The 126,437-nt window shown below is 45.7% G+C and overlaps 2 protein-coding genes across 4 annotated transcripts; one reads left to right on the top strand and one right to left on the bottom strand.

Annotated features, from left to right (window-relative positions):
• The first annotated feature begins 37,073 nt into the window (after positions 1–37,073).
• On the top strand, positions 37,074–74,111 carry YBX3 (Y-box binding protein 3). 2 transcript variants are annotated; one of them, XM_084617299.1, is made up of 10 exons: positions 37,074–37,453; positions 43,465–43,528; positions 46,230–46,263; positions 55,977–56,066; positions 56,897–57,019; positions 65,027–65,227; positions 67,127–67,221; positions 70,286–70,457; positions 71,195–71,295; positions 73,540–74,111. In XM_084617299.1, exons 1-9 carry the CDS (start codon positions 37,231–37,233, stop codon positions 71,258–71,260), a joined length of 1,068 nt encoding a protein of 355 aa, XP_084473425.1. In that variant the 5' UTR covers positions 37,074–37,230; the 3' UTR covers positions 71,261–71,295; positions 73,540–74,111. The 2 variants fall into 2 exon arrangements, with proteins under 2 accessions (XP_084473425.1, XP_084473426.1); XM_084617300.1 differs by lacking the exon at positions 65,027–65,227 and having other exon boundaries at positions 37,076–37,453.
• Positions 74,112–109,443: 35,332 nt separating this feature from the next.
• On the bottom strand, positions 109,444–115,000 carry SYCE3 (synaptonemal complex central element protein 3). 2 transcript variants are annotated; one of them, XM_084616972.1, is made up of 3 exons: positions 114,914–115,000; positions 112,469–112,577; positions 109,444–109,738 (listed from the first exon to the last, which is right to left on the bottom strand). In XM_084616972.1, exons 2-3 carry the CDS (start codon positions 112,575–112,577, stop codon positions 109,569–109,571), a joined length of 279 nt encoding a protein of 92 aa, XP_084473098.1. In that variant the 5' UTR covers positions 114,914–115,000; the 3' UTR covers positions 109,444–109,568. The 2 variants fall into 2 exon arrangements, with proteins under 2 accessions (XP_084473098.1, XP_084473099.1); XM_084616973.1 differs by lacking the exon at positions 114,914–115,000 and adding an exon at positions 114,497–114,507.
• Between the last annotated feature and the right edge of the window lie 11,437 nt (positions 115,001–126,437).

Consider the following 126,437-nt stretch of genomic DNA (forward strand, 5'->3'; position numbering starts at 1 on the left):
TCAGCTGGGCTTTCGAATGAGAGGTTTCACACACTTTTGCCCACACCGTTCAATTGCACAGCACTTCAGGCTTCCTTTGCAGTCTGAATCTCCCCTACAGGGTGCCGCCAAGCAAGGATTCTGGTGACCCCAGCCCCTGCTTTCCTTCGAATCTGAGCCAGACTCACTGGATGAGTCATGATTTGGATGCCCACGTCGTGGGGATCCCCTGTGCCCACCAGGTCCCCGTATATTACCTCCATGGACACTAGGGCACAATCCAAGCTTCACTGTCACAGCAGAAAAACCTGTAGTAAAAGTGATCACAAGATAGATGACCATAATGGTCCCTTCTGGCCTTGGAATTTATGAAATGGAGAATGATACCAGTGCAGATAACCTGGAACAATCTGTTTCAATAATAACCTATTTCTACTTCATCCCAAATGATAACTATTACATTACTCTGTCTTCAGATTCACCATCTCCTCCAACCCCTTGCAACAAAGCTCCCTTACCCACTCTGAACAGCTGTTCCCTCCCTGCAAGAGACTTGACCTCCCTTCCAGGCCCTTACACTCCTACACTGCCCTCCCCCTGTAACAATAGCTGCTGGAGTTCATGGATGCTGACACATAGGTGAAGGGGCTGTACTCTTTTTAACCCTGACCCATGTCATGCTACATGGGCTAGAAAATAGTTTGCTTTTTTACTAGCACTCCTATACCTCAGAACTTTATTACATGATGAAAATGATTTAATGTTTTTCTTACTGTAGTACCCTGAGGTCCCAAGTGAGATCAGGACCTCATTGTGCTAGACAGTGTACAAACGCATAGCAAGACAGTCCTTGTCACAAACAGCTTGCAGTCAAGATACAGAGAAAGGGATGAAAGGTAAGAGCACAGCAATGACTGGCAAAAGTCTTGTTAGTTGCAAGAGGTTTGTATGTGGGGCCACCGTTTGGTTTTCCTTTTCCCATCCCCTGTTTTTATTTTTACTATATACTGGGAATCAGGGGGAGGTAAGAGAGAAAGGCAGGAGGATCTTTGGAAAAAAATATGGAGCAAATGAAGCCACCTGAAGGAAGCCTGGCAGAAAACTGAAAGGGGAGGCAGCATTGCTTCCAAAGTTCTTGGAAGCAATTTGCACTGCCCAGTAATTGGAGGGAAGAAACCTCCACATGCTACACTGGGCAGTTGCAGGAGCCCTGGAGATCTCAATACACTGCAAGGGGTGTGCAATGTGGATTGCAAACAGCTAGCCACAGCCGTTCGGAAATATCTAGTATAACGTGGACTGTGCAAGGGTGTCATTGGGAAGGGCATGTTTTCTTTTCAAGAAACTAGCTGCCAATTAAGACTATTGGTCATTAAATAACAGGCCTGTGTAATAAAGCAAAGTCATGTAAATTTGAAGAGTTAACAAATGGGCTAATTAGAGATGTGATATAATGGATAATTTGTGATATAATGGATAATGAGAACAAAGTGAAGTTATTCAGAAAAATGGACATGACTTTGCAGTGAACAGTGGTTATTTACAGGACTAGAGAAAAATGTCCTCCCCAAATGAAAGTGTTGATGAGAAGTTGGAGAACTGAAGGCATCTAATTCATAATGCATAGCAAGGCATAATGTCAGGATACAAGGGCAAACAAAAGCAGTGAGGTGCATTAGATTATAGAATACATTCTCACCATGGAAAGTGGCAGAAGGCTCAACCGTTGAGTCATTTTCATGTGGGGATGGAAATACCTAGAGAACTTGCTCTGGAGAAGTCATTTCCAAGGTTTTCACTTAATCAGATATCTTCTCCTTGACCCAATTCCCCTCCCAATATATCAGTCCCCCAGGCAACCACAGGAGAGGCTGCATGGGCAACTGGTGGTCCCCTGGCCACTGTTTGAGAATCACCATTCTAGGGAGCAATCCTGCTCCTGCTGAAGTCAGTGGGAGTTTTGCCATTGACTTCAAAGGGTACAGGAGAAGGCCTCTAAGGTAGAGTGCTGCAGTAGCTGAAGCAAGGAGGAAAAGATGTGGTCTCTCCCCACATCTAATGCCTATGATACTAGGCTGTTCCTCATAAGCTCCAAAAGTAGTTTTTAGAGACAAGGGAAATAAAGCAAACAATGACAACAGTAAATTTAAAGTGAAAAGGACTCACTTGTCAGTGCTATGGTGACTTGCTCAGAGAAAAGGTTACCGGCACCTAAGGAAACCAAGCATGAGTAATAATAAGAAAACCCTGTGATAACATCTGGTTTCAGTGAACTCATTCTAGCTGGTTGTGACACTGAGGAATATTGGGCCATGGAATAGATGCCCATGGTGAGTTGTGGAAGGTTCCAGCATTTGAGACATTTTAGAGTGGACAAAGCTCTGTAGGCAACAATCCTACACCAGAAAGCTGGGTAGAAGGAAGGTGGACAAGATGGGACCTAATAGGGTAGGTATACTGGAAACAGTGAGGAATTTTTGAAAAATCACTGCAAGCCGCTCCTGAAACTTGAAACATTGGGTCACCAGCAATCCATGTGTAAAACTGAACCTCCATATGAGCACAAAATCCAGGTGCATGGATTCCCAGGGACCCTGGTTATAGGACTTTTCATTTGCTTCAAGTTCTATGATGTTAGGCTGTGCCTCAAAGGTGCAAGAAAATGGCTGTGGTGAAAAGGTAAATAAACTGCACAATGAAAGAGTACATTTTAAGGAGAAACTAAAGTTATAGGGGACTCACCAGTGGGAGTGGCTAAAATGTCATCAGGGATATCTATGCCCTTTTAGGGTTGAGCTCATGTGAGATCCCTCAAGCTCAACAGGGACAAGCCTGGTCAGTGTTTAGATGGCAGACCTCCAAGAAGAATCCATGGTTCTTCAGGAAGTGATGCTAATGATGCAATTAGAAGGTGAGTCAGTATTGAACAGAATAGATCATGCAATGATTTTTTCCCCTGACAAATTTTTAATTTTTTTTTTTCATTCTTGTTGAATTTTTGCCAGGAACACTGCCCACCTCCGAAAATGGATTCCCCCATTCCCCCTCTCCCCGAGTTTGAAGAAAGGTGATATTTTTTTCCACACCAAAAACTCGATTTTTTTGAGAAGCCATTTTCCATCTAAAGAGAAAAAAAAATTAAGGGAATATTTTTCAAGCTATTTTTACTGTATGGAGTGCTGTGCTGCAGGGATTGCTGTGGGTGACTAAGCAGCGTGCACTCTTCCATTCCTCTACACACGACAGATGGTCATCATGTTCCTCGATGCACACCTGGTCTCTGACTTCCCCAGGTCAGCTGGGCTGGGAGTGCTGCAGTAACAGTGTGATCAGGTCTTGCTTTGGAGGAAGCTTATCATGTTGCTCTCAAGCAAACTCTAAAGCAGAGCAACCAAGGTTAAGGGACTAACTCCAAAGTAATCCAGCTTTCCAGCAAGGGAAGATTCTGGCGACAAGGTTGGGTAACGTGTGTGGGAGTTTTGCCAGTGGGGGCTCATGGGAGTGTTTTGGAAGCTGTGCATGTTGAGATGGGCCAGCAGTGTTTGAGCAGATGAGAAGCTTGTCCTAAGATGTGGAACGGTTTGGGAGCCAGCCAAGAGGTTCCACTTGGTGGCATCTTGCCAGAGTGGGTGATGGAAGTTTATTCCTTTCCTTCCAAATGCCTCACTACACCTGTAGTTGCTTTCTAGCTACCTCTCTTCAGCTCCAGAATCTGCTCAGTCTGAGGCGCTAAGGGCCTAGCTGCCTCAATGTGCAACACCAGGAGGTTAGCAGCATTGGGACCTAACACAAAGACATCTGAAACTGTTGCCAAGTGGAGGAAGAGGAGCACGGCGGCAGGAACAGGCAGGAGGTGAGGGGTAGAGAGAAGGTGGTCAGGCAGCTAGATGTTTATGTTGAAACTGGGACAAAACCTAGGATTGCCAGTTTTGGTTGGATGTATTCCTGGAGGTTTCATCACACGACATAATCTTTAATTTAAAATTAATCTTTAATTCCTGGAGACTCCAGGACAACCCTGGAGGACTGGCAACCCTAACAAAACCTGAGTTTCAGCATAATTTCTCATGACACCGACATTCCCTGAGCCATCTTGGTCCACTGGAATGTTGGTCACCCTGCTCTGGTGCAGTGCGGGGCGAGGAGTCCAGTGAGGAGGGAGAACAATAAAATCTTACAGGATAGTCAGTTGTTCCAGTCTTTAAAGCAGGCAAACTGACATATTTTCAAATGTGTGGAGCATCCACACTGGATAAGCACAGTAGTTGGCTGTTTCAGAGATGAACCTCAGCAGGGAAATAAATAATGACACTTAAAATTGCTATCACTATGCATCAGTCAAAACCCCAGAGAGGGCAGTAGAACTGTTCATGCCTCACTTGTGCTGTTGCTAGTTTCTCTGCAGGCTGAAGCAGACAGCACTTCCTTTGGTTCATAGTCAGAAGATTTCTTCTTAAATAGAAAGTCGAGCAAATACCATTGGGGGTGGGGGGGGTAAATTCTGTAGAAAACGCAGGGTCACCATAAATCCATGTGTAAAACTGAACCTAAAGTGGATGAGTGGAAAACCCAGGTGTATGAATTCTCAGGGCCCTTGGCTGTACAGCTCTTCCTTGGCTCCAAGTTCTATAATTTTAGGCTGTTCCTCATAGGTGCAAGAAAATGGCTGTTTATGGTGACAAGGTAAATAAATTGCACAATGAGAACAGTAAGTTTCAAGGAGACACACAAGTAATGGGGGACTCACCAGTGGGTGTTGCTAAAGTGTCATCAAGGATAGCAGATAGCTCCAGGGAATCAAGCAGAAGACATTAAATTAATGGCAGGTAGTTTTATATAATCTAAGACCTTTTAAGGTTGAGCTCAAGTAGGATCCCACAAGCTCAGCAACGAGAGTGTTTGTGTGGGAGACCTCCAAGAAGAATCCAGGGTTCTTCAGGAAGTGGTGCTAATGACTCATCTAGGGGTTCTTTTTCTTCTGTGTCAGTATTGATCATGGAATGATTTTTTTCCTGAGACATATTTAAATTATTATTTTTTCAATTTTGTTTGATTTTTTTTTTTTTAGTTTTTGCCAGGAACATATACCCCCCCCCCCCAAAAAAAACCCCATGCATTTTTCCCAGATTTTGAAGAAACCATTTTTTTTTAATTTCCATTTTATTGAAAAATCATTTTCCATTAAAAAATGCCAGGGGAATATTTTGAAGCTGTTCTTGTACTGAGGGGAATCCTCCAATTGAGTGCTGTGCTGCAGGGAATTCTGTGGGTGACTAAGCAGAGTGCACTTTTCCTGGTTAGCAGTTGCCAGGATCCGCAGCTCAAGGGTGATCCTTTTATGTATGAAGCGTAATCTGTGCTTTCAGGTTTCAAAGTAACAGCCGTGTTAGTCGGCATCATGCATCCGATGAAGTGAGCTGTAGCTCACGAAAGCTCATGCTCAAATAAATTGGTTAGTCTCTAAGGTGCCACAAGTCCTCCTTTTCTCTGTGCTTTCAGACACTTCAGTATGAAATGTTGTCTATTGAGATAAGCTAATAAAATGGAACTCACCACCTGGATCTGCCGTTGTTACCACAGCATCCAAAGACTGGAGATCTAGGCAAAAAGAGCATGAGAGCTGAGAAAAATAACCCTATGATAAATGCAGGAATGCGGTTTCACTGGACTATGTCAAACTAGCTGTGTGCAGTGTTGTTGTAGCCATGTTGGTCCCAGGATTTTAGAGAGACAATATTTTTTATTGGATCAACTTCTGTTGGAAAGAGAAAAGCTTTCGAGCTCCACTGAGCTCTTTTGAAGATATTACCTCGCCCACCTTGTCTCTCTATTTCAAACTAGTTTTAACAGTGATGTGCACAAGACAGTGGGAGAGTATCCTGAGTATCCCAGTATCTTTGCTGCCCTTTTCTCATTCCTCATTCTTTCCTGCCATCTTCTGGCCATTATAAAACATAGCCACTGTTTTCCTGCCTCTAACAGCGTGTGTGTGTGTGTGTATTCGGCTTCTTTAAAAGCTACAGATGTTTTCATAAACCTTTAACCCCCCACCTCCCATACTATGTAATGTTTTCTCTCTTTTTGGTTTTGTTTTATTGGTACCTCTTAGAGCACTGACACATCACACTGAGTCACTAAAAATGAGATTTTCCATCCTCAGCCCTTCAGGTCTCTTGCAAATACTCCAGTGCTCTGTCAGATGCTGATCTTACCTCTCTCTGGGTATGTGCTCACAGCCACCCACCTGCTTTCTGATACACTCCACACTGGATACCTTCTGGACTGGTGCTTCCTACACAACCCACCTCCATAATCCCTGTTGAGAGTTCCCAATCCAAAAATCAAATTAGGGACAGGAGCAAGTTTCCAAGTTGCTTGGAAGCTCACGTCCAGAGATCAAATCAAGAGTAGCAGCTGGGACGTAGGTTGTGTGGGGAGGTTGGGAGGGCTTCCAATGTCAAACAAGAGTTTAAAGAGCTCCTCTCCACTCCGGCTCCTCAGTGCTGCAGTCCATCCCAGAGCCTTGGCCTAGAGACCCCAACCTGACCCTCTTCCCACACCCTTACAATGGCTAGTTCTCAAGTATCCCTGAATATAAAATAATGCAGAAGACAGAGAAAAGAATGCAGGGTAGGAAAAAAATCCAACCCATAAGGGCACAGGAGATATATACGCTGGCTTTCTATGTATCATGACTCTACAGACAGAGGTTTCCTAAAAGATTTAAATAATTCTTCTTGGAATTTATTTCCTTTACTAGGATCTGCCTAGTCATCTACCTTATCTCTGCCAATATTCAATATTTATTGCTTGAGAGGAAAGTAAATTTCCACCCACACCTTTGTGCAGTGCCATACATGTCATGGTAGGGTGTGGGCTGGGATTTCTTTCTGATTGCGGTATATGTGATCAGTAGATATTCAGAACCATGAGATCTGACTTCCCGTAACTTAAAATCACAAACCACACCAAGTCAGGCGAAGTCAGAAAAACTGAGCTGCTGTAGTGATTCAATAAAAGGGGCTCTTTCCCCCATTGGCCCCTAAGCCCCGGTGTGGTGCTAGGAGTTGCTGTGCTTAAGGGAGTGGTGTGAGTGACTGAAATAACAGCCCCCCAACCTGAAGCAAATACTCACCAGCAACCACACACCACACAACAGAACTACTAACTCAGGAACCTATCCTTGCAACAAAGCCCGTTGCCAACTGTGCCCACATATCTATTCAGGGGACACCATCACAGGGCCTAATAACATCGGCCACACTATCAGAGGCTCGTTCACCTGCACATCCACCAATGTGATATATGCCATCATGTGCCAGCAATGCCCCTCTGCCATGTACATTGGTCAAACTGGACAGTCTCTACGTAAAAGAATAAATGGACACAAATCAGATGTCAAGAATTATAACATTCATAAACCAGTCGGAGAACACTTCAATCTCTCTGGTCACACAATCACAGACATGAAAGTTGCTATTTTACAACAAAAAAACTTCAAATCCAGACTCCAGCGAGAAACTGTTGAATTGGAATTCATTTGCAAATTGGATACAATTAACTTAGGCTTGAATAGAGACTGGGAGTGGCTAAGTCATTATGCAAGGTAACCGATTTCCCCTTGTTTTTTCCTCCCCCCCCCCCCCCTCAGACATTCTTGTTAAACCCTGGATTTGTGCTGGAAATGGCCCACCTTGATTATCATACGCATTGTAAGGAGAGTGATCACTTTAGATAAACTATTACCAGCAGGAGAGTGGGGTGGGAGGAGGTATTTTTTCATGCTTTGTGTGTATATAAAAACATCTTCTATATTTTCCACAGTATGCATCCGATGAAGTGAGCTGTAGCTCACGAAAGCTTATGCTCAAATAAATTGGTTAGTCTCTAAGGTGCCACAAGTACTCCTTTTCTTTTTGCGAATACAGACTAACACAGCTGTTACTCTGAAACCTGAAATAACAGGCTACTCCTCCCTCTGAGCCAGTACTGAACCAATAGCAAAGTGACACCATAATGTTTTCAGATGAGATGTAAAATTCAGGACTTATCCCAATGTGGTCATATAGGATTCAACAGCAATGTCATTCAGACATGGCATTCTTCTTCATTTTCTCTCTTCCAGTCATTGCAGTGCTCCCCGGAAGGGGCTACATTTTATCAGAGGGTGACTTCCTCCCTTATCTGCCTAAAATAGGGATGTCAGGAAGCTTGAGTGAATTCATGTTTGTAAAGTGCTGTGACATCTAGGGTATAAGGGGCTATAGAAGTGTAGATTAGTACTTTGGAGCCATATCCTATTCACACAAGCAGTCCCATTGATTTCATCAAGGTTACTTGTGTGAGAAAGGTGAGCAGAACTGTTATTATTAGCATGTGTAATTATAAATGTCATCATGATAAAATTATCCACCTCAGCACTTATGAAGAACTGTGATAAATTATAAGATGTGGCAAGTGTGCTGCAAACCACGAACTTTGACCATTTCATAGTGTTTTTGAATCATGCCTGCTATCTTTTATCTAACTATTTTCTGTTTGTGGTCTGTGTTCTGAATAAATCTTACAGTTGGCTTGTAACCCTCTATTACTTCCTGTCAGCACAGGATCAGGTTCTATAAGCCTTGAACATGTTGTCTGGGGAGTTTTAGAGGACACTGGTGTCTTAAAGGAATGCTTTGAAATTGGTGCTCAGAGGAACTTGCCCAATGTTATATGTCTGGTGCACAGCATGAGCTAATTTTAAAAGGAAGGGGATTTGCCCTTAGTGGTTGGGTTTGAGTCTACTCTCCTAGTGGTTTGACACTAATATAACTTCATTGACTTCAATGGAGCTACTCCTAATTTACTGGGGGTGGAAGTGAAAGATGAATCAGGGACATGGGACTAAGGTATTCTAAGCTGGCAGTGAGCAAGGTACAATTTATGGCACTGAGGAAGAACTTTTTCTGCTATAGTAGCTTGCAGGTCATCTTTCAGTATATTTCATTAGCTTAGGGCCTAATGCTATTTTCCCTAGTTATAGAACAGGTGTGTTTAGTTATAACTGCTGTTGTATAAGAACCTGGGGACTAGAATCCAGGTCTCCAGAGTCTGGAGTAGTTGATATGCCCACAGTGCTACCAGAAAGCACTCATAGTTAGGGTACCCATCTGGGAGGTTGAAGATCCAGGGTTCAGTCCCCCTGCTACAATCACTCTTAAGTATCTATACAGACTAACCACTGGGCTAAAGGCTAAAAGGTAGGCACCACCACCTCCTCTGGTCAGATTTTGAATGGGATTTGATGCAGTAGGCAGCCTCTGAGCATGCCTACTGGATTGGGCCCCCCAGGTGAGATAGATTCCTCCACCTGGTTGAAGGATCACTCTGGGGCTTAGGCAGGAGACGGGTCCAGACACCCAGAGTGAAGCAGCAGTATGCATGCCTAGAGGCAAGAACTTAGGCACCTAGGGAACTTTTACAATTCAAAGTTCAGGCACCTACAGAATTTGGCGGCAGTTGAGCAGAGGTTTTATGGATCACAGCAGAGCCTAAACTGGGACTTAGGTGCCTAAGTCCAGGGTTTAATGGCCTAAGTACCTTTGTGGACCTGGGCCTTAGCCTCTCTGTGCCTCAGAATCCCTACAAAACGTGAGTAATAGCACTTTCCTTCCACACAGGGGTGTTGTGAGAAGAGATATATTAAAGACGGTGAGGTGTTCTGACATTATGCTAATGGAGGACAGAAAAGAACCTTAAAAAGAGAGAGAGAGAGAAACACTGAACTCGGACAAATGAGAGCCAGAGCCAGGGGTAGTTATGCTTGAGTATGAGGGGTCAGACACAGAAGGGGCTGAAGTCTCCCTTCCCGAACAGTGCCACAGAAGGGCTGATGAGTATCATTGACATCATGCAGAGAGCTGAATGATTAATGGATGGTATGTCTACACTGCACACTGCTCATGGCAGCATGTGGAGTACATACACTGCATGCCCCCCCCCCCCAGCACGGGTATAAATAGCTGTGTAGACAGGGAGGCACTGCATAGGAGAGTAAAGACACACTTTAGGGTATGTACCCTACATGACTCTCTGTTAATCCAGCTGTAGGCTCCCCATGCATCTCTGCTACTGCACCAGATTCTGGACCCTTCTAATAAACACTTTTGTCTCTCCTGACCAGAAAGCGAAGGCCACAGCAGATTATGCTAATTGTATTTTAGTTTTGTAATGTGAACAAATTCATATTCACTTGTGGTCTAAGCAGAATGTGTTGGGGAATAACTGTGTGTGGTCTGTGTATTATATGTGGAAAGGGATGTGCGTGTTTGTGGTCTGCGATGTGCATATGTGGCTGTGGTGAGATTCCAGAGCCTTCAGTTCAGGTATAACCGGTCTTTTTTTTATATACCACTAACAGTAGCACAAATTTCACCTTGCAATCTCCTTTAAACGCACAGACCACTTGTTCCTTTGCCCTTTGACATTTCAGATAGGGCCAACAGCTGGCTCAGATCCAATCTTCTTAAATATTAAAAGAACAAAGATAATAATAGTGTGACATTTGGTGTGTTGGTGTAAATGTCACTACACAGTTTATAGCACTTTACCGAGCAGAGAGCCCTTATCTTGATAAGCTCCTTCCAGATACACCCCCAGTAAAATAATATCACCCATTGTACATTCAACTTGTATCCCATTAACCCTTAAGACACTGCCTGGGTTCCAGGAAGATTGATGATGATACATGGAAATTGGGAGTCTCTGGGGGACTGCATAGGGGGTTGAGTCCAGATCCTTCCAGCAGGTTTTGGCAGGTGAAGGGGGGCTGGACTGGGTGCTTGTTGGTGGGAGAGGGTTGTAGGAGGATTTCAGCAGCAGAGAGAGGAACTTGTTCAGATTATTCTTGTGGGAATTGCACAAGTGCTCAATAGCTGGGGGTGGGGGGAGAGTCAGGTGATTTTTTTGGAGGGAATTGCAAGTGGGCTGCAGTAGGTATAGGTTACCTGGGGTGAGTTGTTATGGAGTAAAGAGTGGATTTAATATTAACAGCTGCTTCAGTGTGTAGACACGAACATTCATCTGCAGATGAGTTATACTCAGCAAATTAGGTACATAGGAGGGTATTGTTCTGCAGGGAGTGGCATGGGTGACACAGTAGGGGGTGGTATTCCCCCTGAGTCAGCACTGACCCCAATGCCCCAGTGTGGTGCTGCGGGTGCTGTGCTGTAGGGAGTGACATGGGTGATTCATGTAGAACTCTACAAAGATCAAGCAAAGGACGAGCACTAGGGCCTTGGCTCATTTCCGACTATAGTAATTTCACTATATCTCCCAAGAAATAGTTTCCATAGGGAACTTATTCTTTATTTCCTCTCCTCTGGTTCTGCTGTATAGTGTCACAGACTCAGAATGGCTGCTGTGTTCCATCAAGTGGGATGTGTGGTTCAGACCTGGTTGAAGTAGTCCCTCTGCCATGTACATTGGTCAAACTGGACAGTCTCTATGTAAAAGAATAAATGGACACAAATCAGATGTCAAGAATTATAACATTCATAAACCAGTCGGAGAACACTTCAATCTCTCTGGTCACGCGATTACAGACATGAAAGTTGCGATATTACAACAAAAAAACTTCAAATCCAGACTCTAGCGAGAGACTGTTGAATTGGAATTCATTTGCAAATTGGATACAATTAACTTAGGCTTGAATAGAGACTGGGAGTGGCTAAGTCATTATGCAAGGTAACCTATTTCCCCTTGTTTTTTCCTAACCCCCCCCCCCCCAGACGTTCTTGTTAAACCCTGGATTTGTGCTAGAAATGGCCCACCTTGATTATCATACACATTGTAAGGAGAGTGGTCACTTTAGATAAGCTGTTACCAGCAGGAGAGACAAAGCCCTGGCTGGGATGATTTAAGTGGGGATTGATCCTACTTTGAGCAGGGGGTTGGACTAGATGACCTCCTGAGGTCCCTTCCAACCCTGATATTCTATGATTCTATGAAAGTGGGGTGGGGGGAGGTATTTTTTCATGCTTTGTGTGTATAAAAAGATCTTCTACACTTTCCACAGTATGCATCCGATGAAGTGAGCTGTAGCTCACGAAAGCTTATGCTCAAATAAATTGGTTAATCTCTAAGGTGCCACAAGTACTCCTTTTCTTTTCACAATCACTGAGTTTGTAAAGTGGTTTGGAAACGTCAAAATGAAAGTAATTGTAGGAATGTCATTTTTTTAATCAAAATATGCCTACTGTGGAGTCTACAACCCTTCTCAGTGAAATAATTTCACATATCCAGCTGCTTGTGAAATATCAAGAACCTCCTTGATATTTGTCAAAAATTAAAAATTGTGAAATTGAAAAAAACACTGCTGATGGCACAGAATGAGAATTTTTTAATTCAGAAGATTAAGAGCCTGATCCAATGGTAAATGAAGTCACTGGGAAAACTTCCATTGACTTCACTGGGCTCTGGATTAGGGCCTAAGTGTTTGGTTGGCACTAGGAAGAGCAGAGTTGATTGGTCTTAATATTTATATAAGACACAACAAACATCCTTTTGTAGGTAAATATCAGTGTTTTCGTTTTTCATTAAGAAAAGTGAGCAGGGGTTTTAAGAGATTTGCCTGAGTCAGTGTCAGATTATTCTGTATTATTTGTATTGCTGTATCATTGATGGGCTCCAGCCAGGATCAGGGTCCCATTATGCTAGGTGCTAGAGTTTACAATCTACATTCCTGATTAAAATCTATTAGTCCCTTCACTCTGCAAGCAGAGTTGGACGGGAACTGTATTTTCTGTTTCATGGTTGTCATAAATATAAAGGGAAGGGTAAACCCCTTTGAAATCCCTCCTGGCCAGGGGAAAGCTCCTCTCATCTGTAAAGGGTTAAGAAGCTAAAGGTAACCTCGCTGGCACCTGACCAAAATGACCAATGAGGAGACAAGATACTTTCAAAAGCTGGGAGGAAGGAGAGAAACAAAGGGTCTGTATCTGTCTGTATGCTGGGTCTTTGCCGGGGATAGACCAGGAATGGAGTCTTAGAACTTTTAGTAAGTAATCTAGCTAGTTATGTGTTAGATTATGATTTCTTTAAATGGCTGAGAAAAGAATTGTGCTGAATAGAATAACTATTTCTGTCTATCTTTTTTGTAATTTAAGGTTTTGCCTAGAGGGGTTCTCTATGTTTTTGAATCTAATTACCCTGTAAGATATCTACCATCCTGATTTTACAGGGGGGATTTCTTTATTTCTATTTACTTCTATTTTTATTAAAAGTCTTCTTGTAAAAAACTGAATGCTTTTTCATTGTTCTCAGACCCAAGGGTTTGGGTCTGTGGTCACCTATGCAAATTGGTGAGGCTTTTTATCCAACATTTCCCAGGAAAGGGGGGTGCAAGTGTTGGGAGGATTGTTCATTGTTCTTAAGATCCAAGGGTCTGGGTCTGTAGTCACCTAGGCAAATTGGTGAGGCTTTTTACCAAACCTTGTCCAGGAAGTGGGGTGCAAGGTTTTGGGAAGTATTTTGCGGGGAAGGACGCGTCCAAACAGCTCTTCCCCAGTAACCAGTATTAGTTTGGTGGTGGTAGCAGCCAGTCCAAGGACAACGGGTGGAATATTTTGTACCTTGGGGAAGTTTTGACCTAAGCTGGTAAAGATAAGCTTAGGAGGTTTTTCATGGAGGTCCCCACATCTGTACCCTAGAGTTCAGAGTGGGGGAGGAACCTTGACAATAGTAATTTCCACAATTTTGATTTTTTTTCCCATTCCAAAACTACACAAAATCAAAATATTTCAAAATGTCCCATAAAATGACATTGAAAAAAAAATTCTGCTGAAAAGTTTTGTTTTGATTTCAACTTTTTAAAAAAAACTTTGAAATGAAAAGTTATTTCAAAATGAAAAACCGAAATATTCTATTTTGATCCTATTAAAATGCTCTCTTCGCCCCCCCCCCCGAAATTAAATTTAGTCAAAATTGACACATTTCCACAAAACATTTTGCTTTTGATGAATTGGCATTTTCTGACAAAAAAAAGTTCTGTTGGAAGATTTCCAGCCAGCTCTATCTGCAACCTCTGCCTGACCCATTAACTAACAGTGCCTCCTCTTGGTATTTCTAAGTACTTCCCAGCTCCAAATCCTTTTCTTATCCATTAGACCAGGTGGCTTTTAGTGTCGCTGTTTTTTCTGAATTCATGTTTGAATTTTCAAACGAAAGTGGCTTTTCATGTTTTTGCCTGCTTAGTGGCTAATCATTTTCAGTCCCCTGAAATGTTATGAAAATCAACAGTTCAGTGTATGAAATCATGTAACAGATCTGAGAAAAAATTTGCATGGGTTTTTATGTTTGTGAGGACCAGAGACTTGTGAGTATAGCTGGTTGAATAACACAAAACACAATTTTGCAAATATTTTCACAAAGAAACTTGATGAGTTCATGTCAGTATGCTACACATTCAAGTATTGGAATGCCCAGTGTTCCTTTGTGAAAATGTGTGCAAATGCTAAAAGTTTTATTAGTTTTGGCATTAATAATCATTCATCCAAAAAGACATAATGAAAGGAAGCTATTTTTTATTCACTATTCAACATTTCCTTTCATCATTTTGCTGCTTAGAAGAGAGGGTTACTCACCTTGTGCAAAAACAATGAGGAGTACTTGTGGTACCTTAGCCCTGGTCTACACTAGGACTTTAGGTCGAATTTAGCAGCATTAAATCGATGTAAACCTGCACCCGTCCACATGATGAAGCCCTTTTTTTCGACTTAAAGGGCTCTTAAAATCGATTTCCTTACTCCACCCCCGACAAGTGGATTAGTGCTTAAATCGGCCTTGCCGGGTCAAATTTGGGGTACTGTAGACACAATTCAACGATATTGACCTCAGGGAGCTATCCCAGAGTGCTCCATTGTCACCGCTCTGGACAGCACTCTCAACTCAGATGCACTGGCCACGTAGACAGGAAAAGAACCGCGAACTTTTGAATCACATCTCCTGTTTGGTCAGCGTGGCAAGCTGCAGGTGACCATGCAGAGCTCATCAGCAGAGGTGACCATGAGGGAGTCCCAGAATCGCAAAAGAGCTCCAGCATGGACCGAACGGGAGGTACGGGGTCTGATCGCTGTATGGGGAGAGGAATCCATGCTATCAGAACTACGTTCCAGTTTTCAAAATGCCAAAACCTTTGACAAAATCTCCCAGGGCATGAAGGACAGAGGCCATAACAGGGACCTGAAGCAATGCCGCATGAAACTTAAGGAGCTGAGGCAAGCCTACCAGAAAACCAGAGAGGCAAACAGCCGCTCCGGGTCAGAGCCCCAAACATGCCGCTTCTATGATGAGCTGCATGCCATTTTAGGGAGTTCAGCCACCACTACCCCAGCCATGTTGTTTGACTCCTTCAATGGAGATGGAGGCAGCACAGAAGCAGGTTTTGGGGACGAAGAAGATGATGATGATGAGGTTGTAGATAGCTCACAGCAAGCAAGTGGAGAAACCGGTTTTCCCAACAGCCAGGAACTGTTTCTCACCCTGGACCTGGAGCCAGTACCCCCCGAACCCACCCAAGGCTGCCTCCTGGACCCAGCAGGTGGAGAAGGGACCTCCGGTGAGTGTACCTTTTAAAATACTATACATGGTTTAAAAGCAAGCATGTGAAAGGATTAATTTGCCCTGGCATTCGCGGCTCTCTTGGATGTACTCCCAAAGCCTTTGCAAAAGGTTTCTGGGGAGGGCAGCCTTATTGCATCCTCCATGGTAGGACACTTTACCACTCCAGGCCAGTAACACGTACTCGGGAATCATTGTACAACAAAGCATTGCAGTGTATGTTTGCTGGCATTCAGACAACATCTGTTCTTTATCTCTCTGTGTTATCCTCAGGAGAGTGAGATATCATTCATAGTCACCTGGTTGAAATAGGGTGCTTTTCTTTAGGGGACACTCAGAGGGGCCCGTTCCTGCTGGGCTGTTTGACTGTGGCTGAACAGAAATGTTCCCCGTTGTTAGCCACGGGGAGGGGGGAGGGTTGAGGGGGTAGGGTAGCCACGCGGTGGGGGGAGGCAAAATGCAACCTTGTAACGAAAGCACATGTGCTATGTAAGTAATGGTAACAGCAAGGTTTACCCTGAAAGAGTGTAGCCACTGTTTTATAAAATGTGTCTTTTTAAATACTGCTATCACTTTTTTTTTCCTCCACCAGCTGCATGTGTTTCAAGGATCACAGGATCTTCTCCTTCCCAGAGGCTAGTGAAGATTAGAAAGAAAAAAAAAACGCACTCGTGATGAAATGTTCTCTGAGCTCATGCTGTCCTCCCACACTGAGAGCACAGACGAATGCGTGGAGGCAAATAATGTCAGAGTGCAGGAAAGTACAAAATGACCGGGAGGAGAGGTGGCGGGCTGAAGAGAGTAAGTGGCGGGCTGAAGAGAGTAAGTGGTGGGCTGAAGACAGGGCTAAAGCTCAAATGTGGCGGCAGCATAATGAGAGGAGGCAGGATTCAATGCTGAGGCTGCTGGAGGATCAAACCAGTATGCTCCAGTGTATGGTTGAGCTGCAGCAAAGGCAGCTGGAGCACAGACTGCGACTACAGCCCCTGTGTAACCAACCGCCCTGCTCCCTAAGTTCCATAGCCTCCTCACCCAGACGCCCAAGAACGCGGTGGGGGGGCCTCCGGCCAACCAGCCACTCCACCACAGAGGGTTGCCCAAAAAACAGAAGGCTGGCATTCAATAATTTTTAAAGTTGTAAACTTTTAAAGTGCTGTGTGGCATTTTCCTTCCCTCCTCCACCACCCCTCCTGGGCTACCTTGGTAGTCATCCCCCTATTTGTGTGATGAATGAATAAAGAATGCATGAATGTGAAGCAACAATGACTTTATTGCCTCTGCAAGCGGTGATCGAAGGGAGGAGGGGAGGGTGGTTAGCTTACAGGGAAGTACAGTGAACCAAGGGGCAGGGGGTTTCATCAAGGAGAAACAAACAGAACTTTCACACTGTAGCCTGGCCAGTCATGAAACTGGTTTTCAAAGCTTCTCTGATGCGTACCGCGCCCTCCTGTGCTCTTCTAACCGCCCTTGTAACCAGCAGCCAGGTGATTTGCCTCAACCTCCCACCCCGCCACAAACGTCTTCCCCCTTACTCTCACAGATATTGTGGAGCGCACAGCAAGCAGTAATAACAGTGGGAATATTGGTTTTGCTGAGGTCTAAGCGAGTCAGTAAACTGCACCAGCGCGCTTTTAAATGTCCAAATGCACTTTCTGCCACCATTCTGCACTTGCTCAGCCTGTAGCTGAACAGCTCCTGACTACTGTCCAGGCTGCGTGTGTACGGCTTCATGAGCCATGGCATTAAGGGGTAGGCTGGGTCCCCAAGGAAAACTATAGGCATTTCAACATCCCCAACAGTTATTTTCTGGTCTGGGAATAAAGTCCCTTCCCGCAGCTTTTGAAACAGACCAGAGTTCCTGAAGATGCGAGCATCATGTACCTTTCCCGGCCATCCCACGTTGATGTTGGTGAAACGTCCCTTGTGATCCACCAGAGCTTGCAGCACTATTGAAAAGTACCCCTTGCAGTTTATGTACTCGCCGGCTTGGTGCTCCGGTGCCAAGATAGGGGTATGGGTTCCATCTATGGCCCCACCACAGTTAGGGAATCCCATTGCAGCAAAGCCATCCACTATGACCTGCACATTTCCCAGGATCACTACCCTTGATATCAGCAGATCTTTGATTGCGTGGGCTACTTGCATCACAGCAGCCCCCACAGTAGATTTGCCCACTCCAAATTGATTCCCAACTGACCGGTAGCTGTCTGGCGTTGCAAGCTTCCACAGGGCTATTGCCACTCACTTCTCAACTGTGAGGGCTGCTCTCATCTTGGTATTCATGCGCTTCAGGGCAGGGGAAAGCAAGTCACAAAGTTCCATGAAAGTGCCCTTACGCATGTGAAAGTTTCGCAGCCACTGGGAATCGTCCCAGACCTGCAACACTATGTGCTCCCTCCAGTCTGTGCTTGTTTCCCAAACCCAGAATCAGCGTTCCACAGCATGAACCTGCCCCATTAGCACCATGATGCATGCATTGGCAGGGCCCATGCTTTGAGAGAAATCTGTGTCCATGTCCTGATCACTCATGTGACCGCGCTGACGTCGCCTCCTCGCTCGGTATCGCTTTGCCAGGTTCTGGTGCTGCATATACTGCTGGATAATGCGTGTGGTGTTTAATGTGCTCCTAATTGCCAAAGTGAGCTGAGCGGCCTCCATGCTTGCCTTGGCATGGCGTCCACACAGAAAAAAGGTGCGGAACGATTGTCTGCCATTTCTGTGATGGAGGGAGGGGCGACTGACAACATGGCTTACAGGGTTGGCTTACAGGGAATTAAAATCAACGAAGGGGGTGGCTTTACATCAATGAATATTTCAGGCAGGACTTCACGGAGGGTTCCAATAAGAAATGGTGCACCTAAGTAATTGTTCTTATTGGAATAAGCAGGTTGGTCTGTCCTCTGATTGATACATGGCTAGATTTACCTCACTGCACCTTCTCTGTGAGTGACTGGAGTGTGACATAGAGGTATGAGTCCTCTAGATAGGGGAGGGGGGGAAGCAAATGAGTACAAAACAAATCTGGTCTATTTCTTGTTTTGATCCACTCCATCTATCTTTTACATCTTTGGCTGGCAGCAGACGGTGCAGAAGGACTGCTAGCCATCCTCATCTCTTGCCTGCCTGGCAGAAGATGGTACAGTAGGACTGCTAGCAATCTGTATTGCCTGCCTGCTCACCATAAGATGGTTCAATAGGACTGACTGCAGGACTAAAGAGAATGACCTGGTCAAGTCACTCCAAATTTAGTCCCTGCGCCCATGTCTGCCGAGGTGCTCCTGATAGACCTCACAGAGGCGACCAGGAGCACCTCAGACATGACGATGATGGCTACCAGTCCTACTGTACCATCTGCTGCCACAAAGCAATGGGTTACTGCTGCTGTGTAGCAATGCAGTACCACGTCTGCCAGCACCCAGGAGACATATGGTGACGGTTACCTTAGCGGGCTCCATGCTTGCCGTGGTATAGCGTCTGCACAGGTAACTCAAGAAAAAAGGTGCGAAACGATTGTCTGCTGCTGCTTTCATGGAGAGAGAGAGGGAACGAGAGCCTGACGATATGTACCCAGAACCACCTGCGACAATGTTTTAGCCCCATCAGGCATTGGGATCTCAACCCAGAATTCCAATGGGCAGTGGAGACTGCGGGAACTGTGGGATAGCTACCCACAGTGCAACATTCAGGAAGTCAACGCTTGCCTCGGTACTGTGGAAGCAGTCTGCCGAGTTAATGCACTTAATGCCCTTAGAGCATTTTCTGTGGGGACACACATGCTCGAATATATAAAAATGATTTCTAAAAAACCGACTTCTATAAATTCAACCTAATTTCATAGTGTAGACATACCCTTAGAGACTAACACATTTATCTGGGCATAAGCTTTTGTGGGCTAAAACCCACTTCATCAGATGCATGGAGTGGAAAATACAGTAGGCAGGTATATATATACAATCTATTAAAAGATTGGAGTTGCCTTACCAAGTGGGGGTCAGTGCTAACAAGACAATTTAATTAAAGTGGAAGTGGGCTATTCTCAACAGTAGAATACCAAGGGAGGAAAGATCACTTTTGTAGTGGTAATGAGGCCAATGTAATCAGGGTGGCCCATTTCAGACAGTTGACAAGAAGGTGTGAGTAACAGTATGGGGAAATTAGTTTTTGTAGTGACCCATCCACTCCCAGTCTTTATTCAGGCCTAATTTGATGGTGTCCTGTTTGAAAATTAATTCCAGTTCGGCAGTTTCTCATTGGAGTCTGTTTTTGAAGTTTTTTTGTTGAGGAATTGCCACTTTTAAGTCTGTTATTGAGTGTCCTAACAGACTTAAAAGTGGCAATTCTTCAACAGAGTGAAGCAGCAGGGTTGGCCTCGGGATGGAGCAGGGATGGGGCCATGGGAGGCATGGCAGAGCATGGGATGAGCTTCAGGGGGAGGGGCAGAGTGGGGGTGTGGCCACAGTCCAGGCACCGGTGGCCCCTCCACTTCTAGGGAGCTTCCGGTGATCCTGGGCATAGCATCCCCAAATGAAAGACTCACATGCCACCTATACACCCCCTCCAGGGGCCCTAGAACCAGAACCCTCATGTTCAAGGGGACCCGAGGCTACAGAGGATGACATACACCAAAGGGTCTGGGCTTACATCCCGACTCACAAACCAACAGCACCTCAGACCTGATGACAGGCGGAGAAACCAGACCCCCATCCAGTACAAGAGAGGAAGCCCATGAATGAGCTCAGCCAACATGATAAGAAAGGGGGAGCCTAGTTGTCCTGAGGGTGACCATGCCATTTCTGCCAAGACTGCCCCTTCATGGATTGTTTGTATGAGCAGGCATGGACAGCAGACACTTGGGCCAGGAAGAAAAGAGCCGTCAAGCTGACCATCCCGGTGTGGGTCAACGGGGTGGCCATGACAGTACTAGTAGACTCTGAGTGTAGCCAGACCATGGTCTGGAGGCAGCTGGTAGGTGAGGGAGGTGACGTGGATACTGTGTCCCTACGATGTGCTCATGGGGATGTGTGCCCGTACTGTATGAAGGCTATAGAACGCAAGATAGGGGATGCATCAGGATGGTACGGGTTGGGGACACACAGACCCTTGCATACCCAATGAATCTGGGACAGGACCTAGAAGTAAAGGCTTGGGGGTGACGAACCCTTTCAGAAAGGAGAAGGTCCCAGAGGGAGGACCCAGACCACCAGAGGTGAGGAACTTGGATCAGGTAGGGGGCAACGATGACCTTGGAGAAGCCATCAGAAGGGAAGCAGGAAGATTGCAAACCCCAAGACTGGGAGGAACTGACCACAGAGGTGGAATTTATTAGTGCCCAGAAGGAGGACCTGATGCTCAGCCAGGCTTAAAAACAACTTGCCAGCATGAATGGGGAGACAGTTTCCTGTTTGGAGAAGTTATGGCCCTATTTTGAGTTGCGGGAAGAAAGGTTGTATAGGATGACCCAAGATGTACAGATGGGTGAGACCTGAGCCCCACTACTGGTGCTAAAGGCTGGCCTGCTTGCCGGGGTGCACCAGGTTCCCAGCTGCCTAGCACGAAGGGGTCCGGCTGCCTGCCGCCCAGTGCAGCGGGGTCGGCAGCGGGGCTCCTGGCCCACCTTGCGTGGTAGGAGTCCAGAGTCAGGGCTGCTGGCTGGTTCCACGGGATCGGGGCAGCTGGCCCACCCCGTGAGCTCTGAGGTCCTGGGCAGCCGCCCGGCCCCACAAGCTCCGGGCAGCCACCTGGCCCTGTGAGCTCCGGAGTCCGGCGCAGCCACCCAGCCCCAGTCTGGGGCAGCCGCACGACAGGAGTCCAGCCCACCCCACATGGTGGGGGTTTGGGGTCGGGGCAACCAGCCTGCCCTGAGCGGCAGAGATCCAGGGTTGGGGCAGCTGCCCGGTCCCGTGAGCTCTGGGATCTGGGGCAGCCGCGCAGCAGGGGTTCGGCAGGCAGCTGGCTGGCCCTGCATGGCAGGGGTCCAGGGTTGGGGTCCATGCTGCCACTTCCCTGCCACCTGGCCCCTGCTGCCCAGGTAATACACTGTGGGCCAGATATACAGCCACAATGTGTAATAAGTTGAGAACCACTGACTTAGAGTGTCTTCATTAAAGCACCACAGCGGTGCAGCTGCGCCGATGCAGCATTTTGTGTAGATTTGCTCTTAGATTGCAGCTTTGGTTGTAAATTCTTTGTGGGCAGGGACTGTCTTTTGTTCTGTGTTTGTAAAGTGCCTAGCACAATGAGGTCCTGGGCCCTGACTGGGGTTCCTAGGCACTATGGTAATACAAATAAATGAAATCTAATAATGAAGAAGAAGGCATGATGACTATCTACAAGTGTCTGATGTGTGTAAAAGCCAAAGAAAGAGAGGAAAACTTTAGATGGGAGTGAGGGGGCTAATTAGGGGTAAACGGGATGAAATTGAACTCAGTTACACATCAGAGGACACTTCCTAATGGTTATATTTCTTAAACAGTGGAATAGTCTCTTTAAGGGACATAGTGAAACTCCAGTTTGAGATGTTTATAACTAAGACTGCTCAGTGTTAACATTACACACACAAAATAAATAAATAAATAAATAAAAGAAGCAAAGTTGAAAGAATATTATTTAGGTGGCAAACTCAAACTCTCAAAACTCAGTAAACCCTGGATTTACAGTTGCCTGTGAAACCTTAATCCTATCCCTGGTACATCCATCTTCTGCACTGGATAAATCAGGAGTCTTGTAAAAAAAAAAATACTATACTATGTGATCATGTAATTAGTCTGTATCATAATGTATAAAAGATGAGAGTTAAGGTTGCATGGGTGTCAGGCTGGGTGATCAGGTTCTAGGTGGTCAGGCCTGGTGATTGGAGCTGTGGTTGAAGCTGGACATAGGGTTGGAACAGGGCCCAGGCCAGCACTGAAACTGGGGTCCAGAGACAGGCTGTGGATCAGAATCGGGGTCAAAGTCTATAGAATCATACAATCATAGAATATCAGGGTTGGAAGGGACCTCAGGAGGGACCTAGTCCAACCCCCTGCTCAAAGCAGGACCAATCCCCAACTAAATCATCCCAGCCAGGGCTTTGTCAAGTCTGACCTTAAAAACTTCAAAGGAAGGAGATTCCACCACCTCCCTAGGTAATGCATTCCAGTGTTTCACCACCCTCCTAGTGAAAAAAGTTTTTCCTAATATCCAACCTAAACCTCCCCCACTGCAACTTGAGACCATTACTCCTCGTTCTGTCATCTGCTACCACTGAGAACAGTCTAGGTCCATCCTCTTTGGAACCCCCTTTCAGGTAGTTGAAAGCAGCTATCAAGTCCCCCCTCATTCTTCTCTTCCACAGACTAAACAAGCCCAGTTCCCTCAGCCTCTCCTCATAAGTCATGTGTTCCAGTCCCCTAATCATTTTCGTTGCCCTCTGCTGGACGTTTTCCCATTTTTCCACATCCTTCTTGTAGTGTGGGGCCCAAAACTGGACACAGTACTCCAGATGAGGCCTCACCAATGTCAAATAGAGGGGAATGATCACGTCCCTCCATCTCCTGGCAATGCCCCTACTTATACATCCCAAAATGCCATTGGCCTTCTTGGCAACAACGGAACACTGTTCACTCATATCCAGCTTCTTGTCCACTGTAACCCCTGGGTCCTTTTCTGCAGAACTGCTGCCTAGCCATTCAGTCCCTAGTCTGTAGCTGTGCACGGGATTCTTCTGTCCTAAGTGCAGGACTCTGCATTTGTCCTTGTTGAACCTCATCAGATTTCTTTCGGCTCAATCCTCCAATTTGTCTAGGTCCCTCTGTATCCTATCCCTACCCTCCAGCGTATCTACCTCTCCTCCCAGTTTAGTGTCATCTGCAAACTTGCTGAGGGTGCAATCCATGCCATCCTCCAGATCATTAATGAAGATATTGAACAAAACCGGCCCCAGGACCAACCCTTGGGGCATTCCACTAGATACCGGCTGCCAACTAGACATGGAGCCATTGATCAGTACCCGTTGAACCCGACAATCTAGCCAGCTTTCTATTCACCTTATCGTCCATTCATCCAGTCCATACTTCTTTAACTTGCTGGCAAGAATACTGTGGGAGACAGTGTCAAAAGTTTTGCTAAAGTCAAGGAACAACACATCCACTGCTTTCCCCTCATCCACAGAGCCAGTTATCTTGGCATAGAAGGCAATTAGATTAGTCAGGCATGACTTGCCCTTGGTGAATCCATGCTGATTGTTCCTGATCACTTTCCACTCCTCTAAGTGCTTCAGAATTGATTCCTTGAGGACCTGCTCCATGTTTTTTCCAGGGACTGAGGTGAGGCTGACTGGCCTGTAGTTCCCAGGATCCTCCTTCTTCCCTTTTTTAAAGATGGGCACTACATTAGCCTTTTTCCAGTCGTCCGGGACCTCCCCTAATCGCCATGAGTTTTCAAAGATAATGGCCAATGGCTCTGCAGTCAAATCCGCCAACTCCGTTAGCACTGTCAGATGCAGCATATCCGTCCCCATGGACTTGTGCTCATCCAGCTTTTCTAAATAGTCCCGAACCACTTCTTTCTTAACAGAGGGCTGGTCACCTCCTCCCCATGCTGTGCTGTCCAGTGCAGCAATCTGGGAGCTGACCTTGTTCGTGAAGACAGAGGCAAAAAAAGCATTGAATACATTAGCTTTTTCCACATCCTCTGTCATTAGGTTGCCTCCCTCATTCAGTAAGGGGCCCACACTTTCCTTGACTTTCTTCTTGTTGCTAACATACCTGAAGAAACCCTTCTTGTTACTCTTAACATCTCTTGCTAGCTGCATCTCCAGGTGTGATTTGGCCTTCCTGACAAGCCAAATCAGATTCATAGGCAGAGTCAAGAGGCAGGCCAAATGTCGAAACCTGGTTCAAGTCAGTCCAAGAGTTGGGAAGTCAGGATGTGGGTGCACTCCTTCAGCAGGTCAGGAAAAGGACTGGAGCAGGGTCGGGGTAGGGCAGGGACAAGGCTGAAGGGAGCTGGAACAAGATGCAGGCAAGGCTCAGGCAGGAACAGGCTTGAGGGCAGCCTGGAAGCCTAGGGGGTCCGTGACAGCGGAAGGCAGCAGGAAGGTTCCTGGCAGAATATTGCTGTTGTCCAGACTAAGGTGTGGTCTACACTAGGAAGTTAGGTTAGTTTAACTGCATCGGTCAAGAGTGTGAGAAATCCACACCCCGAGCAGTGTTGCTAAGCCGACTTAAGTCCCTGCATAGACAGCGCTAGGTTGATGGAAAACCTACCTGCCACCTCTTGGGGAAGTGGATTACCTACACAGAGGGGAGAATCCCTCCTTTTGGCATAGATAGTGTCTACACTGAAGCATTAGAGCAGTCTCTGGTTGGATCAGTGAAATATCTGTGATTGCGGGTCATCTTTTCCCTGACCTGGGCCCCACTCAGGGATAAGGCTGCTGCAGTGTGCCTGAGTGCTAAGTCATGACGGCTCTGTTGGAGGGTGAGTCACAGTAGCTGAGCGAGCAGCCTTGGTCTGGCTGCGGGTTTGCCTCACAATGGGTAACCAGAAAACTGGTATTTCCTAACATTTGAGTGCTTGACTTTGCAACCTAAATGACCTTCTTTGAACATGGGCTTTTTGTATGTAATTTCCTGGTTTTGTTCTTATTCAATGAAAAACAAATTATTTTATGTGCAGCTGTAACAACCACCCTACCCCAGTGCCTCATCAGCAGGGTTTGACCCCTGAACCTTCTAGACAACATGATCCCCAGACTTGTACCTGATGAACTAGAGGTCTAGATACATTAGCTGACAGCAGGAGAAGGCTGTTATCCAACAAAAAAGCAGAACTATTCAGTCCAGGGGGTGGTCAGCAGGTGGGCCCAACCTGACCCATCACTCCCTCTGGAGCTGCGGGAGTGCCATCCCCACTTGGTGCCCTCAGGGGGCAGCATGGACTACTAGGCCATATGCTAGGTCGGGGTGGCCAAGCTGAGCCTGAGAAGGAGCCAGAATTTACCAATGTACATTGCCAAAGAGCCACAGTAATACGTCAGCAGCCCCCCATCAGTTCCCCCTGCTCCCAGCGCTTCCCACTCACAGGCAGCCCCACCAATCAGCGCCTTCCCCTCCCTCCCCACACCTCCTGATCAGTTGTTTCGTGGTGTGCAGGAGGCTCGGGGGCGGGGTGGGAGGGAGAGGAGTGAGGGCATGGCAGGCTCAGGGGAGGGGGCGGGAAGGGGTGGAGTGGGGGCAGGGCCTGTGGCAGAGCCAGGGGCTGAGCAATGAGCACCCCTGGCCCACTGGAAAGTTGGCGCCTGTAGCTCCAGCCCCGGAGGTGGTGCCTGTCCAAGGAGCCGCGTGTTAACTTCTGAAGAGCCACATGTGGCTCCGGAGCCACAGGTTGGCCACCCCTGTGCTAGGTCCAGGGATCCCAGCTTTCTTTCTCCCTTGCTATAGCCACTCCAGCAGCTTACGGGGCATTGCAGTACTGTGTCAGGTTTCAGAGTAACAGCCGTGTTAGTCTGTATTCGCAAAAAGAAAAGGAGGACTTGTGGCACCTTAGAGACTAACCAATTTATTTGAGCATGAGCTTTCGTGAGCTACAGCTCACTTCATCGGATGCATGCCGTGGAAACTGCAGCAGACTTTATTTATACACAGAGAATATGAAAAAATACCTCCTCCCACCCCACTGTCCTGCTGGTAATAGCTTATCTAAAGTGATCATCAAGTTGGGCCATTTCCAGCACAAATCCAGGTTTTCTCACCCTCCACCCCCCCACACAAATTCACTCTCCTGCTGGTGATAGCCCATCCAAAGTGACAACTCTTTACACAATGTGCATGATAATAAAGTTGGGCCATTTCCTGCACAAATCCAGGTTCTCTCACCCCCTCACCCCCCTCCCAAAATCCACACACACAAACTTTGTGCTGGAAATGGCCCACCTGATGATCACTTTAGATAAGCTATTACCAGCAGGACAGTGGGGTGGGAGGAGGTATTTTTTCATATTCTCTGTGTATAAATAAAGTCTGCTGCAGTTTCCACGGCATGCATCTGATGAAGTGAGCTGTAGCTCACGAAAGCTCATGCTCAAGTAAATTGGTTAGTCGCTAAGGTGCCACAAGTACTCCTTTTCTTTTTGCAGTACTGTGTGTGAGGCTGCTGCTGCTGCCGTCGCTCTAATGGCAGCATGAACAGGCCTTAGAATATTTGCTGGTTTCATTACTGTTTTGACAGGCTGCCAAAATGTTCCCGAAGAATGCAAATAGAGAAAGGAAATAGTGACTTCTAACACTTTATATCTTGGGAAAAGCTGAACAGAATTTCATGGGGCAAAGAAAAGGCATTTCTGTAGCCTGAAGGAATTCCCCCAGCTGGATATCAGAGGTCTGCCACAAACAATGGAGGCATGAGAGCTTCTCAAAGAAAAGGTGGCAAGATTCCTTTGTAATGGAAAGTGTTAGACAACCTAAATGTAAGGGGATGCCTCCAGCTCCCTTTTATAATAGTATTTTTTAGAGTATGAGTTGTCCAGTTATTTCAAAGTGTTTCACGGTGGGGGAGGGTTAGGAATAATTGTCTCCATTTCAAAGATGGGGAATCTGAGGCACAGAGAAGTTCAGCAATTTGCCTAAATTCACACAAGTCAGTGACAGAGCTTAGAACCCAGTGTTCTGATTGCCCCACCTTTGAACTGACCTCCTAGACCACATTGCCGTACTGAAGCAGCAAATAACACATCTTCAGAATACATCTTTGGGGGAAAACCTGCATGACCCCCTCCCCCATTCTTGTCTTGTGTGGGGAATGAACAGCATTTGACCTAATTCACCTTCTCTGTCTCGAATTTCTGTAATACTATGAAGTACTACAATCCCAAAAATTAAATGAAGGGCTATAACTGTGTGTTATCAGACATGCCTGCACAGTGGCACCAGAACCCATGGCACACGAGAAACTACAGCAGTACTTCATACAAAGAACTGACACTGATTATTATTTATTTGAGGGTAGCACTGAAAGTCTCAGATCAGGATCAGGGCCCCACTGTACTTAGCGGTGTACAAACAGAGAGGTAGACATGGTCCCTACCCTGATGAGCTTAGATTGTAAAAAGAACTGATTAACTGGATTTCTCTTCATGATCGTTAGTTTCCCCTCAAACTTGGCAGTAGTATGTGGGACCTGGAGAGCTACTTTATTAGCAGAAAACTATCTAGATTTTTATGTCACAGTATTCCTAACCCAAAGATTTCAAAAATCATAGGCCTCAAAAAGTCATGAGATTGGTTTAAAATAATGAGATTTTAAAAATTAAATAAATTTGGGGTTCTTTTTCACTTCAAAGATTCATAGTGTTAAAGGCCAGTAGGGACCACTGGATAATCTGTATATCACAGACCCTTCAATTCCAGCAGTAATTCTCATATTCAGCCCAATAAAACTTGTGTTTGGCTAAAGCACATCTTCAAGAAAGGCATCCAATTTTTATCTGAAGACATCAAGAGATGCAGAATCCACCACTTCCCTTAGTAGTTTGTTCCAATAGTTAATCACCCTCACTGTACAAAATTTGTGCTTATTTCTGTTTTGAATTTGTCTGGCTTCCAAACACTAGCTCTTATTATGCCTGTCTTTGCTAGATTAAAGAGCCCCCTAGTACCCAGTATTTTCTCCTCAGGAAGGTACTTATACACTGCAATTAAGTCATCTCTCAATCTTCTTTCTGATCAGCTAAACAAATTTCCTAAGGCATTTTCTTGAGCCTCAAATAATTTGTATTGCTCTTCTCTGCATCCTCTCCAATTTTGCAACATCATATTTTTTTAAATGTGGACACCAGAACTGTCCACATTACATATTCCAGTATCAGTCTCATCAATGCTATATATAGAGTTAAAATCATTACTCACTACTCCATTCTTGATCATACATCCAAGGACTGCATTAGCCCTTTTTGCCATAGCATGGCACTGGGAGCTCATGCTGAGTAGCTTCTCTGCTATGACCCCTAATTGGCCCAATTTTAGTTTGCCTTTGGCTTTAAGAAAAACATCAAATGTAGAGACAGGTTTCAGATGTAGAGAGACTCACAATAAAATGGTGAGAGTTGGCCACACTGACACCAGCTCATCACCATGGTATTTGAAGGTCTGCTTGGCTCCTTTAGAAAGCAGGCTGTGTCTGTCCCCCAAATCTCTGCCTAAAGTGGGAGTGTCTCACGTTAGAGACCTAGCACTCAGTCCCCTCAAGCCTTCACTTCCCACCAGTTTGCTCTCCTCTGCTCCCTGCATAGCTGCCCCTGCAGAGTCTCCTTCATGTGGGGTGGACAACACAGCAATAGACTTTGATGTGAATTTGACCACCTTAGGTACCTTTCACTTACCTCCCTGTGTGGTAGGAACATGGGGGTGATGAGCTCTGAGGGCTGTGAAGTGAAAATAACTAAACCCAGTCCATTTCACAATGGAATCTGTTGTGGTGCTATAAACCTAGCACAAAACAGACTCTGTTGGAGCAGACTCTGTGAAAGGGAAAGCAACAGAAAAAGTAGAGAGGGAGGAGGTAAATGGGGGAGGGGAAGGGATAGCTGGGGGGGGGGCGTGTGCAATAGGTCAGGAAGAAGGGGGCACATGTGAGTCAGCAGAAAGAAGAAGCTGCTAAGAATATGATCTTTTTTTAAAAAAAAAAGAAGAAGAAAACAGAAGTATTTGCAGGCAGACAATAAACTAGAGCACTGCCAGCTAGCTCTACCTAATTAATACCCAGTGTTTGCTAGTAGGGAATGTCATGATTTGAGGCTGCTGTAGAAGGAGGAATTCCCTACTACTGTGGCCTGAAACCTGCTGCTTGAGATGAACCAGTGGTAGGAAGTTCAGAGTGTGTACGGCTTTGGGTTTTCACCCTTAGAAATTCATTAGATGTTTCAGGTTTGTCTGAAACTCTGTTCTGTTTGAACCTGGCAAATTTTGATGGTTTCATATACAAAAGTGAGAGTTTTGCTCCTCCAGTCCCTTCCTCTTTTCCCCAGCTTCACCTGCCTTCCTACTTACCTTTTTATGTCTCCTTGTAGTAGGGCCAACAGTCTTTCTATGTACGTCTGTCATTGTCTTTGGAATGGGCCGGCTAGCCTCCACCCAATGCTAGATTTTCAGGTGACCGCCCCACCTGTACTTTCCAAGAAGTTGGTAAACTCACCCCAAACACAGATACACCCACTGTCTTCTAGAGGTAGTTACGTTTCAGCTCCTCTCCTCCATTCTGAAGCAGAGTGTCTGAGAAATGGATTTCCAGCCCCACTGTACTGCTTCGTTCTGACCTCTTTACTTCAGTGTTGAGATATGTACAAATGCACATGCTAATAGGTAATCCCTTCCTGAAAAGATGGAGAGATGAACTGTATCCACTACTTACTGTTAGAGAGGAACTAACTGAGAATGTGAAAATACAAGGAAGCTTGGAATCAGTGTCCACAGTGTTCTTTCATTTAGCACAGGAAGGAAAGCAGCAGCGCAAGGTATTAGATTCCTTGAAAGCTAATTCTAGAGAATTAAGAAAACCACTGAGTAAACTGCAATGGGGAAGAAGCATCTGCCAGTGTAAAAGAAAGCTAGAAAGCATCTTAGACATTGGTCCAGATCATACACACGCCCAGAGAAGACCCCTTTTATGTGGCTCACTTCAGCCTAGATGGAACTGGGGGTCAGAAGCTTCCATGATGCTATCCCCCTGGTTTCTGTGGAGGAATGGAGAAGGGAGGGAGGGTTGGGGAATGTTTATAATCCCATCCATCAACCTGCAGAATCCACTGAACAGTTAATATTCCTTGAGAAGATTTCTTCAAGGAGACTGGAGGAGTATTTGACAGTGTCGCTCCAATGGAGCTGCACTGCCAGTAAGGGGAAAGGAGGTACCTTCCCTAGAACTGTTTTAGTGGCACTTAAATGCATTTAATTAGAAAAGGAAAAATCAACAAAACAACAGAGACAGTTAAAGCTCACAAAGATGGGTGCCAAAAATAAAATGGTTTGAACCTCTTAAGGTTTGAATGAATGTTAACCAAATAATTGAAGACAAATTAAAGTATGTATATTATTTGTAAGCCTTGTGGCCTGAAGCCCTAGAGAGCAGGGAGATCACTATTGACACCTGTTGGTTAACAGGGTGAAAAGTGGCCCAGAGCTGCTTGCGAACACCAGGTTGACCAAGCCTCTGCAGGGAAGAGAGTTCTCCGCTGCCATCTATTGGCAGGCAAGGGGAAATTACTGAATGGGCCAGGCCTTATTTGCATTTCTGTTATGTGGCAGTTTGGTCAAAATTCAGTTAAGTTCTGGGTTTGAGGGTAAAAAAACATTATTATCCCTGTCAGATAACGAAAGACAAGACAACCACACAAACTGTGCCTGGGGTGGAGGGGTCACCCTGACCAAAGCCACAGACTGGTATGTTTGGGCAGGAGAGCCTGGCCAAAGCTATAAATAAATCAAGAAAAAAAATTAATTGTTTTGTTACAATAGTGTATCCTAGATGGCAAGGATTCTGTTTGGGTCCTGAATACTGCTGATTCTTCTCTGAAGATTTTATAAAGGAAGGGTATAGAGATAGTTCTTTGCTAAAGCTAAAATAGAATCTAGTAGTATAACTGAAGAATTCCATTGAGAGCCCTTTTATGTAACAATCAATAACAGCTGTGATTACTACTATTGGATTAGGTAGTAGACTAGCATTTACCTTAGGGGCTGGAGACAGACCTATCCAAATTCTGGACTCCACAAACCTTGGACAACAAACAGTGAGTGAGGGGTGGAAAGTGGCTCTTGCAGGAATGTTTTACCTGTTGAATGCTTACAATCTGAATAGATACATACAGATATTGTTGATTAATTATTATTGGTTTTCCCAAGTTTTTTCTATGCCCCTTTTCCCCCAGTGAAATGTTCTTTGTTTGTACAACATACTCAGTGCTTGTGCAGGGGAAATATTGTCTATCAAGGATGTTTGGGGAGGGGAATAGGGGTGGAGAAGATATTTAATTTTCCCAGGTTTAGGGGCCAGGGCTCAAGCCAGTGTTGTTCATTAAGTTTTCAGACAGAACTACTTGATAATTGAACCCAGTCCTTTTTGCTGTTGACAACAGCTGGCAGAAGAGTTTTAATGTCATGATAAACAAACATACAAACAACATACAGAAAAAGAACATTGTGGTTACAAAATCAGGCACTGAAAACTTAGGAAATAACAGACATAAGGTTGCCCCTGCCCTAAACCTTAATTTCCCCCCTCCCCCGTTTGTATGCATTATGATACAGTCTTTAGTTACATGCTCACATATTATTTTCTCCACAGGACTCCTACTTTATTCATTGAACGGGGGGTTCAATTTTTTTTTATCCTTAGTCAATGTGTGTGATCTCAGGACTTAATTACCACATAATATTCAAACCTTCCACAATGCAAAATTATTGATTTCCTCCTGGATGTTGCTATTGTGTTCTCACCATAGTGTCTGAGCGCTCCACAAACATTCATCAGTTTAGCTTCACAACAGTCCTATGAGAATAGCTGGTGTTATTATCCCCATTTTACTGACCATGAACTGCAGCATTGAGGGCTTGATTCACAAAGGTGCTTTGGCATCTAACTGCCTCTTCAGGGGCCTCAGTACAAAGAGAGGAAGAGATTGACTTTATAGCCCAGTGGTTATGGCCCTCACCTGGAATGTGGGAGTCAGGTTCAAATTCCTGCTCCAACTAATATGTAATTATTTATTCAAAGTGCAACAGCTCAAACAGGAGAGATTGAGCGAACGCGCCCAAGAATAGCCAAGTTTCAGAGTAGCAGCCGTGTTAGTCTGTATTCGCAAAAAGAAAAGGAGGACTTGTGGCACCTTAGAGACTAACCAATTTATCTGAGCATGAGCTTTCGTGAGCTACAGCTCACTTCATCGAGCTGTAGCTCACGAAAGCTCATGCTCAAATAAATTGGTTAGTCTCTAGAGCATGAGCTTTCGTGAGCTACAGCTCGATGAAGTGAGCTGTAGCTCACGAAAGCTCATGCTCAGATAAATTGGTTAGTCTCTAAGGTGCCACAAGTCCTCCTTTTCTTTCTTCAAGAATAGCCAGTAACTCATTCACTCACCTGGGATGTAGGAGACCTGAGTTTAAGTCCCTCCTCAAATCAGGTAAAGCAAGAATTAAAATCTAGGTCTCTCACATCTCAAGTGAGTATCGTAACTACTGTGCTATTGGCTATAATGGGGTAGGAGTCTCTCTCTGTTTATTCATGAGAAGGGACTGACCTAGCTTAAGCACCTATCCCCAGGAGAGGGGTCCCAGCTGAGAATCCCAAGCAGAGATAGTAGTCTGCCTTATGCCTGTCAGTCAGGTGTCTAAGGCCCTGATTAGTGGGAATTAGGCACTGAAGGGCCTCTGTTGATCTGGGTCCTAAGCCCCATACTTTTCTTTTGCATTTCTTACTGGTTACATTAGGCAGCTCCACACTCAGCTTGCTGGCTTCTGAGAATCCCTTTCTTGAGAGTCTAACTCTCCCCATACATTGTATAGAAAGCCTGGGCACCTAAACTGAAGCTGAGAATTCTACTGGGTAGTAGGGCACCTAGAAGTTAGACTGAAGTCCCTTTGTGAATCTAGCCCAGAGAGATTAAGGCTAACTTGTTAAGTGTCCACTAATTTTGGATGCCCAATTTGAGACACCTAGTCTCTGATTTTCCAGAGTACTTAGCACCTTATGTTCAAAGCACAGCTCACATTGACTTCAGGTTTAGTTGTGAGCACTCAGCACTTTGCAAATCTCGCTCCAAGTGTCTCATGTTGGGCACTGACAAAATGACAAATAGACAATTAGTGGCCAACTGTGAACATTTTGGTTTAAGCAACCATTATTGCCAACCTCAAAGCGATCAAAATAATGAGTCAGAACTCCAGATTTTTAAATTTGGTTTTTGTTTTTATCTTTTGATTTTTGAACTCCACATGTCCATCCCTAGTGAGCTGTAGCTCACGAAAGCTCATGCTCAAATAAATTGGTTAGTCTCTAAGGTGCCACAAGTACTCCTTTTCTTTTTGCGAATACAGACTAACACGGCTGTTACTCTGAAACCCATCCCTAGTGTACGTGTGTGACAATAAGTGTTGCCCACTTTTCCAAATGTATAGGGTAAGATGATTTTGGCCACTGCTGAAAAACCTCTCACCCTCACAACTGGCCATCCCCTGCCTAGCAATTAATCCTGTCCCCCCAGTCGCACCTACCAGTTCTGTCCCCACCCCAGTCCTCCCCTCAGTCCAACCTCCCCAGCTCCCATCACTTCAGTCCTCCCCACAGTCCCTTTCAGCCCCCTACCCAGCCTCACCTCTGCTCCTCTTAAGGTTCTTCAATGCCCCCCCAGGCTGGTGGGGCAGCAGTTGTGTCCCCTCTCCCCCTTCCCAGGCTGCTGGGCTCTTTGCTAACTCCTCGTCCTCCCCTCCCTGCTCCCATGAGAATGGGGAGTGGAGGAAAGAGACTCTGCTGGCTTCTAGCAGGGCTGAACTTCATGAGGGGGCCGGAGCTCCTCACATCATCATGAGACAAGCCCCAGCCCTGTCTGAAAACCCATTACTTACAAAAAACCAAAAAAAACCCAAAAAAAAAAAAAAAACCAAAACCCAACAACGCTGTGAGAGTTGGCAGTACTGAGTGACCTGCCCAGCATCACCCAGGAACTCTGTGGCCGAGGCAGAACCCAGGATGGCATTCTATTGTCTTAACCATGAGACCATCCTTTCTCTTCCTCCAAATCCCTGCCTCATTCACCTTCCAACTTCTCCAAGAAATGAGTACATACAACAGCTTCATTCATTATACAACCCTGATTAAATCCCAGATTACTGTCCATCCTCTGCACTGAATGAGGGAAGAGTCCTGTAGAAAAGAAGTATGGGATCATGTAACTGACTGTGTCACAATACACATGTACAAGGGGGCAGAATTAAGGTTGCATGGACAGCCTTAAGTCTAGCATTTCCTAACTTTCCAGCACTCGACTTTGCAACCTTCACGTTCCTTTTAAAATAAGGGTTTTTATGTAATTTCATGAAACAAACCAAAACACAGAACACAAAGCTGGGAAACGGAAATCCATCACCTGGAATGATATTAACTCCCAAATGGGGTAATCAGCAGTGTTTGCATGTTTAGCCACAACACAGAGCTCTGCTACTTGAGGTAACTGGTAGCAGTAGTAGACTGTGTATGTGGATCAATACATCTTGCCAGTGGGTTTCACAGCTATTTACTGACAGCAGAGGAATGTAAATGCTCAGCACTCCTTGGGTTCAATTCCAGGTTCCAGAGGGGAGCATGCTGTAGTGGTAATATATTATTATTAATAATTATTATTATTTTGTATTTCTGTAGCATATAGGAGCCCCAGTCATAGACCAGGACCCCACTGTGCTAGTCAATGTACAGACGCAGAAGAAGAAGATGGTCTATGCGTCCCAAGGACTTAAAATTTACTCTTTACCCCTGACCTCCACCACCTTCCAAAACTGTCTCTGTTCCTTTCTCCTCCTACCCTCCCTACCTGCACCGCAAAGTGGCAGTATATTCACAGCCAAAGACAGAAACAGTGACAGTAGGAAGCTGAGACATGAGATGGGGCAGCAAAGGGTTAAGAAGAGGCAAAGAGAAGGCAGGCAGTGAGGAGGGGCAATGAGAGGGGAAGCAACAGTGAGATAAAAAGAGATATAAGGGCAGGGAATGGGATAGAGACACCTGACACAGGAGCAGCAAGGAGGAGGGGAAGGAGAGAAGGAAAAGTAGGCAGAACATAGAGGAGAAAAAGACCTACTTATTATTACATGACAAAAAACCCTCCTATCAACATTGCCCTGAGTGCTGTACAAACACACAGGGCTTTCCCTGAATAACTTAATACATTGGCCAAACCGGACAGTCTCTATGTAAAAGAATAAATGGACACAAATCAGATGTCAAGAATTATAACATTCAAAAACCAGTGAGAGAACACTTCAAACTCTCTGGTCACTTGATTACAGACCTAAAAGTCACAATTCTTCAACAAAAAAACTTCAAAAACAGACTCCAATGAGAGACTGCTGAATTGGAATTAATTTGTGAACTGGACACCATTAAATTAGGCTTGAATAAAGACTGGGAGTGGATGGGTCATTACACAAAGTAAAACTATTTCCCCATGTTTATTTCCCCCCCTACTGTTCCTCACACGTTCTTGTCAACTGCTGGAAATGGCCCATCCTGATTATCACTACAAAAAGTTTCCACCCCCACCCCCGTTTCCTGCTGGTAATAGCTCACCTTAACTGATCACTCTTGTTACAGTGTATATGGTAACACCCATTGTTTCATGTTCTCTGTGTATATAAAATCATCCTACTGTACTTTCCACTGCATGCATCTGATGAAGTGGGCTGTAGCTCACAAAAGCTTATGCTCAGATAAATTTGTTAGTCTCTAAGGTGCCACAAGTACTCCTGTTCTTTTTGCAGATACAGACTAACACGGCTGCTACTCTGAAATTAATCTAAACTATTTATTCTTATTTAGTGATTTCAGTCGATGCTACCACGAGCCTGTGAGAATGGTTAAAGGAGAGAACAGAAGTTGATTTTCTGAAGGACTGGGGCTCATGCAGTTCCTATTGTCCACATAGGGAGCAGCTGGGTTGACAGCATTTTTGAAAATCAGGCCACATAGTTAGGTGCATAAATGTGATCGCAGAAGTCTAACTTTATGCACCTATATTTTAAAAGCTTGGCTTTTGGGCACAGTCAGTTTCACTCTTTTCCCAGTGTAGTCAGTCAGTTTCCCCTGTTTGTGAAGGTTTTTTAAACAAACTTTTTTTTTTTTTTTAAACATAGGAAAATGGGGATGCAAATACCACAAAATTTGGCAGGACGACCCTCGGGCATGGGTAGGACATCAAAGTCCTTTTCTTCCCCCCCCCCCTTTTTTTTTAAAAAAAAACATTGATTAGATTTCAACTCGTCCTTGTTTTAAGATAGTGAAAGTTAATGTAAGTCACAGATGGTTTTTATGTTTTATCATATTCTTTTGGCAGAAAAAAATGGGCCTGGATCTGGTCTCCCACTGGTGCAAATCAGGAAAGAAGCCACTGAAATCAGTGGATTTACACTCGTGTAAAACTAGGCCCAAGTTGCCCCTGTGGTGTCAGTCAGGCAGGAGTGTGGGGGGGGTCCCTTTACCCCCAGAGGATTACAGTGGGTGTGGGGGGGGGAGGGGCCAGTACACGAGCGCAGAACCGGGCCCCAGGTGGGCCAATAGCTCTTGTCCTCGCGGGCCCTCGGGCTGGGTCAGTTCCGCTGAGGCGCCTGGCAGGGGGGCGCGCGCGGCTCGCGCACTACCCCCTCCGTAACTTTCCCTGCCCCGCGCGGAGCTGCCCCCACGGGAGGCGGGGCCCGGGCACTCCGGCGGCGCGGCCCCTTTAAATGCTAATGAGGCCGCCCCGGGCTCGGGGCTGGCCCTCGCTGACTGTATTAAAAACTTCGGCGGGGCCATTTTGGGGGCAGTAAGACCCAGCGCGGAGCCCGAGCGACCCAGCCCGAGCGCGAGACACCGACCCACCCGACGCGCCACGCGCCAGCACGCGGCCACCACCGACCGCCCCGGAGAGACGCAATGAGCGAGGCGGCGCAGACCAGCCCCGCGGCGGCCGCGGCAGCCCCCCCGCCTCCCACCGGCCCCCCCGCCGCCGCCGCCACGGCCTCCCCGGCCCAGGACGCCAAGCCCAAGAGCCCCGCTAGCCCAAGCGCCCCGGCGGGCAGCGCCAGCGGAGACGCGGCCCCCGCCGGTGACAGCAGCAGCGCGGCCCCCGCCGCGGACACGGAGAAGAAAGTTCTGGGTGAGGCGAGGCCCGGCCCGGCCCGGCCCGGGGGGCGCGCGCGCAGGGGAGCCCGGGGCGGGGGGGCCGCTGACAGCGACAGAGCGGCCCGGCCCGGTCCGGCCCCGCCCGAGCGCTCCGCCTGGGGTGGGCGCGACCCCCCCACCCCCCAGGGCGCGACCCTCCACCCGGGGCGCGGGGGTCCCTGCCCGGCCGGCCGACCCGGGGCGAGACCCGCGGCTGGGAGCTGCCCCCCCCCCCCCGGGGGTGAGCTGGGCCGGGCCGGGCCGGGCCGGGCCGCCCTGCGCACGTGTAGCGGGCCGGGGATCCCGCCTGGCCCCCGCGGCTGCTGTGGTGTCCGGGGCTGGAGCGCGTGTCCTGCGCCCCGGCTGCGGCGGGTTCGCTGAGCGGACGGGTCCGCTGCGCTGCGCTCCGCCCCTGGGACTCGCGGCCGCGACCTGCCCCGCTGCGCGGCCAGCCAGGCCCTGTCCTCTCCGCGGCGCGGCCGCGCTTCCCGGGCGGGGGCGCTCACGAGAGCGTCGGAGAAAGTCTCCGTGTAAACAGGGCGCGTCTGAGGCTGAGCTGCGCAGCGCGCGCCGGGCCCAGAGGCCAACGCTCCGCCAAGCTGTGGGAAGCGCAGTGCCCTTCCCGGGAGCCGGCTGCTGCGCCCGCGCTGCGCTGCGGGAAGCCTCATGCTGTCAGCAGGGACCGGAGTGAACGCCACGGGGGCGGCTCTACCTGTGTCTGAGATCGGGCGGGGGGGCGGCGCTACAGTTGTTTGCTCTATTGTTGCAGCGTGTTGGTCTCAGGGTATTACAGAGGCAACGTGGGTGAGGTAATAGTTTTTTACTGAACCAACTTCTGGTGAGTGGGACAAGTTTTTGAGCTACCCAGACCTGAAAAAGAGCTCTCTGTCGCTTGAAAGCTTGTGTCTTTCACCAGCAGAGGGGTCCAGTAAAAGATATTACCTCAACACGTCAGCGTTTATAGTTGATATTAAACATCCATTTGCTAATGGAGACAGACTCGTGTAAAGGAGGTTTCATGGTGGGAGGAAAAGATTCTGGTGTTGGGAGATCTGCTACTTCCTCTCACAAGTAGCTTCTGTTGCCCATCATTCCTTTCAGGAAGATAGTAAGTGGCCTGCCAGTCACAGTGGGCATCAGAAGTGACCCTGTGGAGATGCATGCTCCTGTTTCACTTGACTCACTATGATCTGACGCTCTTGGTCACGGACTCTTGTCTGTTGTTTGTCAATGAATTCCTTAAGGACTTCTGAATGTCCTAAGTGAAAGATGGTGATTCCCTAGCACCCTAGTGCTGAGAGAGGCCAGTACTGAGAGAGGACCAGCAGCATGGCCTGGTGGGTGGGCTTTTTGAGGATATTAAATGTGGTGGTAGCAGCGGGGAGAGAAATAAGGAGCAGGTGGAATTAAAGCCAGGTCATTCGGGGGGTCAGCTACTGATATTGGTCATCAGCTTCCTAAACTTTGTTTTTCAGTATTCTGTGTTTCCTTTCATAGTACTATATTGCATCCATTTTGGGTAGATCCACAATATAGTGTGGAGGTATGTCAACAGTGTTCTAGGGGTATTTTAGCCATGCTCGCAGTAATTGTGGGATAATTCATCAGCATTCTGGAGTACAGTTGCTCTAGTAGTATTGGGTTAAGGTTCTTTTGCAATATGCTGTCATGGGCAAAGATGCACTGAAACAAGAACTCCTAGATCCAAACCCCAAACTTTGTGCAAGTTTGGGTTCTGAACTGGATTTCATGGTTCAGGCACACCTAGGATACCTGACGGGTATATCAGCAGTTATGTGTTCTGGAGTACTTCTACTGTTGCTATCTATTCCAATTTTTACTGGATAGAGTAGCTTGTAGGATGGCTTAAAAAGTACTAATGTATTTTAGGAACTACACTGTCACATGGTATGTTTGCACTAGGGAAGTAAAATGTTAACTGGTTAACTGATAAGCATCAGTCTTACCGGTAATGCATTCAGTTAATGTTTAAATGCATAATGTGCACATTAAAAACATCGTAGCAATACCATTTCATAGTGTATGTGGAACTAAGTTCTATATTGTTAGGAGTTGGGACCATTGCTATGGAACTGATGTCATATTTGCGGGGTGTGCTGCAGCACCCCCACGTTTTACGTGGCAGCTAGCTGCCGGGACCCCGGGTAAAACATAGGGGTTCTGTAGCACCCCTGGTTCCTGCACCTATGTTGTGAACTTGTTAACGGTTAAATATTTAACCGAAGCAATTTTAATAGTTTAAATGTTTACTTTTTTTTTTAAAAGCTATTTACATCCCTAGTTTGCACCTTCTCCAAAAAGAAACAAATGAGGAAACCATTCTGTTGTGAAATTACTCTGGTTCTGTGATATTGCGTTATCAGAAAGGACAGGATTGCAGCCTATAAATCCCTTAAGTAGAGCAGTTTAAATGGAAGAAGGGAGAGATGTTTTCCCAGTCTCTGATGGGAGGACGATTAACACAATAAAGCTGGGGCTATGAGACTAACTAGTAGGGAAAGGCCTTTACACTCATAGGGACTGAGACACTTGAATACGCTTCCCAAGAGAAGCTGTCAAAGTCCTATGGTTACTTACATACAGTAGCAGATTAAAAAAAATGCCCTTGGGAATGAGGGTGGAAAGAATCTTTCAAAATGCAAGGGGGAGAACATCATTGTGCATTCCCCCACTTCCCTTGCCCTCTGATTCATCAAGAGCAAGTCCATGCATATCAGTAGCCATTAGTACACTATGAAGAAGTAGCCGATAAGGTGTAATATCTTTTTATTGGCGCTTCAAAATACAGTTATAATTAAACCTTTCCTCACTGGAAAGATAACTTGTGCCTTTACTACTTATTTTTTTTCTAATAAGAATGATAAAATCTTAAATTTGGTCTGATGTCAAAACGTTGCTGTTGTCTGCAAACCAGCCTTATTGCTAGGTGTTTGTGGTTTTTTTGACGCAGGGAATATAAAGATGGTGGTTTGACTGCGTTGGTTGAAATGGTCTCTTGGGCAAGTCTTTTTATTTATTTTGTTAATCTCAAACTTCCATGTTAATGGCTCTGCAAATACATATGCTAAGTTTCTGATCAAAAAGGAACCACCCAGCCAACTGCCCCTGAAAGCATATTGTAACACATGGTGAGACCACCTGAATTTGATGGACAAATAGAAAAATTAGTTACCCACCAATTATTGTTGACTCTTGAAGAAAAAAATAAAACTTTTTTCTGAAGTTCCCTGGGATAACTGGTCAGATTTGTGAAATTATTGGTTTCAGTCTGAGAGCTTTCCATGGACCTGTTGAAATGAGAGGTCTAATTCAATTCCTATTGGGACAGGTGTGCATACCACAAAAATCACCTCCATGATTGGCACTTATTGATCCCCGTTTTGTCAGACTAACTGGAAAGACCAGGGTACTGAACTCTCATCCCTAGAAATGATATCTCCATGGTGGGGATGAGATACATTTGTATGAATAATGACAACTTCCTCCGTTACATTAGACAGATTTTAAAAAAGTATAAGTAGTCTAGACCATCATGCTTTAAGACTTAAGCCCATTACTGACTGCCTAGAGTTAGGTAGAGGTATTCCCTGGTGGCAGCTTATTCCATAATTGCTAAGGCACCACTTAACTTGTGATATTGCGGAAAATACGGATTCCACAATATTAGGCTTCCATTGCAATTTTGACAGCAGGAGCCCTGCCGTGTACGTGTCAACCCTGAGTGGCCGACAGTGGAAAACTGCTGAAAAATAATAATGGACTTAATAAATCATTTATTAATAATTAATTATTAGTAGTAATAACTGAAAATGTCCGTTATTTTTTCACAATTTTGCATGGCTTGTCCACTACTCAGCTGCAATTGTTTGACAGTCATCCCACAATTCATGTAGGGCCTTAATAATTGCCCATTTTGGGGTTTCTTGTGCCTTCCTCTGAAGCATGAAGTACTGGCTTTGGCCACAAGATGGGGTGGGGTGGAGGCCTGGATATTGATAGACCCCTGCTCTGAACTAGTATGGTAATACCTGTGTTCCTATCATTCTAGTTAAGGGTTTTGGCCAATTCTCTGTCCAACTCCCTTTCTTTTCCTTGTTCTTTGAAGCAGGTATATTCAGTACAGATAAGATAAATATTAGAAATGAAATTTCAAAGTGAATTTTATCCTTTAAAAATTCTGAAATTCAAGAAAGTCTGTTACTATTTTAACATACATGTTTGTCTGTTTATTATATCTGGCAAACTTATTTGGTTGGGGGAACATACCATGCTATAGGAGAATGGATCTCAAACTTTTTTACTGGTGACCCCTTTCACACAGCAAGCCTCTGAGTGCGACCCTCCCCCAATAAATTAAACACACTTTTTAATATATTTAACACCAGTATAAACGCTGGAGGCAAGCAGGGTTTGGGGTGGAGGTTGACCGCTCGTGACCCCCCCATGTAATAACCTTGCAACTCCCTGCGGGGTCCTGACCCCCAGTTTGAGAACCCCTGCTATAGGACCTGGTGAAACTTGTTCCTCCAAAATAGTTTAATAGAGTCCATGTGAAGGAGTGTGGTTGGGGACTGTTAGCAGAATGTTTCAGATCAAGAGCTGTGGGATTTTAGGGCTCAAGATTGTGCTGAGTTCTCAGTAACTGTGGGAGTCGGTGATCATGGAAAAAACAGAGAGAAGGAGGAAAACATCAGAGACCAATAGATGAGACTCAGGCCATCTGTTTAGAGGTTCCCTGTTTCACTGATACAATCTTCCTTTTGATTTTCTAGAAAGAAAGGAAGAATTGGCCAAGGAGCGAATATGGTTATATCTGTATCCATAGAATGTAAGAGTTAGTATAAGAAAAAAGCTGTTTAGGGAAAACCAAGAGGATCTGTAACTAGAGATAAAGGGGTGAAAAAGAGCAAAGGGTGAGCATTTCCAGTGGGATATCAGAAAATATTTCCCTAACAGTAAGAACTATCAGCCTGTGGTACAATCTCCTTAGGGAAAGTGGTAAAAGCCCCCTGCTCTAGTGATGCCAGAAAAGACCTGTCAGGTCAGGTCCTGCCTGTTACCCACACTCCAGATGATCCAGCATGAGGTTAGGTTCTCTGTGCTATTTTGCTGAGTCTACTTCTAAATGTCCTGAGCAGGCACTCCTGCCATGTTTGCTTTTTGATAGCTGAATACTAGAGTTAAACACAACTAAGTGGTGCCCCAATCTGGCAGCTGGATTCTCTGTTTGTATGTCCTGCATCTTGCCACAGCTTATGCTCAAGCTAGGGATCGCACATGGGGATCAGTAGGCAGCAGCTGGATTGTAGAGGTGGGAAAGATGTGATCTAGTGGTGAGAGAATGGGGCTGGAAATCAGAAAATCTGGGTTCCATTCTTGTCTCTGCCACTGACGTGCTGTGTGACTTCAGGTCAGCGGTTCTCAGCCCATGGGCCGCATGCAGTCCACTTAGCACACAGCTGCAGCCCAGCTCAGCTGTGTTCTAAAGATACTGCCAGGTTCCTGGCTGCTCAGAGCAGAGGGGTCCAGGCTGCAAGTTCTGGGGGCTGGGGCAGCTGTCTGCCCCTGGTCCGGGGCAGTCGCGTTGTGGGGGTCCCGGGTCGGGCTCCGGGCTGTCGCTGCCCTGCCACCTGCGGGCTGTCGCTGCCTTGCAGTCCAGGTAACACATTGTGGACCACTGCTTTAGGTAAATTACTTACCCTCAGTCTCCATTCCACATCTGTGAAATGGGACTACTCATTTGTCTCCAACTGGGTAAAATAAACTGATAAAACTAAAAAAGTGCTATGTAAGTGTAAAGTATTATAAGGGAGACTTTCTTTGACTATAATAGGGCTGCGCTATGCATTGGCCTGTCCTAAATAACTCAGTATAACATTTGCAGGTGTAAAGGAAGGGGAACACACATCTGTTGCGTTTGATGCAGGAAGCTACTAGATGTGTGTTACTAGAGGGTGACTGATATTAATTTACTTTAATTTTCAGCCACTAAAGTTCTTGGCACTGTCAAGTGGTTCAACGTCAGAAACGGATATGGCTTTATCAACAGGTATGTTTCTTGTTATTGATAAATTTGTGCAACACTGCAGTTCACATGCTTAATGGATCTATTAACTCTTGAGTCTTCAAAATCAGGCTAGAAATCTCACAGGAAGAGGGGTTTTCTGAGATTTCTGGTATTTCCTGTTTCTGGTTGGGTTCAGAATACCACAAGGTTGGCCTGTGATGCCGCATTTTAGCTCTGACTGCCTGATCACCATTAAGGTTCTGAGTTAAAATCAGATGATAGGTGGATGTGGGAGGAAGTTATTGAGCCTTTCCAAATGTGTGTGTTGTGGTGGGGAGGGGAACAGACTTGAGCTTTGGAGAAAGTTTTGGTAAGGGTGTTCTTATTTTCTGTCCAAACACGTTCACTCATCCCAATTCCAATCTCCCCTAACATTCCACAGTTCTGTGTTTTATAGTTATAGCTGGTCACAGATTTGAACGTGCAGAAGTTATGGGGTATTCCAAAGCTCAAGTCCAGATCCACGTCTGAATTTTGGAAGTGGTCCCTCTCTCTCTCTAATAGGTCAAACCAGAATTCTAGCTCGACTCTCCCACATTGAATTCTAAGAAACTGCATCTTGTACTCTCAGCCCACCCTCAAAGACATCTTATCTTAAATGGGAGAGCTAAAAGCTAGTGGTACATGTCTTGCTCATGAAAACACTGTGATAAACTTAGTTGACAAGCTACAGAAACTTGCTTATTAATATTATTTATTTTTTAAAATAGTTTTCAAACTTTTTTTTTAAAATCCTCTGTCAGAAAATGGATATAGCAAAAGAATCCACACAAGCGTCAGTTCAGGGAGTTTGATAACTCAAGGAAATCAGAGAAGGGAGACACACAGTCTTTCTCATCATAGAAACCATTTCCAATACAACACTGTATTGTGGCGGACTCGATGTCTGTGATGAATTAGAGAATGGGGATACCGAACCTTTCAGTGCAACCACAGCTCATTGAGGCTGGCTGCTCCTCGAAAAGGGCACTGATATTGGGGAGGTGGAGAGGGGATCTGATTCATGTTGAGGGAGCTCTATATCCCCTTCTAAAGCACATTTTCCAAGGTCGTGCAAGATCAGGAGGTTAATGAATGGCTTGGAGTTAAGGAAAATAATATCAAGCCTTCCATCTCTAGGTCGTTGGTTTTACTTCAGCCCCTCAGAGGTAGTGATTGTTTCCAATTATGTTCTCTCAGTGAAGTGAATTTTCTGGGTCTCAGTCCAGTGGGAGAAGTCTCCACACAAAAAAACCATTATCAAAATTTGCACACTTAGCTCTGGTCTACGCTGGGGGGGGGCAGGTGTCAACTTAAGATATGCCATTCGCATATCTTAGGTCGACTTACCTGGCCATGAGGACAGCGGTGAGTCGACCGCTGCCGTTCCCCTGTTGACTCCGCTTCCACCTCTTGCGAGCTGGAGTTCCGGAGTCTTCGGGGAGCATGTTCGGGGATTGATTTATCGCATCTAGATGAGACGCAATAAATCGATCCCCAATAGATTGATCACAACCCACCGTTCCGGCAGGTAGTGAAGACCTGCCCTTATTCTGTTCCCCTACTTTCCCTGATCCACCCATTATCAGTCCCAGTAGGGAAGCCAAACTGTTGAATCAGCCATGGAGACTTCCCTTCCTTCCTGGGAACATAAATAATATACCCAATAGTGCTTCTAATTCAGTATCCTGACTCTGACAGTAGCCAATACCACATGCTTCAGAGGAGGGTGCAAGAAACCATGTAGTAGCCAATTATGGAACAACCAGCTTACAGAGGAAGTTTTTAACCCCTGTTAGTGCTTGACTTTTATGCCTTGAAATAAAAAGGTTTATATTCTTATACAGTTCTACCTTCCTAAGTCAGGAGGAGCATATTTGGGAGAAGGGCATGGGGGAGTCCCTCAGATTTCTTTACTGAAAACCTAGCACCTTTTCATAAGCCACAGAATTAACTTCAAGTACCTGTGTGTAAATAGTAGAGTGGAACTGAAATTGTTTTGGAGTATTTAAGAGTTCCTAGCTTCTGCATCTGTGTGTGCGCACTGGATGTGAGTTTCTCAGATATGTCAGCCTGTATCACATGCAGAATCCTGTACTGGCTGGAGGATTGTCTAGACAACCTAGAAAGTGGGTTTTTTTGTTTGTTTTTTGGTTTCTTTATTTCATATGTAGCTCTCCCCCTCCCAATGAGTATTCCTAGTCCCTCCTCTCCTGGACTGTGTTGGGTTTCAGTGTAAGGGGAGCTATGTTAACAGCTGTGCCCAGTCCTGTTGACAGTCTCCCTTGACCTGTGGGATAATGTGCTGGGAGCTTGAGTTGCAGGTCCTGTGGTCATGGAGAGGAGAGGGAGAGAATATAATAGTCTTGCTGCCTATGTCAGACTACACCTTGGATGTCTGCCCACAGATTACAGGGTGGTCCCTGGGGAAGGTGGACAATCCCCTCCTGTTGGGGAAATGATACAGAGCGAATTCACAGCCAGGTCTGGATGGAGAGGCAGAGTAGGTTTGTACTGCACATGGAATCCCAGGGGGTGTGTGCCCTATGGAGGCTTCAGGAGATGTATTTCCAGGTTCTGCTCCTCCTCAGAAGAGGTGCATGGACTGGTGAGCTGAACCCCAAGGACTATCTACCGTAAAGCCGCAGGCCTAAATAATCAGATGTCCCATGATTACATCTCTCTCTTCACACTTTTTCCACAGAAATGACACAAAAGAAGATGTGTTTGTTCATCAGGTGAGTGAGAGGCAATGGACTGTCTTTTTGTACATTCTATACATTGTAAAACTTGTTGCTATGTACTGTTCATATTCATCTCTCAGCCCTAGTTTCTCCTTACGAGTGCTAAAGGGGTCATTCTGAACTGATTCAGCCCCACATGTATCACTGACAAATTTCCTTCTCTTAGCCACTCTCATTATATGGAGTTAAAGGGGTTGTCCTACTCGGAACTCTCCCAGCTTCCTCTGTATGTAACCGTGACAGATTCCCCTCTGTCTTTCAGCTCCTTCTGTCTTCTCTTGCCCACTGTGGTTTAGGCAGGGGGCTTTTTTCTTTCCAGCAGGGTAACTGCTCAGTTGGTGTTGGGGAGGGAGTATCCGGCTCAAATGAAGTTAAATGAACCTTTTTTGCTGTTTTCTACCTCATCCTCCCACCCTCCTTTTCTGCACTAGACTCTCTCCTGTTCATACTCCAGGCTTCTTTTCCAGTCCTCTCAATCTTCTTTTCTCCTTTTCATTCTCAGCCCTATTCCTCCTCTTGCTCTACTATCAATCTCTCTTTCTGTCCCCTTTCTTGCCATTTTCTTGAAGGAAAAGGATCCAGTCTGGTCCTTAACCAGCCTGGACATTATCAGCTGTCACAATGTGAGACAGCTGCAACCAAGAATGACAGGCAAGAGGGAATGCACCAGTTGTGACTGGGCAGGGAGTGGTCAACAAGAAGCCTGCTAGTGCACATGGGGTTCCCTGAACCATCAGCAGGTCATGCTTTTAAAGTGTTTCCACATAACCTGGAACTTCTGTTCTGAGAATTGAGGATGGCTGCCACATCCTGAGGGTTAAATGCTCAGGAGCTATCTGTATTTACATCACACTCATTACTGTAATATCTGAGAGATGCACATTTGACCAAGAGGTTGTTACCCACACAAAATTCTGTTACACACTTTAGGGGAACCCACCTTTACTCGGTTCCTAGAGCTCAAGCATAACCCTCATAATTCAGGCACCCCTACCCTTTCCCTGTTCCTAGGGCTCAGGTATAACCTTATGCTCTAGGGCACCCAGCCTTCCGCCATTCCTAGGTCTCAGGAATGATCCTGTTAATTTAGGCACCCACCCGTACCCTTCCGTGGGCTCAGGGCATAACCTTACACTCTGCAGGTTTGCAGGGTCTTTTACCAGTGAAAGAGCCTTACTCAGTAATAGCCTACTTAACCTCTATTTATTAACAGTTCCCTCCAAAAAAGAATGCATACGCTAAGCATACAGTGCTCACTGCTTCCAGTCCCGATAAGGCAGATGAACTTTTCTTGATGGCCAGTCAGGATCAGGTCATCTGGGAGACTCCAGCTTCCTCACGGAGTGGTTGGCAAGGTGTTGAGGTCTGGCAGCTCTGATCTTGGGGTTGTGTCCTGGAGTTGGCTCCGAAGAACTTCCTTTTGGACCCCAGTTTATATAGTGAAACTTGAGTCTTGCTTAACCAATACCATAACCAGTCATTTTACTAAAATATTACAAAACAATTTTCTAACCAATCCTAGCATATTGTAAAACAATTCTTTAACCAAACATACCCCACCACCTTAATTAATTTACACCTGGCAAAATTAATTATGTAACAGACAGAAACAATCAACAGACAGAGACCCTGCAGATAAACAATAGAGAAATGGGGGACCATAAAGACAAAACAATAAAGTAGGGATTTCACAACCACAACTTGTCGATAAGTGATTTCTTGCCAGACAGAATGTCATCAAGCAAAGTTTTCTTCAACCATCTTAAGATCGGTTTCTTTGTCTGGTGATGGTGATTGCTATTAGGACAGGTTCGCCTTCTTAACAGCCCGATATTACATTGTTTTAATGTAATTTAGATGGAATGTAAGGATGTGACTTTCTGCTTCTTGGCTAATGGCTGCTGCTCTTCTAATGTGGCTGCAGAGAAAGGCCTTAGGCCTTACAGGGTTACATGCATTCCCTGTTGGGAAGCTTGTCCTAACGCCTGAAAACAACAAAATTTCAAATGCTCCCTGATGAGCTAGCATCTTGTATAGCGCCTGGAACTTTAAGCACCAAAAACACAGGCTTCTACCACTTAAAACTAAAGGAGTAACTCCATCAGCTGTAAGAGGTTATATCTTCTATGTGACCCAGCCACTAGAAGCAGATGAGACACACACACAGCCTGCATGTTAAACAATGGTTAGTGTGTATTGTATATAACATTACTGGTGCTAAGGATGCTCTGCTTAGTGGTGTGACTGTTCCTCAGGGTGATAGGAGTCAGAGTTCACCTCACAGTTTTAAGAGTTTGTGAACGTGTTAATGAGAGATGAGACACCAGGGGTGCTTGTGTGTAATTCATTACAATTTATATTGCATTAGGGTTTATAGCCTCATGTGCTAGTCATTGTACAATATCTCCCTGTCCCAAAGAGCTGACCGTCGTAAGTGCCAGGCAAAAGGCAGCAGGTGGATACAGCTAAAAGATGGGGTCAGCACAAGGGAACAGTGAGATGATATTGGTCATGGTGAAAAAGGTGATAGCAGCAAGTGAGCTGCCTAATCATTGTCAAGTTTTAATAGGCATCATGGCAGTGAAGTATTTTTAAGGGGAAATTTAAAGAAGGACAATGAGGTGGCTCTACAGCTATTTACAATGGTGTGGGAGTAGGCACAGAGGTGCTTGTTGAAAAGTTTTTAAAATGGGCAATCAAGAATGGCATTGGTAGCATTCTTGCATAAAAGATGATGGTAGATGAGGGTTCTTAAATGTGAAGAATAATAGTTTGTTTTGATGTAGCAGAGTTTCTACCCACTCTTTGTCACCTCTTTGTTCCTGTTCTTAGAGAAGGGGAGATATTTGATTCCCATATGTAGATTAAAGAGCTATAGTGGGAAGATGGGGGAGAATTTTTGTCCTTCCACAGGTCAATATATGGTAAAGTGGATGGTTAAAATCCTCTAGGAGTGTGCCCTTTTGAGCAAAAGTCAGGCCTGATGTAAGTGAGTGAAACTCCATTTATTTCAGATGTCTGTTTACTCTAGGATTAAATATGTCCCATTGTTTCAACATCCATAACTAGACCATTCTGGCTGGTCTGAGACTTGGTCCAGGATTTGATGTTCCCAAATTCATGCTTCCTTCCCTTTCTTCTGTTGTCCCACTACCCTGTCAGGAGCCCTAACCAAATGGCATTTGAAACTCTGAAGGACTGACCGCCTTCAGGCAATACTAGGCAGTTGGAGTTGGTATTGATTCAGTGGGAAGCGATATCCCCACTGCAGTAGTCTAGGTTTTCCTGGTAGGATTCCCAACCAAATACAAACTAAACCAATCCCTGCTGAATTTATGAGAGATGGGAGGGATCTTAGCATCCCCTTTGGATGGTACAGTGATTCAGTCAAGCAGATTGGGGCCTGCCTGAGTGAGAAGGAAAGGGAACAGTCAGGCAGGGAGTGTCAGTTACAAAGTCCTATCAATCACGTACACAAACATCCTGCTCTGAACTGCCTCTTTCCTCTGTGGGTAGTGACTGTTCCCTGCCACTGTGGACTCCTCCCCCAGCATTTGTGGAGTATGGAGGAGGGGCTGGATTACACATGTAATCTCTTTAGAATAAGGCTGACCTAGTTGAAGGGACACACCCACCCTCCACACGCACACAGTGGGAGGGGTGCAGGCAGATCTCATGATCAGGGTGAGGGTTAACACTCTTTATTTGCTGCTATTGGATGCTATTTATATATACACAGAGCATACAGATTAAAATGCTTCTCTCCTTAGAGCAAATGTGGCTGCTTTGTATTAACAGTTTCTCTCTTGCCATGGCTCCAAATCATGTAGAATCTGGAGCTAGAAAGACCTATTTGACCTCATCTTGCTTATCTTTCCCTGCTTTCTTGGACACAGTCTGATCATTCTTTGCTGTGTTATCTAGGTCTCTTGTCTATTACCAGTTATAAATGACCCAAGTGATGTGCCTCTACCATTCTCATTGGGAGGCTATGGCTATTCCAAAATGAAATAAACGATGAAATATTGCTTGGAACTTTCCTCCTGAAATTTCAACTAATTTCTTCTAGTTGCAGCCCCTTTAGCACCCTTAAAGGTCTCTATCCCTCTTTGGCTGTACTGGGTCAGACCATTCTTATGTTCTTAAACACCCATCATCCATCTAGCCCAGTATCCTGTCTTCAGACAGGCCAATGCCAGGTGCTTCTGAAGGAATGAACAGAATAGCAATCATTGAGTGATCCATCCCCTGTCATCCACTCCCAGTTCTGGCAATCAGAGTCTAGGGATACCCAGGGCATGAGGTTGCATCCCTGGCCATCTTGGTGAATAGCCATTGATGGACCTATCCTCCATGAATTAATCTAGTTTTTTGGCCTTCACAACATCCCCTGGTAACATGTTCCACATGTTGACTGTGCATTTTGTAAAGAACTATTTCCTTTTTGTTTGTTTTTTGTTTTTAAAACCTGCTGCCTCTTCATTTAATTGGGTGACTCCTAGTTCTTGTGTTATGAGAGGGGTAAATAACACTTCCCTATTCACTTCTTCCACACCATTCATGATATTATAGACCTCTATCATATCCCCCTAGTCATCTATTTTCCAAATTGAAAAGTCTCACTCCTTTTATTCTTTCCTCATATGGAAGCTGTTCCATAGCTCTAAACATTTTTTTTGTTGCCCTGCTCCAATTCTAACATACGATGGGACAACCAGAACTGCATGCAGTATTCAAGGTGTGTGCACTGAAATGCAGTTGCTTCTTGGATGGAGCATGGCTATTTTTTAACATGTCATAGTAACACGATATGACTGTATCATCAGAGGATACAGGAAGAAGACTTCTCCAAATAGGCTTCTCTTTGGAAAAGGAAATCCTGTTGTACAAGCTTTTAACTATTGAGTGCCCAGTGTGTCTTAATTTGTAATGCTCTCACCTCTGAGATGGAAGGGCTGAGTCAATCTTGGTTTCACACATGTTGCTGATACTGCACAGCAGTAAGACAGGACAGTGCTGCTACTCATCTTTTGAGGAAGACTTCTTGCCTGTTTACATCAAATTTTAGAGCCTAGGGAAACCCTTGAACATAAGAACGGCCATACTGGGTCAGATCAAAGGTCCATCTAGCCCAGTATTCTGTCTTCTGACAGCGGCCAATGCCAGGTGCCCCAGAGGCAATGAATAGAACAAGTAATCATCAAGTGATCCAACCCCTGTCACCCTTTCCCAGCTTCTGGCAAATAGAGGCTAGGGATGCCATCCCTGCCCATTCTGGCTAATAGCCATTGATGGACCTATCCTCCATGACAGTTTATCTAGTTCTGTTTTGAACTCTGTTATAGTCTTGGCCTTCACAACATCCTCTGGCAAGGAGTTCCACAGGTTGACTGTGCATTGTGTGAAAAAATACTTCCTTTTGTTTGTTTTAAACTTCTGCCTATTAATGAATTTATATATGTAGTACTTGCATATCTGAAATCAACATGAAGCCCTTGAAGATACCTGAACATCTATAACACCTTTGTGTGAGTGTATACACAACTTCATTTTAGACAAGGAGGAAACAGTTCAGTTGGTGGTGGTGGTGTCTAACAGATAGAGCAAACATTACATTTTAATTTCATTTCCTGTAAATAAGCTAATTGTCCGATGGGATATTAGATGGGGTGGGATCTGAGTTACCCAGGAAAGAATTTTCTGTAGTATCTGGCTGGTGAATCTTGCCCGTATGCTCAGGGTTTAGCTGATTGCCATATTTGGGGTTGGGAAGGAATTTTCCTCCAGGGCAGATTGGAAGAGGCCCTGGAGGTTTTTCGCCTTCCTCTGTCGCATGGGGCACGAGTCACTTGCTGGAGGATTCTCTGCTCCTTGAAGTCTTTAAACCATGATTTGAGGACTTCAGTAGCTCAGACATAGGTGAGAGGATTTTCACAGGAGTGGGTGGGTGAAATTCTGTGGCCTGCGTTGTGTAGGAGGTCAGACTAGATGATCATGATGGTCCCTTCTGACCTTAGTATCTATGAATCTATGAATATAATTTGGTGGCCCCTAGTTCTTGTGTTATGAGGAGTAAATAACATGTCCTTATTTACTTTGTCCACACCAATCATGATTTTATAGACCTCTATCATATCCCTCTTTAGTCGTCTCTTTTCCAAGCTGAAAAGTCCAAGTCTTATTAATCTGTCCTCATATGGCAGCTGTTCCATACCTGTCATCATTTTTGTTGCCCTTTTTTGAACTTTTTCCAGTTCCAATGTATCTTTTTTTGAGATGGAGCGACCACGTCTACACGCAGTATTCAAGATGTGGGTTTTCCATGGATTTATATAGAGGCAATATGATATTTTCTGTCTTATCTGTCCCTTTCTTAATGATTCTGAACATTCAGTTATCTTTTTTGACTGTTGCTGCACATTGAGTGGATGTTTTCAGAGAACTATCCACAATGACTCCAAGATCTTTCTTGAGTGGTAACAGCTAATTTAGACCCCATAATTTTATATGTATAGTTGGGATTATGTTTTCCAATGTGCATTACTTTGCATTTATCAACATTGAGTTTCATCTGCCTTTTTGTTGCCCAGTCACCCAGTTTTGAGAGATTCTTTTGTAGCTCTTTGCAGTCTGCCTGGGACTTAATTATCTTGAGCAGTTTTGTATCATCTGCAAATTTTGCCACCTCACTGTTTACCCCTTTTTCCAGATCATTTATGAATATGTTGAATAGGACTGATCCCAGTACAGACCTCTCAGGGACACCACTATTTACCTCTCTCCATTCTGAAAACTGACCATTTATTCCTACTCTCTTTCCTATCTTTTAACCAGTTACCAATCCACGTGAGGGAACCTTCCCTCTTATCCCATGACTGCTTACTTTGCTGAAGAGCCTCTGGTGAGGGACCCATCAAAGGCTTTCTGAGAATCTAAATACACCATATCCACTGGATCCCCCTTCTCCACATACTTGTTGACCCCCTCAAAGAATTCTAGCAGATTGGCAAAGCATGATTTCGCTTTACAAAAACCATGTTGACGCTTCCCCAACAAATTATTTCATCTCTGTGTGTCATAATTTTGTTCTTTACTGTAGTTTCAACCAGTTTGCCCAGTACTGATGTCAGGCTTACCGGCTGTAATTGCTGGGGTCACCTCTGGAGCCCTTTTTAAAAATTGGTGTCACATTAGCTATCCTCCAGTCATTTGGTACAGAAGCTGATTTAAACGATAGGTTACAGATTACAGTTAGTCCTGCAATTTCACATTTGAGTTCCTTCAGAACTCTTGAGTGAATACTATCTGGTCCTGGTGACTTATTGCTTGTTTGGCTTATCAATTTGTTCCAAAACCTTTTCTAATGACACCTCAATCTGGGACAGTTCCTCATTCTTTTTAGGTGACAAATCTGGCTCAGGTTTCGTAATCTCCCTCGCATCCTCAACTGTGCAGACTAGTGCAAAGAATTCATTTAGTTTCTCTGCAATAGCCTTATCATAAATCCTTGAGTGCTCTGTTAGCATCCCTTAAGGTTATTTCAGCAGAGGTCCTGAACTGTGAACTGTTCCTTCATGTACAATCTGTGTGTTTTACTTTGTTTCAATTTTGAATTCATTCAGAATTAGTTTTGTCTCTGTGTAGTATATCTCCCGAATCTGTCCATGTATAATATATTTCTATTATCACCTTTTTCTCTAAGTGAAATATTAAGAATTGCAATCTTTCTATCCATAAATCTCATAATACCACAAACTATCCAGTCTGTCCTCAGTCACCATAGCATCTGGGCACCTCACAGATTTGAATGAATTTATTCTTATTGTACCCCTGTGATATAGGTAAATCTGATATTAGATTCCTCATTTGACAAATGGGAGTAGGCTAGGAGAGACTGAACCAGATGAAATGATGTGGCCACAGTCACACAGAAGTCTGCATCGAAGGCAGGAACTGCACCCAAATCTCCAGAGTCTAAATCCAGTGCTGGTATCAAATTTTCCTGGTTTTGATCTAATCTGTGTCCAGGTTTGTTAATTGTGATACCTAGCTCTTATATATAGCACCTTTTTTCATGTGAAGATCTCAAAGTGCTTGACAACACTTCTAGGTATACTTAATCCTGCCTCAGCACCAGAAGAAGGCCTAGATGACCTCTTGAGGTCCCTTCCAACCCGATGTTTCTATGATAGTGCTTCAGTTAAAATCTTTGACATAAATTGCATTAACTTTAGTAGATGTAGGTGTAGCCCACTAATTGCTCAAGGAGCCTTTCAATGAATATGGGCTGAGCTTTGATAGTGGAACAGAGCCCAAAGCCAGAAGTTTTGCATGTTTCAGATTTTGTTGCAAACATCTTGCACAGTTCTGCGTTCCCTTTGTTGAAACTTTGGGGGCACTACTGGATATGGGGGCGGGGGTGGTCTGGGTAGAGGGATGCACAGTTAATATTGTCATCCATCAAGAGATTTCAGTTTAATTCACATCTGCCCATCTCTCCTTTGCTGTCCACAGAGAAGAGAAATTCAAGATGCTGTCAAGGTCGTGTGGCTTTTTGGACCTCTGTCCTCTATGGTCTCTGAAAGGACGTCAGGTCTTGGGCCTCCTGCCCATTCTTGTGTCTGTGTGGAATTAGATCAGGACCTAAGTACGCTATCCCACGTATACAAAACACTTATCACCATGCAGGTCCAAGTGGGTTTCAGGCACTTGTCTCTTCCCTTTGAGGACTTGCGACCAATGATGGTGTCCAACGACCTTCTTAAGACAAAGGACCAGAGCATTAGAGGAAAAAATGGCATATGGGCATATTTAATCTAATCTAATGCTTCACCACAAGCAGTTAGGTGAACTTCCCTCCTGAGTTACAGGAACAGAACTAACTTGTATCTATTAGCAAGTTCAGATCCTCCTGTGACTCTGAGCATCTCTCAATCTGATTCTTTCTCTGACTTACCATGTTTGAACTTTTTGGTGGGGGGGGGGGGCAGGGATGGAGGATGCTGCTTAGGAAAAGGGGTGGAACCATTAATGCTACTTGGTCTGGCATTATTAATGACCTGTTAAGTGACTTTCAGAAAGGGCCTCCTCTTCTTGCCCTTGGTTCTACTACCCAGACAAACACCTAGGGTAAAATATTCCTTCCATTATATAATACAGAAACACCACTATCATGACAGCATTAAGAGCCTTTGTCACAGATACCATGGTACTCTGAACTATATGGGGAGAAATTGCCAATGTGGATGCCAGTGGGGTTGTAGGGATGGTCTGGAGCGTAAGAGGGTAAGTTAGGACTCGGGAGACCTTGGTTTGGCTCCTGCCGTGGTTCAATCCAGCAGACTTCCTGTGTGACTTTGGGCAAGTAACTTTATCTACTTAGTGCCTCTGTTCCATGTCTAAAAAATGAGAATAATATCTCTCACTGTACTCTGAGGTAGAGGTTATGCTCTGCTAAGGATTGTATGGTACTGAGATACTAAGTTGCTCAAGGTCATTTAAATCACTAGATAGTGCCCTTTCTGAATAAAGCAGTGAGGCTGTACATGAATAGTCTGAGATTTGGCAGAGGCAAGGGATAGCAGCCACTCTGTCTGCTTGCTGCCAGCCACTAACTTGCTAACAGGGGAACTGCTCTGGGAGAATCTGATTTCTGTTGCATTCCACCTCTGACTTTTGATCAAGATGACTGTTTTGTCTCTTTAAAGACCGCAATTAAGAAGAACAACCCACGGAAATACCTGCGCAGTGTTGGTGATGGAGAGACTGTAGAATTTGACGTGGTCGAGGGAGAGAAGGTGAGAGAATCAGAGAGAGAGAGAGAGGCCTAAGTGGTCTTGAGTAGTCCATTTCCACCTTTCTCCCAATGGGGGTGGATGTAGGATCATTCCTTTGTATATGTCCTCTAGTGCTCTGTCCAGTCTAGTGATAAATTACTCTACTGATGGAGCTTCTGCTATTTCCCTTGGGAGACTATTGTTCTGTCTAATAAATCTTTGCAAAATATATCAGGATCTCCACTTTGAAATTGTTTCTCTTGAATGTCATCCCATTACTCTTATGGGCTATAATTTTTTCTTAAATAGGAGGGCTGTGGGTCTGTACATGCACATTTTTGTTCCCGCTGAATAATTCTCTCTGTCCTTGGTATTGGTACCCTTCAAATACTTGTAGATTCATGTTCCCTGTTAATTGTCATTTAGCTAATCTGTAGATATTCAAGGGTTGTTTTGATTTGTGGTGTGTGTGTGGCTTATTTGGTTGGTTAGGGGTGGTGTTGTTTTTGTTCCTCATAATTCAATTCAATTTTTCTGGCCCTCTGATCATTTTGCTGATCTCTTCTGAACTCCCTATAGTTTGTGAATCTCTTTCTGGAAATGAAGTTGAGAATACCTGGCCTGCTTGTGCATTCTTGCCATATGCAGCTTGTGAGGAATGGAAAAATAAGCAGCGTCAAAGAAACCTGCTATTTGGAGGGAAGACAGTCACCTCTTGCCTTAATTCTGGAAACAGGGAGGTGTTTTGATTCCCCATCTTGCTTCCTTTTTCTGGGTCTGTACACCTTCCACTTGGTTCTTGTTCTCTTGCATGTTTTTCATCACGTCCTTTCTCTCTGTTTCTGTCTCAGGGTGCAGAAGCAGCCAATGTCACTGGTCCAGATGGAGTCCCTGTGGAAGGCAGCCGTTATGCTGCAGACAGGCGCCGTTACCGACGTGGCTATTATGGCAGACGCCGTGGACCACCTCGTAATGTAAGTTGGGCTCATTTTTAGTTCCAGCACTCCCACTTCAAACCCAGATCCTGAGATTCCCTGCATGAGGAGTGGGGAATTCCAAGTTAAGCTCTATGTCATGATGAACAAATCTAGCTGAACTTGGAGGCAAGTGGTATGTTCCTCCTGATGTACCCAGAGGGGAGAGGTTAACCGGCCACTGTCTTCTACCATTATTATGTGTCCACAGTGTTGGAGCTGACATAATACACTCAGCCACTTGAGCTTTTCTGAAGAGATCCCTCTCTGGTGTCTGTCTCTAGGAGGATGTGAAAAGTGGCTTTTGGTGGTGAAAATATTTTCCGCCTTAAAAATGTGCCTGTATTTCTTTGCACAGTGAAGTGCTCACTCTATTCTCTTCACTCACTCCTTTTTGGTTCTGTCTACGCTGGCCCAAAAAGTGATGGAATGAACAGTTGCTTTCCTTGCCCGTACAGGGACCATGTTAGGCCCCTATCTGTGCAAGGGCTTCAAGCAGTGCACCTTTCGCCCGGTGATTATGCCAAAGTCTGATGCCCATGTTTGGTGCCTCCTGTGCCTGGGTAAAACCCATTCAGTAAAGCATTGTGCAGAGTGCTATACTTTCATTCCGTGGACCACATGGGAGATTGAGATGAGCCTGCAGCCTCAAATCTAAGCCTACAGCCTGGTAACCTGACAGGTCTGCCAAAGGTATTCAGTTCAGCCTTTGTGCTGAGGTCCTCTGACACAGGGTCCAAGACACACACTTGGGAGCCCTGAGGCCAGAACAACCTTCTATCATGGGCCGAAGATCGGAATTTCCTTGGCTCTGTATTGGGTGTAAATCCGTCACAGGTGCCACTTTAGATTTACACCGTGGCAATATCTGCACCAATTGTTAAGATTTCAAACCTTAGCATTGACAGAGGAGGCAGCAACAACAAAGAGAGAGGAAGCCACATCCCTCTCCTTTATTCTCTTCAATCCATGAGGGCCTTGAAGACTCTTATGGCATTGCCGTCGCCTGTTCTCCATGCTTCTCAGGAGCTGTCATAACTAATTTGGATTCCTCATTGGTTCAGGTGGCAGTGTTGCCTTTTGATATCTGTGCGCCTGAGTTGGCGGGGGGTCCACTGTCAAGGCAACTAGCCACCCCACAACTTGCTTTTTTTGCTGTTTGAATTCTGTGCCTGTACTGATTTCTCTTGTCTTAATCCAGAACTGCCTTGGGGGTACCTTTTAACCCCTTCAGAGATTAACTTGGAGGGTCTCCTGACTCAGCCTCAGGACCCTGGTCATCTACCCCCACCTCAGATCAAGGTATCATGGAAGGATATCTTGCAGGGCCATCTTCAACTTGTGTTGCCCTCTGTACAGGACTCCATGAAAGCCTTGCTGGAGGTTGAGGCCAATCTCTGCACTGGCACCAGTGACCCTTCCAAAACTATATCTTCTCTCTGCACCAATGCCCTCACAGGCACCTATTCCTCATCTGCCACTGACACAGCCTGTCTTTGCTGACACGGATACCAGTAAGAAACCTCTTAGATCTATCCACATCTGTGGAATAGTATGAGATTCCTTCAGAGGAAACATTCAAGTTCCTTTTGTAGGCACATACGAATAGTGTCTCATCAGAAGAACAAATTCGTGCTTCATCTGTTTCCCTCCTTACGAACAGATACTGTTTCAGTAACTAGTGGGGAGAATGGCAAGTGTTCTCAAGCTGCAAAAAAGGTTATGGCACCAGAGATATCAATCCCCTGTTTATCAGATTCCAGATGCAGACCAGAGACAAGCTTGCTCTGCCTACAACTGTGCCTAAGGATATCTGGCTCTCTTTGCTCTCATTTCCAAGAGAGTAGACAGAGTTTATGTTAAACCACGTGAAGGACATCAGTTATAGTGTTGCTTGGCAAACTCCGTGCTGTTACCTGCAGCACAGGAAAGAAGGGTCAGTAAGGTGTTCCACTCTACCCTCTCTGACAGAGGGGATATTAACTGGATATTTTGGTAGATGTTCCTACTTACCTGTCTCACTAGGATTTTGGGTGGCCAACTGTAAGCCACATGTCCCATTACAGTTATGCCCTGTGGATACCACAAGACACATCCTGGAGTTTTTTCCTGAGGAACAGAAGAAATGACCTAGGACACTGGTTGTTGAGGGTCATGTGCTTGCTAAGTGCTCCCTAAAAGCAGCATATGATGCCTTGCACAGAAGTCAAGGATGGTTGGCCATAGGAGTGTACTCCTTTGAGGGCCTGGGCTTCTTTAATGACAAAACAGATGAAGCCCTAGAGAACATTAAGGCCTCTGCCTGCTCTTGGTGGATAGCAGTCCTTTTCCTCAACTTGGAGGAGGTCTGCCCTTCCTACTTTCAAAGTCAGGTTCCCTCACAACACCAAAGCATACAGCCCCAAAGGTGATATGCTCCACCTCCTTCTAAACTTGCTACTTGCCTCAGCAGTATAGAATCAGGTTTCGTTGCCATTGGATAGAGTCAGCATTGGCCTCTATCCAAAAGTTTTGCGAGGTGTAGTTGAGAGCTGTGCACCAATTTACATCTTGTCTCCCTATCCTCTGGATCCAGTCTTTCTTTCTACAGTATCTAGTATAGGATTTCTTCCAATTTCTGGGTACTGGACACAGTCAGTGACAAATACTCCATCCAGTTCTTCATTGTGCCACCTTGCCACCTCCCTCTTCAGGGACCCATATTCTGAGACAGTTCCGTCAGAAGCGGTGGATTCTCTTCTCAAGAAGAGCTACAGGGGAGTTTCCACAAAAACGCTGAAGGGAAAAGATTTTATTTTTTCTCTTTCCTGATCCCTGAGAAGAATGATGGCCTGAGACCCATTGTGGACCTCAGAAACCTCAACAGGTACATGTAACCATTCACATTCAGGATGTTCATGATGGGGGGCATTTATGGCTTCCTTAAAGAACACCTGCTTTCATGCAGCATCCAAATGCTTGCATCAAGTTCTGAGGTTCTGTGTGGAGACAAGGCATTAGAGTCCTTCCTTTATCACAGCCCTGTGAGTGTTCACCAAGTGCTTCATAGTGGTTGCTGCACACCTCAGACACTAAGCAATATTTGTTTACACGTCTGGTTGACAGGCTCCACAGGACCTCTCCTCAGCAGTTCAGTATGTATTCAGCGTCTTCCAGTTTTTGGGATAGTTGATTAATTGGAAGAAACCCACTTTTCAACCTGCACAAAGTATCACCTTTTATCAGAGTGGTCCTGAATGCCAGTTGGGTTAGAAACTTTCAGGATGGTACCTATTGCTTCCCAACTCAGCATAGTTGCCCTGATGCCTTCGATCTTGACTAGGGTGTGTATTTCCAAGGCCATAAAAGACAAGACATATGGAACACGTGGGATTCCAGACAGTCTGTTGATGTGGGATTCCAGACAGTCTGATGTGCTCCATCCAGATACATAAACAGGACAGTGTAGTGCTCCTAAATACTAGCAGAAACCATTCAGTCTCTCATTAAATCTAGCTGCTATATGGGAGGATTGGAGGGTGACGATATATATTTTTTAAAAAACGGCTCAGTGATCTGTGAAACGATAGGTTCTATAAGCTGTACGTCTGTACCTGGTAACCTGGCTGAAACAATAACTAAAAATAATCTTCCAGATGTTTTATTACAGGGTCTACTCACTACAATTCTTGCGAAGGAAAATAGATCTAGTGCAACACTATTAAAATTCTTTGGCCTTGTCAATGAAGTAGTGGACAAAGCAGAACCAGTTGAAATAATTAATTTAGACTTTCAAAATGTCTCTGACAAAGTCTCTTACCATAGGCTACTAAAGATGCTAAGTATCATGGGGTGAGAGGCAAAGTATTGTCATTTGATCAAAAACTGGCTAGGAGACAGAAGACAAAGTAGAATGGTCAACTTTCGTTATGGCAAAAGGTTGTGGGATGACTCAAGTTTCTGTACTGGGTCTAGTGTTTAACAACAAAAAGGGCAGTTAGGTAGCAAAATCGGCAGGTAACAGTTATTTAGGTTAGTCAGAACTAGAGAGGACTGTGAGGAAGTACATAGACTCGACCAAGCTAGGTAAATGGGCAACATGAAGACAAATGTTAATTTAACTATCCTACACAAGAAAAGGGCCTGGACATCATTGTAGACAACTCAGTGTAGACCTCTGCTCAGTGTGCAGCTGCAGTCAAAGGAGAACAAGATGCATAAGAAATGGCATATAATGCCATTACATGAATCAGTGATCTGTTTAATCTGGAATTGTAGTTGCCCTGGCCCTGGGACTAGCCCCTCCTGCAGTTTCAATCAAGAGGGATAATGTTAAGGCCTGCAGCTGTGATGCAGTAGCATAGAATGCTGTCCTTGGAGAGAGACTGGCAATGAGAGAGCAGGGAGAGGGGAAGGAGTTGGAAGGTAGTTAAAGAAGGAGGAGACAAAAAGAGGCGGTGCTGGGATAAAAAGGGGATTTGCCAGAGGAAGCTAACTGTCTGAAACACAGTGTGCAAGGAGCCTGGATGTGAGGGGCATACCTCCTTGTGAATGATGAGGTTGACCACTGGGACATTGACAGGGAATACAGTTTGGGCGCCTTGGGAATGAGTGTGGCTATCAGGTAGAGGAGTGGACCTGTAGGAAAGAGATGTGGTCATTGGAGTGTCAAAGCAAAGGAGCGTCGCAAGCCAGAGAGAGGTGAAGGTGGTGGAATAACTGGGGTGAAGCTCAGGGAGAGGAGGTGCTGATTCTCTCTTGGGGTGACACAACATGGTGTTAACAAATTTCTTTTGTGATGGTAATTTACAGTTTATTTTCCTAAGCAAGTATTTGTTACTTTATATTAATGTTCTGTTATATATATCTTATTGTCCCTACCAAACTTCTGGGTGTTTCCTTTTTAAAGTTTAACATTTAAGATTATCTCCCTTGTATTAGCTTGCCTCTGTCTTTCTGCACAGTAGGAATAGCCTAGCTGAGAACTGGGTCACTTCAGAATTGTGCATGCAGTGTAGGTCACCTCACCTCTAAAATAATATTGCAAAAATACAGGGGCTCAGTGAAGAGCAATGAAAATGGATAAGCATGGAAAAGACTGTCATATGAAGAAAAATTAAAAGATTTGGATGGCTTACCTTAGAAAGAAGATGACTAAAAAAAGACATGATAAAAGTATATAAAATGGTGTGTGTGTGTGTAGGTTAGAGCTTCTGTTTTTCCCTGTCTCATAACAGAAAAACAAGGGAATGTTGAAATTGAAAGGTGGCAAATTCAAAACTAACAAGGAAATATATAATTGGACTTTGGAACTTGCTTTCAGGGGATGTTCTTGAGGCCAAAAACTTAAAAAAGATTCAAAGAGGGATAGCACTATAGGGATAAGCCTATTCAGAGTTATAATAATTAATGCTCAAAGGAAGGTCTTGAAAGGGATAAACAGCTTCATGATTAAAGCCAATCTCTGACTATTAGGACAAGGTCTTCATGGAGGCCCTCCCACCCCAGCTGCAGGGTTCTTAACCTTTTTTCTGAAATATCTCATACTGGCTAGTGTTAGAGACTGGATACTGGACTAGATGGACCTTGAGTCTGAAGTAACTGGTATATTCCTGCAAAGGTGGAGGAATTAGACTTGTCCGTCCGTCCCCGTCTCTCTCTCCCTCCCCCCCCACGCTTTATAATCTATAGTGGGGAGAAACCTGGAGGAATATTTTAAAATGTTTTTGTCTTTCCTGACCCCTGCACAATGTTTTGTGTTTTTTTGTTTTTTTTTAATATTAGAAATTCAGGTATTTTCTACTCCCTCCTGGAAGACTTTATAGATGGCTAAAGAACTGGTAGGATTATGGCATCCAGGCTTCAGTCTCCTGTGGAACTGTGAGGGGAAAGGATTTTATTTTATTGTCTAAAAACACTAATACACTTATTTCTTAACTCTGCTAAATCATTTCCATGTACTCTTCACCTTTTCTGAAGTCAGTGGAGTTACAATGGCATAAACATGGTGTAACAGAGTGGAGAATCCAAGGTGTGAACGGCTTGTTAGGAGGAAAGAAAAACCTGAGAAAAAGATCTTAGTGAAAAAACACAAACACCCAATTCCTGTCAATTGCAGGCTATAAAGGCTACCACTCCTATTCACTGGTCCTTGTAGTAGTGCTCTATCAAAAACCAGGGAAGACCTGACTTGATTGTCTTGATGTTTCAAAGCCCAAAAAAGAGAGAAAATCCACTTTGGAGAAACACACACTTTCTTTGTACTTCCACAGAGAAGGAAAAAGGAGACTTTTTTGCATGTCACTTCTAGATTATGTAGAAGAGGTAGTAGTAAGTGTTTGTAGTAAGTTTTCTGCCATTGACTTCACTGATAGTAGGAACAAACATTTAAATGGTCAACTCTTGGGGGTGAGTGTATAGGATACAGCTCATTCCCTATGGTATGTTTGTAAAGCTCCATATAAACAGTTGATGCCATGTATGTGACCATATGGTCAACTGTGTGCAAGCCACAGAAGTCAACAGACAACACAACATATGTAGGGAGACCTAGATGAAGATTCTGTGATAAAATTTTGTTTTATTTCTTTATCATTTAGTATCATGGTGTCGTGTACACCCTGATCAAGGCCCCAACATGGTCAGCTTGACCTAAACTATAGCAAAATCCTGGATTCCATGTCTAAACTAGAAATTCTCTGGAAGCTGCATTTAAATGAAAAGGGGGATGATTTTACTGAATTAAATTCAGATGAAAAGACCAATTAGTATAGTATTCCCTCAGTTATTTATTTGGGTATTCAATTCACAGGTTTTACACTGCCCCTAAATTTTCTTTCTTCTATATGCTGTAAGAGTTTTAAATTAAATTGCATTTTGGAAGCTGCCATGGGGAAGATGGAGGCTTTGGCAGATACGTAGGCTATTGTAGGACTTTTCTGCAGTGTCAAAGGCTCAGGAAATGGTTTGGGATTGTGGGCCATGTATATTGGCTGGAAGCTATTGCTAAAATGATCAGTTGAAAAATTGGTAGCACTAGTGATATTGTCATAATGGGATTTCAGTGGCAGCCGCAGGGACGTGCTAGGGACATTGGCTGGGAATGGTGAACCGCAGCCACTGTTGCAGACGGTCAACGTTAGCAGAATGTCTCGCAGGCCACAGGTTCCCCACCACTGGCTTAGAGCGTCTTCACCAGAAGCGCTACAGCATGCAACTGCATTGGTACAGCTGTGCTGATGCAAGTGTATACCTGCCCTAAGCCTGGTAAAGGGGATTTCCTGTAGTTCAAATGGTACAGGCCTATATTGTTCAAACTGAAGGACTAGGGTTCTAGTCTTGGCTTCTCAGAGATGTGGGGGAGTGTGACTTTTCTAGTAATCATCTGTCTACAGCACACACATCCATTGCAGTGGGTACGGGAGGGGCCTGCTGATCTGCATTGGGCTTTGCAGTGCAAGGAAGTCTTGAGGAGAAATTTGGTAGGTATGCATGCTAGGATAAGGGAGTACAATGCAGGCCTGTGGCTAGCATGGAAGAAGGCACAAAGATCAGAGTAGGCAAATACACAAAGGGAATGATGAAATGGTATTTGCTTCCAGTCATGGCCCGTGGTACCTCCCTCTCCCTAAAATCAGTTCCTGCTCCTTGATGTTCACATTATGCCCCTTCCCACTGTTGAGTTGTTCCTTAGATAGGCTGCATGTCATCTTTTGCACCTTCCCTCTTAAATCAGACCTTCCAGCCCCTTCATCATTCTTGTTTTGTTTTTGTTTTTGTTTTCTCCTCATTCCCTTCATTGTGACTGCATCTTCTGGCACTGCAGTGCCTGGAACTGGATGTTGCTGACCTGGTGCATTCGCACTGGAGTCACAGAAAGGGACTGTCTCCTCCCTGATAAGGTGCTCAAGTGTGTGCAGTCTAGAATTACATTGGTTTTGTGTAGGGGAGGCCTTGGTTTGACATCTGCCCCCTCCCTCCTCCTCCTCCTCCTCCTGGTTCTCACTCTGTGTTTCTTTGCTTCGTCAGTACCCGGGTGAGGAGGAGGAGGAGGAGGGGAGCGGGAGCAGTGAAGGATTGGATCCTCTCATCACCGAAGGGCATATCCCAGGGTCACGGAACCAGCTGCGCCGCCCACAATACCGGCAGCGCTTCTTCCCACCTTACCGCGCAGGACAGACCTTTGACCGTCGCTCACGGGTCTATTCCCATGCTGCTGATGGCACGCAGGTAAAACAGCGTCTGGAAACTATGATTACCTCCCTGCCCTGCTCCCTTCTCCCTTGCTGACCCATCTGCCTCTACGTCTGTGAACTTGCTTCTCAGTGGAGTGATTCAGACACAGTTGTGACTGAACTTCGAGGTTGATTTTCTGCTGGTACACTTCCATCCTCATTAAACAACAATATAATTGTCCCTCAAAAAGGTATAATCCAGTTACATTATTCTGACATTCAAATGGTAATTGCAGGGTTTGGAGGACTGAGGCAGCAGGATTCAGCTTTCTCTGATGAAGAGGTGATTGAGAAACCCAGTAATCTCTATTGCAATGACCTGTGGAGTTCACTGGAGCCATGGGACACTTGTTGCCTCTCTATGCATTTGTAGTATTCATATTTCAGTAGTTCTCCAACTTTTCATTCTTTGTGGACAAGCCAGTAACTCTCCATCCTTCCCGCCATCCCCTTTGCTAATTCTGAAAGATGTCACCTGTTGTGGATCATCTGCTGTTCAACGGATCTCGCTTGGAGGAAACTATTGATCTAGAGCTGTCTGTCTTAACTCAGTCTGTGCCCAGGCATTATCCACCCCATGAAACATAAGAAAGTAAAGAAAGAAAGTGGGGGGGAGTTCTGAAACTATGGGATTATTTTACTGTCACCTGTTTTGTAGCATGTTGCAAGCCTTCTGATTCCAAAAGGATAAGAGTAATAGTTCTATCTCAAACCACTCTAAATGTCCAAGTTGTCTTTCCCTCCTGGGTGTTCACACCTTTCAGATTGTATTTGATTACCTCTACCAGTACTATCCATTTAGCCAGCATTTGATGGAGATTCCTCTGGTTACTTTTCTGTCTGTCAGTTTTTCCACCAACAAACGGCATTACCTGATGTGCTGTTTTCTTTCACATGCGCTCTCTCTCTGTTTGTTTTTTTTCTTTGTCTTGATTCCACTCCCTACTTTTCTCCACCCCTCCTCCACCCCAGCAGCTGCCCCTGTCAGGCTGCTAAAAATAGTTGGCATAGCTATATGCAGGCACAGCATGTGAAACTGCAAGTGTCTTTAGAGCAGCTCTGTGTCTCTAGGAAACTTTGGAGGCAGAAAAGCCCCAGGAAGGACCTGATATATATCAAACCCCCCCCCCCCCCATGATGAATAATACAAGAACACACGGTGCCCAGGATTGGGGCACTCCCAAGCATGTGTCAGAAGCAGTTTTGGTAAGGTTTCTGCCTCTCTGGAGCAGTGAATAAGCATCCTAAGGTGGCTTTTCTACCATCTGTTTCCTTTGAGGAAGGGGAGGGGCATTGCTGGCTCGTGTACTTCCAGTTTTCTTCTTTGTCAGAGTAAGAGCCTTCTGACCATGTTGTTCTTCCTTCTTTGGTACATAGGAATTGCCATACAGACCACTGGTCCATCTGCCCTGATATCTTGCTCCTGACAGTTCTGCTTGTTGGTCCATATAGTCCAGTATAGTGCCTCGCATATTAAATATTCCTTCAATTCCAAAAAAGGAAAAAACCCTATAATGCACTTGGCTAATTGTATAATGCTTTGAAAGCTTCTGTCCCCTGCAACTGATTATTTTGCACCTTGAAGTATGAGTTCTCAGTTCCTTTAATGGACAAAGTTATACGGTCTTCTTTTAAAAAAAACTTGCCATATTTGTTGACTGACGCCCTGCAGCAGTGAGTTCCACAGGTCAGCCAAATGCAGCATGAACATACATTACCTTTGATTTTGTTCTAAATTTACTGGTTGTTTAATTTTACCATGTTCCCCTTTGTTCTCATATCATGTCCCATGATCAGAAGAGGAAGGACTAGCTGGCTTTCACTCCAACCGTCTGTAGTGTAGAAATCCTCCATCAGCTGCCAACATGTCCATAATCCTTTTGTTTGGTCTTAGGGTGGTGATGGGGAAATCAAGGATGGGGTCCCAGAAGGAGCACAGCTTCATCAGCAAATCCATCGGAATCCCTCCTATCGCGCGCGCTATCGCAGGTATGTACCATACACTCTCCCCTATCCAAGCTACCACTGGATTGAAGCTGTCACAGTGCCTATATAGTACCTAAGAACATTTTGGTACAGAATCCCCAGAACTCAAAATACTTTACAAAGATATGTGTGTAAAAAGCATTCTCGCCATTTTACAGAGGGGAAGCTGAAGGAGGGGTGATGGGACTTGCCTGCGGGTATGAGAATGTGTGGAACTAGGGTATGTGATTCCTCTTCCCTAGTCTCTGGTGTCTCAACAATTGGCAACATTCTGAAATTTGTCACACATTACCTGTTTTCCTGTATGACTACACTGCACCCAAAAAACCAACCAACAGCCCAACGCAGCAGCGAAACTCGGGCTGGTGCCCAGGTTCTGAGACCCTACCCCTGTGCTGGGTTTCAGAGCTGGGCTTCAGCTCAAGCTGGAACAACTACACTTGCTGTTTTTTTTTGTTTTGTTTTTTTTTAAGCCCTGTAGTGTGAGCTCTACAAGCCAGAGTCAGTTGACCTGGGCTCTAAAATTTGCTGACTGGGTTTTTTGCAGTGTAGACAGACTATTTGAGTCTTACCCTTCAAGATCTAAAAGGACAGTTAGAGTCCTGATTTTAATCAGAGCATTGCAATTACTCTGTAGTATCCTGCTGTTCGGACACTTTCTGCAGGAACTGGGGGGGGATTGGCTAGGTTTGAGGGAGGACCTCAAGATTAAGGACTTGTCTGCATGGGGGAAATAGCTATTCCACAACAGTTTTCTAGTGTGTACACTTATTCCAAACTGAGTGCCTTCATGTGGTTTAGCTTAATCCACTTCCAAGTCTTAAATTAAGTCCACTTGGATTAAGCTAAACTGCACAAAGGCACTCTTACTGTGGAATAAGAGTCTGGAATAGCTATTGAGCTTTAAATTCACACTTCAGCTTATTCCACAGTGTCTTCTCTGTATAGGCAAGCCTAAGGGCTTGGCTGTACTTGCGAGTTAGAGCGCATTAAAGCAGCCCTGGGTGCCCTAGCTCACTACCCGTCCACACTGGCAAGGCACGTAGAGGGCACTCTGACTCCATGGCTAGAGCACTTCTGGTACTCCACCTCAGTAAGAAGGTTAACTCTTGTTGCGCCTTGGCTGAAACACCTGGGCGTCAGTGTGAACAAGATGTTGCATTCCTGCGCTCTGATCGGCCTCCGGAAATGTCCCATAATCCCCTTAAGTCAAGTGGCCACTCTTTTCATTGTTTTGAACTCGCTGTAGGAATGCGGATGTGCCCTTTGAAAGCTCCATTTCTGACAGCCGGCTGCTTATCTGCCCCAAGACAAAGCAACCATTACTGTGGAATGCTGTGTGTGAGAGAGAGGCGGGGGAGAGGTGGGGTCTGCTGCTGTCTGAAATTACAAGACAGCATGTTGACATGCTCTCAGCCCCCCAAAAACCCACTCTCTCCCCCCACATACACACAACACACTCCCTGTCACACTCCTCCACCCTCCCCCATTTGAAAAGCACATTGCAGCCACTTGCATACTGGGATAGCTACCACAATGCACTGCTCTCTGTGGCCGCTGCAAGAGTTGCTAACGTGGCCACGTCAGTGCGCTTGTAGCTATCAGTGTGGACAGATTGCAGCACTTTCCCTACTGTGCTCTCCAGAGGCTGGTTTAACTCAAAGCGCTCTACATCTGCAAGTGTAGCTATGCCCTAAGTTTCTTGAATGCTCAAGATAACTGGCTGGGTAAAGGAGAGTATTGCAGAGTTATTCTTGCCACTCCTGTAAGAAAATGTGGTGACTTTAAAGGGGGGGACACTCATCAGACTGCTTTTGGGAGGGGTTAGAGAACTTCTCCCTTCCTCCCCAGAAAGCAAAATGACTGGTTAGATGACTGGGATAAAAATAACACAGTGACAGGTCAGGTGGATTTCACATGAGCGCTGGTGCCTTCCAACAGCAAGTTCATGGACTCTCTTTGGGTTACATGTTTTACATCCTCCACTGGCAATATAGGATTGTTCCCTTCACTCAGCAGGAAATTCTCCAGTCCTCGTGTTAAATGACTCACAATGGAGCTTCCACCACATCGGTTGTGGAGATCTCTGACCTCTTTGGTTTCATGAGTAGGACTGGTACAAGGAACAGGTTTAGGTAAAATCAGGACTTGCCTAATTTTCATCCGAGGCTTGAACCTGGAAACCACCAAACTTTTTTTGAGACTTGGCCCCACTTCTAATGAACTAAGCCCCTCCAATTTGAAAGGACCATTCAGATGCTTGTCCTGAATGTGTCTCATTCATCCCACAAAGAGGGCATGAATGGTGAGTGTGAGATAAGGTACCCTGAACTGCATTCATCTGGAGTAAGGTCAGATCTTCTGCTCAGCTGTAATGACTCCACATTCTTCACACAGACTCTGCATAAATCACACTCATTCTGTTAGAACTGGGACTAGAATCATTATCCTTTAGTGCCATAAACACAAGCCTTGTGCACCTTGACTAAGTCCCATATCCCCTCTGTGCGCTCCTCCTATGGGGATGACATCACTCACTTGTACATTTGAAGCTAGTGAATTACATACTGTTTTCTGTGTGAGATCAGTGGGCAGGATTTTGCCCTGCTGTAAATCCAGAGAGACTGTGGCTTTGCTGTTAAACCTCTTTTTTTGGAAAGCTGTATTGGCCCCTAGCTCCTACGGTGAGGGTCAGGATGGCTTAAGCCACATAACTAATGGAAACTGGGTGGTGGGCAGTAAGTTTTTTGGTCACCGTTTTCAATTGTATTGGCTTGACACTCCCCGACAGTGTTCTTGTAGGGTAGGAAAGGAAGCCTACAAGGGGTTGGGGTGGGTATCTTGTCCTTTGTAGCTGCAGGGAGATAGATTGGATGAATTCATGGGTCTGCACCATCTCTGATTCACAGCTGAACCCAGTTCAAGTTTGGTCTGCTAGAGTTGAAAGGGAACTTGTTTGAGATGACTCTTATCACTTGGGGAGGTTCTACTGGTAGCAATTACTGGTTTTTTTTTGTTTTGTTTTTTTTTTTAAATATCTATTTTCTCTGCATCTCCTCCTGTTCAGAGGACCCCCACGTCCACGCCCTGCACCAGTGGTCGGAGAGGCTGAAAACAAGGAGAACCAGCATGAGGCTAATGCTATGAGCCAGCAGCCATCCCGTCGTGGATACCGGCGCCCATACAATTATCGGCGACGACCCCGCCCGCCCAATGCTCCATCCCAAGATGGCAGTGAGGTGAGAGCATCCCTGGCAATGGGGAGAGGTATATTGAGTTCTGGGACTGGTGCTGCCAACATGCACACCTAAGACAGCTCTGTAGCTATTAGCTTCCCTCTCCTGCTGCCCGTGTCCCTAACCCTGTGCTGAAAGGCATGGGCAGGGGATATCATAGGTAAGTGTTGAGGCTGCCAAAACTGGTGCTATATGTGAGGGTGGTTGTATTTGATATAATCACCTGTCCTACTAGAAACTTGCTCAAGAACCAACTCATTTCACACAGGATGGTAAACAGCCATCAGATGGGAATAACTGTTGGCCATTTCTGAACTGGATCCAGTGTCCTTGAGGTGATGGAACTCCACTGCCTTTCCCCATTCCCTCTGAGCCATCCATCTCTCTTCAAACAGGGTCTGTATTGGAATCAATGCCCTGGAGGTGAAGGCTTCAAATCCCATTCCTTGATTGTTTTGAACCAGTCAGTCCCAATGACCTAGTTGCAGAGTCCAGCAAGAAGCTTAGCGATGAAAGGCACTGAGTCTCATTCTGCAAACCACATGAGACAGTTGATCTCCTCCTTCCGTGCTGGAGCTGAATTGGAAGTAGTGTGCTAAAGGCAAAACTCTACTATGGTCAATGTTTGAGGATTCATTTTTCTTGGGATTTCCAAGCCTCAATTATTGATACTAATACTGAATAGAGGAAGGGGCTGGAAATCATCACTTTGCCTATTCCATGCAACTATGTTCTTTCAGACCAAGGTGGCCGAAATACCTGCTGAGAACCCTGCTCCAGTGACCGAGCAGAGCAGTGCTGAATAATGTCCGGCTCCCAAGGCACCTTTACCATCCCTCAGGTAAGGAATATAGGAAAATCCAGAGTTTGAGCGAAATTTTCTCCTTCGCTCTATGGCATTGGTTACCAACTGGTCAATCCTAGAGGATCTTCCAGTTGATCGCGATCTCCGGCAGGGCTGCCGCTAAGACAGGCTCCCTGCCTGCCCCAGCCACATGCCGCTCCTGGAAGCAGCCAGCACGGCCATGGAGGTGGCGTGGGGCCAGGGGTCTCCCTCTGAGCACTGCTCCTGCCTGAAAGCACCGCCCCGACAGTTCCCATTGGCCGGGCACGGGGAGCTGTGGCCAATGGGAGCTGCGGGGGCAGAGCTTGCAGAGGGGGCAGCGCATGGAACCAGGTGCCACCCACCCCAGGGACAGCAGGGTGCGCTGGCCCCTTCCGGGAGCAGCGTGGGGCTGGAGCAGACAGGGAGCCTGCCTTAGCGGTAGCCACGCTGCACCGCCAACCAAGAGCCTCTGGAGGTAAGTGCTGCCTGGTGGGAGGCCACACCCCAGCCCTGACCCCCTTCCCAGAGCCCTCACCCCCTCCTGCACCCCAACCCCCTGCCCCAGGCTCAGCCCAGAGCCTCCTCCCACACTGCAAACCCCTCGGCCCCAGCCCAGAGCCCATACCGCCTCCTGAACCCCAACCCCAGCCTGGTGAAAGTGAGTGAGGATGGGGAAGAGCGAGTGACAGAGTGTGCGGGGGATGGAGTGAGTGAGGCAGGGCTTTGGGGAAGGGGCAGGGCCTCGGGGGTGGGGCAGGGCAGATCCTGGGTTGCACTTAAATTCAAAAAGTGATCTTGGGTGTAAAAATGTTGGAGACCACTGCTCTATGGCCTAGTAATTAGCAGGCCACTACCATCTTAATTTCCCCTTTGCACATTGACAGGGCTGTCTGTCTCCATGACAGGCTCACAAAAGTCACCTGACAATATCCTCTCAGACACTGCAGCTGGAGGGAGTTGGGTTTATTTGATGGCAGCCATGGAGCCTTGGGCAGCTGGCGCCACAATTATATTCCATAGCACAGAAATGATTCTCAAATCTTCAGCAGTTCTCTTAGCTGTGTGTGCAGGGTCCACTGCCCCAGTCCCAGAGACATTTCTAGATGGAGGTTTCCTTTTCTTGACACTTGAAGTCCAACCTGTTCCTCCTTATTTTCCATTTTTTTTCCCTCCCTAAAGATTATTTTTCTCTGTTTTTTGGGGTCTGCCCCCATGCTCATATCCAACCCACACTTCATCTAGGACTTTGGTGTGGGCGGAAGACCAGACATTAGGAATAGGGGTGAGGAACATGGCTGCAAGAGAGACTTCATCTCAGAATAGAATGGATCAGGAGCAATCCTGAAGATTTTACTTGGGGCTCAGCCTTGGGGCCAGATGACATCCTGGCATAACTCCATTGATATCAAAGGAATTGCATCAGAGATGGATTAGGGCCCCTGATATTTAAAGGCCTGTGTACCATAATTGCATAACATGAGGCCATGCTTTTTCTTCCCATCCATACAAGGAATATCAAACTGTTTTTATGATTGTATTGGGATACAACTGTGTTAATCACACTGTTCCAGTAAAGTCAGTTTTCCATCAGACAATTTTTAGATGATATGCATATAAGACTCAACAGTATCTTTGTAACTAGGTCATGAGACGTGCAGCTGAGACAAACCTGGGTGAGCTGTGTCCATACATGAGCATTTTTCATGACACAGCCATGTGTCAATGGTGTTTGTGTCTGTACTTGCTACACTACCTCACTGTGTTTGTCAGTGCATTTTGGGAATGTCTGGTACTGTCGCAGAGCACCTCAGCAGGGGGCAGAGTGCCTGGTGGACATGCACGTAGAGCAACACCAGCAACTTGGAATGCAGTACACTGCAGGATGACCACGTCCTCAAAGTTCTTGGAGGACGGTGGACCAACTGGTTATACAAGCATTGTTGGGAAGTGGGGGTCCGTCTACACTGCAAAATAAGTGAAATTTAACTGGTTACAAGTAGACAATCATGTTCCAGACAAGGTCACTGAGAAGGGAAGCACACTGTGACTGGTCACAGCTACTAGCCATGTTGTACAAGGATAAAAGCTGTTCTTAGAGCCAATAGTCTTACAGGTTTATTGTTTTATACCACATTCCTTGCTGTTGTAGCTACAAACTTGGTTAAAAGTTAGTGGAGACAAGGCCTAGGAGTTAATGGAGGGGGGATATTTGAAGAATTAAATAAAGAAATCACTTGTTCGATTTGACCTTTCCTACAGGTGTCCTAAAGTGTAATTACAAAAATAACACCAAAGAAAGATCCAAGCAATAAAATGAAAACAAGTGATGAAAACAATGAAGATTTGAAACATCGGAACTTAAGAGAAATAAAAAATATACCAGCAGCCGAGATCCAGGGAACGCCTGCAACAGACGCATAGAGAGAGAGAGAGAATGAGAGTCAGAGCGACCTCCCCAGCTTCCACGGCAACTGCGGGGATTTTTAAAATGTCACCATTTCGCTATTATATATATATATATTTTTTTTTTTTCCCCTCCAGTTTTTCTTTTGGTACCAAACTAAGAAAAGAGAAGGTGGGGGGGAAAACCCCAACCAAAGAAATGAAATTTTAAGTCAAAAGCTTTTTTACTGGACGCTGGTGCTAAAACCTCCCAGGTGTGATGAGGGATTTTTTTTTTTTTGTTTTTTGTGCCAGTCCTGCTTAATTTCAGGACACGGGGAGGAGAAATTTCTGCTTTCCTTTGTAAGATCTATAAGAAAATGTGCAGTGTGGGTGACGTTCCTCACAAATAAAAGTGATTTAACTACCAAAAAACAAAACAAACGAAAGGTAGAAGTGTCTCTTCCATGATTACTTTTAAAACAGCTGAACTACTATATTTTGATCTTTCAGCACTTAGATAACAAAATGATAGCTGCTGTTATGAATACACTTGATTTGTTTATAGTGCCCAAAAGCATGCTGGACACTACAGAAAAATTCAGACATGCTTGTGTTGTGTCAACTTTGTGCCAACACAGCCAGTGTACGGTGGTCACAAAGCACCTGTAATATCCCCTCTCTGAGACTACCCTCCTGCTTTTGCAACCAGTGTAACCAAACTGTGTGTCCCCTTCTCTGAGTGATTGCACATTCCACCATTGTGTGTATGTGCCCCACCTGCAGTTGTCGGAAATTTTTTTCCCTCAGTGGTATCCATCAGGGCAGTTTGAGTGCCCTCTTCTGCATGCCACTGTATGCTGGTATAAAGGGGTCCAGGCTTCCCAAAGCCGCCTCAGTTGCTTCTTACTGCCCGTGACAGTCATTGGAATTGCTTGACGTGCCTTAGTAAATGCTCTGTGTATTTTTCTTGAAAATTTATAATAATTTTCTGGTTTTATAGTAGATAGGATTAGTTTCTTTTTTGGTCCCTGGTTTGGGATTTCCATTTCTCTGTGCCAAGGGATGCTTCAGTCACCAGACTTCAACCTTGTATCTCTTGTGTTAGGCCAATGCCTGTGTGCAACGCACACTCAAGCTGCTTAAAGTGTTTAGGGGAAGCTCATATTCTGGATCGTTACCTCAAGTCAAGGGAAAAGGCTGTTCTCACAATGGTCTTTCTGCACAGATGTATCCAGATAGACCTATTTGCGACCAAAACCAACAGGAAAGGCCATCATTGTTGCTTCCTAGAAGGTCACAGTCCCAGCTCCTTGAGGCTTTCCTTCTACTCTGATCAGACAAACTCGGCTACACTTTTTCCCTGATCCCACTCCTACACAGAGTGTTAGTATAACCCGAGAGCATGGTCCCATCTGATCTTTACTAATAGCCCCAGCAGCACTAATTCTCCACTCTACTGCATCTGCCAATGGAGGTTCCAATTTTGCTTCCATTGGACCTAGACTTAATCTCCTAAAATCACAGTCAGCTGCTCCATCTGAAACTGAAGGGGCTTCATTTAACAGCTTGGAAACTCCATGGGTAAATCCTAAGGAGGAGTCTTGCTCAGAAAAAGTTTGCAGTGTCTTTTTAAATAGTAGAGAGCCCTCCACCAGGTCTACTTACATGTCAAAGTGGAAACATTTTTCCCTCTGGTCTCGTTAATCTGGAGTTTCACCAGTGCAGTCCTCAATCTTCCATAGCCTGGACTATTACACCTAAAACAGCAATGGTTGGCAGTTATTGCTTTCAAGATCCACTTGGCAGCTGTATCAGCTTTCCATCCTCATGGACAACTGTTTATGTATTTTTCTAACTATGAAAGTCAGATTTTTGAAGGGCCTGGAAAAGTTGTACCTTTAGCTAAGGCACGGGTGGGCAAACTATGGCCCGCGGTCCGGATCTAGCCCCTCAGGGCTTTGGATCCGGCCTGCGGGATTGCCCTCCGTTGGGCTGTGGGCCCCATGCCACTCTCAGAAGCAGCCAGCACCACATCCCTGCTGCCCCTGGGCGGGTGGGGCAGAGTGCTCTGTGCATTGCCCTTGCCTCCAGGCACCGCTCCCCGCAGCTCCCATTGGCTGGGAATGGGGAACCGCTGCTAATGGGAGCTTCACGGGAGGTACCTGGAGGCATGGCAAGGGCAGCATGCGGAGCCCCCTCCTGCACCCCAATCCCCTGCTGCATCCCTCCTGCACCCAAGCTCCCTGCCCTGAGCCCCCTCCCACAGTCCACACCCCTGACCTAAGCTCCTTCCTGCACTCTGGACCCCTCCTGCACCCCAACCCCCTGCCCCAGCCCTGCATACAATTTCCCCACCCAGATGTGGCCCTTGGGCCGAAAAGTTTGCCCATCCCTGAGCTAAGGGAACCTGTCTCCCCTCCTCTCCCCCTGGGACTTGATCTTAGTTTAGTCAAGGTTCCTGGGGCCTCCATTTTGAACCTCTAGCAACATGTTCCTTGCTTTATCTATCACTAAAGGTGGCTTTCTTAGTAGCCATCACTTTGGCCAGGAGAGTTGCTGAGTTGCATGCTCTGACATCCACACCACCTTAAGGATAAAATACATTTGTGCTGTCATCTGAGATTCCATTCTAATGTATCTAATTTTCATATTAACCACTTGATTTACTGACCTACATTTTACCCAAAACCACATGCTAGTAGAGAGGCGCAAACTAACACACCCTAGATGTTAGAAAAGCTTTGGCATTCTATGTAGACAGGACTAAACCGGTCCATTTGTCAATCCAACTATTTGTGGTAACTGCAAACCATGAGAGTGGAATGGACATGTGAAATACATCTTGAACAACACTGGCTACATAACATTAGTAACCATTTTTTACCACAGGAGCCCCTGGTTCAAGGGGCATGCTGTGAATGGGAGGGGGAAACCAGGATACCTATTCCATCAGGCTTTGGCATTAAGGCCTAAATTTACAAGCTCGCTGTCACTTGGGAGAGGGTCTTACAACTGCAAAGGTCCCTGAAACAAGCCTCCATTCCAGAGCAGCAAGATAGGTTCTGTTAGCCCCACAGGATCTCTTTATTTGAAATCAGTATAAGATTCCTGACTGTAATGGCTTGGGACAGAAAAGTTCTCATTCTCGTGTGGGTTGGTGGTTGAACTTTATTTAGCACCTCCACCCAGCATGTGCTGATCCTGCTGCTAATGTTCTCAAAAGAGCTGCCTGATCACTGTCTGCCTGCAGCCAAGCTCAGCCACATTCCCACCCAGCGCCCGTCCTGATTGCCTGACTCCTCTCTTGCAACTGCCATGACTCCACTCCTAGCAGCCAGGCTCCTCCAGAATGTTGAATACTCCTTGAACCACTCCATCCCTCTAACTGTACCACTTTACAGTTTCCTGGCTGTTTTAGCTGGCAAGTGCTCCACCTACTCCACCCTCTGTCCCCCTTTACATATTAGACTCATAGACTTTAAGGTCAGAAGGGACCATCATGATCGTCTAGTCTGACCTGCACAACACAGGCCACAGAATCTCACCCACCCACTCCTGTAATAAACCCCTAACCTATGTCTGAGCTATTGAAGTCCTCAAATCATGGTTTAAAGACTGCAAGGTGCAGAGAATCCTCCAGCAAGTGCCCCATGCTACAGAGGAAGGCGAAAAACCTCCAGGGCCTCTGCCAATCTGCCCTGGAGGAAAATTCCTTCCCAACCACAGATATGGCGATCAGCTGAACCCTGAGCACGTGGGCAAGACTCACCAGCCAGACACCTAGGAAAGAATTCTCTGTAGTAACTCAGATCCCACCCCATCTAACATCCCATCACAGGCCAGTGGGCATATTTACTGCTAATAAACATCAATTAATTGCCAAAATTAGGCTATCCCATCATACCGTCCCCTCCACAAACTTATCAAGCTTAGTCTTGAAGCCAGGTATGTCTTTTGCCCCCACTGCTCCCCTTGGAAGGCTGTTCCAGAACTTCACTCCTCTGATGGTTAGAAACCTTAGTCTAATTTCAAGTCTAAACTTTCTGATGGCCAGTTTATATCCATTTGTTCCTGTGTCCACATTGGTACTGAGCTTAAATAATTCCTCTCCCTCCCTGGTATTTATTCCTTTGATATATTTCTAGAGAGCAATCATATTTCCCCTCAGCCTTCTTTTGGTTAGGCAAATTATTAAACTGTTTGTCTGCTTCCATGTGCTTCCTTTTGCTAGCTGCAAATCTTACCATTTCCCTTCTATAGAATGCTGTAAATAGAGAAGGGGTTAAAGGGTTAAAGTCTTACCTATGCCATCTGCACATCTATGTGATTAAGCAGCACGGAGTATTGTGGGGGGTGGTTGTCTATGTCTCCTCTTCTGGTTTCCTTGCTGTTACTGGGGCCCTGTATTGTGCAGGCAGCTTAATAATTAAAAATCACATCAAGTTCTGTGGGGACCCACTTCTTTGGTTTACCCACCTCCCAGCACACATTTGCAGTACAGTAAGATGCAGGGTGTCAGATGGGAAAGCTGAGATCCAAGGCATCTTGTTTCCAGCTGCAGTGCAGGTAAGTTAATGGTATTCTATATTTTCTCTGCCCCACTTGCTCCTTCTGTCACTTCCTGTGTGTGTGAATGTGATGGAATCTAAATTGGAACTGAAAAGCCAGCTGCCCTCTGCTGATTGCAATGGAAATTCCCTGTTCACTTTTGGGATTTATTATTAAGTCTCATGTTGAAACACCCTAAAAAGGAAAACTGCAGGCTCAGTGCAGGGAAGCGCTGGAACTCTTGTTTCATCCTTCTGATGAATCTCCTTCCTTAGAAGTTTTTAAGGTCAGGCTTGACAAAGCCCTGGCTGGGATGATTTAATTGGGGATTGGTCCTGCTTTGAGCAGGGGGTTGGACTAGATGACCTCCTGAGGTCCCTTCCAACCCTGATATTCTATGATTCTATGATAGTTTTCCCAGTTTACTGCAGTCCTGACCTGTAGCACTTAATGCTGTTCAATTATATTAGAATCCCTCGCTCTGTCAGTGCTCCCACATACTGACCTGCAGAGCCTCATGCCACTTACCTCTGGGGGAAAATGCACCTTAATCTTTGACCTGTATACATCATCATGGCACCGCTGCCTGTGGGCTGCATTTTAGGGCTGTCGATTAATCACAGTTAACTCACGCGATTAACTCAAAACAATCATGATTAAAATTAATCGCTATTAATTTCAGTTTTAATCACACTGCTAAACAAGAGACTACCAATTGCAATTTATTAAATATTTTGGATGTTTTTCTGCATTTTCATACATATCTTGTATTTTGTGTTGTAATTGAAGTCAAAGTGTATATTTTGATTACAAATATTTGCACTGTAAAAATGATAGAAGAAATAGTATTTACCAATTCACCTTATACAAATACTGTAGTGCAATCTTTGTCCTGAAACTTGAACTTACAAATGTAGATTTTTTTTGTTACGTGCACTCAAAAACAAAACAATGTAAAACTTCAGAGCCTACAAGTCCACTCAATCCTATTTCTTCAGCCAATTGCTAAGACAAACAAGTTTGTTTACATTTGCAGGAGATAATGCTGCCCTCTTCTTATTTACAATATCACCAGAAAGTGAGAACAGGCATTTGCATGGCACTTTTGTAGCCAGCATTGCCAGGTATTTACGTGCCAGATATGCTAAACATTCGTAGGCCCCTTCATGCTTCGGCCACCATTCCAGAGGACGTGCTTCCATGCTGATGAGGCTCATTAAAAAAATAATGGGTTAATTAAAGTTGTGACTGAACTCCTTGTGGGAGAATTATACGTCCCCTGCTCTGTTTTACCCGCGTTCTGCCATAGATTTCATGTTATAGCAGTCTCGGATGATGACCCAGCACACACTGTTGTTCGTTTTAAGAACACTTTCACTGCAGATTTGACAAAACGCAAAGAAGGTACCAATGTGAGATTTGTAAGGACCGCTACAGCACTTGACCCGAGGTTTAAGAATCTGAAGTGCCTTCCCAAATCTGAGAGGGAGGAGGTGTGGAGCATGCTTTCAGAAGTCTTAAAAGAGCAACACTCTGCTGTGGATACTACAGAATCTAAACACCAAAAAAGAAAATCAACCTTCTGCTGGTGCCCGCTGACTGTGGGGGGAGGGAAGAGGGATTGTTCAGTGGTTTGAGCATTGGCCTGCTAAACCCAGGGTTGTGAGTTCAATCCTTGAGGGGGCCATTTAGCTATCTGGGGCAAAAATTGGGGATTGGTCCTGCTTTGAGCAGGAGATTGGACTAGATGACCTCCTGAGGTCCCTTCCAACCCTGATATTCTATGATTCAGATAATGAAAATGAACATGTGTCAGTCTGCACTGTTTGGGATGGTTTTCGAGCAGAACTCATCATCAACATGGACGCATATCCCCTGGAATGGTGGTTGACATATGTGCATCTGGCACAAAAATATCTTGCGATGCGGGCTACAACAGTGCAATGAGAATGCCTGTTTTCACTTTCAGGTGACATTGTAAATAAGAAGCAGGCAGCATTATCTCCTGCAAATGTAAACAAACTTGTTTGAGTGATTGGTTGAACAAGAAGTAGGACTGAGTGGATTTGCAAGGTCTAAAATTTTACATTGTTTTATTTTTGAATGCAGTATTTTTGTACATAATTCTATATTTGTAAGTTCAGCTTTCATGATTAAGAGATTGCACTATAGTGCTTGTATTGGGGGAATTGAAAAATACTATTTCTTTTGTCTTTTTACAGTGCAGACACTTGTAATCAAAAATAAATATAAAGTGAGCATTTACACTTTGTATTCTGTGTTGCAATTGAAATCAATATATTTGAAAATGTAAAAAAGCATCCAAAATATTTAAATACATGGTATTCTATTATTGATTAACAGTGCGATTAATTGTGATTAATTTTTTTAATTGTGCAATTAATCACAATTAATTTTTTAATTGCTTGACAGCCCCACTGCATTTACATGTCTGTTCGGTGTAGTGTTTCTCCCTGCACTTCTTGCATGCTAGGGCCAGAGTCTTGCATTAATTAAGATAAAAATATTCTTACTGATTTCTAAAATCTAATTTTAAGGACTGATCCTATGAGATGCTGAATGTCCTTAACTTCCATCAACCTCAATGGGAGTTTGTTCTGTGGCTCATATGGTCAGGTCCTTGGCCTATAACTTCTCCCAGGTCACATAGTGAGTCAGTGGCAAAACCAGGAATAGAATCCAGGTATTTGAACTTACGGTCCCCCCAGTCTAGGATATACCCTGTGACTGACTCAGTTGTAGGGGTGTCATTTTCCTGCTGTTTCAACAGACAGATTTATCCCAGTGGGCCATCTCCTTGTTAGGACCCCTGCTGTGGAATGAGGCACAGACTGAGTTACTTGCCCATGGTCTCACAGGCGGTCCACGGTCGAGCTAGGAAATGAATGTGGGTCTCCCATATCCCAGGCTAATGCCCCAAGCACTGGGCCATCCTAAGTGACTCATAAGACTTCGTGCTTTATCACCTTCTATCTAAGGATCAAAAATGCTTTAGAGCCACTAATGAACTAGGCCCTGATTCAGCAGTGCACTTAAGCATGTTCTGAAATTTTAAGCATTAGCGTCCTCTCCCTGAAGCCAATAGGATTACTCATATATTTGAAGTTATGCATATGCTTTGCTGGACTGGAACCATAGGGGAGTGGTGTCAACTTCACAACAGCCCCATGACGTGGGTACCACTTCCTCTGTTGCTTTGGGCAGGGGCAGATATATTTGGGCACCTAATGACTTTACCAGCAGAAATTTCAGGTACCCAGGAACTTCAGGTGCCTATAGAGTTAGGTGGCAGTCGAGTGTGGGGTACCTAGCTGAGGATCTCATGGGTACCTAGTGTTAACCTTAGGGGCCTAAATGGCACTTTGGCACCTCTGTCCCTTTGTAACAAGGTATTCTCTCCCCTTGCCCCTTATATAGAATACTTTGCAATAATTCTGTACATACCTCATGCCTAAATAGCCAGGATATCAGCCCTGTTCAGAGAGTCAAATGTATGCTTCATGCAGATGAAGACAGGGCAATCAGAATGAAGATGTAATTGAGGTTTCAAATGCATTAATGAAATGCGCAAAACAAAATCTTTCATCAGAAAAAGGAGAGACTTTGAAAATTTCCTTAAAATTAATTCTGAATAAAGAACTCCCTCCAAGTCAGAAAAACTTGACAGGTCACTGGGGAAAGATTTCTGGGTCTCTCAAAAACATTCCAGTCAGTCAGAGGCTGAATAAGTAACAACACTTTTCTTCTATAGATTTCAAAAGTGTTTTATAAAGGTGGCTATATGAAATTATCTCTGTTTTACAGAGGTGGAAATTGAGGCACAAAGCCTCAGTTCCACACATGGATATAGGTGTTGCAACACCTAACTTTTAAGTGCCCAGAAAATCACTGGAACAACATAGCAATCCACAAAGCCTGAGTTAGGTGCCTTGGCTCCCTACACAATGAATGGGGAGAGACAGGTGCATTACGCTGTAATTCACGAAGTTCAGCACCATAAGTGGGGAGCTGCCTAAGGTAGCCAATGGGAGAAGTTGATGAGATGGGTTTGTCTTAAGCCCCATGCCTCAGTTAGATATAAGGGCCAAAGGCCTTGTCTACACTAAAGAGTTTTGTCGACAAAAGGCAGCTTTTGTTGACCAAACAGTGGAGGTGTACACACTACAAAGCTGCTTTTGCCGACAAAATAAAACCACCTTGACAAGAGGCATGGAGCTTTTTGCAGCAAAGTTAGATTGATGCAGTGTCCGTGTAGACACCACGCTTGGGTTTATTGCTGTAAATGACCTCCAGGTACACAGGCATCCAGCCTGCCCCTTCTAAAGGCTCAGGAATTTTTAAAATTCCACTTCCTGTTTGCTTGGTGTGGAGAGCTCACATTGCATCTTCCCAGGTGACCATGGTGGCTCTACACAGCAAATGCTCTCCCGCTTGGACCACAGCTGAGTTGTTGGATCTGCTGAGTTATAGGGGGAAAGTAGGCTGTCCAGTCCCAGCTGCGCTCCTGCCATAGGAACTTTGATACCTGTGGGCAGAGAACTACAAATGCAACACGAAGTGCCGAGCTCAGATAAAGTCGCTGAGGCAGGCATACCAGAAGGCAAGGGAAGCAGACGGTCACTCTGGTGCTGAACTGAAGACCTGCCACTTCTATATGGAGCTGGACATCATCCTGGGCAGTGACCCCCACTTCCATTATCAAGAGCCTGTGGATACTTCAGCAGGGCTGGACGGGGCAGACAGTGGACCTGACCCCAAGGATGAAGTCATGGATGAGGAGGTCAAGTTGGAGGACTACGTGGAGCACACAGCAGAGTCATCCAGTGGCGCAGTGAGTCAGGACCTCTTTTCCACTCCAGAGGGATCTAGTCCATCTTGGTGAGACAACAAACATGTCACAGCACTGAGTGCTCCTTTACTGCATTGCATCCTACAGAGCTCAAAAGGTCAGGACTAGCTACAAGCTCCATTCGGGTACATCTTGCCGGCATTGCGGCATTCCATCATAAGACTGATGATTGTTCAGTATTTACCTACATGATAACAAAAAGATTTCTCAAGGGCCTTCAAAACCTGTATCCTGAAGTCTGAGATTCCACCCCACCTTGGGTTCTCAGCATAGTCTTACGTTGCCTCATCAGCTCCCCATTTGAACCCACGGTGACCTGTTCCTATGTACAGCTATCCATGAAGACACACTTTCTCATAGCCGTCACATCTGCCCGACGGGTAGGGGAAATAGAGGCCCTCCTGGTGTACCCCTCCCCCCCATACACAATCTTCTTCAAGGATAAGGTCACATTACAACCACACCCAAAATTCCTACCCAAAGTACTGTTTCATCTGAACCAGCCTGTTCACCTTTCAGCCTTCTTCCCCAAACCACAAGAAAATAAGTGAGCAGCCACATTTCACATCTTAGATGTTAGAAGGGCATTGATCTTCTATGTCAAAAAACTAAATCATTCAGCAAGTTGCCATGATTATTCCTGTCTACAGAAAGATCAAGAGGATCTGCCATATCCAAACAAAGGCTTTCAAAATGGATTTCTGAGTACCTTCATCTTTGCAACCGGCCACATAATCTACAGCACCCACCACAAATTCAAACACATTCTACTCGATTGTTTTCCACTTTGATAGCCTTCCTGAACAATGTGCAATTACAGACATTTGTAAAGCAGTCACCGTGGGCATCAACGGACATATTCACACAACATTACGCGATCATCCAGGACTCAGCATCAGATACTCTACTGGGACAGACTGTTCTATCCTCTTTAACAAATCCAACTCCGAAGCCCTAGGGCACTGCTCTACAGTCACCTAAAATGGAGCACCCACAGGGACACTACTCAAAGAAGAAGGAAATGTTACTCACCCTGTACAGTAACTGAGGTTCTTCCAGATGTGTGTCCCTATGGATGCTCCACAACCCGACCTCCTCCCCTCTACTTTGGAGTTCAAACATGTACTGTGTGGTAGAGAAGGAACTGAAGGTGGTCAGACCGCACAGTATGATATAGCTGCTGCTCGCAGCACAAGACAGGGAGGAACACATAGCAGTGGGCACTGCTACTGAAGATCTCCGGTCCTAGATGCAGGGACACAAGCACATCTAAAGTGGAGCACCCATGGGAATGCACACCTCAAAGAATCTCCATTACTGCACTGTGTAATAGGCTGACCAGATAGCAAGTGTGAAAAATCGGAACCGGGGGTGGCGGGTAATAGGAGCCTATATAAGAAAAAGCCCCAAATATTGGGACAGTCTCTATAAAATCGGGACATCTGGTCACCCTACTGAGTAACCTTCTTTTCATTCCCCCTTGAGACTGTGATGCTTCTATGTACATGGCTATGGCTCATTATCCCCTGATGCAGCACGGGAGTTTCACACATGAACATGTGCTTAATTTTCATTTCTCCCAAAATCCAGCTATGAATCTGCTGGATTTTCAATGTAATTAATTTTTCATATCTTGTCTCATCTCTTGAAGCCTGCTTTTTCTCTAAAAGTTGCCTTTGTATCATGCAATGCACTTCACTGCATGGTATTAACTACTTTCCAGATAGAACCTCCTTGCCTGCCATTTTTACTTCTGGTGCCTGTTTTAATGTTTTCTAGGGTCTTACATGGCAGAAATTCTTCTTACCTTAACTGATTCCACAGCCAGGCTTCTTACTTGCAGAAGGTGCAGTCTAGTGCTTCTCAGCTGGAGGAATGTTCATTAGGATTTGGGGTCTTTTGATGTTGGTGAGGCAGGGGAGAGAAAACAAAGTTCCTGTAGGAGTTCAAGTACTGCTCAGACACAATCAAATGCAATTCACTCACACATACACATGACTGGGAGAACCACATGGTGACTTGCCTGCCTGGTGCAAAGGTAGTGGATCTCTTGAGACCTCTAGATAGGCTTATGGGTAGTGCTGGGGAGGAGCCGGTGGTCGTGGTACATGTAGGTACCAATGACATAGGGGAGGATAGGAGAGAGGTCCTGGAGGCCAAATTTAGGCGGCTAGGTAAGAGATTGAACTCCAGGACCTGCATGGTAGCATTCTCTGAAAGGCTTCCAGTTCTACGTGCAGGGCCAGTTAGACAGGCAGAACTGCAGGGTCTCAATGTGTGGATGAGTGATGGTCTAGGGAGGAGGGGTTTAAATTTATTAGGAACTGGGGACATTTTTTGGGAAAGGGGGAGCCGATACAGGAAGGATGGGCTCCACCTAAACCAAAATGGAACCAGATTGCTGGCACTTAAAATTACAAAGGTTATAGAGTAGTTTTTAAACTAAGGGCTGGGGGAAAGCCGACAGGTGCAGAGGAGCATGTGGTTCAGACAGAGACATCCCTTAGAGGAGGATCTATTAATGGAGACTCTCTATGTCCTAGTGAGGAGGAGAGGATGAAAGATGATAAAATACGGGTAGGATATGTGAAAGAAAGCATAGAAACAAATGAAGTGCAGGGTCCTGCACTTAGGACGGAAGAACCCAATGCACAGCTACAGACTAGGGACCGAATGGCTAGGCAGCAGTTCTGCGGAAAAGGACCTAGGGGTGACAGTGGACGAGAAGCTGGATATGAGTCAGCAGTGTGCCCTTGTTGCCAAGAAGGCCAATGGCATTTTGGGATGTATAAGTAGGGGCATAGCGAGCAGATCGAGGGACGTGATCGTTCCCCTCTATTCGACATTGGTGAGGCCTCATCTGGAGTACTGTGTCCAGTTTTGGGCCCCACACTTCAAGAAGGATGTGGATAAATTGGAGAGAGTCCAGCGAAGGGCAACAAAAATGATTAGGGGACTGGAACACATGATTTATGAGGAGAGGCTGAGGGAGCTGGGATTGTTTAGCCTGCAGAAGAGAAGAATGAGGGGGGATTTGATAGTTGCTTTCAACTACCTGAAAGGGGGTTCCAAAGAGGATGGCTCTAGACTGTTCTCAATGGTAGCAGATGACAGAACGAGGAGTAATGGTCTCAAGTTGCAGTGGGGGAGGTTTAGATTGGATATTAGGAAAAACTTTTTCACTAAGAGGGTGGTGAAACACTGGAATGCGTTACCTAGGGAGGTGGTAGAATCTCCTTCCTTAGAGGTTTTTAAGGTCAGGCTTGACAAAGCCCTGGCTGGGATGATTTAACTGGGAATTGGTCCTGCTTTGAGCAGGGGGTTGGACTAGATGACCTTCTGGGGTCCCTTCCAACCCTGATATTCTATGATTCTATGATTCTAAGTAAAAAACTTAAATGAACCAAACTGTACCATAGATTCTCTATGGATAGTAATTCCATGTTCTAATAAGAATATAGCCATAGAGATATATTACCCACCACCTCACCAGGATGGTGATAGTGACTGTAAAAGCTATAAAAGAAAAGAAAAGCTATAAAAATAAAAAACTCAATAATAATGGGGGATTTCAACTATCCCCATATTGACTGGGTACATGTCACCTCAGGACAGGATGCAGAAATAAAGTTTCTTGACACCTTAAATGACTGCTTCTTGGAGCAGCTAGTCCTGGAACCCACCAGAGGAGAGGCAATTCCTGATTTAGTTTTAAGTGGAGCACAGGATCTGGTCCAAGAGATGAATATAGCTGGACCGCTTAGTAATAGTGACCATAATATAATTTAAAATTAACATCCTTGTGATGGGGAAAACACCACAGCAGCCCAACACTGTAGCATTTAATTTCAGAAAGGAGAATTACACAAAAATGAGGAAGTTATTTAAACAGAAATTAAAAGGTACAGCGCCAAAAGTGAAATCCCTGCAAGCTGCATGGAAACTTTCTAAAGACACCATAATAGAGGCTCAACTTCAATGTATACCCCAAATTAAAAAACATAGTAAGAGAACATAAAAAGTGCCACAGTGGCTAAACGACGAAGTAAAAGAAGCAGTGAGACACAAAAGGCATACTTTAAAAAGTGGAAGTTAAATCATATTGAGGAAAGTAGAAAGGAGCATAAACTCTGGCAAATGAAATGTAAAAATATAATTAGGAAGGCCAAAAAAGAATTTGAAGAACAACTAGACAAAAATTCAAAAAGTAATAGCAAAAACATCAGAAGCAGGAAGCCTGCTAAATAATCAGTGGGGCCACTGGACAATCAACATGCTACATGGGAGGGAGGGATAGCTCAGTGGTTTCAGCATTGGCCTGCTAAACCCAGGGTTGTGAGTTCAAACCTTGAGGGGGCCATTTGGGATCTGGGACAAAAATTGGGGATTGGTCCTGCTTTGAGCAGGGGGTTAGACTAGATGACCTCCTGACGTCTCTTCCAACCCTGATATTCTATGATTCTAAAGGAGTACTCAAGGATGATAAGGCCATTGTGGAGAAACTAAATGAATTCTTTGCATTGATCTTCACAACTGAGGATGTGAGGGAGATTCCCAAACCTGAGCCATTCTTTTCAGGTGATAAACTTGAGGAACTGTCCCAGATTGAGGTGTTACTAGAAGAGTTTTTGGAACAAATTGATAAACTAAACAGTAATAAGTCACCAGGACCAAATAGTATTCACCCAAGAGTTCTGAAGGAACTCAAATGTGAAATTGCAGAACTACTAACTGTAGTTTGTAACCTATCATTTAAATCAGCCTCTGTACCAAATGACTGGAGGATAGCTAATGTGATGCCAATTTTTAAATAGGGCTCCAGAAGTGATTTGGGCAATTACAGGCCAATGTACTTAGATTTTCAGAAAGCCTTTGACAAGGTCCCTCACCAAAGGCTCTTAAGGCAAAGTAAGCTATCATGGGATAAGAGGGAAGGTCCTCTCATGTGGATTGGTAACTGGTTAAAATATAGGAAAGAAAGGGTAGGAATAAATGGTCAGTTTTCAGAATGGAGAGAGGTATATAGTGGTGTCCCGAGAGGTCTGTACTGGGACCAGTCCCATTCAACATATTCATAAATGATCTGGAAAAAGGGGTAAACAGTGAGGTGGCAAAATTTGCAGATGATTCAAAACTACTCAAGATAATTAAGTCCCAAGCAGACTGTGAAGAGCTACAAAAGGATCTCACAAAACTGGGTGACTGGGCAACAAAATGGCAATTGACATTCAATGTTGATGAATGCAAAGTAATGCACATTGGAAAACATAATCCCAACAATACATATAAAATGATAGGGTCTAAAAATAGCTGTTACCACTCAAAAAAGAGATCTTGGAGTCTTTGTGGATAGTTCTCTGAAAACATCCACTCAATGTGCAGCAGCAGTCAAAAAAAGCAAACAAAATGTTCATAATCATTAAGAAAGGGATAGATAATACTGCCTCTATGTAAATCCATGATACGCCCACATCTTGAAAACTGAGTGAAGATGTGGTTGCCCCATCTCAAAAAAGATATATTGGAATTGGAAAAGGTTCAGAAAAGAGCAACAAAAATGATTAGGAGTATGGAATGGCTTCCGTATGATGAGAGATTAATAAGACTTGGACTTTTCAGCTTGGAAAAGAGGCGACTAAGGGGGGATATGATTGGTCTATAAAATCATGACTGGTGTGGAGAAAGTAAATAAGGAAGTGCTATTTACTCCTTCTCATAACACAAGAACTAGGGGTCACCAAATGAAATTAATAGGCAGCAGGTTTAAAACAAACAAAAGAAAGTATTTTTTCACATAACGCACAGTCAACCTGTGGAACTTTTTGCCAGAGGATGTTGTGAAGACCAAGACCATAACAGGGTTCAAAAAAGAACTAGATAAATTCATGGAGGATAGGTCCATCAATGGCAATTAGCCAGGATGGGCAGGGATGGTGTCCCTACCCTCTGTTTGCCAGAAGATGGAAATGGGCGACAGGGGATGGATCACTGGATGATTATCTGTTCTGTTTATTTCCTCTGGGGCACCTGGCATTGGCCGCTGTCGGAAGACAGAATACTGGGTTAGATGGACCTTTGATCTGACACAGTATGGCCGTTCTTATGTTCTCAAGGGTTTCCCTAGGCTCTAAAATTTGCTGTCTCTCGATGCAGCCAGTACTGCTCTCGCTCCCAGCACTGGTCCCAGCACTGCAGAGCTGTGGACTCAATGGCACCAGGGGTCACCTGGCCACCCCAGTGGCAGAGCCCAGTACGATGGCCCTTTTGGACCCCTGGGGCCTACCATCAGGGTCAGGGCTCCAGGGTGGCATCAGTGGTGTCTGCACCCCATGCCTCCCCCTCAGCAATGCTGCTGGCTCGTCACAACCCCAGGGCTCCTGAGGACCTGAATGAGACAGGGACTCTGGGCTGTCACACTCAGGCGCAGCTTCCGAACCAGTGCCACCAATTATACTAGAGCCGTCTCCAGTCACGGTGGGGTCTGAGGTACCTGATCCAGCCTCCGGAGAGCCAGAAGGGCAGGAAAACCCAGTCCCACGGGCCTCCTCCTCCTTCTCGCCAGATGAGGCGGTGGCAGGCACCCCGCACCACCCTTACGACAATGGACATCAGGACCTTCTTAGGAGGGTGGCTCTAAACCTAAATCTCCAGGCAGAGGTGGTCACGGAGGAGTCGGACCCGATGGTGGACATCCTTGCCCCGGAGGGTCCATCTAGGGTAGCCTTGCCCCTGATAAGAACGATCCAGAACACCACTAGGGTGCTCTGGAAGATTCCGGCCTCAATACCACTCACCGCTAAAGAGGTGGAGAGATGCTATTTTGTGCCACAGAAAGGGTATGCGCAAAAAGAAAAGGAGTACTTGTGGCACCTTAGAGACTAACCAATTTATTTGAGCATGAGCTTTCGTGAGCTACAGCTCACTTCATCGGATGCATACCGTGGAAACTGCAGCAGACTTTATATACACACAGAGAATATGAAACAATACCTCCTCCCACCCCACTGTCCTGCTGGTAATAGCTTATCTAAAGTGATCATCAAGTTGGGCCATTTCCAGCACAAATCCAGGTTTTCTCACCCTCCACCTCCCCACACAAATTCACTCTCCTGCTGGTGATAGCCCATCCAAAGTGACAACTCTCTACACAATGTGCATGATAATCAAGTTGGGCCATTTCCTGCACAAATCCAGGTTCTCTCACCCCCTCACCCCCCTCCCAAAAACCACACACACAAACTCACTATCCTGCTGGTAATAGCTCATCCAAAGTGACCACTCTCCCTACAATGTGCATGGTAATCAAGGTGGGCCATTTCCAGCACAAATCCAGGTTTTCTCACCCCCCCCACCCCCATACACACACAAACTCACTCTCCTGCTGGTAATAGCTCATCCAAACTGACCACTCTCCAAGTTTAAATCCAAGTTAAACCAGAACATCTGGGGGGGGGGGGGGTAGGAAAAAACAAGGGGAAATAGGCTACCTTGCATAATGACTTAGCCACTCCCAGTCTCTATTTAAGCCTAAATTAATAGTATCCAATTTGCAAATTAATTCCAATTCAGCAGTTTCTTGCTGGAGTCTGGATTTGAAGTTTTTTTGTTTTAAGATAGCGACCTTCATGTCTGTGATTGCGTGACCAGAGAGATTGAAGTGTTCTCCGACTGGTTTATGAATGTTATAATTCTTGACATCTGATTTGTGTCCATTTATTCTTTTACGTAGAGACTGTCCAGTTTGACCAATGTAAATGGCAGAGGGGCATTGCTGGCACATGATGGCATATATCACATTGGTGGATGTGCAGGTGAACGAGCCTCTGATAGTGTGGCTGATGTTATTAGGCCCTGTGATGGTGTCCCCTGAATAGATATGTGGGCACAGTTGGCAACGGGCTTTGTTGCCAGGGACTCTAGTGGTTGATGCAGCAAATCATAAGGAGTGACAGGGACAGCCAGGTTCCGCCTCTAAGTCATGGGACGCTAAGTAGCTGGACCTTTTCGGCTGAAAGGTCTACTTGACCAGGAGGCTCCAGCTTCGAGTAGCCAACCAGCAAGCAGTACTCAGCCACTATACTTTCAATTCTGGGAGTTCATTGGCAAAATTCCAGGAGTCGCTCCCAGCTGACTCGCGCAAGGAGTTTAGTGTGCTCCTTGAGTAGGGCAGGGTGATCTCGAGAACTTCCCTTCAGGCCGTGTTAGATGCAGGGGACTCAGCGGCTCGGACTATGGCCACCGCTATTACAATGAGGCACAGCGTGTGGCTGCAGGAGTTGGGGATACCACCTGAGGTCCAGAACACGATCCAGGACCTCCTCTTTGACTGTACAGGCCTGTTTGCCCAAAATATAGACTCTTGCCCACACAGCCTTGAGGACTCGTGGGTGACTTTGAAGTCTTTGGGGATTCACACCCCTGCACCCCAAAGAAAGCTGTTTAAACCTCAGCCCCCCATCCCACTTCTACTCTGGGCCTCTGAGGCAAGACTCGTCCAGGAGACGGGGCAGAAATAATAGGAGGTGCCCTCCACAGTCCTCCTCAGGCCAAGGCCAGGGTTCTTCCAAATAGCCCCTGGGCCCGAAGCCAAACTTTTGAGGATGCGCCCGAGGACGGAGCATCAGTATCAACTCGAATCCTTACCCCCCCCCCCCCCCGTTTGTGAATTGAATCTCCCACTTCTATCGTGCTTGGTCCCAGAGCACGTCAGATCGCTGGGTCCTGAGCGTGGTAGGGGTGGGATAGTCTATCCAATTCTGTTCCTTCCCTCCCACCTCCCTTCCCCATCTCTTTCTCACAAACAACTCCTTCTGCAGGACGCACAATCGCTCCTCGGTCTACGGGTAATAGAGGAGGTTCCTCAGGAGTTATGGGGCAAGGGTTTCTACTCACACTATTTCCTCATCCCCAAGGCTCCAGGCTATCCAGTGTCTCTGACTTGGGCCATCTTCCGCAGGCTGGGCCTCATATTGAATGTGCCCAAATCCACAGTAGCCCGGACATAGAGAATAGAATTCATAGGAGCTCTCTTGGACTCCATACAGGCCAGGGCATTCCTGTCTGAGCTGCGCTTCCAAGCACTCATGGACATTATCAAAAACCTTTGCCGATTCCCCACAACCACAGCCAGAAATTGCATGAAACTGTTGGGGCATATGGCAGCTTGCACATACGTGGTCCAGCACACCAGGTTACGCCTTCAGCTCCTCCAGACATGATTGGCGCAGGTGCACGGGCCAGGCAGGGACCCACTGGACATGCTAATGACCCTCCCCCTTTGCATTCTCGAGTCTCTCCTCTGGTGGCTGCAGCCACAAACGGTCTGTGCAGGAGTACCCTTTGCGAAACCCCAACCTACGCTATCGCTAGTCATGGACGCCTCAGTGCTCAGTTGGGGAGTGCACCTGGGCAATATCAGAACCCAAGACCTATGGTCCCACGCAGAATTATCGCTGCATATCAACATAAGGGAGATGAAGATGGTTCATCTGGAATGCCAAGCGTTCCAGGCCCGCCTTCAGGGCGCATGTGTGTGGGTGCTGACAGACAACACTGCAGCAATGTTCTATATAAATAGACAGGGTGGTGCTCGCTCCTCTCCCCTATCCCAGGAAGCTCTCGGACAGTGAAACTTTTGCATCGCCCATTCGATACACCTAGAGGCGTTGCACCTTCTGGGAGCGCAAAACGAGCTAGTCTATCACTTCAGCCACGCTTTTCATGGTCATGGGTTCTCCCCAGATAGACCTGTTTGCAACACAGAGCAACAGGAAGTGCCAGCGGTTCTGCTCTTTCCTGAACCACAGCCCAGGCTCCATCACAGATGCCTTTCATGGACCTTTCACCTTTCACCTGCTGTACGCATTCCTACCCTTCCCTCTCATACAGAAAGTCCTCTTCAAGACTCACCGGGACAGGGCTTCCTTGATCCTCATAGCACCAGCACTCGTTCACCATGCTGTTGAACCTCTCAGTAGACAGACCAGTAGCCCTTCCTGTGTGCCCGACCCTAATCACACAGGACCACGGCCATCTAAAACACCCCAACCTGGAGTCCCTCCACCTCATGGCATGGAAATTCTATGGCTGAACCCTCTTGAGCTTCAGTGTTCAGACCCAGTTAGGGAGGTCCTGCTGGAAAGTAGGAAACCCTCCACTCATGCCAAGTACCTGGCAAAGTGGAAGCGCTTTTCCATCTGGTCTCTGCAGAGGGGCACTGAACTGTAGCTAGCACCTGGACTACCTGTTATAACTCAAGCAGCAGGGGTTGGCAATATCATCTCTCAAGGTACACCTGACTGCCATTTCGGCCTTCCACCCGAGAGCAGTGGGTAGGTCAGTCTTCATCAGTCCCATGGTGGGCCATTTCTCAAGGGCTTTGTCATAAATATAAAGGGAAGGGTAACTACTTTTCTGTATACAGTGCTATAAAATTCCTCCTGGCCAGAGGCAAAGTCCTTTAACCTGTAAAGGGTTCAGAAGCTCAGATAACCTGGCTGGCACCTGACCCAAAATGACCAAGGAGGGGACAAGATTCTTTCAAATCTGGAGGGGGGGGGAAAGGCTTTTATCTATCTGTGTGATACCTTTGCTGGGAACAGATCAAGGATGCAAGCCCTCCAACTCCTGTAAAGTTAGTAAGTAATCTAGCTAGAAAATGTGTTAGGTTTTCTTTGTTTTGGCTTGTGAAATTCGCTGTGCTGGAGGAAATGTGTATTCCTGTTTTTGTGTCCTTTTGTAACTTAAGGTTTTGCCTAGAGTGATTCTCTATGTTTTGAATCTGACTGCCTGTAAGATTATCTTCCATTCTGATTTTACAGAGTTGTTCTCTTATCTTTTTTTGTTCTTCTTATAAAGTTCTGTTTTTTAAGAATCTGATTGGTTTTTTTGGGGTCTTAAAAATCCAAGGCTGGTTTGTGCTCATCTTGTTTATTCTCAAGCCTCCCCAGAAAAGAGGGTGTAAGGGCTTGGGGGATATTTTGGAAATAGGAACTCCAAGTGGTCCTTTCCCTGTTCTTTGTCTAAATCACTTGGTGGTGGCAGCATACTGTTCAAGGACAAGATGAAATTTGTGCCTTGGGAAAGTTTTTAACTTAAGCTGGTAAAAATAAGCTTAAGGGGTCTTTCATGCGGGTCCCCACTTCTGTACCCTGGAGTTCAGAGTGGGGAGGGAACCCTGATAGGCTTGGAGTGGGGGCATTGCCAGCAGATCGAGGGACGTGGTCATTCCCCTCTATTCGACATTGGTGAGGCCTCATCTGGAGTACTGTGTCCAGTTTTGGGCCCCACACTACAAGAAGGATGTGGAAAAATTGGAAAGAGTCCATCGGAGGGCAACAAAAATGATTAGGGGACTGGAACACATGAGTTTTGAGGAGAGGCTGAGGGAACTGGGGATGTTTAGTCTACGGAAGAGAAGAATGAGGTGGGATTTGATAGCTGCTTCCAACTACCTGAAAGGAGGTTCCAAAGAGGATGGATCTAGACTGTTCTCAGTGGTAGCAGATGACAGAACAAGGAGTAATGGTCTCAAGTTGCAGTGGGGGAGATTTAGGTTGGATATTAGGAAAAACTTTTTCACTAGGAGGGTGGTGAAACACTGGAATGCGTTACCTAGGGAGGTGGTGGAATCTCCTTCCCTAGAAGTTTTTAAGGTCAGGCTTGACAAAGCCCTGGCTGGGATGATTTAGTCAGGGATCGGTCCTGCTTTGAGCAGGGGGTTGGACTAGATGATCTCCTGAGTTCCCTTTCAACCCTGATATTCTATGATTCTATTCTATGATTCTTTCTGGTGGCCATAACCTCGGCCAGAACGGTATTCGAGCTCAGAGCACTGACTTGCAAGCCCCCCTATATGGTCTTTTATAAAGACAAGGTGCAGCTATGCCCTCACCGTGCATTTCTGCCAAAGGTAGTCTCCCAGTTTCATGTGAACCAAGACATATTTTTACCTGTGTTGTTCCCTAAGCCACATGTCAGTAACAGAGAGCACATGTTCCATTCACTGGACACCAGGCATGCCCTAGCATTCTACAGTGAGCACACAAAGCCACTTTGTAAGTCACCAAAGCTCTTTATTGCAATAGCAGAAAGGATGAAGAGGCTCCTGATCTCATCCCAGCACATTTCATCGTGGATCATGTCCTGTATCAGGACGTGCTACTACCTGGCTAAAATTCCAGCCCCTCCGCTTATGGTGCACTCCATGAGTGCACAGGCGTCATCCGCAGCATTCCTGGGGCAAGTCCCTATCCAGGGAATATGCAAAGCAGCAACGTGGTCCTCTATCCATACCTTCACGTCACACTATGCCATTACTCAGCAGACAATGGATGATGCAGCCTTTGGCAGGGCAGTCCTGCATTCAGCAACCAGGTGAACTCTGACCCCTCCCCCAGGGAAACTGCTTGGAAGTCACCTATTGGAATGCACATGAGCAATCCCTCGAAGAAGAAAAAATGGTTACCTACCTCTTGTAACTGTTCTTCGAGATGTGTTACTTATATCCATTCCAAATCCCACCCGCCTCCCCTCTGTCGGAGTATTCCAGCAAGAAGAAACTGAGCAGGCGGCGGGTCGGCAGGGACCTATATACACCGCCACTCCAGGGGTTTCCACAACCGACCCGATGGGTACTGCTAGGGGAAAAACCTTCCGATGATCGTGCATGCAGTGCGGCCACACCTATTGGAATGGACATGAGCAACACATCTCAAAGCACAACAGTTACGAGAGGTAGGTAACCAGTTCTTTTTAATTTCACATTCTTTAGGGCAAGCTGCTAACTCCGCTCAGATGCTTATACACAATCCAGAGTTAGCACTATTCAGCTATACACAGTTGAACCTCCACAGCAGAATGCTAAGGATCAGAAAGTATCTGAGATGAACAGTAAGGGAGGGCAGAGTTAATGATTTCTTGAGACACACTGGTACCAATGGCTGTGGCAGTAACCATCCTGCTGCTGGCTCAGCTTCAATGAAGGGAAAAAAATAGCAGGACAGTTTCTGGAATCTGACATAGCTAAGAGTTTGTAGTGGATGTGACATCTCGGAGGACTAGATTTAACTTCAGCAAGTAATAATCTTTGCCTAAGTTTCTCATCTATATTCAGTTCCAAAAGACTTCAACCCCTTTGGTTGAAGGACCCAATGTTTTCTGATTTCAAGAGGTCTGGCCCCTTGAATTCCCTAAGTGATGGACAACTCAAATATTTTGGCCTCCCTTATATCACTCCAAAGTTCATTGTCCCTGTTTCAAGAGCCAGGAAGGCTTAGAATCATAGAATATCAGGGTTGGAAGGGACCTCAGGAGGTCATCTAGTCCAACCCCCTGCTCAAAGCAGGACCAATCCCCAATTTTTGCCCCAGATCCCTAAATGGCCCCCTCAAGGATTGAACTCACAACCCTGGGTTTAGCAGGCCAATGCTCAAACCACTGAGCTATCCCTCCCCCCTGATGTTCTTCTCTTCCTGTGGACTTCCCATCCCCCTGCTGATTTGTATGTAAATGGGGCTTCCATTATTTTGGTTCTACGTCGCTTAATTTACGTTAGAGACCAGTAGACAGCCTTCTCACTTGTCTGGGGGAAAACCTGTTTCTGCGTGTGTTTGGTCACAGACTTTAAAGCATAATATCAGTGAGTGTCCCTAATTCCTTGTATGGTGTGTGACAAAGTTCCTCCTCTACCTTGGTGGGTCCTGTGCTTATTGGTGGATTTTGCTCGCCTCAGAGATTCACGGCAGCCCTCAGTTTGGCCACTTTTATGGCTCAAATTTGCCATTCACTCAGATAATCTCATCACTGGCCAGCATGGGGAAAAAAGAGTAAGAACAATTCCCACAGTTTCTGCTGATCCACCCTGTGGGTCGGGGACCAGCTCAGAGACCTTCAGCTCTGGTGGAAGCTCCTGTGTTGGGTCAGGAGTTAGGAGGTTTGGGAGGGACCCGGGCCCACCCTCTACCCCGGGTTCCAGCCCAGGGCCCTGTGGACTGCAGCTGTCTAGAGTGCCTTCTGGAACAGCTGCACGACAGCTACAATTCCCTGGGCTACTTCCCCTTGGCCTCCTCCCAACACCTTCTTTGTCCTCACCACAGGACTTTCCTCCTGATGTCTGTTAACGCTTGTACTCCTCAGTCCTCCAGCAGCACATCCTTTCACTCCCAGCTCCTTACGCGCACAGCTCACTAACTGGAGTGACAGCCTTTTTAAACCAGGTATCCTGATTAGCCTTAATTAATTCTAGCAGCTTCCCAATTGGCTACAGGTGTCCTAATTAGCCTGCCTGCCTTAATTAGTTCTAGAAAGTTCCTGAGTGTTCTGGAATAGTCCCTGTTATCTTAACCAGGGAAAAGGGACCTGCTTAACCTGGAACTAATGTATTTACCTTCGACCACTCTCTTGTAGCCATCTGGCCTGACCCTGTCACAGGTGTTAATGCATAAATTTCACAATGATATTAAACACCAGTGTGTCACTGGCTTTCCTAAAAGACCTTCCTGAATACACAATAATATTTGTATACAATCAGTTGATTCAGTCACTTCTGATTTGAGGTTCAGACCCCCTGTTTTTATAGACCAGTAGAGTTTTGCAATATATTCTCACATAAATTACAGTTTGTCCTGCTTGGAAGAGACATCATATGGTCTGGTAAAGACTTCATGCTGGTTCCTCCTCTTGTTAGCTTGATGGTTTTGTTTACCTTTTATGTAAATACACTTCCAATGTCTCTTGATTTACCTTGGAGACACATTCAATCAGGTGGAACCACATTGCAATCAACGACATGAGACCCAAGAAGACGATCACCTTCTGGTATTGACAGGCCCAATAAAATGAATAGGCAGCAGGTTCAAAACAAAGAAAATGAAGTATTTCTTCATACAACCCACAGTCATAGAATCATAGAATATCAGGGTTGGAAGGGACCTCAGGAGGTCATCTCATCCTGCTCAAAGCAGGAACAATCCCCAACTAAATCATCCCAGCCAGGGCTTTCTCAAGCCTGACCTTAAAAACTTCAAAGGAAGGAGATTCCACCACCTCCCTAAGTAATGCATTCCAGTGCTTCACCATCCTCCTACTGAAAAAGTTTTTCCTAATATCCAACCTAAACCTCCCCCACTGCAACTTGAGACCATTACTCCTTGTTCTGTCATCTGCTACCACTGAGAACAGTTTAGATCCATCCTCTTTGGAACCCCCTTTCAGGTAGTTGAAAGCGGCTATCAAATCCCCCCTCATTCTTCTCTTCTGCAGAATAACCAATCCCAGTTTCCTCAGCCTCTCCTCATAAGTTATGTGTTCCAGTCCCCTAATCATTTTTGTTGCCCTCTGCTGGGCTCTTTCCAATTTCTCCACATCCTTCTTGTAGTGTGGGGCCCAAAACTGGACATAGTACTCAACCTGTGAAACTCTTTTCCAGAGTATGTTATGAAGGGTTCAAAACAGAAAAAAATGGTTACTAACCTTCTTGTAACTGTTGTTTTTTGAGATGTGTTGTTCATGTCTATTCCAATTAGGTTTGCATGTGCTCGTGTGCACGGCAGCTGGAAGGTTTTTTTCCCAGAATTATCAGTTGAGTCGGCTCAGGAGCCCCCTGGAGTCGCACATTTATGGGGCTGGATATAATGCCCTGCCAACCTGCCACCACATCAGTTCCTTCTTGCTGGCTGCTCCAAGAGAGGGGTAGGAGGGTGGGCATTGGAATGGACATGAACAACACATCTTGAAGAACAACAGTTATGAGAAGGTAAGTAACTGTTTTTTCTTCTTCAAGTGCTTGTTCATGTAAATTCAAATTAGGTGGTTACAAAGCCCAGGATTTGGAGGCAGGGTCAGAGCTCAAATATTCACTGACTGTAGCACCGCTCTACCAAAGGCTGCGTCATCTCTGGCCTGCTGGGTAATAGCGTAATGTGAGGTAAAGGTATGCATTGATGACCATGTCGCAGCTCTGCAGATTTCCTGCACAAGAAAATGGGCCAGGAACACCGCTTGTGGAGCGTGCTGTAAGTGGAGGGGCAGGTACCTTTGCCAGGTCATAGCATACTTGTATGCAGGATGAGATCCAAGACGAGATCCTTTGGGAGGAGTCTGGAAGCCTCTTAATTCTGTCTGCTACTGTGGCAAACAGCTGAATGGATTTCTGGAACAGTTTCGTTCATTTGATGTAGAAACTAATGCCCAGTGAATGTCCGAGTGAAGTTTTTGCTCCCTGTTGCTTGAGTGTGTCTTAGGATAGAAAACCGGAAGAAAGATGTCCTGGTTAATGTGGAACTGGGAGACGACCTTTAGGAGGAATGCCGGATGAGGTCTGAGATGAACCTGGTCCTTATAGAACACCGTGTACTGAGGCTTAGAGGTTGGTGCCTTGAGCTCTGACACTCTCCTGGCCGATGTTATCACTACCAGGAACACCACCTTGTATGAGAGATACAGCAAGGAACATGTTGCCAGTGGTTCAAAGGATGTCCCCATCAGGCTGGAAAGGACCAGGTTAAGGTCCCAGGTTGGGACCGGCTGCCGTACGTGAGGGTAAAGTCTGTCAAGAGCCTTTAGAAAAAGACTCACCGTCGGGTTGGCAAAGACTGACCGACCCTGCAGCCTGGATGGAAGACAGAGATAGTGGCCAGGGGGAACTTTATTAATAACAAGTTTATTAACAACTTTATTAACAACAAGTTAAGCCCTTGCTGTCTGAGGTGGAGAAAGTAGTCCAATATGATAGGTATGTATGGTAGAGTTGGAGACAGAAGGTATTGTGAAGACCAAATTGAGAATCTCTTCCTTCTTGTCAGGTATGTAGCCCTAGTGGAAGGTTTCCTACTACCAAGGAGGACTTGCCTGACTGGGTCTGAACAGGCGCGCTCGATCGGATTCAGCCATGGACCTTCCACGTCATGAGGTGCAACGATTTGAGGTTCGGGTGCTGGAGATGGCTGGGATCCTGAGTTATCAAGTCCGGGAAGAGTGGCAGGATGACTGGGGTTTCCATGGACATTTTCACTAGGAGGGTGGTGAAACACTGGAATGCGTCACCTAGGGAGGTGGTGGAATCTCCTTCCTTAGATATTTTTAAGGTTAGGCTTGACAAGGCCCTGGCTGGGATGATTTAGTTGGGGATTGGTCCTGCTTTGAGCAGGGGGTTGGACTAGATGACCTCCTGAGGTCCCTTCCAACCCTGATATTCTATGATTCTATGATATACTTTGACTATGAAGCTTTTGATACTGTCTCCCACAGTGTTCTTGCCAGCAAGTTAAAGAAGTATGGATTGGATGAATGGACTATAAGGTGGATAGAAAGTTGGCTAGATGGTTGGGCTCAACAGGTAGTGATCAACGGCTCAATGTCTAGTTGGCAGCCGGGATCAAGCAGAGTGCCCCAGGGGTCGGTCCTGGGGCCAGTTTTGTTTAACATCTTCATTAATGATCTGTGATGGATTGCACCCTCAGCAAGTTTGTGGTTGACGCTAAGCTGGGGTGCGAGGTAGATATGCTGGAGGGTAGGGATAGAGTCCAGAGTGACCTTGACAAATTGGAGGATTGGGCCAAAAGAAATCTGATCAGGTTCAACAAGGACAAATGCAGAGTCCTGCACTTAGAAAGGAAGAATCCCATGCACTGCTACAGGCTGGGGACTGACTGGCTAAACGGCAGTTCTGTGGAAAAGGACCTGGGGATTACAGTGGATGAGAAGCTGGATATAAGTTAACAGTCCTTCCTTGTTGCCAAGAAGGCTAATATCATATTGGACTGCATTAGTAGGAGCATTGCCAGTAGATTGAGGGAAGTGATTATCCCCCTCTATTCGGCACTGGTGAGGCCACATCTGGAGTACTGCACCCAGTTTTGGGCCCCGCACTAGAGAAAGGATGTGAACAAATTGGAGACAGTCCAGCAGAGGTCAACAAAAAATATTATTGGGCTGGGGCACATGACTTACAAGGAGAGGCTGGGGGAACTGGGCTTATTTAGTCTGCAGAAGAGAAGAGTGAGGGGTGATTTGATAGCAGCCTTAAACTCCCTGAAGGGGGGATCCAAAGAGGATGGAGCTGTTCTCAGTGGTGGCAGATGACAGAACAAGAAGCAATGGTCTCAAGTTGCTGTGGTGGAAGTCTAGGTAGGATATAAGGAAACACTATTTCACTAGGAGGATGGTTAAGCACTGGAATGGGTTACCAAGGGAGGTGGTGGAAGCTCCCTCCTCAGGGGTTTTTAAGGTCCAGCTTGACAAAGCCCTGGCTGGGATGATTTAGTTGGGGTTGGTCCTGCTTTGAGCAGGGGGTTGGACTAGATGACCTCCTGAGGTCTCTTCCAACCCTAATCTTCCATGATTCTATGATTCTTGGACTGTTCGGATTAGAACTGATAATCAAGAGTTGAAAGGTATTTTTGCTGAATAGAACAGGTATCCTAAAAGTGGGACTTCATCTCCATACTGTTTAACTTCAGACACATTCTGTGCCTGTGACCTGAAGCTGGGTTAGAACCAATGCCCAACTATATAGGTGAAAAGTTCTATACTATCTGCCAACTATTTATCTATATGAAATGAGTGAGTGAGTCTTAGTTTGGTTCCAAGTATCTGTCCAGGAGTCCATGTAAAATAAATAAATGAATCGCCATCACAACTGACACAAATTGACCTGCTTGCTAGTCTTAGCAGAGAGGCTAAGGAATGAAATGGACAGTGAAGCTGGACTCCTTCTCCTTCCTATGGGTGGTCCCTCTAAGTCAGAATTTTGGAATATTGGTGGTAAGCACTGGAGAAAGCGGCACTGCATGCAGCCTTTGCAGCTGTATCTGTTCTGTAGAAGGGAACTTTCCCCTAATACTGTAATAGTAACCATCTTTTGATATTTGCACATAGGTTCAAACGCACTCCTAGTATAACTGTCACTTCAGTGGAGTTCACTAGGTGTTAACTCAGCCCATAAAGTCAAACTGCCCATTTTCATCTGCAACATTTTTGCATTTGGCTTCATCTCTTCAGCACAGAATACTTCAGTTTCAAGAGGTGTCAACCCAGTAACTTTGGTCAGTTTAAAATGCCAGTTTATGTACCAGAGAGACAAAGCTTGTCTCTCTCACCAACAGAAGTTGGTCCAATAAAAGATATTACCTCACCCACCTTATGTCTCTAATATTCTGGGACTGATATGGCTACACCTACACTGCACACAGTTTATGTACCAGTTTACAATCACAAGATGGTGCTGTTGCTTCACATCCTGACCACTGAAAAATTGCTGCATCCCATACCGGTAGGAAACTAGTGTATTTGAATGTCGGTTCTCTGGTTTCCGCTGCAACCCCACACTACCCAGCAAAGCGGAAAATCTACACAGGTGGTGAGATGCATGAAAGAAATAAAACCACACAGTCTCCACAACAAGCTAGTTGATTCTCTCCTTGTAAAAACAGACACCAAAATTCTTTTACTAGAAAGAGAAAATCTATCTTGCTGTATCGGATTATGAGGAATATAGGATGTGCCATATGGACCACTCCAACTTTTCAGGATTGAAAACACCATGGGTCTAGAATTCAACTACCCTGATATATTAAGTTCTATCATGCCAGTGGTCTGCCTAGTCCAGATGTGATAATATCTTCTGCAAAGTCATGGCTGAATCCATTGCATTATACCCTGCCTGAGCATAAATGATAATTCAACATCTGAAAATGGAAGTCAGTCCTCTTTCTTAATGTTGGTCCTCAAAGCCTGGCACTTGTCATGCTACTGTAAAGGGCTGATCAGTGCTCATTTCTTTCTTTCGTGTGCCTGCTCGGATTCAACCCTGGAGAAACCCCAGGTGGGGAGATCTGAATGGTATTGTTCCTTCCCCCAGCTAACTCAGTACAGCTTTGTTACCTGATACCAAGACAGAACCCTGGAGAAATCTGACCTCTTCAGAGTCTTGCTGGTAGAACAACTAGGAAGTTCTGAGCTGTTCTGGTACCTCTTGGTGATGGCTCACCACTGTCCTGCTCTCTGGTGTTAGGTGAGGAGGTACTGAAGATATCTTACAATGCTTGCTACCTGGGTGGGCACCCCGAGAGACTGTGCAGATGTGAAAATGGAAAGAGAGAGAGTTCTGTGCTGACAAGAGAGAAACTAACTTGTGGTGCTGGGAGGGACCCTGCAGATCCCCAGTCTCTAGTACCTGGACATGATCTTGGCACTGCTGCTCAAGGAAGAAAGTGGAGCTTTAAAAAGGATACATGTTCCCATTTCTCTCACACTGTTCTCCAAAATCCTCAGAGTTGCGGTAGTAAAATCCCAGGAGTTCAGGACTGAAAAAATGCTACCAGACACCCCACTCCTTTTGTGATTGTATTCCCTAATTTCGCCATAGTAAGAGGACACGAAAATCTCTGTACCTTTCATTGTCTGACTCTTCTATCCTGGCAGGCAGCAGAACTCCACCTGGCAAGCTGGCATAGTTATAATTCAGGTGAGTACCACATGTGACCCCACTGAATCTCACAGAGAAGCTTCTGATGAATTAAGGGCCAAACTTTCAAAAAAACTCAGAACCAAGCAGTTTCCATTGTTCTCAGTGGAACTGCTGGCACGGGTGCCATTTCAGATTTTTTTTTGAGTGGGCGCAACTTTAACTGTGATTCCAAGTGCTATTAGGCACTTAAAAACTCTAGTTTTTTTGTCAGATAACTTAGCAATTAGCTGACAGGAGCACTGTATCTAATTCCTATATAAAAGAAAGGAAAATAAATATTAGATCCACTCAGCTCTAATACTAACATGTTCTGACATCTTGTGGCAAGTCACTTAAGGGACACTGGTTAGGTTTAAAATTTTAATGTATATTCTTACTTTGTTACTAAGAGAGACTCTGTCAGGACTCCTGGGTTCTATCTCAGCTCTGGGAGGGGACTGGGGTCTAGTGGGTTACAGTGGGGGGAGGGGAGGCTATATAAGAACAGAATGGCCATACTGAGTAAGACCAATGGTTCATCTAACCCAGTATCCTGTCTTCTGATAGTGGCCAATACCAGGTGTTTCAGAGGGAATGAACAGAACAGGCAATCATCAAGTGATTCATCCAGTCCTCCACTCCCAGCTTCTGGCAAACAAAGGCTAGGGACATGCAGGGTGTTGGATCCCTGCCCACCCTGGATAATAGCCATTGATGGACCTATACTCCATGAACTTATCTAGTTCTTTTTTGAACCCTGTTATAGTTTTGGCCTTCACAATATCCCCTGGCAAAGAGTTCCACTGGTTGCCTGTCAAGTAATACTTTCTTTTGTTTGTTTAAAATCTGCTGCCTGTTCATTTCACTGGGTGACCCCAGGTGTTTGTGTTATGTGAAGGAGTAAATATTTCCTTATTCAATTTTTCCACACCACTCATGATTTTATAGCCCTCTATCATATTCTCCCTTAGTCATCTCTTTTCCAAGCTGAAAAGTCCCAGTCTTTTCAATCTCTCCTCAGACAGAAGTTATTACATACCCCAATCATTTCTGTTACCCTTCTCTGTGTACCTTTTCCAAATCAAATATATCTTTTTTGAGATAGGGTAACCAAATCTGCACACAGTATTCAGTATGTGGGTGTACCATGGATTTATATAGTGGCAATATGATATTTACTGTCTTATCTATCCCTTTCCTAAAGATTCCCAATGTTCTGTTAGCTTTTTCGATTGTCAATCCACATTGAGCAGATCATAGAATCATAGAATATCAGAGTTGGAAGGGACCACTGGAGGTCATCTAGTCCAGAGCAGGACCAATCCCCAACTAAATCATCCCAAGCAGGGCTTTGTCAAGCATGACCTTAAAAACTTCTAAGGAAGGGGATTCCACCACCTCCCTAGGTAACGCATTCCAGTGTTTCACCACCCTCCTAGTGAAAAAGTTTTTCCTAATATCCAGGCTAAATTTCCCCCACTGCAACTTGAGACCATTACTCCTTGTTCTGTCATCTGCTATCACTAAGAATAGTCTAGATCCATCCTCTTTGGATCCACCTTTCAGGTAGTTAAAAGCAGCTATCAAATCCCCCCTCATTCGTCTCTTCTGCAGACTAAACAATCCCAGTTCCCTCAGCCTCTCCTCATAAATCATGTGTTCCAGACCCCTAATCATTTTTGTTGCCCTTCGCTGGACTCTCTCCAATTTTTCCACATCCTTCTTGTAGTGTGGGGCCCAAAACTGGACACAGTACTCCAGATGAGGCCTCACCAATGTCGAATAGAGGGGAATGATCACGTCCCTCGATCTGCTGGCAATGCCCCCACTTATACATCCCAAAATGCCATTGGCCTTCTTGGCAACAAGGGCACACTGTTGACTCATATCCAGCTTCTCGTCCACTGTCACCCATAGGTCCTTTTCTGCAGAACTGCTGCCTAGCCATTCGGTCCCTAGTCTGTAGCGGTGCATTGGATTCTTCCGTCCTAAGTGCAGGACTCTGCACTTGTCCTTGTTGAACCTCATCAGATTTCTTTTGGCCCAATCCTCCAATTTGTCTAGGTCCCTCTGTATCCTATCCCTACCCTTCAGCATATGTACCACTCCTCCCAGTTTAGTGTCATCCGCAAACTTGCTGAGGGTGCAATCCACACCAGATCATTAATCATTAAAAATCCAGATCATTAATGAAGATATTGAACAAAACCAGCCACAGGACCGACCCTTGGGGCACTCCGCTAGATACCAGCTGCCAACTAGACATGGAGCCATTGATCACTATCCGTTGAGCCCGACAATCTCGCCAACTTTCTACCCATCTTGTAGTGCATCCATCCAGCCCCTACTTCTTTAACTTGCTGACAATAATACTGTGGGAGACCGTGTCAAAAGCTTTGCTAAAGTCAAGGAATAACACGTCCACTGCTTTCCCTTCATTCACAGAACCAGTTATCTCATCATAGAAGGCAATTAGATTAGTCAGGCATGACTTTCCCTTGGTGAATCCATGCTGACTGTTCCTGATCACTTTCCTCTTGTCTAAGTGCTTCAGAATTGATTCCTTGAGGACCTGCTCCATGATTTTTCCAGGGACTGAGGTGAGGCTGACTGGCCTGTAGTTCCCAGGATCCTCCTCCTTCTCTTTTTTAAAGATTGGCACTACATTTGCCTTTTTCCAGTCTTCCGGGACTTCCCTGGATCGCCATGAGTTTTCAAAGATAATGGACAATGGCTCTGCAATCACATCCGCCAATTCCTTTAGCACTCTCGGATGCAATGCATCCGGCCCCATGGACTTGTGCACGTCCAGCTTTTCTAAATAGTCCCGAACCACTTCTTTCTCCACAGAGGGCTGGTCACCTCCTCCCCATGCTGTGCTGCCCAGTGCAGTAGTCTGGGAGCTGACCTTGTTCGTGAAGACAGAGGCAAAAAAAGCATTGAGTACATTAGCTTTTTCCACATCCTCTGTCACTAGGTTGCCTCCCTCATTCAGTAAGGGGCCCACACTTTCCTTGGATTTCTTCTTGTTGCCAACATACCTGAAGAAACCCTTCTTGTTACTCTTAACATCTCTTGCTAGCTGCAACTCCAGGTGTGATTTAGCCTTCCTGATTTCACTCCTACATGCCCGAGCAATATTTTTATACTCATCCCTGGTCATTTGTCCAAAAGATCAGCAAGGATTTCACTGTTAAGCCAAGCTGGTCGCCTGGCATATTTACTATTCTTTCTACACATCAGGATGGTTTGTTCCTATAACCCCAATAAGGATTCTTTAAAATATAGCCAGATCTCCTGGACTCCTTTCTCCCTCATGTTATTCTCCCAGGGGATCCTGCCCGTCAGTTCCCGGAGGGAGTCAAAGTCTGCTTTTCTGAAGTCCAGGGTCCATATTCTGCTGCTTTCCTTTCTTCCCTTTGTCAGGATCCTGAACTCGACCATCTCATGGTCACTGCCTCCCAGGTTCACATCCACTTTTGCTTCCCCTACTAATTCTTCCCGGTTTGTGAGCAGCAGGTCAAGAAGAACTCCGCCCCTAGTTGGTTCCTCCAGCACTTGCACCAGGAAATTGTCCCCTACATTTTCCAAAAACTTCCTGGATTGTCTGTGCACCGCTGTATTGCTCTCCCAGCAGATATCAGGATGATTGAAGTCGTCCATGAGAACCATGAGATGTTTTCAGAGAACTGTCCACAATGACTCCAAGATCTCTTTCTTGATGGGTAACACATAATATAGACCTCATTATTTTGTATGTATAGTTGGGATTATATTTTGCCACATGCATTACTTTGCATTTAATCTACCTTGTGTTGCCCAGTCATCCAGTTTTGTAAGATCCTTTTGTAACTCTTTGCAGTTAGCTTTGGACTTAATTATCTTGGAAAATTTGCAAATGATACAAAATTACTCACCTCACTGTTTACCTCTTTTTTCAGATCATTTATGAATATGTTGAACAGTACTGGTCCCAGTACAGACCCCTAGGGGATGCCACTATTTACCTCTGTCCATTCTCACCATTTATTTCTACCCTTTGTTTCCTATCTTTTAACTGCAGTGCCTGGCACAGCTTCCAGGATCATCCAACTATCCTTAATTTAATTTAAGGACAAGTCTTTTGTTACCTTAATCACCCTGCCTCTGTTTACAAACAAAGGCAGAAGCTGGGAGCAGCACAGAACTCATCACATATCACACTCAAGCTGTGTTGCAGTTGAGAGCTCCCTCTGGGGCTAGGGCATGTGTTGTGAGCAGACCTCAGGTACAAAACTTGTGGGGAGGGGAGGGCAGGGAGAGGGCTAGAGCCCTCCCACCCACCTGCCAAATGCTGCCCTGACTGCTGTGGCAAAATGATTTTGTGAAAACTGGCCACTTCATTTAGGTGCCTAAATGGAAACTGAGCTATTTTGAAAATCTGTACCCAATTGTGCATGCTGAACACTTACAAATCTGGTCATAAGGTCAGACAGGAAATAGAAGTGAAACAGATTCCAGGACATTCCTAAACTTGTAGCTAAGTTCAGAGGTTCTGAGGATTTTTTAACACTGAATTAAAACATAAGTGAACTTAATGCTGGTGAAAAATCCAGGCCAACAAGGCTAAAAACTAAAATGCTCTGTTTATACATAGGAGAAGTGTAGTAGTGCTAACTTGCTCCACTGCCCTGTCATTATGTTCCAACCTAGACCTGGAATGAAGACCACTTCAAGGGGTAGGAAGGCAGTTAATTTGTGTGGCCTCCTGGCCAATAGTGACAACATGGGAGACAGTTAATACTAATGCTGTTAGTTTTGGTGATGTAAACACTAGCTCCCTAAGATCAACAGGTGGGTCCAAAGAAATATTCATTCTGAATATTAAGGAAATATTTCTGATCTTGAGATGGTTTAGATAATAGTTTCTTCAATGGAAATGTGGGTAAGCCCCATCACCTTGTATATTTACAATAATACCAGACAAATTGATAGGAATGTATAATAGAAAAGAAGCTTGGCAGAGAGGCTGACTGATTTCTGACAGTCCTAGAGAATGAAATCCCCTATCAGCACAGCCTTTCACCAGTGCTAAAACATTTATTTACTTGTTGGCTGCTGGTCACTAGGTGGTGCTGTTGGCTCACATGTTGACTACAACTAAAAAAGCATAATTTTTTTTAACCTGCTGTATTGCAGGATCCCATTGAGCTGGAAATCAGTGCCTTTGAATATGGCTTATTTGGTTTCCTCTGCTCCAGAGGACCTGCACCAGATTGTCAAGTGCAGACTGCACCACAGTCTGCACCTTACTGAACATTTTCCACTATGGTAAGAAAATTGAAATAATTCAACACAGTCTCCATCAAGCGCTATACAGTTCTCACTGTAATAACACATACAACTTCTTTACAACAGAGAGAGGATTAAAATGGCTTTCTTTCTGGGACAATTTTGAGAAACAATCCATAGAAAAGGTTAAAAAAGTCAAAGAAACACTATGAAATAAGTATGGATGTCTGAGCATAATAATGCAACTTTGCAACTATTAATCCAGCTATTCTGCAATCCCATATTGAACCATATTGGGTCAATCTGGAATTGTATCTGTTCTTTCAACTGGAGAAATCACTCTTTGTTTTTCTTCCTAAGGCCAGTTTCTAAAGCAAAACAACTGCTGTATTTCCATTGCAAAAACATCTGCTTTTTAGAAGATGGCAAAGAGATCCCTAAATCTACAATTTATAAATCAGATTGGGATCCTCTAGGAAGATATCAAAAAAGGATCAGTTGTATATATGATAAATATAATATAATAATTATAATACTATGCCTAAAATCATAGAATAAGAATACATAAAAACAGAGACATTGTTACTTTTTGTTTCAACAATACATGTATTTGGCAGAACACATTTGTATATACAGTCACATCAATAATGCTTAATAAACTAGAAGATAATCCATTTGTAAGGCATCTGTAGATATTTCATGACTGAAAAAATGAGTCTGAAATGATTTCTTAACAGTCGCAATTTCACTAACAGATATGAGGACTGTTTATTCCTGTTTTTGTTCAGTGCCTTTAGTTTCCTTCAGCATCTCTTGCCAGTTCTTTTCCATCTCTTCTTTGCAGTTGAGGAATGCATCTTCCAGTCGCCTCATGGAGTTGGCCAAGTCTGGGTTGGTACGCATAACCACCATATCATATGCCATCCAGGTTGCCTGCACTGCAACAACGCAACCAACAGATATTAGAAATTCAGCAATGTTAGGACAGCAGGGAAATAATTGATATTCAGGGGAACAGTAGTGGGAATGAATGGTTACCAGTTCTAATCCTTGGCTGAATGTTCCTACAATGGAATAAATTGAACAGGTGGGAAGTGATTTTTTTCTGTTCACAGAAAAATCTGCAATTTTGGATTTTTTTCCATGACAAAATAGAGTGAAAACTAAACAAAAAATGAAATTTCTCATGAAATTAAATGAAATTTTCTTGAGTCAATCAAAACATTTTGTTCCAACTTTGATTTTTTCATTTTACATTATATCAAATTTAAAACACTGAAATGAAATGTCATTTCAAAATGGAAAATCAAACCATTCTGTTCTGAAAAGGCTGAAATAGAATGTTTAAACCTTACCAAAATACTTTTTCACATTTTCTTTTGAAACAAAATTTCATTGAAATCGACAGTTTCTACATTTTGCTTTTGACGAATTGGTATTTTCTGACAGAAAAAGTTCAGTCAGAAAATTCTAACTAGCTCTAATAATAGCCAAAGAGCACACTCAGCTCAGTGCTCACAAGTAACCCTGCAGTAACAAATCAGTTTGCACAATCCCATCTTTCCTAATCAATCCCACAATACCAAAACCAATGTGAACAGCTCCAAGTATCTAGGCAGCCTACACTAACAAACTACTGTTAAGTATCAGAGGGGTAGCCATGTTAGTCTGTATCCACAAAAACAACGAGGAGTCTGGTGGCACCTTAAAGGCTAACAAATTTATTTGGGCATAGGCTTTCGTGGGTAAAAAATCCACTTCTTCAGAGGCATGGAGTGAAAATTATAGATACAGGCATTATTATACTTATAATACAATACTTATAATAAAAATAATAATATACTTATGTATATTTAATATATAAATATATTATACTTATAATAATGCCTGCATCTGAAATTTTCACTCCATGCCTCTGAAGAAGTGAGTTTTTTACCTATGAAAGCTCATGCCCAAATAAATCTGTTAAACTACTGTTAGCAATCCTCTGATAATCAGTTAAGCATTCACCATTAATACCACAGTAAATTGGTACAAACTGCTCATCATCTCACAAGCAGTCCTACAATGAGAAACAATTCACACCCACCAGTGCTCATGAGCATATCAATAAAACTTTATAGCTACTTTTATACGAACTGTCTCAAAATACTATGGAGTTAAAATGTTGGAACCAGTAGCAGCATTTCTACACTAATGTTCCTAGTTTTGCTATTACTGGTGCTGCAGCAGTAAGAAAATTGAAGGAAACTTTTAGTGTAGACAAGGCCTCAGAATCTGGTGACGATATTCATGTTTACAAATCTGAAATTCACTTTCCACAAATATTCTTTAAAACCCACTTAAAATTTTATGATTCTGAAAACATCCCTTTCAATAAATTTATTCACTGGAATACCTGTAGAAAATGGGCACAAAGGGTGCAAACATATTATGAGCAAATTTGATATAAATGTAAACAAATATTTGCTGAAAGATTTTTTTATTTTTTACAGTATTTCTTCAGCTCTAGTAGTCAGTGGTGTTTGAGGACTGGGGGTGGGGAAATGTGTGATCTTGTCTTTTGTAGATATGAAGGTAAGAAGCAGTATTCTGTGCATACTGAAAAAATATCTATGATTTAGGGAAGCTCTGCAATAACTAACAAAATAGCATATGCAGTCCTGTGCTCAATAACAACCTTGTGATAACAAATCAGCATTTGCATAAGTGACTCTATTTACAAACCACATGTCCTTACAATAAAGAAACATGTACAGGCATACTGGTGGAGGAAATCCCCCCATATTTCACTTTCAAGTATCTTAGATGAGTTGAAAGAGTGACTTTCCGCTGAGACAAGCTCAGCTCTAAGTTTGGTCCCTGATTGGGCAGCACATCTGCTCATTGGTTATGGCCATTCTAGTGCATGATAAGTAATTTAACACTTAAACTACAAGCATTTTCCAGAACTGACAATGTTAAGCATAGGTGAGCACCTTATCTATGATGACTGGCTAAAATGCTTTAGCTTGCATTGTCTGAAGAGGAGAAGGCTACAGGGAAATCTAGAAGGGAATCATAAAAATGTGTGGAAAGATTTATCTAAACCCCTTCCCATTATGTATACAAAATTGAGATTAAATTCACCTATTATTTTCCTAGTTGGATAATCAATGTTTGTCATTCTCTGATCCTGGAGATACCAGTTCTTCCAACGTTTTTCCAAAGCAAATCTATGTTTATGTTCTAATTATGTTTTTAAACTCTGTAAATTCCTTTGTATTATTTTCTGTTCTCACTACCAACTCCTCCCACTTTAGTATAATCTGTGAATTTCATTTATGAGCTGAGCTATTAACGCCTTCCAGATTACTAATTATGTTAAATATGACCAGTCTGTTCCTGCAGACATTTATACCATGTTTGTCATCACTGTCTGTAGTAACTAAGGATTTCATGTACTGATGTTCTCCATCAGACACATCCCTCAGTTTAATACATTGTGGTCATTAGAACTCAATCTCATTAACAGATTAGTAGATCTCAATCTTTCTCCTCTTATATTTCTCCTATACAGAGACATTCTCCTCTACTCTTGCATGTTTACTATTATTATTTCTATGCACTGCTGTAATGTTTTCAGCCTCTAACAGCAAATCTATATCCTCCCCAGAAGAAAGCTGCACCTGATAGTTTCTCCATTTCTTCCAGAAGTTTTTCTAAGTCCCTGTTCAAGTCCTCCAGCATTTTTACCATATTGTCATAGTTTCTTTCCCGAGGTTCAGATTTGGCCATCTACAAGAAAAGCAAGAGTGGGGCAAGTAGGGGGAGTAAGGAAATAAAACTTTTTCATACTAAGGGGAAAATAACATTTTAAATTGTAGCTCTAATAAGATCTGTAAAATTAAATATATTAATATCCTAGATTCACTTGCTAAATTAATTTAGAGCCTATATGATGCGGTGTGGCTCTTGTGTGTTGCCTAGCATTTTCAAATCAATAGACGTTTTGGACACAAAGATCAACAGCCTGCGGGCTCAAGTTCATGCTTTTTGTGAACTTTATAGGGCACTGTACTAAATCAGACCATTAGCAGGTCCTTTATAATCTTCTGCTGTCCTGGACTGGGTTCTTCATCCACCTGCTTTGGCAGTTGCCAATACCTGATGCTTCACTGAAAGATGTAAAATCTCCACCAATACACTAAAACCAAACTTGAGTGTCAAGTTAGGGACTTATATACCATATCTGGGCATCCACATAAATAGCCTGATTTTTAGAGATGCTGAGCCTCCACAATTCACTGACCTTAGCACAGAGATGGGCAAACTACGCCCTGCGGGTCACATCCGGCCAGCAGGCCTGTCCTGCCTGGCCCCTGAGCTCCCGGCCCGGGAGGCTAGCCCCTGGCCCCTCCCCTGCTGTCCTGCCTCCCCTGCAGCCACTCTGCTGTGTGGGCAGCGCTCTGGCCCGCCGCTCCTGCCAGGCAGCGCAGCTTGCACCCGTCCACCTCCCAGGTTTTCTAATAAGCCTGTCCTGCTGCTCTGAGCAACATGGTAAGGAGGCAGGGACCAGGGGTTAGATAAGGGGCAGGAGGTCCTGGGGGGCAGTCAGGGGACAGGGAGCGGTTGGATGGGGCAGAGGTGCGGGGGGATGGGGGGAGTCAGGAGACAGGGAGCAGGGGGTGTTGGACAGAGAGTGGGGTCCCGGGTGGGCAGTTAGGGGCAGGGATCCTGGGAAGGGGCAGTCAGGGGACAAGGAGCAGGGTGGTTTGGATGGGTCAGGGGTTCTGAGTGGGGCAGTCAGGGGGTGGATGGGGGTGGGGCCAGGCTGTTTGGGGAGGCAAAGCTTTCCCTTCCGGGCCCTCCATACCGTTTCGCAATCCCGATGTGGCCCTCGGGCCAAAAAGTTTGCCCACCTCGCCTTATCAGAAGCTGCAGAAGCTCAACACCTGAAAATCAGGTCACTTGTTTAGGTGCTGAAATACCTAACTTCAGGCAATCAGGTTTCAAAATGTTGGTACTAGCCAATTGTGACCCCAATGACTTTTGTGAAAAGTTCCAGGGGCAGCAGGTGAGCCCAAAAACATTGAACTAATTATATGTAGCTCTGATGTTAAGAGTTGTGTGTTTTGTTGGTGTGTTTTTTTCCCCCCGGTTATTTCTCAGTTACATTTGAGACATATTTTTCTAGCTTCTGTTTTGAATAAATGTTGTCGGTAAGGAAGTCAATTTTCCCCATTAGATTTAAAAGCATTTTAAGGAAAAGGTAAGACCTCCAGCCTAAACCCAGACCCCCCTGAATGCTTAAAGCAGCCAGGCCACCCATGTGCAAATTTCAGGAGATTCTTTGTCTCAAAGCCCTGCTTGTAACAGAACACACCCTCTTGTTGTCCCACAACGCTGTTTGCATTTGTTCATCATCTTACACCACTTTTAAGACACAGGAAGCTGTAAAGCATTGGGCCCCAATCCTGCAAAGGGAGCCAGAGCCTGGTGTCTGACCACAGCGTCCCTGACACCCCCCCACACACGTGCAATGCAACAGGGGGCGGGGCCTTGAAAGTCAAATGAGCAACGGGGGACATAATTCTTTCTTTCTTCACAGATGTACAGAGTCCATTCACGTCTCCTCAGAAACGGGACAATACCTTGGGCGTCGCCTTCAGCCACCCCCCCCCCCCCCCGCAGCAGCAGCTGCTCTGTAGCCCCACCCGCAGCTCTGTCCCAGGGCAGGGTCTCTGCGGAGCGGCCTGCTCTGTCCCCGCCCCTGCCACAACGGGGGGGGGGGGGCGGGGAGAGGGGTCCCGCTAACCCCTGCCCCAGGCTCCGCATCCTAAACACCCGCCGCCCGTGTCCCGCCCCGCAGGCAGAGCTCCCCCCCCCCCCACGCGCGGTCCCTATCACCCCCCTCCCCGTGACAGCCCGGCTGGCTCCGCTACTCTGCCCCGGTACAGGGACCCCGGGACCTCCCCCGCCTGCGGCGAGCCGTTTTATAGCCCAGTTTAAACGGCCGCGAGCGCCTCACCCTCCCTCTTTCCCGCCCAAACCAACTGTCTTCTTCCCCGCGCGCGCCCCAGAAAAGCAGCTTTGTGCCAACGCGCGCCCCCTCCTCCCCCGACTCCACGCGCCTCCTGCTGTGTCACGCGTCTGCGGCCTCGAACTGAGGAAAAAGAAACTAAAACAAGTGGGCGAGGGCGGGAAACTAAAAACGGGTGTTCCCGATTCATCGTCCTCTCTTCTCGCAAATCTGTCCCCTCAGATGCTCCGTTGCACAATAAAATGTACGTTTCACGCTTCAGGCGGAAGGAAAAACAGGATCGGGAGGGCAAATGCTGGGAAGCTGAGTTAATAACGAGGGCATTGAGGCGCATTAAATCGGGCTAGGGTTTGTGCTGGCTTGACACTCCTATGCCACATTAATTGAAACTAAAGGTTTATTTTGCTCTTTAATATCTAGTTAGCTGGCTCTGACAGGCAAGACCCCAGCCCACACCCCAGCCCCTCCCCCGAAAAGAACCCCAAAGGGGAAGGTGGAAGCAGCCCCCCACCAAGCGGTGTCAATGCGCTTTTTACAGTGAGAGATCCAGGAGCTAGAAACACGTTCCCTGGTCCGTCACGCCGCACTACCTCAGTCCCTTGGCCCATCTCACCTCAGCAGCAAACCATCCTTTCATCTGCTGCAGTGGCTTACCTCCGGCCCCGTACGGGGTCATCAAGCCACCGGTGAATTTAGTGTAGCGTCTGACTTTGCTGTACCAGTCAACCCATTGGTCCGTTTGGTACTTCTTGCCATGCTGTATCTACCAAACCATTAATCCAGCTAATCTTGGGTCCTGACTCCTGCTATACCACATGATCTAACCTTTGGTCCATTTGGTTGTCTCTCACCCCCTACTTATCACTGGAAACAGTTGGGAAAAAGACCCGAAAATCGGGACTGTCCCTATAAAATCGGGACATCTGGTCACTCTCCTATACACAATATCCCAATTGTCAGATTCAAGATGTGGGGAGCTTGGGTTCAAATCCCTCCTCTGTCTGCTATGGAGCAAGAACTTCCTCTCCTGGTTGAGCATACTAACCACTGGAGTCTAGGGTATTCTGTGATAGGGAGTCTCTCAATCTCTCCAGCTGAAACTGTTCCACTTTGTGTAACTAATTAAATATTCATTGGGCCATGTTTCTGAGTATGCCTACCAGATTGAGCCCCAAAGGCAAAACTCCTTGTTTTAAATCCCACCTGAGTTTAGGTGTGAATTAGGTACTGAGCAGCTTGTGAATGTCAAGACTTAGGTGGCTGTGTGCATGCCTAGTGGCAGAAATTTAGGCACCTATTTAGGGGAATTTACCAGTGGAGATTTAGGTGCCTATAGGGTTAGGTGGCACCAGCGGAGTGGTTTTGGGAATATCAGTGATGCCTAAATGTTAGACATAGTTATCTAAGTCCTGCTTGTGAACCTAGTCCATATTATCTTACCTAAAGCTTAGCCTTTCCTTGCAAGTTTAGGTAGTTTCCACTTGACCTAGGCACCCCAGCATTGGGGGTGGGTGAGATAGTGTGCACCCCCCCACAATTTCTGTCTCTGTCTCACATGGCTGTAACTGGGCCAGGGCGAGCAGGGCAGCCACCCAGGTTGCAAAGCTGGCGGGGGTCGAAAAATGGGGTGGCAAAGGATTGGGCCCAGTGATGTCAGTCCCCCCCACCCCGGGATTGAGCCTAGTGACATCAGTCGGAGCAGAGGTTGCTCAGTCTCATTCCCCCTCCCCCAGATCGGGCCCAGCAGCGTCGGATGGAGCCCAGGGACTCAGGGAACCCCTCCCCACAGGATCGCGGGCTCAGTGACTCTGGCTGGAGCAGGGTCTCCCCGTAGCACTAGGACTATGGTGGTGGCAGCAGGCAGGCAGGGCACTGAGCTCCTGCCCGGGAAGGGGGAGAAGCCCGCAGGGAGGTGTTGACTGGTGGGCCGGCACAGCATTCTGGGTCTGTGCCATCCACCATGCCACTGTGAGAGGGAGAGTGACACTGCCTCCCATCTCCAGTGGGTATCCCCCGCTGCAGGTACCTCCTTCAGTACCTTGCAAATGCATCCTCCCAGTACACTCACACCCTTATAGCACCCCAAATATTCCCTCCAGTATCCCCCAACAACCCCCTCCCAGTACACACATACCCCTCCAGCACCCCCAGTATACAAACACACCCCAGCACCCCCCAAATACCTCTTCCAGCACCCTCCAACTGTAATCGCCCCCTCCAGTTCCCCCTCTCTCCAGCAGTGTCCTCCTCTATTTGGCAACTTGAATTGTGGTAATCCGAGGGGTCATCCATTCTCATGGCCTCGGTTTCTGAAGCTGGTGGGAGCGAGTCCATCCTGTCAGCAGCAGCTGCCTGCCTCCAGTGCCTGAACTGGGCACCAGACTCACGTGGCTGAGCTCAGAGGTAGGGCCGTGTGACTGCAAGCCCAGCTGCCACGGAGCTGGAGCTGAGGCTGGGGCAGGGTAGCCAGTGGGATCAAGGGGTGGTTCCACTTTGCACGCAGGGAGTGTGGGGAGAGTGACCTGGCTGTAATGGCAGGTCCCCGGGCAGTGAGCAGAGTGTGACCAGGCTGCTGAGAGGCAGGTGCCCAAGGGAGATGCGTCATGCAGGGAGCACCTCAGGGAGTATCTCAAGGCAGCCAGGCTCCATGGGCAGGGGCCAGCTCCATGGGGCATAGCTGGCCACTGCCAGGCTCCTTCAGGACAGAGGCAAGAGTGTGTGAAGGGTGCAGCTCATGTAGTGGCAGCACGGCTTGGGGAGTGGGGCAGGGAAGGCTGCCAGGCTGTCAGCCAGCACCCCTCTCCCACAGAGTGGAGAGCCAGGGGCCTGAGCAGGTTGGGTGGTTTCCACAAACTTCCAATCTGCCAGCTCATTGCAGGTAGTGGTGGTTTTCAAACTGTGAGGTGCATCGCCCTCAGGATGTGCACCTCACAGTTTGAAAACCTCTCTGCTAACAGGAAGGAACAAATTGGGGGAAAGGGAGGTGTAACTCTGCTTGGCCTCGACACGTTGCCTCTAGGGGGTACAAAACATGAGATGGTTGAGTTCAGGATCCTGACAAAACGAAGAAATGAGAGTAGCAAAATATGGATTTCAGAAAAGCAGACTTAGATTCCCTTAGGCAACTGATGGGCAGGATCCCCTGGGAGGCTAATATGAGGGGCAAAGAGTCAAGGAGAGCTGTCTCTATTTTAAAGAGGCCTTATGGAGGGTGCAGGAACATACCATCCCGATGTGCAGAAAGAATAGCAAATATGGCAGACAACCAACTTGGCTTAACAGTGAAATTTTTGATGAGCTTAAACTCAAAAAGGAAGCTTACAAGAAGTGGAAATTTGGACAGATGACTAGGGAGGAGTATAAAAATATTGCTCGAGCATGCAGGGGTGTAATCAGGAAGGCCAAGCACAATTGGATTTCCAGCTAGCAAGGGAGGTGAAGGGTAACAAGAAGGGTTTCTACAGGTATAATAGGAACAAGAAGAAGGTCAGGGAAAGTTTGGGACCCTTACTGAATGGCAAAGGCAATCTAGTGACAGATGATGTGGAAAAAGCTGACATATTCAATGCTTTTTTTGCCTCCATCTTCACGGACAAGGTCAGCTCCCACACTTCTGTACTGGGCAGCAAAGTATGGGGGGGGAGGTGAACAGCCCTGAGTGGTGAAAGAACAGGTTAAAGACTATTTAGAAAAGCTGGACATGCACAAGTCCATGGGTTCGGATCTAATGCATCCAAGGGTGCTGAGGGAGTTGGTTGATGTGATTGGAAAAAGACAAATATAGTGCCCATATTTAAAAAAGGGAAGAAAGAGAACCCGGGGAACTACAGACCGCTCAGCCTCACTTCAGTCCCTGGAAGAATCATGCAGCAGGTCCTCAAGGAATCAATATTGAAGCACTTGGAGGAGAGGAAGATGATCAGGAACAGTCAACATGGATTCACCCAGGGCAAGTCATGCCTCACCAACCTGATTGCCTTCCTTGATGAGATAACTGGCTCTGTGGATATGGGGAAAGTGGTGGATGTGATATACCTTGACTTTAGCAAAGTTTTTTATACAGTCTCCCACAGTGTTCTTGCCAGCAAGTTAAAGAAGTATGGATTGGATGAATGGACGATAAGGTGAATAGAAAGCTGGCTAGATGGTTGGGCTCAGCGGGTAGTGATCAATGGCTCAATGTCTAGTTGGCAGCCGGTATCAAGCAGAGTGCCCCAGGGGTCAGTCCTGGGGCCGGTTTTGTTCAACATCTTTATTAATGATCTGGATGATGGGATGAATTGCATTCTCAGCAAGTTCACAGATGACACTAATCTGGGGGGCGAGATAGATATGCTGGAGGGTAGGGATAGGGTCCAGAGTGACCTAGGCAAATAGGAGGATTGGGCCAAAAGAAATCTGATGAGGTTCAACAAGGACAAGTGCAGAGTCCTGCACTTAGGAAGGAAGAATCCCATGCACTGCTAAAGGCTGGGGACTGACTGGCTAAACGGCAGTTCTGTGGAAAAGGACCTGGGGATTACAGTGGATGACAAGCTCGATATGAGTCAGCAATGTGCCCTTGTTGCCAAGAAGGCCAATGGCATATGAGACTGTATTAGTAGGAGCGTTGCCAGCAGATCGAGGGAAGTGATTATTCCCCTCTATTCGGCACTTGTGAGGCCACATCTGGAGTAGTGCATCCAGTTTTGGTCCCCACGCTACAGAAGGGATGTGGACAAATTGGAGAGAGTCCAGCGGAGGGCAACAAAAATGATTAGGGGGCTGGGGCACATGATTTATGAGGAGAGGCTGAGGGAACTGGGCTTGTTTAGTCTGCAGAAGAGAAGAGTGAGGGGTGATTTGATAGCAGCCTTCAACTCCCTGAAGGGGGGATCCAAAGGGGATGGAACTAGGCTGTTCTCAGTGGTGGCAGATGACAGAACAAGAAGCAATGGTCTCAAGTTGCTGTGGTGGAAGTCTAGGTAGGATATTTGGAAAAACTATTTCACTAGGAGGGTGGTGAAGCACTGGAATGGGTTACCTAGGGAGATGGTGGAATCTCCATCCTCAGGGGTTTTTAAGGTCCAGCTTGACAAAGCCCTGGCTGGGATGATTTAGTTGGGGTTGGTCCTGCTTTGAGCAGGGAGTTGGACTAGATGACCTCCTGAGGTGTCTTCCAACCCTAATATTCTATGATTCTATGAAATATGGTTGGTCGCCCGAGGGCTAAAATGCTTAGTTACAGTTCTGCTGTCTCAGTCTAACTCAGGGTATGCCTACACTATGAAATTAGGTCGATTTTATAGAAGTGGATTTTTAGAAATCGATTCTATACAGTCGATTGTGTATGTCCCCACTAAGCACATTAAGTTGGTGGAGTGTGTCCTCAATACCGTGGCTAGCATCGAATTATGGAGCGGTGCACTGTGGGTAGCTATCCCACAGTTCCCGCAGTTTCCGCTGCCCTTTGGAATTCTGGGTTAAGCTCCCAGTGCCTGGTGGGACAAAAATATTGTCGCAGGTGGTTTTGGGTACATGTCATCAGTCGCCCCTCCCTCCGTGAAAGGAACGGCAGATAATCGTTTCATGACCTTTTTCCTGGGTTACCCGTGCAGACTCCATACCATGGCAAGCATGGAGTCTGCTCAGCTCACCGCTGATGTTGTGGGCATTGTAAACACCTCGCACATTATCCTGAAGTATGTGCAGAACCGGGTTAAGAGACGCCAGCACAAGGACCACTGTGATGAGGACATGTACACAGACGTTCCTGAAAGCACGGGCTGTGGCAACTGGGACATCATAGTGGCAGTGGGGCTGGTTGATACAGTGGAACGCCGATTCTGGGCCCAGCAAACAACAGCTGGTGGGATAGCATAGTGTTGCAGGTATGGGATGACTCACAGTGGCTGCGAAACTTTCGCATGCGTAAGGCCACTTTCCTTGAACTTTGTGAGTTGCTTTCCCCCACCCTGAAGTGCAGGAATACCAAGATAAGAGCTCCGCTGACAGTTGAGAAGCGACTGGCGATAGCCCTGTGGAAGCTTGCAATGCCTGACTGCTACCAGTCAGTCAGGAATCAATTTGGAGTGGGCAAGTCTACTGTGGGGACTGCTGTGATCCAAGTAGCCAATGCAATCACTGATGTTCTGCTATCAAGGGTAGTGACTCTGGGAAATGTGCAGGTCATAGTGGATGGCTTTGCTGCAATGGAATTCGCTAACTGTGGTGGGGAGATAGACAGAACACATATCTCTATCTTGGCACCGGAGCACCTTGCCAACCAATGCATAAACCGCAAGGGGTACTTCTCAATGGTGCCACAAGCACTGGTGGATCACAAGGGACGTTTCACTGACATCTGCGTGGGATGGCCGGGAAAGGTGCATGATGCTCACATCTTTAGGAACTCTGGGCTGTTCGAAAAGCTGCAAGAAGGGACTTACTTCCCAGACCAGAAAATTACCATTGGGGATGTTGAAATGCCAATAGTTATCCTTGGGGACCCAGCCTATCTTTGCTTCCATGGCTCATGAAGCCATACACAGGCAGCCTGGACAGTAGTAAGGAGCAGTTCAACTATAGGCTAAGCACGTGCAGAATGGTAGTAGAATGTGCCTTTGGGCGTTTAAAAGCTCGCTGGCACTGTTGACTGACTAGGTTAGACCGCAGCACAACCAACATTCCTATTGTTATTGCTGCTTGCTCTGTGCTCCCTAATATCTGTGAGAGTAAGGGGAAGACATTTATGGTGGGGTGGGAGGTTGAGGCAAATCGCCTGGCGGCTGATTTTGAGCAGCCAGACACCAGGGCGATTAGAAGAGCACAGCAAGGTGTGCTGTGCATCAGAGAGGCTTTGAAAAACAGTTTCATGACTGGCCAGGCTATGGTGTGACAGTTGTGTGTGTTTCTCCTTGCTGCAAAGCCGCCCCTTTGTTGATTTTAATTCCCTGTAAGCCAGCCACCCTCCCATCTTTGATCACAGCCTTGCAAAGGAAATAAAGTAACTATTGTTTTGAAACCATGCATTCTTTCTTTATTAATTAAAAAAAAAAGTGAGATATCCTACAAGGTAGCCCGGGTGGGGTGGGGTGCAGGAGGAGGGAAGGACAAGGCCATATTGCTTATTGTAGCCACACTACAAATCAAAACTGTTTGAATGACAGCTTTCTGTTGCTTGGGCCATCCTCTGGAGTGGAGTGGCTGGGTGCCCTGAGCCTCCCTCCCCTCCCACATTCTTGGTCATCTGGGTGAGGAGGATATGGAACTTGGGGAGGAGGGCAGGTGGTTATACAATGGATGCAGCGGGGGTCTGTGCTCTTGTTGGCTTTCCTGCAGCTCCAACAGACACTTCATCATGTCTGTTTGCTCCCCCATTAGCCTCAGCATAGCCTCCTGCCTCTGCTCTTCGCATTCACTTAACGCTTTCCTGGCCTCTGCCACTGAATGCCTCCATGCATTAAGCTGTTCCCTATCAGTGTGGGAGGACTGCATGAGCTCAGAAAACATGTCATCATGAGTGCGGTTTTTTTCACCTTCTAATCTGCGATAACCTCAGGGATGGAGATGATGGGGGGAGCATAGAAACATTTGTACCTGGGGAATATAAAAAAGGAGAGTAAAATTTAAGATGATACATTTCTGAGAACAAAAGGGAGACTCTTTCACAGTGAATCAAGCAGACAGCATATGTGCTTTAGGTGCAAGGTCGCATTTTGCTTTTTATATTGACCGCCTGCCGGTATGGTGACACATCACAAATGGCTGAACAACAGAATTCGGTTTCCAGGCAGCCGTGGTAAGTCTTTTGGTACACGGAGTTGGCTTCCTATGCCTTCATGACATGTGGGAATGGTTTCAAACTGCAACGCCATCCTTTCCCATAGCAAGCAATGCCGGTTGGGTTTCACATTTAAAAGGAGGGGCTGCGGTTTTCGGGTGGATGTGCAGCACACACCTCCCCCAACCCCACCACATGGCTATTCTCCGGGATGATTCCTTTTAGCCAAGCGCAAACAACCCAGCATGAATGGGGTCCTTTTACTATTCCCTTACAAAAATTCCCCTATTTCAACCAGGTGACCATGAATGATATCACTCTCCTGAGGCTGACACAGAAAGATAAAGACCAAATGTTGCTTGAATGCGACCAAAACCCAGGACCATTCACTGCCATGCTTTGTGCTGCAATGTTTCCAGACTACTTGCTACCGGCTTGGCATGGTAAAGTGTCCTACCATGGAGGACAAAATAAGGCAGCCGTCCCCAGAAACCTTCTGCAAAGGCTTTCAGAGTACCTCCAGGAGAGCTTCATGGAGATGTCCCTGGAGGATTCCCGCTCCATCCCCAGACACGTTAACAGACTTTTCCAGTAGCTGTACTGGCTGCGAATGCATCCCAATTCTTCAGGGCAAATCAAACATTAAACACTATTGCTTTTAAATCCTGTACTGTAGTTACAAATGTGCACTCACCAGAGCTGCCTTCTCCAGCTTCAGATTCGGGGATCCCACCTTGGGAGGGTACTGGCTCCAGGGTGATGAACAGGTCCTAGCTGCCAGGGAGAACGGATTCACCACTTGCCTGCTGTGCATTCTCATTCTCCTCCTCTTCCTCTTCCACAAAATCCTCCTCCCTGTTGCGTGAGACTCCCCCCTTGCAGGTGTCTATGGACAGTGGTGGGATAGTGGTAGGGTCCCCCCCTAGAATGCCATGCAGCTGATCATAGAAGAGGCATGTATGGGGTTCTGACCCAGAGCGACCATTTGCCGCCTTTGTCTTTTGGTAGGCTTGCCTGAGCTCCTTGACTTTCACGCAACACTGCTGTGTGTCCCTGTTGTAGCCTCTCTCCACCATGCCCTGTGCGATTTTGGCATATATATTAGCATTTCTTCTTTTTGATCGGAGTTCGGCCTGCACAGATTCTTCTCCCCATACAGCAATCAGATCCAGTGTCCCCCTTTCGGTCCATGCTGGAGCTTGTTTGTGATTCTGGGGGGACTGCATGATCACCTGTGCTACTGAGCTCGCCACGCTGACCAAACAGGAAATGAAATTCAAAATTTCCTGGGGCTTTTCCTGTGTACTTGGCTAGTGCATCAGAGTTGAAAGTGCTGTCCAGAGCGGTCACATTGGAGCACTCTGGGATAGCTCCTAGAGGCCAATACCGTTGAATTGCATCTGCACTACCCCAAATTTGACCCTGCAAAGTCGATTTTAGCGCTACTCCCCTCGCTGGGGAGGAGTACAGAAGTCGATTTTAAGAGCCCTTTAGGTTGGCGGAACGGGGTGGGTTGTGTAGACGCAGTCATTTTAAAATCGACCTAACGCCTAAATTCGACCTAACACCGTAGTGTAGACCAGGGCTCAGTCAGTGTCTCCTCCTCACAGGCAGCCTTTTTATCCATATTACGCATCTCACCAAGGGAGTCAGAGAGACTCCCAGTAGCGGATTCACTGTGTTTTCTGTTAAACACCTGCAACTGAGTTGGAGTCATTGTCTGCCTTCCTAGTGAAGTGTATACCCTCCAGGATTGAGTAAACTCTTTGTTGCAATGTAGCAGACAGTAAAATAGTAACCTTATGCTGTGAGTAAGGATAAGATTATGTCACGGAGGTCATGGAAGTCACAGATTCTGTGACATTTTCCACTCCAGCCCTGGTGTGGCGGGCCAGAGCTGTCAGGCTGCAGGAGCTCTGGAGTTCCAGCCGGTGGCGAGTGGCTCACAGCTCTCAGCTGCTGGTGGTGGTGGTGGGGATCTGGAGCTCCAAGCCACTGGCCTTGGAACTCTCAGCCACTGTGGAAGGCGGGGGCCCCACAGCTCTCAGCCATTGCAGGCAGCGGGTGGACTGGAGGTCCAAGCCACTGTGGGTGGCAGAGGAACCTGGAGCTCCCAGCCTAAACCATATCACCAGCAGAGACTGGAGTGTGGAGAGCTGAGGAGACTCACCTTCAGGGAGGAAAGTGAGACAGGAAGCAGGTGTAGTGGCACACTTGTCCAGTAGGGGGGCACTATGTGGCAGCAATGCCCCATGACTGGGTCCTTACAACTTTCTCTGCTGTGTTCACAAGAGCTTCCCCACTTACGCCTTGTCCATGCTACAAGTACTAACCATGTTTTTTTGTAACCAGGTCATGATCCTCTCCTCTAACTCAGAACAAACACAGTGTAGTTGTGTTCAGACAGTACCTTTGTCACAACATGTGTGCATAATTGCCCATATCAGGATGCCTGACCTTGCTTGTATCATTGCATTCTCAGAAATTCTAGGCAGCTCACTCACACTTCTTCAACAGGGTGCAGCGTGCCTGAAGGACATGTCCACAGGCCAGCATCAGCAGCACCTGGGGCAATGGACTGTTTGATTCACAGAAAGGAGCACTGGCTAAATATCAGCCATGGTTAGAGATTCCTTCCTTCCTTTCAAAACAACAGTGCACACTTCAGGAGGTGAGGGCAGCCTTGCCTGCCACCTCTCGGGCTTACCTCAAGCGGGTCCTATGGTCCCACCCACCCCACACCCCTGAGCTCCCCTGGCCACCCCACCCATATACCTTGAGCAGGCTGCAAAACCTGCAGCCGGTTCACTTTCAAACGGCACCAAGGGCACATCTGTAGATGCTCATGGTCCATACTCTCCATTTCCTCACCCTTGTGTCATCATAGAATCATAGAATATCAGGGTTGGAAGGGACCCCAGAAGGTCATCTAGTCCAACCCCCTGCTCGAAGCAGGACCAATTCCCAGTTAAATCATCCCAGCCAGGGCTTTGTCCCACCCCAACACTGAGTGGTGGGACCTAATGCCACCTGTTGAGGGTCAGGAACCCCGGTGGGCCAGCCTATATTCCACCTTGGCCTCATGGCCTGTTGGGGATATCTGTTGGTGGCTCCTTCACGGAGCCGTGAGTATGGGCATATACCTTGGACACTTCACCCCGTTTCCGTTGCCTGTCCGTTTCGTGGCGTGAGGGAGATCCTGGTGCACGCCTATCTTGAGTGTGCCAGGTTGCACCCCCTCTTCCATCTCCTCCTGGACCTCCTACATTTTTGGCTGCACTCTCCCCCTCACCTTCTTATACATGCACACCCTCTCTGTGGCCCCACAAAGTCACAGGACCTCCTTGTCAACTTCCTCTTAGCGATCGCCAAAGTAGCCATCTATAACACCAGAGAGAGGATGTTGGCTGAGGGAGTTCTCTGCGACTGTGGGGCCTATTTCTGTTCTCTCTCGGCTCACGTAACTGGGCAGAGTTCCTCTGTGTGGCATTCATTGTCTCCCTTGACACCTTTGAGGAGGAGCAAGTGCCATCCAGGGTTTTCTGATCAGTATCCCCTTCAGGTTCCCTACTTTTGACCCTTTGACCTTCATACCCATCCTTGTTATTTTTTCTGTTGCCCCCTATAATTATTTGAGTCCCAGGTTCAGTGGATCCTCCCCATAGGCTAGGGGAGGGTCCTTTAGCCGTGGGTGGGCTTGTGCCTGCCCACCTCCCGGAACCCAATATGAAAACAACAGTGCACCAGACTTTTACCCAATGACAACCATGTCTCAGTTTATCTGCAAGGGAAAAACACTGTTAGTTGCCATGGTTACTAACTTTCGTCAACATTGTATTTCAAAAATGAGAGA

The sequence above is a fragment of the Lepidochelys olivacea genome, assembly GCF_965140295.1.
Source record: "Lepidochelys olivacea isolate rLepOli2 genome assembly, chromosome: 1".
NCBI lineage: Eukaryota > Metazoa > Chordata > Testudines > Cheloniidae > Lepidochelys > Lepidochelys olivacea.

What these genes read in the sequence shown, in the direction of transcription:
- SYCE3 (XM_084616972.1), bottom strand. Translation starts at nt 112,577, where the DNA reads ATGGCCAAATCTGAACCTCGGGAAAGAAACTATGACAATATGGTAAAA. An exon ending in AGAAATGGAGAAACTATCAG is followed by an intron (nt 109,739 to 112,468) that starts GTGCAGCTTTCT and finishes GCGTTGTTGCAG; the next exon opens with TGCAGGCAACCTGGATGGCA.
- YBX3 (XM_084617299.1), top strand. Translation starts at nt 37,231, where the DNA reads ATGAGCGAGGCGGCGCAGACCAGCCCCGCGGCGGCCGCGGCAGCCCCC. An exon ending in GCCGTGGACCACCTCGTAAT is followed by an intron (nt 57,020 to 65,026) that starts GTAAGTTGGGCT and finishes TTGCTTCGTCAG; the next exon opens with TACCCGGGTGAGGAGGAGGA. An exon ending in TATCGCGCGCGCTATCGCAG is followed by an intron (nt 67,222 to 70,285) that starts GTATGTACCATA and finishes CCTCCTGTTCAG; the next exon opens with AGGACCCCCACGTCCACGCC.